This window comes from Panthera tigris, chromosome E2 (genome assembly GCF_018350195.1).
Source record: "Panthera tigris isolate Pti1 chromosome E2, P.tigris_Pti1_mat1.1, whole genome shotgun sequence".
Taxonomy (NCBI): Eukaryota; Metazoa; Chordata; class Mammalia; order Carnivora; family Felidae; genus Panthera; species Panthera tigris.
This window is the reverse complement of record NC_056674.1, coordinates 48,948,054-49,084,328: the sequence shown is the minus strand read 5'-3', so window position 1 is coordinate 49,084,328 and position 136,275 is coordinate 48,948,054. Positions and strand designations below refer to the sequence as shown.

The 136,275-nt window shown below is 45.6% G+C and overlaps 1 protein-coding gene and 1 long non-coding RNA gene across 5 annotated transcripts; one reads left to right on the top strand and one right to left on the bottom strand.

Moving 5' to 3' along the window:
- The first annotated feature begins 55,696 nt into the window (after positions 1-55,696).
- On the top strand, positions 55,697-108,724 carry FA2H (fatty acid 2-hydroxylase). Its single transcript, XM_007099133.3, has 7 exons — positions 55,697-55,966; positions 81,836-81,928; positions 93,533-93,675; positions 94,487-94,593; positions 102,720-102,892; positions 104,191-104,443; positions 107,264-108,724. The coding sequence occupies exons 1-7, from the start codon at positions 55,697-55,699 to the stop codon at positions 107,341-107,343; spliced, it is 1,119 nt and encodes a 372-aa protein (XP_007099195.2). The 3' UTR covers positions 107,344-108,724.
- On the bottom strand, positions 80,826-97,617 carry LOC122234179. 4 transcript variants are annotated; one of them, XR_006211954.1, is made up of 7 exons: positions 97,252-97,617; positions 90,832-90,953; positions 89,939-90,075; positions 86,663-86,747; positions 82,369-82,554; positions 81,817-82,166; positions 80,826-81,387 (listed from the first exon to the last, which is right to left on the bottom strand). It is a non-coding gene; the product is annotated as an uncharacterized LOC122234179 (long non-coding RNA). The 4 variants fall into 4 exon arrangements; XR_006211953.1 differs by having other exon boundaries at positions 82,369-82,483; XR_006211955.1 differs by lacking the exon at positions 86,663-86,747.
- Positions 108,725-136,275: the final 27,551 nt, after the last annotated feature.

The following is a 136,275-nucleotide window of genomic DNA, read 5'->3' as shown; positions in this document are numbered from 1 at the left end:
CTTGCTAAAACATAAGACTTAAATAGGACCCAGCGCCTCCTAACAGACTAGCCGAGATGTCCTGGATACAATAGAAAATCCTCTGTTACACCAAGAGCCAGGCTGACACAACTCAAATAGAAAAGACAGTCAACTGACCCAACACAGCGATGAGTAGATGTTAGAATCTCTTGACAAGGATTAAACAAACATTTTTTTAATGTTTCATTTATTTTTGAGAGAGACAGAGTGAGAGCGGGGGAGGGGCAGAGGAAGGGAGGGAGACACAGAATCCGAAGCAGGCTCCAGGCTCTGAGCTGTCAGCACAGAACCTGATGCGGGGCTCAATCCCACAGACTGTGAGATTACGACCTGAGCTGAAGTTGGACACTTGACCGACTGAGCCACCCAGGCTCCCCTGGGATGGTGCAGTCTTAGATGAGCCCCATGGTAACTCTGCATGGTGGTTCATCGACCTTAGGTTCTAGTTTCTCATTCCGATTTTAGACCTTCCACTCTCTTCCCTTATGGTGGTTGTAATTGTTTTCCAGTAATACCTGTGGTCAAAAAGCAGTTAAAACTCTTAGGAATAGAGGCAAATGTGATGTCTGCCATCACTTTGAAAATATACAACTCATCCTGGGAGACTGGTTATTGCCTCTGAAACCAGATATCAGAAGTCCCCAGTGCTGCCACTGGGGAGATTGACTGTTTGTGTTCAGGTAAGATCTATGGATAAACTCTTCCAGACTGAACTAACAGAAAAACGGTAAGAAAAGTACATTTCTTCTACCATAAAAATTTTCTTACAGTAACATAATCTGAAAACAATCTCTAATTACTACCTTTATTTTGCTCTATTAAGCCAAGACACAATATAAAGGAAGAGAAAATGATTAGATTAAATGGCCTGTGTTGAAAAAAAAAATGACCTATGTTTTGTCATTGAACTTAGCTCTTGACTGCCATGGCTCTGGACTGCCCTTCAGGAAGACATTCTCTCTCACCCCCCAGTGATTTCAGAAGGTTGAAAGTTTGCTAGAACTCCCTGGTCCACGGTGGGACTGACTCTGGCTTAAAGGCCCCAGGCCAGACCAGACATTACTTTCTTCTGTGATTTTCTTAATTGAGAACACTCTGCAGTACTATGTTTTTGATTCTTTTCCTAATGGAAATCAGAAATGGAAAAAAAGACAAAACAAAACCAACAGAGCTGAGTTTTCTTTCCCATCTGGAAAATGTTTTTGCTGGCTTTAAAAGGCTTGGGCCAATCTGTACCTTAAAGGAATCAAACATTTTAGACACATTTGACAACAGAGTGTAAATGTTTTTTTGCAGTACGAATAGAGGATATTCTTGGTTTTTCCCACAAAAGGCTCCGATATAGTTGGAAAATCTGAGGTAGAGATGGCAGAGTGGAGCTCAAGGTGTAATTTTTAGAGCCCAGAATTTCCTGAACATTTACAAATTTAAAGCTGAGAAATTATTACCACTAGGTGGCAGCAGAGACCTCATTTGAAGAATCTGCTCAGTTCCTCGGCCTGAAATGAGGTTGAGGATAAAGGTTAATCCAGACTAGCCTATACCTGTTTCTGTACTTGTGAAATGGAAGATCTGCTCACCTGTATGTAATTCACCCTAGATTGATCCAGTGATTGAACAAACATGTATCATCAGAAAAGTTGTTTCAAATCCTGCCCTGCACCTTCGCGAGTATGAACATTTCTCACATACTGCTAAAACCTGGCCTTTTAACATTAATTTTAAATTGCCTTTTTAAATGAGAAACCTTGTTAAAATTTATAAATGAGGAAGATGGATGCGGTCAAACCAAGTCTAGGAGCCTGGTGGGTGAGGCGGTGCAGAGGATTCTACCAATATCAAATCTGGAAGTCAGTGAGAAAGGCAGAAGCTGAAATAAGGAGAAAATAAAATAACAACCTTAATCTGGAGTCAGGTGTATGTCTTCTTATGTGCTCTCGCCATTGACCTTCACCAACCCTACCAGGAACACAGCGCATTTTACATTTGGGAAGACTGAGACCCACAGCCATTCTGAATAATGAAGCTGGGATTAGAACGAGGGTTTCCTGTAGGTTAGCCTGACTTACTTCACTCACATTGCTTTAACAGCAAGAATGTACAACAATTCCTGATGGATGGCTTATATGAAAACGTCTTTATTTGTTTAACATTTGTCCGTGACACAGAGCTGAGATGCGTAATTCGGACATTGGATGATTGCATCAAATCATGATTTAAAGGGCGCCTGGCTGGCTCAGTCGGCAGAGCTTGCGACTCTTGAGTTTGAGCCCCATGCTGGGCATAGAGATGACTAAAAGAAAATAAGCTTCTTGAAAAAAAAAATCAGCAATTATCGTCATGGGTCCTGACTAAAAAGATGAGTTTTATGAAGGATACATACAAAATCCAGTTAGTTAGAAATAATTAGCTGTAGAAGTACAGGATGCAGGGGTTCGTACAGAAAAGGCCTAGAGGGTCTAGCTAACTGCATGTGTAGTATGTGCCAACAATGTGTATTTATGGCCAAAAGTCAACAAACTCTCAGCCTTTATTGTTTGGATGGGGGGAGGTAATAGTCCTGTTTAGGCACAGTTATGGATCATTGTGTTCAATTCCTGGGCATTTTTAGAGAAACAGAGTTCAAGCAATAAGCAAGGTGGTGAAGGGTTTGGAAACTATATACAATGAAGAATTATTGTAAAAGTTGGAAAATTTTTGACCTGATGAAGAGAAGATAAAGAGAAGACATGAAACACGGACTTTCAGTGGCTGACGGATTTAATCTGTAGTTCCGGACGCCCAAAGTAGGATGAACAGAAACAGGTTGCAAGGGAACAGAATTCAAGTTCGTGGAAGAATAGCAGGAAGAAATGACAACAGTTGATTGTAATGGCTTGCACATATGGGTATAATGTAACTCCCAACGAGCCTCTTTGGGTGTGAGAGGTGAGCCGTCTCTGGGCAGGTCAGAGAAGAGACACAAAAAACAAAGCTTCAATTTCCTGTTAATCAGATGAGAGAGCTTGCACGTTCCCTGGAGAGCTTTGGGGAGAAGAGAGAAACGCGGCAGAAGGTCTCACTCCACAGAGGGACACGCCCAGAAATTTCCTGAGGTGGGGAATGGCTGAAAAGTTTTTCAGAGCACTGATACTTCACATTCAACTTGAAGTCATTCCCCATTCTGAGCCGTACTTAACCTCAACTGCTGGTAACCCTTTGCCACACGGTAACTTTGTGTCACCGGGGTGCGAAGGAATGAAAGAAGAGGGGTAAGGTTCAGGATGGACTGATGGGTGAAAGAAGGAATGAATGTGGGTGCTGAGGTCTGAGCAAGCAAGCCGCAGCCTGAACTGCCTGGATCAACGGTGAGTTCCGGGAAATCTGTGAGAGCGCGAGGGGAGGCAGCCCAGAACTGCCTTCCTGAGATGTTAAATATAAAAGTGACTTCAGCAGGATGGGGGAAGGGGGGTGGGGTGTTCCTGGATTACAACAGGGGAGACTTGAACTTGAAATTGTTCAGCAAAAGTCAGCAAGTTCCCATCCCTGGAAGAGTTGGTAGCCCCTGCCAAGGGTGTCGTGGAGGGGATTCTTGCATTGATTAGGAGGCTGCACCAGAACCATAGGAATCTTGATGAAGGAAAATCACTGCCTTTCCCTCTGTCTGCTTCATGATGTCCTTTCGTGCCAAGATCAACTTTGGGTTTGCAAAAATGTGCCTCAATACATTAACACTTAATGGAGTATTTTCTTAAAGGATATTCCACTGGTTCTGACTCCACTTTTCCACCCGTTCACTTAACACGTATCTGTTGGGTTTCAGGCACTGTGCTACCCTTTACAGGGACACACTATGGGACACAACTCTGGCTGTTTTATGATCTTGCATCTTAGTGTGCGCTATAAGGAGGGCTTTCGGGTTACAGATTTGGGGCAGTCGGGATGGTGTCTGTGACTATGGAGACCTTTTTTCTCATCCCGGCTTTGCTGTGTGACTGCAGAGAGGGCACAGGACTCCTGTAAATCTAATCATTCTTCTGTAAAGTAAAGGTGCAGAACTATTCCAGGAGTCACTAACTCCAAAGCCTGGGCATTTCAGGTGTAACGTAAGTTCAGTGTAACATAAGCACTGGAGGCAAGCAAGTGTTAACAATTTGTTTCATAATGACACCTTGAGCGGAATTCTCTGGAAAGACACTTTGCAGAGGTAAGCACGCAGTGCTTTTCTCTTCCGTGAAGAATTGTGTACTCTCCTCATCTTTTCTTGAAACCTTCCAGATCTTTCACTGATCTTCCCACACTGATGGAGTCACAGTGTAAGAGGTTTTAGTGTCACACGACAGACAGACTCTTCCATAGCTTTTTGAAGCAGGGAAGAGATTTATGAAAGAGAAGTAAGTCACAGAAGCTCCAGGTGGGCTAGGACATCAGGCCTGGGGTGGAGGGTGCCACCGTAGCCAGAGGGTAGGTTGCCAGATAAGATACTGGATGCCCAGGCAAATTTGAATTTCAGTCGGAACGTGCTTATTTGTGGTTAATCTGAAGTTCAGATTTAAGCGGGGATCTTGTTTTTTTGTGTGTGTGCTGAATCTGGCAAGCCCAGCCCAGGGACATAACCAAAATTGTGCCCTGAAATGAGTCCAGCTGCTGGCACCAGCACGGGCGCCATCTCTCCGTGTCTCTGGCAGCTCTGACTTCGGCTCTCACCCTGTATGTCCCCCTGGGGTCCTCCTTTGTATCCCTTGTCCAAACAGAATTCTTGAAAAGAAGTCCATTGGCTGATAAACCAAAGGAAAGATAATCCAGTCTCACTAATAGTCTGGGAAATGCAAGTTAAGACTAGTGAGAGCATTGGCAAGGCTCTGCACCCAGCGGTCTGAACTTGGACCCTGTGCCCAGGCCGCGTGGTCTCCGGCGCATCTCGCCTGTATCCTTGGCGCCGTGCCTCGGTTTTCTCCTCTGCAGAGCGTGAGTACCAGTACAGTAGTCCCCCCTTATCTGCTGTTTCACTTTCCGTGGTCTCAGCTACCCACGGTCGACTCCCATCCAGGAGCAACGCTTCCTCCTTCTGATGTGTGGTCAGAAGGTCAACAGTAGCCTGTCGCTGCCTCACAACACCCACGTCATTCACCTCCTTCATCTCGTCACATAGGCACCTTATCATCTCCCATTATCACAAGAGGGGCGAGTACGGTACAGTTAAGATATTTTGAGAGAGAGGGGCGCCTGGGTGACTCAGCCGGTGCAGCATCTGACTCTTGATTTCGGCTCAGGTCATGACCCCAAGGTCGTGGAATTGAGCCCCCCGTGTCGGGCTCAGCACTGAGTGTGGAGTCTGCTTGGGATTCAGCCTCTCTGAATCCTGCTCTCTCTCTCTGCTCCTCCCCTGCTCTCTCTCTCAAAAAAATATATTTTGAGAGACCACATTCATGTAAGTTTTATTACAGTATATTGTTATAATTGTTCTATTTTATTTATTTTTTATGTGTGTTTATTTTTGAGAGAGAAAGAGAGAGAGAGGGGGGAGGGGCAGAGAGAAGGAGACACAGCATCTGAAGCAGGCTCCAGGCTCTGCACTGTCAGCATAGAGCCTGTTGCGGGGCTCCAACCCACGAACCACAAGATCATGACCTGAGCCGAAGTCGGACACTTAACTGATTGAGCCACCCAGACGCCCCTTTTCCATTTTATTATTAATTATTGTTGTTAATCTCTTACTGTGTCTAGTTTATAAATTACACTTTATCATAGCTACGTATGCACAGGAAAAAGCATAGTGTGGTTTATAGTGTTTGTAAAAAACACAACACAGTGCACAGGGTTCATTTCTATCTGTGGTTTCAGGCATCCACTGGGGATCTGAGAATGTATGCCCTGCCAATAAGGGAAGGCTACTGTACTTCCCTCACTGGGGTTATTTTGAACAATTGTATTTATAAATTTCCACTATTGCTTCAAACTTCATTGTAGTCTGGCATAGCGTTCTCTCCACTCCCTTGGCAGGGTCCCCAAGAGAATTAGGGGTTTCCTGCTCCCTAATACTCAGCCTTGCCAGCACAATGTACTTTGGAAATACTCAAGACTCAGCTCATCACTGTAACCTTGCTTATGTCAACACAGGAAGTTTATAAATGGATTTCACTCAGCCAGGTGATAGAGATCAACAGCAGCAGTGATGAGTCATGTTGACAGCGTAATATGACAGTTGACATGGTGGATGAACGGGGCATTTACCTCTGGGGTCTTCCCCCATCAAATCCCTAAGCCCAGTCGAATCATGAGAAAAACATCAGACAAATCCCAACTGAGGGACCTTCTACAAAAGACCTGGCCAGGACTCAAAACTGTCAAGGTCATCGAAAACAAGGAAAGTCAGAAAAACTATCACAGCCAAGTGGAGCCAAAGGAGACATGACAGCTGAATGTAACGTGGGATCCTGAATGGGATCCTGAAACAGAAAAATGATAGTGGGGAACAACGAATTGGGGAACAAGTGTTAATAAATGGGGAAACTGAGCGTGGGGTATATGGGAACTGTCTGTTCCATCTTTGCAATTTTTCTGTAAATCTAAAACCCTTCTAAAATAAAAAAGATTATTTACATGTATTTCAAGAAGGGATTTAAAATTCCTCCCAGTGGCCCTAATAAATTGCTTTCAAAACTGTTCATATGAGGCAGAGAAAAGCTTGAAGAATTACTACACTCATTTTTCTATTTAGCCTGTTCTTGAGACCGCCTGTTTCACATAAATACACAATATGGATTTGTCATTGTCAAGATTACAAATGACGTGTGCTGCTATTTCTAAATAACGGAATCAAAATTGTAATTATTTCTTACGTTATCAGGGTAGTGGTTCCCTTTAATTCTTAGCTTGACCTTTTAAGATCAAGGAACAATCTGAAAGTGAAACAGAAGCCCTGCTCAGCATATAATTAATCTTCCAATGTAGGCTGCAAAGGCAACCACTCATTCGTAGAAATCAGGATAAACTTTTTTTTAATGTTTATTTTATTTTTGAAAGCGACAGAGCATGCAAGGGGGGAGGGGCAGAGAGAGAAGGGGACAGAGGATACCAAGCAGACTCTGTGCTGACAGCCGGGGGCCTGATGGGGGACTTGAACTCACGAACTGTGAGATCATGACCTGAGCTGAAGTCAGATGATTAACCAACTGAGCCACCCAGGTGCCTCTAAATAAGGATACACTTTTGAAATAGCCTCCATCCCTGTTACCACCCTGATTTTATTTAATTGGGTCACCCCACGCAGAAATGGCAGTAACCTCACACTCATTGTGTACTGGTTAAAAACTCAGGCACACATAGAACATACCATTTCCCACGCATCAGACTGGCGAAGATAAAAAAGAAGTTAAAAAACCAGCATTGGCCAGCATGCGGTATATGTCATATACTGCAGGTAGGGGTGTTAACTCGCCCTGCCTTCTTAGAAAACAATTTGGCAATAGCTCTCAAATGGTCCGATACCCAACCCTTTGACTCCATTTTATTAGTAGGGATTTATTGCACAGATGCGCGTACACAAATGCACAAATACATTAGTATGAAAATGTTCACTTTCCCATTGTTTATCCTAGCAGAAAAAATGAAACCACCTGACTGTTCATCAATAAGGGCCGAATTATATAAACTGTGGTATGTCCATACAGTGGAATATTATGCACCCTTGTAAATACATGGACACAGATTATATGTGCTGCCATACATATTAAGTGGGAAAGCACCCAAACTGTGTATAAAGTGTGGTCCTATTTCTGGTTTTTTGAAGAATAATGTATACATATACATTTATAAATGGAAGCATACACTGTTAATAAGAATTTTTTCTGGAGAATAGGCCTGGAAGGGTTTTGGGGGTGATAAAAGAGTTTTATGTTTTATTTTTAATTTTTTGTACTGATTCTTTACTGTGTAAAAAATGCTTTGCTTACTTGCTATGCTTTGACTCTTTAATGTAAGAAAATTAATATTTTAATTTAACATTAAGTTAATATAATATTGGTTTAATATAATATTAAATGTTATAAGTATTCCTTGCCAGAAGCAAACAAATAAGCAACTTTTTTTTAAATATAAAAAGAGAAGTTTTTGCTGGCTACTCAGTGCCTGACTGAGAAGAATTTTGTGTGTTAGAAATAGCTAGGTGCAAAGCACTTGAGTCCCTCAATTTTGTTTTAAATGGGACAGCTGTAAGTGAGGCAACATGTTTATATGGGTCAGAAAAGCCCACACCCAAAGAATATGTGCTTATGCCTTTAGAGTTCTATTGAACAGATTTATCACTAAAAAAATTTTATGAGTGTGTTTTCCATTTCAGATGCAATAGCACTGTGGTCCAAAGTAAGCAGATGTCATCATTATTTTAAGGTTAATAGCTTAGGCAATAGGTAGTGACAATTAAAAGCATATTTATTTATTTTTTAATGTTTGTTTATTTTTGAGAGAGAGTGCAAGCAGGGGAGGCGCAGAGAGAGAGGGAGACACAGAATCCAAAGCAGGGTCCAGGCTCCGAGCTGTCAGCAAGGAGCCTGATGCAGGGTTCAAACTCACGAACCAAACCGTGAGATCATGACCCAAGCCGAAGTCGGACGCGTAACCGACTGAGCCACCCAGGCGCCCCTTAAAAGCCTTTCCCTAAAAAATGCTGACATTGTATATATTACATAGTCCTTCCAATAACAACGGCACCCAAGAAAACTTGACTCGTCTAAAATAGTCTCCAAAATTGGATATAAAGAGCAAAAAAAGATTTACCTCACACAGGCTAGCTGAGGTCTGTCCCAAGAAATTTGAATTCAAGAAATTTGGAGCAATTTGGGGCAAATGGTAATACACTAAGTAAAAAAAGACATGATAAAGAACTTAGGTTAGAATTCCAATTTTATCCAAAAAAAAACCGCACGCAGACACATTTAAACATGAAATAATAATCATTTCCAGCCCCGGTTCACCTGCCTCTCCTATACTGCGTAGCTGTGAGGCTCTTGGGCCGCTGGGTGTGGTAAGGACCTGGGTCCGCCCAGCCACAGGAGAGGCGCCTGCAGTGTGGTCCCGGTGGCTCCCCATGAGAGGTGGTCTTCACTGGCCATAGAGAGGACCCGAGTCTCTAAGGCTCCTGGTAGCCAGTGAGTTGAACGGGTAGGCTGAGTGGGGATGGTTACCCAAAAGAATGAAACTGGTGGTACATACCAACAGAAATGGAAAATAGATACCGGGGAGGTGATCACTAAATCCACTGTGGAAAGCAATCATTGATGAGGGTTGATCTATGAGAATTGGAGGGCAGGACGCACTGTTTTTAAAGTTTGTTTATTTATTTTGGGAGAGAGACAGAAAGGGAGAGAGAGGATCCCAAGCAGGCTCCACGCTGTCGGCACGGAGCCCAGTTCCGGGCTAAATCCCGTTAACTGCGAGATGATGACCTGGGCCGAAATCAAGAGTCCAACGCTTAACCGACTGAGCCAACCAGGAACTTCAGGATCCACTGTTTTAAAAGTTTTCAAGCAAAAAAAGCCTTGTGAGGCTGAAGACCACCAGGACCAGACCTGTAGGTAAACAAGCTGGCTTTATTCCTCCTTGCAGAGAGGGAGAACCTCACCGTGGTCCCTGCGGGGCCGCTCTGTGAGACGGTGGGACGTCATTAGGGGATTTGCACTGGTGTTAGGTGATTTGCTGTTAGGTTCATGGAAGTGAAGGTCTGCTCTCAGTTGGATATCATATTCCTGTCAGAAGCAAGGATAGTTCTATGATTAGATACATTAATAAAATTTAATTATAGGACAGGAGACCAGAGAGAGGCTGCAGCTGTTACTGGTAAAGCAGCAGCAGCCTCTACTCATACTGGCTGAGCGAGGGGGGTAGTTTGTAGTTCGTGGCTTGATGCTGTTTGGGTTTTATCTGTGTTCAGGTGTAAGTCCCAAGTGCTGTTGTTTTTGTCTTGTGCCATCCTGGCCTCAGAGTGGCCCTCTCTGATGCTGATGTTCTATGCAGGTGTTTATGTTCAACGTTACAGCAGGACCTCGCTGAGCACACAGGCCAGCCTTTAGACATCAGGGTCTCACCCAAGATTACAACAGATTTTGTCAGGTTAATGCCACTTGCAAATAACGAACCAAGTTTTTATCTACTAAACCAAATTCTTAGCATCTTTGTAGTTATTCTTATCCTGAAGAAGTCATTTTATGGGTGTGTGTGTGTGTGTTTACCAGATATTGTATAAGAGGGTCACAGAGTATTATCAATCAGTACCTTAATGATCACTTAACCTTTACTCAAGGGGTCACTTACCAGTCAGATGACAGCAGGAAAGCTGTCATGTATGTACCTATAAATATGTGGTGCATATATGTGTCTATAAATATGTAGGAAACATTCTGGAAGGACACGTGTTAAACTGATAACTGGTTACCTCAGAACGACAAGCAGACCAAGATAGGCAGTGATACCTCACTTAAAAAAAAAGGCTTGGAGGGCCTGGGTAGCTCAGTCCGTTATGCGTCTGACTTTATCTCAGGTCATGATCTCGAGCCTCAGGTTCATGAGTTGGAGCCCTGTGTCAGGCTCTGTGCTGACAGCTCAGAGCCTGGAGCCTGGTTTGGATTCTGTCTCTCTCTCTCTCTTTCTCTCTCTCCCTCTCAAAAATAAATAAACATAAAAAAGAAATAGGCAGGGCACCTGGGTGGCTCAGTCGGTTAGGTGACTGACTTCGGCTCAAGTCATGATCTCACCGTTCGAGGAGGGTTCGAGTCCCGCGTCGGGCTCTGTGCTGACAGCCCAGAGACTGGAGCCTGCTTCACATGCTGTGTCTCCTTCTCTCTCTGCCCCTCCCCTGCTGGTGCCCTGTCTCACTCTGTCTCTCAAAAATGAATAAATGTAAAAGAAAATTGTTTTTTAAGGCTTTATTTTTAATTTTAGGTTCACAGCAAAGTTGAGTCGAAAGTACAGAGGGTTCCTGTTTACCTCTTGCCCTACACAGTCACAGCCTCTCCGTTATCCACATCCCCCACCAGAGTGGTTCATTCATTACAGTCGATGAACCCAGCACTGACACATAGTTGTCACCCAAGGTCCCTGGTTTACCTTAGGGCTACTCTTGCTGTTGTACACGCTCTGGAGTTTGGAGAAATATATAATGACATGTATCTATCGATGGTATCATACATAAGTTGTGGTATCATATCTTAAATATTGGGAGAAAGGATTTGTAAGTATTTGCTAAAATGTTCTAACCAAGTGTGAAAGTGCACCAATCGCGCTCTTACTAGGTTTTGTCTTACTAGGTTTTCTTACTCAGGTTTTGTCACTAATTGCTAATTACATCTTGAGGCTTCTGCCTTCATGTATATTTTCTAGCCATTGTGGAATTAAAGACTGTGGGGCATAAATTTTTCTGTTTCCCTAATGTTTCTTCCCCGTAGCCCCCCATCTTGAAGCAGACCCTCCCCGCCTACCTTTCAGTGCTATTCTTGGGAACCTCCAAGACCTTTTTTGTTATGCTAATTTTGGAGTTCTTAATCTGAAATCTATGGATCCTCAGGTTCCATAGAGCCCAGAGGCTCCTCTGGATTCAAGGAGTCTGTTGACAGATAGGGGAAACAATAGCACATTTATTTTCACTAAATTATAATTTAAATTTATCATTCCTTTCAATTATTATGAAGGCATGCAAATTTATATTTGTGTCTTAATATTTTGTTTAAGTTCTACATGTAAGCCTCAGTTTTTCTTAAACACCCCTTTTAAAAACTTTCAACAATTTTTCAAATATATACAAAGATCATGTGGTATATTTGTATAATTTTTAAGATTTTAATTTTTTAATGTAATCTCTGTATCCACCATGGGACTCAAACTCACAACCTCCAACTCCAGGGTTACAAGCTCTACCAACTGAGCCAGCCAGGCACCCCAAAATCATATGCTATAAAGAACAATTTCCCACCCAGCTTCAACACCTGTCAGCACCCGCTGATGTCATTTCATTCCAGCCTCTTTCCCTTCCCACTTGCCCCAGGGTTATTTTGAAGCAAATCTGGGACATCGTATCATTTCATTCATAAGACCTCAGTACGTATTTCAGGAGGTCAGTATTGTTCTGTGAAGCACAGCTATGACACTTAAAAAAATTTTTGTAAGTAGGGGCGCCTGGGTGGCCTAGTCGGTTACGCAACTGACTCTCGGTTTCCACTCAGGTCATGATCTCAGGATTCATGAGATTGAGCCCGGCGTCACTCTCTGTGTCTATGGTACAGAGCCTGTTTAGGATTCTCTCTCCCCCCTCTCTTTACCCCTCATTCCCTCTCTCTAAACAAATAAAAAAACATTAAAAAGATAATAAAAATGTTTAAGTAAATTCTGTGCCTACGACCCCCGAGATCAAGAGTCGTAAGCTCTACCAACTGAGCCAGCGAGGCGCCTTGACACTTAAAACTTTTAACAGTAATTCCTAAATATTCAGTTAGCATTCAAATTTCCTAAATTGTGTCACAAATGTTTATCCAAATCAGGATCCGGAGTCCATACATTAAATTCATTGCTATGCCTCTCAGTCTCTTTGAATCTAAAGGATCTATAGGTTTCCACTCTGTTCCATTCTTGCAATTTACCTGTCAAAGAACAAGTCACTTTTTTCTTCCAGTTAGCAAAAAATCCCCTATTGTTTCTCCACAATTTATTTGTTGAAGGATATTTGTCCTGTAGAATTTTCTACATTCTAGATTTTGTTGATTGCATGCCTATGTATTTCCTGTAAACCGGTAGGTAGACAGCTGTGTAGGGTTTCTAGAGAAAATACAGGACACTCAATTAAATTGGAATTTCAACAGTGAATAATTGTGTGTGTGTGTGTGTGTGTGTGTGTGTGTGTGTAAGAATGCTCCATGCACTATTTGGTCGTCTTGTATTTTTATTTGCTAAATTTGGCAACTGTAATCTAGAGGTTTGATTACATTCAGGTTTGCTTTTATGGCAAGAATTCATTCAATATAGTGTTGTGTACTTGCATCAGGAGACACATAATAACTGGTCGTTTCTCTTTTTGTGATGTGAAGAATGATCGATCTATGGACTTAGGTTTTGCCAGACGTATCCTTTGTCAACATAACTCTTCAGCTTTTCACTGCTGATTTTGGCAGGTGAGAGTCATTGCCCCAAATCGCTGCTTTATTAAGGTTTGCAGCGTGATGCCTTTCCAAATCTGTCATTCCTTCTGAATTCAGTGGCTGGTATTCTTCTATAAAGAACTCATTCTTGTGGCGCCAGAGGGGCTCAGCCGGTTAAGTGTCTGACTCTTGATTTTGGCTCAGGTCATGATCTCAAGGTTTGTGAGTTCCAGCCCTGCATTGGGCTCCGTGCTGACAGCACAGATTCTCTCTCCCTCTCTCTCTCTGCCCCTCCACCGCTTGCACTCTCTTTCAAAATAAATAAATGAACTTAAAAAAATAAAAATAAGTGAAAAGAGTAGGTCATTAAAAAAAAAAAAAAGAACTTATTCTTAGGGTGCCTAGGTGGCTCAGTCATTTGGGCGGCTCTTGGTTTTGGCTTGGATCATGATCTCATAGTTTGTGGGATCACGCCCCACATCAGGCTCTGCACGAATGGTTCTCTCCTTCTCTCTCTGCCCCTCCCCTGCTCCCACGAACGCACTTGCTCTCTCTCAAAATAAATGGATAAACATTAAAAAAAAAAAAAGAAGAACTTATTCTTCTGTATGCTTTATGTAGGAAAGTTAAGCTCTTTCCTTAAGTCTGAATTTTGTAGGCACCCAAGAGAAAAGTCTTACAAATCCAATTATACAGTTTTGCTAGGGATTTAGATAACTTTTATCCAATAAATCAAAATATACATTTAGTAAGATAAAAATCTTAATGCCCTTCTATATGTTAAAAACCAAACTTATACATTTGGAAAATCAAAACTCCTCTGCATTTAAATGTCGACTGCACACTTAATTAGTTAAATCTTCCTTAGGATTACAATTAAAATTACATGTCAAATTCTCTAGTATATCAGATTGTCTGAAATGTTTCAAACCATTGAAAACTGAATGAATGAAGCCCTATAAAAAAAAGCACAAGCATACAACTTTTCCCACCAGGATTGACAGTTTATATCAAAACTCTATTTCCTCATCATGCATATGTTTATTATTTATGCCTTTCCAGGACTGCAAACTCACTTAGCCACTTAAGGAGAGCTGAGTAAGCTTCTCAAACATGCCATGGCCCCACGAGAGTGGTTCAGGGCAAGTGGCCAAGAAGGGCAGCCAGAACTGGGGAGCTTGGGTCCACACATGGACCGGTTCTGGCTTTTCTCAGTCTGGCTCTCAAGTCTGCATCTGTGAACTGGACTTAATCATAAATGTCTGGACCCAGGTCATCGTATATTCTGGTCATCTTTCACATTTCATCCTTACCAGTCTTTCTGAGTTTGGCAACACTTCCCTAGCCTCAGCTTCGATTACGGCTCATCTTCCCGCTGTCTGTTAAGAGCTTATTGGGTTCTGTACTCTACGTTGTGTTTCTGTAGCTACCCCATCAAGCCCTTTCCACACTTGTGTGTACACAAATCGAACTTAGAACTCCAGATAAATGTGAAAAGTGTCCCCTGGTCAAGTTTCTCATTCTTACTGATATTTTTCAGGTAAAGAAATAGCCACGGAGAAATGAAGTAAGTGTCTCTCATGACAAGTTTCAGTTGAAAAGCCAGGGCTCTCACTCAGGACTACTTTCCCACAACTAGCAGGTCACGAGTGGGCAGGATGTGACCTGGATTCTGTTCTTGGGTATTCATCTTGTTGGCTCAGGTGGGTGCCCTCTGCCCTTTAGCTTCTTACCTTCTACCCTCCCATTTCCTCACACCTATGGGTGACAGACCATTGAAAAAGAATGAGCCCACATGCAAAAAACACGATGGTGCAATAATGTAATTGTGCCACCTGTGTTCCTTGAGCACAAAAATACCTTTAAGGTCATTGTTAACTCAGTTATGTCAAATAATGACATCCACCGATTTGTCAAAATGGAGGGGCTTTTAGGTAAAGTATTATTTAAAGTAACCTGTACTACTCCCTTTACAGTTAAGCAACACATTTCTTTTTTCTTTTTTTTTTTTTTTTTTACGTTTATTCATGTTTGGGAGACAGAGCATGAGTGGGGAAGGGACAGAGAGAGGGAAACAAAAGAATCTGTAACAGGTTGCAGGCTCCAAACTGTCAGCACAGAGCCCGACGCGGGGCTTGAACTCACAAACTGCAAGATCATGACCTGAGCCAAAGTCGGACACTCAACCGACTGAGCCACCCAGGCGCCCCAGGCAACATGTTTCTAACTAAAGGTGGAGATGACTGCTGTGTCTCAGCTCATTTAGTCCATTTTTACTGTTGATTTGTCCTTGTCTTATAGAAGGACATTTGTACTTTCTATGACATGTGAAATAACAATCTATTCTATAAACTCCTAAATGGAAAAAAAAAATTATAGCCTTGCCTAATTCTACTCAGTAGCTTTAAAAATTCTATGTAGTTCTTTGAAAGCAGAATGCTACTCCTGAAACCAATATTACACTACATATTAACTAATTAGAGTTTAAAAACTTGAAACAAGCAACAAAAAAAGCAAAATGCAAGATAGAGTCTACATTATGCCATTCTATGTTGGTGCATTAATTATTTTCATAGAGGTGAGTATAAAAAGGGCTTTTATTTGTCTTTCTGATTGCAATAGCTTCCTTTTTTCTCATGGACTCTGATTTTTCTGTTTTTTAAGACTTTTGTCATTAGGAACACCATGTGAATGTTGGAAGTATGGCTGGAAATTTCCCAAAGGAGTAAACCAGCCACGGGACAGATCTTGGCCAGCTCATAGAGCAGAGAAGCCAAAAGCACCCCGTGCCTCCAGCCTTTTCAAATATTTACGCAGCTTAACCTTAGAGGGATTCGGCAGACTCTCTGAGGTTCCCATGGCTGGTTAGCTCTGGCTACCATATGCCAAGTTGGGTAACAAGAGCTGAGCTAATAAAATCAGCACCAAAACTAAAATTCCATTTTCCGTTCATCTGTAAAAGCAGTGCTGTAGGCAGCTGACAGCTTAAAGATCTCACTGAGGCAGGCTGAATAATGGGCCCCAAAGATGTGCACATCCTAATTCCAAAACCTGTGAAGGTGTCATCTTGCAGGGTGTCTTAGTCTGTTTGTGCTGCTGTAACAAAATTCCATAGACTGGGGAGCTTATAAACAACAGAAATGTGGAGTGATGTGCTTTGAAGATGGAAGGAGGGGCCACAAGCCAAGAAATGTGGGCGGCCTTTGGAAAAGACAAGGACCCAGACTCTCCCCTAGAGTCCCCAGAATAAATGCAGCTTTGCCAAAGCCTTGATTTTTATTTTTATTAAAATTTTTTTTAACGTTTATTTATTTTTGAGACAGAGACAGAGCATGAACGGGGGAGGGTCAGAGAGAGAGGGAGACACAAAATCAGAAGCAGGCTCCAGGCTCTGAGCCATCAGCCCAGAGCCCGACGCAGGGCTCGGACTCGAACTCACGGACCGTGAGATCGTGACCTGAGCCGAAGTCGGACGCTCAACCGACTGAGCCACCCAGCCAAAGCCTTGATTTTTAGCTCCAGAGAACTCTTTGGGACTTCTGACCTCCAGAACTATAAGATAATACATTTATATCGTGTTAAGCAGAACCAATGCACAAACAAATAAATCATAAACAAATGACCAAAGAAATAAAAAACACTGTCGTTGCTAACTCCCTTGGCTCACAAAATACAATAAGGTCACTGAGGCAGAGAGAAGAGAGCAAGAGTCCTGAGCCCCCACAAGGCGAACGTCCTGTTTGACTGCAGCCTGGCCAGCCCTTAGAAAAATTAATGACCAAGGACGTGTGAGATGTGGGAAAATCTCAAAAGCTACAACTGTGGCAGGGTCACTGGTCCTGCCGATAAGCGGTTGGTGTTAATAAAGTGAAAGTGATTCTTGCCACCTTGGAAAATGACAACCGTATTAGTCAAAGTTTATGTTCCAGAGGGTAGAGTAAGTGCTCAATAATCCTTTCTCTCTACCCCTTCATGGTGCCCTTCACAGCTTTTCAAGTCAGCACTTTACCTAAATGTAAAATGGTTTACATAAATCTATGAACAAATAAATCATTGAACAAATGACACCATAAAAAACGAAGATAATTAAGGACAAATCCTGGGCTATTACTTCTCCACACAGCACCTGTGAGAGGTCACATGGGTCACCCAATGTGTTAGCCTCTACTGGTTCTAGCTAGAAATACTTTACAGAAAGAGTAATTAATTAGAGCAAGAGTCCCTGTAGGAAAATGCCTTCTTGTCTTGAAATACTTAAGTTCTAAAGATCCCATGAAGGGGCACCTGGGTGGCTCAGTCGGTTAAAGGTCCTACTTTGGCTTAGGTCGTGATCTCGCGGTTCTTGAGTTTGAGCCCTGCATGGGGCTCTGTGCTGACAGCTTAGAGCCTGGAGCCAGCTTAAGATTCTGTATCTCTCTCAAATTAAAAAAAAAAAAAAATTTTTTTTTTCGTGTTTGTTTATTTTTGAGAGGTGGGGACGGGGAGAGTGCAAGCGGGGGAGGGGAAGAGAGAGGGAGATACAGAATCTGAAGCAGGCTCCAGCTCTGAGCTGTCAGCACAGAGCCTGACGCCAGGCTTGAACCCATGAACTGTGAGATCTTGACCTGAGCCGAAGTCAGACACTGAACTGACTGAGCCACCCAGGTGCCCCTAAATTTTTTTTTCATTAAAATAAATAAATAACTAAATATCCCATGAAAGGAAGGTTGGTTGAATGTTTGAGTAGCTAATGAATATCGGGGCTCTAAAAGTGTCCATCTGTTGAGAGTTTATTGTTGATAGTTAATGCCATTGTTATTTTTTTAAGTTTACTTATTTATTTTGAGAGAGAGAGAGAGAGAAAGGGTATGAGTGGTGAAGGGGCAGAGAGGGAGAGAAAGAGGATCTCAAGCAGGCTCCGTGCTGGGGAGCACAGACCCTGACATGGGGCTCGAACTCATGAACCAAGAGATCACGACCTGAGCCAAAGTCGGAAGCTCAACCGACTGAGCCACCCTGCCACCCCAACAACATTGTTATTATTAATAATGTAATTACTAATAGTAGATAATTAACAAGGTAGTTATTAATATGGCATCATTAATTAGATAAACATTATTGTTACTAGGAAACTGGTCCTTAACTATGTCTCTCCTTTTCTCTGATTTGTTCTAAGGAGTAAATATTTGTTTGCTTTATACTCATTGCATGACTCTCCTACTAAATTTTGTAAACAATGCTCAAAAATAGTGAATACTAATAATGTATTTTCCCCCTTTTTCCAGTTTTAAAAATTAGATATAAATGACATATAGCATTGTATTTGTTTCAGGTGCATACATATTTGATATATGTATGTACTGTAAAATGGTCACCACAGTAAGTTTAGTTAATATCCATCACCATGCAGTTACATTTTTTCTTATGATGAGAACTTTTAAGATCTATTCTCTTAGCAACTTTTTTTTTTTTTTTTTTTTTTTTTGAGAGAGAGGGTGCAAGTGAGAGAGGGACAGAGAGAGAGAATCTCAGGAGAGGCACAGAAAGAGAGAAGCAGGCCTCACCTGAAGCAGCGCTTGTGTTTACCCAGAGCGGGGCTCACGCTCACCCAATGTAGGACTCAAACTCACAAACCGTGAGAACATGACCTGAGCCAAAGTCAGATGCTTGATGACTGAGCCGCCCAGGCGCCCTCTCTTAGCAACTTTTTTTTTTTCAGTTTTTGGTCCCTTTTATTATTATTAATTTATTTATTTATTGTTTAATTTATATCCAAGTTAGTTAGCATATAGTGCAACAATGATTTCAGGAGTAGATTCCTTAGTGCCCCTTACCCATTTAGCCCATCCCCCCTCCCACACCCCCTCCAGTCACCCTCTGTTTGTTCTCTGTATTTAAGAGTCTCTTATGTTTTGTCCCCCCCCCTGCTTTTTTTTTTTTTAATTTTTTTTAATGTTTATTTATTTTTGAAGCAGAGAGAGACACAGCATGAGCAGGGAAGGGGCAGAGAGAGAGGGAGACACGGGATCCGAAGCAGGCTCTAGGCTCTGAGCTGTCAGCACAGAGCCCGACACGGGGCTCGAACTCATGAACTGTGAGATCATGACCTCAGCCGAAGTCGGACGCTTAACCGACTGAGCCACACAGGTGCCCCATCCCCCTCCCTGCTTTTATACTATTTTTGCTTCCCTCCCTTTATGTTCATCCGTTTAGTATCTTAAATTCCTCATATGAGTGAAGTCACATGATATTTGTCTTTCTCTGACTAATTTTGCTTAGCATAACACCTTCTAGTTCCATCCACGTAGTTGCAAATGACAAGATTTTATTCTTTTTGATTGCCGAGTAATACTCCATTATACCACATCTTCTTTATCCATTCATCTATCGATGGACATTTGGGCTCTTTCCATACTTTGGCTATTGTTGATAGTGCTTCTATAAACATTGGGTACATGTGTCCCTTCGAAACAGCACACCTGTATCCCTTGGGTAAATACCTAGTGGTGCAATTGCTGGGTCGTAGGGTAGTTCTATTTTTCATTTTTTGAGGAACCTCCATACTGTTTTCCAGAGTGGGTGTACCAGTTTGCATTCCCACAAGCATGCAAAAGAGATCCTCTCTCTCCGCATCCTCACCAACCTGTGTTGTTGCCTGAGTTGTTAATGTTAGCCATTCTGACAGGGGTGAGATGATATCTCATTGTGGTTTTGATTTGTATTTCCCTGATGATGAGTAATATTGAGCATTTTTCCATGTTAGCCATCTGGATGTCTTCTTTGGAGAAGTGTCTATTCATGTCTTTGGCCCATTTCTTCACTGGATTATTCATTTTTTGGGTGTTGAGTTTGATAAGGTCTTTATAGATTTTGGGTACTAACCCTTTATATGATATGTCATTTGCAAATATCTTCTCCCATTCTGTCGGTTGCCTTTTAGTTTTGCTGATGGTTTCCTTCGCTGTGCAAAAGCTTTAGATTTTGATGAGGTCCCAATAGTTCATTTTTGCTTTTGTTTCCCTTGCCTCTGCAGATGTGTTGAGTAAGAAGTTGCTGTGGCCGGGGTCACAGAGGTTTTTGCCTGCTTTCTCCTCGAGGATTTTGATGGCTTTCTGTTTTACATTGAGGTCTTTCATCCATTTTGAGTTTATTTTTGTGTATGGTGTAACAAAGTGGTCCAGGTTCATTGTTCTGCATGTCACTGTCCAGTTTTCCCAGCACCATTTGCTGAAGAGACTGTCTTTATTCCATTGGATATTCTTTCCTGTTTTGTCAAAGATTGGTTGGCCATACGGCTGTGGGTCCATTTCTGGGTTCTCTATTCTGTTCCATTGATCTGAGTGTCTGTTCTTGTGCCAGTACGTACTGTCTTGATGATTACACCTTTGTAGTATAGCTTGAAGTCCAGGAATGTGATGCCTCCAGCTCTGGTTTTCTTTTTCAAGATTGCTTTGGCTATTCAGGGTCTTTTCTGGTTCCACACAAATTGTAGGATTATTTGTTCTAGCTCTGTGAAGAATGCTGGTGTTATTTTGATGGGGATTGCATTGAATATGTAGATTGCTTTGGGTAGTATTGATATTTTAACAATATTTGTTCTTCCTATCCAGGAGCATGGGATCTTTTTCCATTTTTTTGTGTGTCTTCTTCAATTTCTTTCATAAGCTTTCTCTAGTTTTCAGTATATAGATTTTTCACTTCTTTGGCTAGATTTATTCCTAGGTATTTTATGGTTTTTGGTGCAATTGTAAATGGGATTGATTCCTTGATTTCTTTCTGTCGCTTCATTGTTGGTTTATAGGAATGCAACCAATTTCTGTGCATTGATTTTATATCCTGCCACTTTGCTGAATTCATGAATCAGTTCTAGCAGCTTTTTGGTGAAATCTTTTGGGTGGCTCAGTTGGTTAAGCATCAGACTTCAGCTCAGGTCATGATCTTGCGGTCTGTGAGTTTGAGCCTCACGTTGGGCTCTGTACTGACAGTGTCGAGCCTACTTGGGATTCTCTGTCTCTCCCTCTTTCTGCCCCTTCTTCACTCTCTCTCTGTCAAAATAAATAAACTTAAAAAAAGGAAAAAGGAAATGGTTATATGGGTACAGAATGGTTTAAGTGTATCCGTGGTTTATCCTCATTATCACATGGCTGACTGGGAACTGTCACCATCTAGCATTACCACAGATTATTACACCACATATTGCTAGCCCAGGAAGAAAAAATCAAAATTCAAAATTCAAAGTACAGTTTCTACTGAGTGCATATCACTTTAGCATCATCATCAAGTCAAAAACTCATAAGTTGAACCATGGTAAGTTGGAGACTGTCTGTACTTTCTTGCTTCTTTGAATGTCTCATAAATTTTAATTGAAAACTGGACTTTTGAAGTCATATAATTTGGTAAATCTGGACATGAGATCCCTCTACACTCTCACACCAGAGTTTTTGTTGTTGTTGTTGTTGCTGTTGTTTGTTGTTACTGCTTTTTTGTTTAGTGACTTTTCTGAAGTAATTCTCTAAAGTCTGTATTCCTTGATCGTGTTGGCCACTGCACTCTGGTTTGCTTCGTGTCAGCTAATGATTGGACAGAGATTTCCTTAAATGCCTGGAACCAGTAAGTCTTTGCCAAGGGGCTATGTGTGTGTGCTGGGGTTTGCTTTCAGTACTCATCCCGGCCGTTGATAACTCCTCCTTAGCCTCCGCTTCCTGCTTACGTAGAGCCTCAAAGTCAGACAGAGGTAAGAACTTAGGGTTTTCTGTGTCATTCTTGAGCATGCACACTGGATTTCCCCATGATTCAAGCTCTCGGTTTCAAGGTTACCATGGAGGTGGAGAGAAGGGCCAGGACGAGGGAAAATTAAAACACTACAGCTTTTGCCATTCTTACCAAGACTTGGCCACTTTTCTTTCTTTCTTTTTTAACAAATGAAGTTTTTATTTGGTGTACCTACAGAAATTATATGGGAGCTTTTCTTGAATATATGCTCCTTGATTTGCTGCAAGATTTTGGCTATTTTTTAGAATTCTGAAAAAAAAAACTGTTTCTGGACACTTTTGTCAATTTTCTCATTGCTTTTTGGAGGAGAAAATTGGGGGAGGTCCCGCAGGTTTGTGAGCTTACTCCAAATATGTTAAATCAGCATCTCAGAAGATTGGGGCAAAAAGTTGCATTTTTACAAGCAAGTGATTGTAATCCCAAGTGATTCTTACCATACCCTAAAATTTGAGAAATCACCACTTCAAAATCATTGTTTTGTCACCACATTTAAAAAATCCACCTTGGTGAGCAGGCAAAACAGTGGAATTTACATAATACCAGAAATTGTAAGGACTTCAGAACCCTTATGTTAGGAACCTGCTTGGCCAGGTGTGTATGAGGATTTTGGGAAACAAGGTAGAAGCTACTCAGGAAAGCAAGTTCTGCCTAAGGCTCCAGGCTTGGCTCCTTCACTCAGTAGCTGTGTGGCTTTGGGCTAATTTCTTAAAACCTCTAATTCTCAGTCCCCTCGTGGTAAGTATGCATAACAATGGCATGCAGTCATAGGACTGCAGTGAAAATTAAATGCAATAATCCACTAAAGCTGTTAGCATAATGCCTGGCATGATGCAAGTAGGAAACATGCAATACGGTCTGATTATAATTGTTTTTATTATGATAACATGGGTATAAAGTGCTCAGCATAGTGGCCGTTGTGTAGCAGATGCCCTAAATCTGTGCTGCTCAATACAGTAGCCTCTGGCCACTTGTGGCTACTGAGCACTAGAAATGTGGCTAGTCTGAATTGAGATGTACTGTGAATTCATACTGAATTCCAAAGACTTAATACATTAAAAAAGTAATAAAATATCTCATTAAATGTTTCCATAACCAGAAAAGGACACCACACACACACACACACACACACACACACACACGAAATTATAGGCCAATATCCCTGATGCACATAGATGCAAAAATCCTCAGCAAAATATTAGCAGACCTAATTCAACAATATATCAAAAGGATCATACACCATGATCAACTGGAATTCATTCCAGGTATGCAAGAATGTTCCAACGTATGAAAATCAATTGATATGATACATCACATTAACAGAATAAAGGATTTAAAAAACACGATCATCTCAATAGATGCAGAAAAAGCATTTTACAACATTCATACTCTCTCATGATAAAAACTTTCAACAAACTAGAAATAGAAGGAAATTATCTCCACATTATAAAGCCCATGGCTAACATCACACTCAATGGTGAAAAACGGAAAGTTTGTCCTCTAAGATTAGGAACAAGACAAGGATGCCCACTCTTCCCACTTTTATGCGACATAGTATTGGAAGTCCTAGCCATAGAAATTAGGCAAGAAAAAGAAATTAAAGTCATCCAATTGGAAAGAAAGAAGGAAAACTGTCACTGTTTGCAGATGACATGATACTAAATGTATAAAATCCTAGAGTCCACCAAAAAACAGAACTAATAATTCAATAGAGTTGCAGGATACAAAATTAATATACAAAAAGATATTGCATTTCTATACACAAATAATTATTTGGAAGGGACATCAAGGAAACAAGCCTGTTTGCAATTGTATAAAAAAAGAACAAAATACCTGGGAATAAATTTAATCAAGGAGGTGAAAGACCTGCACATTGAGAACTATAAGACATTGAGGAAAGAAATGGAAGACACAAATAGAAAGATATACCATGCTCATGGATTTAAAGAATTAATATTGTTAAAATGTCCATAATGCCCAAAGCAATCTACAGATTCAGTGCAACCCCCATCAAAATTCCAAGGGCATTTTTCACAGAACTAGAGCAAATAATTCTAAAATTTGTATGAAACCACAAAAGACCCCAAGTAGCCAAGATAATCTTCAGAAAGAAGAACAAAGCCAAAGGTATCAAGCTCCCTGATTTCAAACTATACTACAAAGTTATAGTCATCAAAACAGTATGGTATTGGCATAAAACCAGACACATAGATCAATGGAACAGAATAAAGAGCCCAGAGGGGTGCCTGTCTGGCTCAGTCAGAAGAGCATGCTACTCTTGATCTCGGGGTCATAAGTTCAAGCCCCACACTGGGTGTAGACCTTAGTAAAAAAAATAAATAAACTTAAAAAAAATAAATAAAGAGCCTAGAAATAAACCCACACATATTTGGTCAAATCATTTGCAACAAAGAAAGCAAGAATATACAATGGGGAAAGGACAGTCTTTTCAATAAATGGTGTTGGGGAAACTGAACAGCCACATGCAAAGGAATGAAACTGGGCCACTGTCTTACATCATATACAAAAATTAACAAAATAATCAAAGACTTCAATGTAAAAACTAGAACCATAAAGCTCCTAGAAGCAAACATAGGCAGTAAGCTTCATGACTCTGGTTTTAGCAATGCTTTTTTGCATCTGACTCCAAAGGCAAGAGAAACAAAAGCAACAATAGACAAAAGGAATGACATCAAATTAAAAATATCTGCACAGCAAAAGAAACCATCAACAAAATGAAAAGGCAGCTTGCTGAATGGGAGAGGATATTGCAAATCATATGTCTTATAAGAGATTAATATCCAAAACATATGAAGAACTTGTAAACTCAATAACAAAAACCCAAACAAACCAATTAAAAAATGGCCTAAGGATCTAAATAGACATTTTTCCAAAAAAGACATCCAGATGGCCAACAGGTACATGAAAAGATATGTCACTAATCATCATGGAAATGCAAGTAAAAACCACAACGAGATATCACCTTCCACCTGCCAGAAGGATTATTTTTTTTTTTAATTTTTTTTTTAACGTTTATTTATTTTTGAGACAGAGAGAGACAGAGCATGAACGGGGGAGGGGCAGAGAGAGAGGGAGACACAGAACTGGAAGCAGGCTCCAGGCTCTGAGCCATCAGCCCAGAGCCTGTCGGGGCTCGAACTCAGGTCCGTGAGATCGTGACCTGAGCTGAAGTCGGACACTCAACCGACTGAGTCACCCAGGCGCCCCAGAAGGATTATTTTAAAACACACACACAACAAGAAATAACAAGTGTTGGGGAGGATGTGGAGAAAAGGGAACCCCCGTGCACTATTGTAAGAATGTAAATTGGTGCAGTCGTGACAAAAAACAGTATGCAGTGCCCTTAAAAAATTAAAAACAGAAATATCAGAGGTACCTGGGTGGCTCAGTCGGTTAAGCATCGGACTCTTGGTTTCAGTTCAGGTCGTGATCTCACGGTTCGTGAGTTTGAGCGCCGCATCAGGCTCTGCACTGGTGGTGCAGAGCCTGCTTGGGTTTCTCTCTCTCCCGTCCCTCTCTGCCCTACCCCACCTGTGCTCTCTTTGAAAATAAATAAACTTAAAAAAATGTTTGAAAGAAATAAAAACAAAACAAATAGCATATGATCCAGCAATTCTACCACTGGGTATCTATCCAAAGAAAATGAAAACGTTAATTCAAAAAATATATGCACCCCCTATGTTCATTGCAGCATTACTTAGAATAGTCAATATATGAAGACAACCTAAGCGTCCATTGATAAGTGAATGTATAAAGAAGATGTGGTAAATGTATATACTGGAGTAATACTCAGTCGTAGGAAAGAATGAAATCTTGCCATTTGTGACAACACGGATGGACCTTGAGGGTGTCACGCTAAGTGAAATAAGTCAGATAGACAAAGACAAATACTGCATGATTTCACCTCTAGGTAGAACCTCAAAAACAATCAAAACAAAACAAAATAAAGCAAAACAAAACCCAGACTCATAAATACAGAGAAGAGATTGGTGGTTGCCTGGGCAGGAGGCTGTGAAGTGCCTGTAAAGGGATAAAGTACAAGCTTCTAGTTATAAAATAAATAAGTCATGGGGATGCAATGTACAGTATGCAGAATATAGTCAATAATATTGTTTTAATGTTATAAGGTGACAGATGGTAACTAGACATTGTGCTGATCATCTCTTAATGTATACAAATGTCCAATCATTCATTTGTACACCTGAAACTAATTCAATATTGTGTGTCAATTATACCTCAATTAAAAAAAAAGGTTTCTATGGTGATTGTATACAGTTTTGATAATATTTAGTATATATCGGGGCACCTGGGTGACTCAGTTAAGCATCTGACTTTGGTTCAGGTTGTGATCTCATGGTTCATGGGTTCGAGCCCCACGCTGGACTCTGCCATCAAGGCAAAGTCTGCTTTGGATCCTCTGTCCCCTCTCTCTCTCCACCCCTCCCCCACTCACACTTTCTTTCTCTCAAAAATAAATAAACATTAAAAAATATATTTTGGGGGCACCTGGGTGGCTCAGTCGGTTAAGCATCCGACTTTGGCTCAGGTCATGATCTCGCAGTTCATGAGTTCAAGCCCCACATAGGGCTCTGTGCTGGCAGCTCAGAGCCTGGAGCCTGCCTCGGATTGTGTGTGTCTCTCTCTCTGCTCCTCCCCTGTTCATGCTCTCTCGCACTCTCTCTCTCTCTCTCTCTCTCTCAGAAATAAAGAAACATTTTTTAAAAATGAAAAAAATATATATATATAGTATATATTGGGTTAAATAAAATATTAGAATTAATTTTACCTGTTTTTATCTTTTTAATTGTGGCTACTAGAAAATTTAAGTTTTCATAGGTAGACTTTACTTGTGGTTTCCAAATAATTTTCTGTAAAACATACTTTATTAAGCCTATGCTTAACTCGTTTATTGAATATCAACTCTAAGCCAGACCATGCCGAGAGGAATGTGCCAGGTACCACAGGAAAAGCCAGGGAGGAGAACTATGCCTAAGGCATCAGGGAGGCCATCATGGAGGAGGTGGTACCTGAGCTGGTGCTCACTCTCTCCAGAGATTAGCAGGAGGCTCTTAGGGTGCTGATTTTCTGTGAGTTTTGCTCCCCTCAAAACCTTTGCCCACATTTTAAAACCAATGAAAACGTGAAGCCAGGAAGGTCCTGTGTGCACATGGCCTTCCATTCACGCAGGAAGTCTCCTCAGGTAAGACACAGCTGTACATGCCCACATCATGTGTGTCCTCACCACACACAGACAGTTCTGTGTCCACACCACAAGTCATCTCGGGAGCAAACAGCTCTCTGCTTCCACGTTGGGAGTGGAGCTGACTTAAAAAAAAAAAAAAAAAAGAAAAGTTTTCTATAGTCAAATAATACTCCCCCCATTTAGCAGTGGAAGGAGGTAAGGGGGTCACCCCGTGTGGTCCTCGAGTAAAGCAAGGTACGAAGGAGTGGTGACCATGGATCAACAGTGGAGCCAGCAGGGTAAGAGAATGATGCTTTCACACCTGTAACCTGGGGTTCAAGTTGGTACTAGCCTTCTCATTTGTGTTTGGGATTGGACTCAGATGGCTACTGGCCTAGAAGTTTCCCCAGGGTTTCAAGTCAGTCACAGAACAAATCCTCCCTTGAATCTCCAAACCCTAAATCCAGCCTCAGAATTGAGTTAGTCTGAGAACATTCTCTGATGTTCCTTCTAATACAAATGATTCTTCCTAATCTCCTTCTCCCCCTCCCCCGCCCCCACCCAACCTACTTCTGAACCTGACTGGCCCCTTGGGACACATTGCTTTAGACGGGCTAAAGTGGGGACTAGGGGGTTAATTAGGTTTTGTGTTTTTTTCTATTTCAGGATTTCTCAGAAACTTTAATGTGAATGTTGACAAAACTTTCAGAGGTCCCCACACACACCCAGAGGCAAAAGGGGCTGAGCTGTTTTATACGCTTATCCATTAGTCATTGGCCATAGGCTGTGCCTGGAGGGCAAGACATAACCTTGGAAGCATCTCTAGGCAAGGCAGCTCTGGCCAAGGACAAGAGAACAGCATAGGTGGAAGCTACTGGCAGCACCCTGGAGCTGGAGGAGAGGAGCACTTGCCCAGTTAGAGGATCTGGGCAGGGCACCAACAGGTCTGCTACAGTCACACTTTGGGGAAAACCACACCAAGCCTCCACCCCCATCTATCACTTCTATCACAAAGAATCAAACTAGTCTTTGGCATACCTGACACTGTTCATCCCACCCTTCCCACTCAGTGTCTTTATCATCTCTGAGAAGGAGGTAAGTTATCTTAGTGATAACTTGCCAAGATAAAGGGAAGATTTCATCTTGAAGGTTGTAAGACCATGAAGGACGAAAGGTTCTTGTAGGTGTGAATGAGTGCCAATGCATATATAAAGTAGAAGAAGTTTCTTAAGAAAGCTAAGGAAAGCCCTAAGGAAAGGAGCCTTAAGGAAATGAATGGGCTTGTAGCCAAAAAGTGGACTTTCTTGGCTTAGAAGGAACAGGAGGAGAGGATAGAAAAGTTCTCATGCCCTACAATCCATTTTAGAACAACATAGAGTCTAGAAGAGATGGGAGCTCAGCCTGATCCCCAGGGGTGGCTCCACTTCTGGAAACACAGCAGGCAGTACTATTTGGAGCTCCTGGGGTCGTACAATGGGGGTGGTGTGGCCCCAGCTTTTGAGAGGGCAAAAGGATGCACAGTCCCCAGTTGGGGAAGGGGAATCCAGATCAAGGAGGAGCTCCCAGTTTCTAACATTTAGCCCTTGTCCAACTGTCCTCAAGGGCAGCACCAAACAACGGCCATTGTCCTCCTTTCCTCCACTTCCCCTAAACCAGTTCACAACCCGCCACCCCCCCTGTTGGGGAAGGGGGATCCAGATCAAGGAGGAGCTCCCAGTTTCTAACATTTAGCCCTTGTCCAACTGTCCTCAAGGGCAGCACCAAACAACGGCCATTGTCCTCCTTTCCTCCACTTCCCCTAAACCAGTTCACAACCTGCCACCCACCCCCCCCCCCCAGCCCCGAAATGCCCCTAAGATGAGTTGGAACTCTCTGGGCAATCCTCATGCCTGAGCTGTTTCTGAGGGCCAAAGATATTTGGGCCTTTGTACCTTCGACTTGATGAGCTTTTGCTTATTGGCATGTGGAGTCTTTTTGCAGAATCTGAGGAGGCTGCTGTCAGGCTTCAGTGTATTCGTTTCTAGTAGAAGCTTGGGGAGGAGAAGTGGGGTGTTTCCTGCCCACCACCTGGCCATGGGAATTGGAGTTGGAGCAGATGCTGACCATCCTGAAGATTTGTTTCTGACAATGCTCCTGAGAAACTCAAATGCTCCAAGAAGCATTTTATTATGAATTTGTAAACTTGGGTACCTGACCAAAGGAAATGAATAAAGGAGGGAAAATTCCTGTATGAGGGAAAATAGAGAGATTGCGGGAATCATTAGACCCTAATGTAAATATGAGCCCAAGTGGGGAAAGGGAGATGGATGGAAGAAGTCTAGACTGCCATGCATCCAAGGAAGGTTTGGCCAAGACATTGGGAAGTTCTTGAGCCAAAGTTGGCTGTCAGAGGAGTCCTGTGTCTACCAGGAACAGGACTGCCTTAATATACATGTCATGTGTGGTCATGGTGGGGAGCAGCTCATGGCAGGCATGGCCTCAGGGCACTCGCAGTGATGGATTTCAGGACACCACAGCTTGGACCCTTGTGACTGTGGTGGCTGGCACATGAGTCTGGCCTACCTGCCTTCTCAGCTTACTTTTGTCCTCTGGTCTTCATTGACTCAGGTCCAAATGTACCATTTCCATCCTACAATGGACTGCTGTGGCCTGTCCGACTTCATGACTTGGTAGATGCAATCTACTATCTTTCCTCTTCCAGCTTACCCTCTGTGCTCTGCCTCATGGTGCTGGGCTGAGACTCTGATAGCCACATTTCTGCTTGGCCAGCTGGCTCTACATTGAGCTCTGGCAATAATGGTGCAAAAGGGAAAGGAAGGGCGGGTTCAGGGGAAGAGGGAGCTGCTCCATCCTGTTCGCTCTCTGTTCCTACCAACGTCACCACAGCAAGTGTGCTCTACCCTGACAGGCACTTTCTGCACTTCCCAAACCAACTTTATCACACTCCTTCAAGACAACAGCCAGGCATTGCCCACTCCTTGGCAATCTGGGGTCAAGCTCTGGAGGGTCCATCCCTTAACCTTCTGAGGTACCACATTAAGCTGGCAGGAACTACTTCCCAAAGGTCTAAGCTGTAGCACCCTGACCCCTTCATATAATCCTCTGAATTCCAATGGACCTAACATCCCCTCTTTGTCCTCCCAGCCCTTGGGGTGAGAGCTGCTTCCTGAAGTTACAATGTCTATGTTATGTCAACATTCCCTTTTTTGCCTTTTCTCTAGTACCTGCTGAATTACCCATATTGAATTCTCTCTGTTAAAATAACTATTGTGGTTACTGTTTTCCTGAATGGACCCTGACTGACTGTCTTGCTAAAGACCGAAACACTTCTTAGAGCTCAGATCAAATGAGATAGATTGGGGCAAAGATCAAAAGCAAATAATGGAGGAAACAGTTGGGTGACTGCCAGAGGCAGGAGAGGGGGGAGTGTGAAATGGGTAAAGGTGGTCAAAAGGTACAAATTTCCAGATACAAGATTGAAAAAAAAGTCCCAAGGGTGTAACATAAAGCATGGTGGCCAAAGCTAACATACTGTACTGTTTATTTGAAATTTGCTAAGAGAACAGATCTTAGAAGTTCTTATTGCAAGGAAAAAAATTATTATTATTAATTTTTTAACAAGGGGCGCTGCATTTTTATTTTGCACTGGGCACCACAAATTGTGTAGCCAGTGCTGGATTATAGGGTATGTGAAGTCCTAGCAAAAAATGGTGGATAATGTTTGAGTGTTTAACCATGAGCACAGCTTGCCTCATGTAGCCAGGTGGCCTTCTAAACTCTTGGGCTGTTTGGGACAGGAGGACACTGGGAGAGTGTCTGGATCCCTGGAGCTGGATCCCTTAAGGACATAAGAGATTCTCTGGTCCAGGCTCTGTGTAGGGAGAGCCAGGGCTCCCCCTGCCCACCCTTAGATTGTAGTATCATTTCTCCTGTGTATCCAACTGCATCCTCAACAAGTCTGTGTGGACCAGGCACATCCAGGGATGCACACCCTACTTCTACCAGGCAGTAGAGGGCAGAAGACACAGGGTACAAGTAACCAGAGGCTCATCATGGACCAGCAGCATCCACCTCTTGGCCAATGACTTCTTGGAAGTCTAGTAGACATCTCAAATTAACATGTCAAAAACTGAATTCTGGATTTATTCCTCCATTTCTCCCACTTCCACTGCTACTACTCTGGCCAAAGTCACCATTTGCTCTTGCCTGGATTATTACAGTGATCTCTTAAATGATCTTCTTCCTCTCATCTTTGACCCCCTTCAGTCGTTCTCAACATGGCAGCCATGTGACCTTACCCAAGTGACTCTAAGTTACCATCCTCTTTGAGAGGAAAAAGGAGTGCTAATAATAATTACAATGGACAACAGGAATAAGCCAGTACTGACTCCAGCAAACTGGAACATGTGATCACCCAGGTTAGAACATAAGTCAGATTGTGTTCTCTCTCTGCTCAAAACACTCTGCTGGGTCCCTATTTCACACACTACAATAGCCAAAGTCCCAGCAAAAAGGCTGGCATACTTTTCTAGGTCTGGTCTCTGGTTACCTCTCAGACCTCATTTCCTACTGTTCTCTCTGTCCGTCATCCCTTGCTCTGCTTCAGATACATGGCTTCCTTCTGGAAGCACTCCAAGCATATTGTTGCCTCAGCACTTTTGTACTAACTGTTCCCTCTTTGTGAAACACTCTTTCCCTCAGATGTCCTCCTGGCTCAGTCCCTCCCTCTCTTATGTTTTGGTTCAAATGTTTTCTCAGGGAAGCTTACTCTGAGCACCCCTACTCTCACAGAAACCAGACTCCCCATCATGGCTACCTGGTGACTCAGTAAAGCCTTGGTGAGTCCCCTGCTCTGGGGAGATCTCCCTCACTGTGTCCCTCCCAGTTTGTCCTCTAGACCCAAGTGGGGAAATAGTAATGGAGGCTGGACCTTTGGCTCTGCCCTGAATGAGTGGTAAGACACTGGGCACTTACTCCTCCTGTGTCTCAATCTCTGGAAACCAAAAGGGTGCACCTGGATGACATTTTAGACTCTTGCCAATCTCCACTTTTTCTAGGAATGTCTCCTGAAACCCTGGTGACCTAGGCTATGCCTTTGTTCAGGGCTGCTCAGAGCCAGCCTCTTAGGGTCAAGGCTGAGGAAGCACTGAGCTAGGAAGCTAGGGCAGAACAGGAAAATGTTCGGCATGTCTCCACATGGAGGGACTGAGGTGTCCCTGTGCGTGACTTAAGACACTCAATTTAAACTCCACCTGGGGTGCCTGGGTGGCTCAGTCGGTTAAGCGGCCGACTTCGGCTCAGGTCATGATCTCACGGTCCGTGAGTTCGAGCCCCACGTCGGACTCTGTGCTGACAGCTCAGAGCCTGGGGCCTGTTTCAGATTCTGTGTCTCCCTCTCTCTGACCCTCCCCCGTTCATGCTCTGTCTCTCTCTGTCTCAAAAATAAATAAACGTTAAAAAAAATTTAAAAAAATAATAAAATAAACTCCACCCATCTTTATCACCTCTGTTTTCACTAAGGGTTTCTTAACCTTGGGTTTGCAGAGAGAATTCATGGAATCCTTGAACTTGCATGGGAAACTAATTAAGTCTTCAATCTCACTAACCTCTAAGTGGTATTTCAGATTTTCTTCAATTATGAATGTAGGCAGCAAATAAACCAGAGTAGTATTAGCGGTACCCACAGAAATCAGAGACAATCATGTCATATTGGTCATTGCAGAGGTCAAGAAAAGTCACTTGTGCCCACATTTCCAAAATTCCTAGATCTTCTTATTTACTCCTGTATATTTTATGCACTTGGCAGCATCGTTCGTGGAGAGTGCTGCAGCTCCACCATCCCTCTAAAGGAGTCCGAGCACAAAACTGGGTGAAGGATCCCTGATGAGGGTCATGTTCATTTTCTGGTGCCCCAGGTGGCTCTGGGAATTATTTCTAGTTTATTTGTTTTGTTTTGTTTTGTTTGTTTTCATTTTCTTCTTTTTATTTGAGTGTAGTTAACACAGGTACATGAGTTTCCAGTGTACAACATAGTGATTTGACAAGTTTATACGTCACGCTGTGCTCACCACAAAGGTACCTGCCACCTGTCCCATTAAATCGCTATTATAGTATCATTGACTGTGCTCCTCATGGTCTGCCTCTTTATGCCCAAGACTTGTTCATTCCACACCCAAGGCCTGTATCTCCCTCTCCTCTTCACCCATTTTGCCTATCCCACCACCCCCTCCCCTCTAGCATCTGGCAACCATCAGTTTGTTTTTCGGGGGTCTGTATTTTTGGGGTCTGATTCTGCTTTTGTTTGTTTATTCATTGGTGGCCTATTTGTTTGCAGATTGTACTTATGTGGGGAATCATATGGTATTTGTCTTTCTCAGTCTGACTTATTTCACTTAGCACAATACCCTCTAGGTGCATTCCTGTTGTCTGGGATTCGGTTTTCAGAGAGAATGACACTTATTTCCTCCCGCACCCCTCCTGGGCAGGTCCGGCCCGGCTGTGACAAGGGCAGACGTGAGGCCTTGCCTAGGCAAGTCCGCCACCTAGTGGTGAGCGGAGACGAAGGCGGGTGCTGAACCCGGTGTCTGCACCCAGCCCCCAGGAGGTCCAGCGCCCACACTCGGCTGGGCATCCGCTGCCAGGACTCCAGATGGTGACGACCCCTGACACACACACACACAGGGCCCGGGATTTAAATGTTCTCCTCTGCACCTCCTTCCAGGCTTCAGCGTGGGAGGCTCTTCAGATGATGCTCGGCAGGGTTGGGCAAGGGGAGGATCGCCCCAGGGAGGGATACAGCCCCAGGTCATGAGTCAGAGAGAGGGTCCTGGGTTAGGTGCTCTAAGAGCTAGAGGGATGGATTATTTATAGGCTCTGACTATCGATGGGCATTTTGGAGGGCTTCTCCTTTCCCCCAAGTAGACCTACAAGTCCATTTCCTGGGCTGAAGCTAAGAAACCACTTGGTATGTTCCCTGGGTGTGGGGTTGGGCTCAGGGAAGCTGCAAAGATGGGTATGGTAGCAGACAGGAGAGAACTTTCTAGGCCTCTTTTCCACAAGTTCATTGTGTACATAATGTCCTTCTTCCACAGGCCCCTGCCCTACAATGTGCCAGGATTCAGCTTTACACATTGCTCCATTCAAGATTTCCCCACCAGATTTCCAAAGAAGAGAAAGAGTTTCAATATGGATCTTGTGGAACTTAGGGTGAACTAAGATATTGAATGAGAATGTGTGTGTGGGGGCGTAGGTGTGGGTGTAAGTGTGTGTTGAAAACTGCAGAACTCTGGGCACATCAGGACTCCATCTAAATTTTAGCATGGCTTCCAGTGGCTTAAGGCATGTTCCTAGGATGACTTCCAAACCCCGCCCTATAAAATACTTGCTTACGAAAGCTTAAATCTGCCAGTAAATTTTATAGTTTGTTCCAAGTTTACAGTCTGTTTATTTAGAACAGTGAATCCTTCCTCTGTTCCTTTTGAGATATATATGTGTCTCCTGCAAGTCAGGAGTCTCTTTCTCAAGGATCTGAAAGCCATTCCTTCGAGAAAGGATAGGGCCTCTGTCTCTGGTCTCTGTGGGAAGATGGGGTCCTAACTTCCATAACTGCCAGCTAACAGACACAACTAGCCTAATCATATGGACACTGACCAACCATTTGTCACTTTTACTAGAGCCCCACACTCTTTCCCTCCTTACTCCCTCATTCTGTCTTTAAAAGATCTGGTCACATTGGGGCGCTTGGGTGGCTCAGTCAGTTAAGCGTCTGACTCTTGATTTTGGGTCAGGTCATGATCTCACAGTTCATGGGATCGAGCCCCATTTTGGGCTCTGTGCTGACAGCACAGAGACTATTTGAGATTCTCTCTCTTCCCGTATCTCTGCCCCTCCCCTGCTCCTGCTCTCTCCCTCTCTGAAAATAAATAAACTTAAAAATATACAAAATAAAATAAAATAAAATAAAATAAAATATCCAGTCATGTCTGCACAAATCAGAATGGAGCTCAGTCCTTTCCCCTACTATCAGTGGTTATAGAATAAATTCTGTTTTTACTGCTGTAATTAATATCCTGCTTTGTTTAACACTGTGTATACCTGTATAGGCAGATGTTTATAGGCAGATGTTTACACCTGCATCTGCACAACTGATTATAACTAAGGGAGTCAGGTTAAAGAGTCAATCCACTTAGCTTAGATCTGCCTTTATTTTGATTGTGCTTGATCACCTGTGTCCCTACTTTGTGCCATGAAGTTTGGGTAGAGTATGTGGATAGATCTCCAGAAAACTGTTCTGACCCCTGGAAATATATCCTAAAAACTATGTTTTCTGGTAGTCCATCAGAAGTCTTTCTTTGTAGGCAAGGAAATGTATACTCTGTATCTAAATCAGTTTAATAACATTCCTAAAGCTATTACTGTGTGTCAGTCACTGGAAAGTGCTACAAATTCACAGATTTTCTGGATAGTTGAGGGCTTGTCTCTGGTTAAAGTCACCATTGGTGTGTATATATAAGCGTAGTGTTACTTGTGATTATTTAAATACCTACTAATAAACTTGGGACTCCACCCAACAAATAACATTTTTGGCAGCCAGCTATACAGATCTGCCCAGCTGGATGGCCTATTATCTATAGTACCATCAGTAACATGTCCCTTCCTTTTGGCTCCAAGTTCTATTGTTACCTGGGGTCTTGCCTCATACTTTACTGAGAAAGTAGCAGTGTTAGACCTGACTCTATATCCATGCTATCTAAATCATCTGCTTACATGCCGGACTCTCTCTGCCATGTATGAGCCATCCTTACTCCTATCACAGGCCATCCCTTTCTTTGTATAAGACTATATATATATATATATATATATATATATATATATATATGATTGTATTTGTGTGATTGTAAAACAAAAGTTATATGATTGGGCCTATAACATATAGAAATGTAATATACACCACAACGATAGTACAAAGGAGGTAGATAGGAGCAAGGCTGTACTGTAGAAAGGAAATGATACTGGACAGTAATTGGAACTCACAGGTACAAATGAAGAGAATCAGAAATGGTAAATAAAAAGCTTACTTTAGCTCTATAAACATACTTTCTCTCCTTTCTTTTTTCAGCTTCCTGAGTAGACAAAATTATATAAAGTAGTAATTATAACAATGTATTGTAGGAGTTGTAACACATAAAGAGATAATATATATATTAATAATAGTACAAAAAAAAAGAAGGTGGAATAGAACTATATAAGAATAGCATTCTTACATCTCCCTGGAATTAAGTTAATATAAATCTGAAGTAGACCCTGATAAGTTAAGATGTATATGTAAGTCCTTGAACAGCCACTGAAAAAGAACACAAAGAGATCTGGTAGAAAAAAAAATCATTAAAGGAAATAAAATGTTACACTAAAAAATATTCACTTAATGAAAAATAAAGTAGTAAAGAAGGAACAGAGGAACAAAAAGCCATGAGACATATAGAAAACAAAAAGTAAAATGTCATTTAATGCCAACTGCATAAAAAATAACATTAAATGTGAATGGATTAAACAATTCAATGAACAGGCAGATACTGTCAAACTGGATATTTTAAATTTTTTTAATGTTTATTTATTTTTGAAAGAGAGACAGAGCACAAGTGGGGGAGGGGCAGAGGCAGAGAGGGAGACAGAATCTGAAACAGGCTCCAGGCTCTGAGCTGTCAGCACAGAGCTCGATGCAGGGCTTGAACTCGGGAACCGAGATCAGTGAGATCATGACCTAAGCTGAAGTCAAATGCTTAACCGACTGAGCCACCCAGGTGCCCCTCAAACTGGATATTTTAAAAACCAGAAGATTTAACTATATTCTATCTACAAGAGACATTTTTTTTTCCGAATGTTTATTTTGGGAAAGAGAGAAAGTAAGAGTGAGAGTGGGGGAGAAGCAGGGAAAGAGAGACAGAAAGAATCCCAAGCAGGCTCCATGCTGTCAGCGCAGAGCCCTATGCAGGGTTCTATCTCACCACTACGAGATCATGACCTGAGCTGAAATCAAGAGTCAGACACTTAACCAACTAAGTCACTCAGGTGCCCCTACAAGAGACATATTTTAGATTAAAAAATACAAATAAGGGGAAAGTAAAAGGATTGCAAGAGGTATATTATGCAAACAGCAACCGTAAGAAAGCTGGAGTAACTTTACTAATATCAGATAAAATAGATTTTAAAACAAAAATGTTACTAAAGGTAAAGAAGAACATTGTGCAATGTTAAATGGATCAACCTATCAAGAAGATATAATAATTATAAATATATATGCACCTAATAACAGAGCCATAAAACACATAAAGCAAAAACTGAAAAAACTGAAGGTGGATATAGACAATTCAACAATAATAATTGGATGCCTCAGTATTCCATTTTCAATAATGGATAGAGCAGCTAGGCAAAAGCTCACAAAGAAAATAGAAGATATGATTAACACTATAAACCAATGAGACTTAACAGACATGTCTAGGACACTCCACTCAGCAACAACAGAATATGCATTCTTCTTAAGTACATATGGAATATTCTCCAGGATAGACCACATGCTAAGTGTTAAAACAAGCCTCAATACATTCAAAAGGTTTTAAATCATACAAAGTTTGCTCTCCAATAACAATGAGCTAATATTGGAAATTAACAGAAGGAAATTTGGGAAATTCAAAAATAAGTGAATATTAAGCAACACACGCCTAAATAACCTATGGGTCAATAAAGAAGACACAGGGGAAACTAGAAATATTTTGAAATGAATGAAAATGAAAATATAACGTCCTAAAATGTATAGAATGTAGTGAAAGAAGAACTTAGAGATAAATTTATAGCTGTACATACTTGTATTAAAAAAAAGAAACACCTTGGGGAGCCTGGGTGGCTCAGTCAGTTAAGGGTCTGACTTTGGCTCAGGTCATCATCTCACAGTCCATAAGTTTGAGCCTCACATTAAGCTCTATGCTGACAACTCAGAGACTGGAGCCTGTTTCAGATTCTGACTCCCTCTCTCTCTCTGCCCCTCCCCTGCTTTCTCTCTCTCTCTCTCTCTCTCTTTCTCTCTCTCAAAAATAAATAAACATTAAAAAAAAGAAGAAAAAAAGAAGAAACATCTCAAATTAATAGCCTTCTACTTTAAAAAACTACAAAAAGAAGAGCAAACTAAATCCAAAGCAAGCAGAAGGAAGAAAATAATAAGAATTAGAGTGAAAATTAATGAAATAGACAATTGAAAAACAAGAGAGAAAATCAACAAACCCCAAAATCAACAAAATAGGTTTTAGCTTTTTTTTTTAAGCTAGACTAGAGAGGAAGAGAAGGAGGGAGAGAGGGAGAGAAGGAGAGGGAAAGAGGGAGGGTGGGGGAGAGAGAGAGTCTTTAGATTACAAACATCAGCAATGAAAGAGAGAACATTACTATAACCATACAAAAATAAAAAGGATTATGAGGTAATACTATGAACAACTATATGCCAACTATTTAATAACTTATATGAAATGGATGCATTCCTAGAAAGATACAAACTACTAAAACTGACTCAAGAAACAATAGAACATCTGAATAGACCTATAACAGGTAAAGGGAATAAATTACTAATATTAAAAACTACCCACAAAGAAAGTCCCAAGCCCAGATTCACTGGTAAATTTTACCAAACATTTAGAGAAGAATTTATATCAATTATTTGTAATTCATCCAAACAACTAGAATAGAAGGAAACACTTCCCAACTCATTATATGAGCCCAATATTACCCTGATACCCAAACCAAACACATCACAAGAAAACTATAGACCAATATCTCTTATGAATATGAAGATAACATAAGCGTATATCTTCATGATCTTACATTAGTCAATTGGTCCTAATCTAGAACACCAAAAGCCCAAATAACAAAAGAAAAAATAAATAAATTGGACATCACAGAAATAAAAAAAAAAACTTGTGTGCTTCACAGGACACCATCAAGGAAGTGAAATGACAACTCACAGAATAAGGTTAAAAATTTGCAATTTTATATCTAATAAAGAACTTGCATCTCGAATATATAAAGAACACTTACGACTCAATAATAAAAAGACAAATAGCCCAATTTAAAAATGGGCAAAGGGTCTGAATCGACATTTCTCCAAGAAAACAAACAAATGGCCAATGAGCATATGAAAAGATGCTCAACATCATTAGCCATCAGGGAAGTAAGGATGAAAACTGCAATCAGATCTCACTCCACACCACTAGGATGATAGCAACAACAGCCAATAACAGATGTTGGTGAGGATGTAGGAAAATGAGAACCCTCATACACTTCTGGTGAAGATGGAAAATAGTGCATCCACTTTGGAAAACTATCTGACGGTTCCTCAAAATGTTAAATATTGAGCTGCCACAGTTCTACCCCTAAGAAAATAAAAACGCATGTCTACATAAAAACTCGTAATGAATGTTTATAGCAGCCTTACTCACAACAGCCAAAAAGTGGAAACAACTTAAAGATTAATCAAGTAATGTGTGGATAAATAATAAGTGTGTTATCCGTAAAATGGATTATTACTCATCAATAAAAAGAAATTAAATACTCATATGTGCTATAACTTAGATGGGCCTTGAAAACATTATGCTAAGTGAATGAAACCAGGCACCAAAGGTCACATATTTTATCATTCCATTTATAGGAGGTGGAAATAGAATTGGCAGATCTATAGAGGTAGAAAGTAAAGTAGTGGTTTCTTAGGGCTGGGTAGGGAAGGGTAATGAGAGGATTAAGAAGTTACTTCTAATGGATATTGGGTTGCTTTTCAGGATGATGAAAATGTTCTAAAATTGATTGTGGTGTTGATTGCAAAACTTGGCGAATACACTTAAAACCATTGAATTATACACTTTAAATGGACTAACTATATGCTGTGTGGATTATGGCTCGATCAAGTGTTATATAAAATACATATTTGAACATATTTATTTGCTTTTTTTGTTTGTTTCTAGACACTGGTTTATCATCTATTTATTTTTTTATCCCCACTATGAATGCTGCCTCAATTACTGTACCTTTATAAGAAGTCTTGAAATCAGGTAGTTTAAGTCCCCCAGATTGTTCTTTTTCTAATTTATTTTGTGTATTCTAGGTCCTTTGGGTTTCCACTGAATTTTAGAAACTGTTGGTTGATTTCTATAAACATACTCTGCTGGATTTTTAGTAGAATTGCATTGAATCTGTAGATCAATTTGGGAAGAAGTGACATCTTAACAATATTAAGCATTCCAATTCTTGAACATAGTATGTCTCCTTTTATTTAGTTCTTCATTAATTTCTCTCACAATGTTTTGTAGTTCTCCTCATTCAGGTTTCACACATCTTTTGTCAAATGTATTCCTAATTATTTCATGTTTTTAAATGCCTTGTAAACAGTATTGCTTGTAAACAGTATTGCTTTTTAATTTCCAACCCAGTTTGTTACTAGTATACGGAAATATAATTGATCTCTGTAAATTAACCTTATACCTTGTAGCCTTGCTGAACTCATATAATACTTCTAGTTGCTTTTTTGTAGCTTCCATTGGATCTTAGTCATGTAATCTCTCAATAAGGACAATCTGACTTCCTCTCCAATCTGGAAACCTTTCATTTCCTTTTATTGTCAATTGCTCTGGCTCTAACCTTTAGTATAATGTTGAATAAAGGTGGTAAGAGTAGAATCCTTGCATTCTTACTGATATTTGGAGAAAGCATCATTTTTTTGCTATTAGGTTTTGTATTAGTTGTAGGATTTTCAAAGATACCCGTTAGGAGACTGAGGATGTTGCCTTCTAGTCTTCCTTTGAAGAAGGGGTATGACGGGATGATAGAAATGGATATCGGTCAACAGAGGAAATGATAAGCAAAATGTAGTACACACAAGGGAATATTATCCAGCCTTAAAAAGGAAGGGAATTCTGACATATGCTACAACATGGATGAAACTTGAGGTACTTAGAGTAGTCAAAATCATAGACAGGAAGTGTAATAGTCGTTGTGTGGGGCTAGGGGTGGGGAGGAATGGGGAGCTATTGTTTACCGGGTATAGAGTTCCAGGCTTGCAAGACAAAAAGAGGTATGAAGATGGACGGTGACAATGGTTGCACAACATTATGAGTGTATTTAATACTACTAAACCGTACACTTCAAAATGCTTAAGATGAGGGGGCACCCAAGTGGCTCAGTTGGTTCAGCGTCTGACTTTGGCTCAGGCCATGATCTCATGGTTTGTGAGTTCAAGCCCAGCATCTGGCTCGCTGCTGTCCGCACAGAGCCCGCTTGGGATCCTCTGTCCTCTTCTCTCTCTGTCCTTTCCCTGCTGGCACTCTCTATTTCAAAAATAAGTAAACATTTTTAAAAATTTTTTTTAATGTTTATTTATTTTTGAAGGAGAGAGAGCAGGGAAAGAGAAGAGAGAGGGGGGAGACAGAGAATCCCAAGCAGGCTCCACACTGTCAGTGCAGAGCCCGATGTGGGGCTCAAACTCACAAATTGTGAGATCATGACCTGAGCCAAAACCAACTGACTGAGCCACCCAGGTACCCCAGGAAACATTTTTTAAAAAATGATTAAGATGGTAAATTTTAATGTTTGTGCATTTTACTACAATTTTAAAAATTGAAAAATGAGAAATGAATATTGGATCTTGTCAGATGCTTTTTCTGCATTTACTGAGATGATCATATGCTTTTGCATTTTTCATCTTGTTAATAAGATGATATTATTGACGGAGTTACTAATGTTAAACCAAGCTTGAATTCCTGATAGACCCCATTTGGTCATGATGTATTATCTATTTAATGTATTGTTGTGTTCAATTTGCTTAAGTTTTGTGAAGAATTTTTGCAATGATGTTAATGAGTGATGCTGGTCTGTGGTTTTACTTGCTTGTAATTTTAAAATCCAGTTCTGGTATTAGAGTAATGTTGGCCTCAAAATATAAGTTAATGTATTGCCTCTTCAAGTTTTGAATGAGTTTGCATGGAGTTGGTATTATTTTTTCCTTAAATGTTTAGTAAAATGATCAGTGAAGACAATGTTCGGTAGAATTAACCAGTGAAGTCATATAGGTCTAAAATTTCCTTTGTGAGAAAGTTTTAAAAAACGTTTTAATGTTTATTTATTTTTGAGAGAGAGAGAGAGAGAGAGAGAGAGAATGGGGTGGGGTCAGAGAGAGAGGGAGACCTAGAATCCCAAGCATGGTCCAGGTTCTGAGCTGTCAGCACAGAGCCTGAAATGGGGCTCGAACTCACGAACCATGAGATCATGACCTGAGCCAAAGTCGGACACTTAACTGACGAAGCCACCCAGGTGCCCCTTTTGTGAGAAATTTTAAACTATAATTTCACTTTAGTTAATAGTTATAGGGCTAGTTAGGTGATCTATTTCTTCTTCAATGAGTTTTGGTAGTTTGTGTCTTTCAAGGAATTAGTTCATTTCATCTGAATTGTCAAATTTATTAGAGAAAAAATTGTTTGTAATATACCCTTATTAACTTTTTAATAGCTGAAGGTTTCACCTCTCTCATTCCTGATATTGTTAAAAAAATTTTAATGTTTATTTATTTTTGAGAGAGAGACACACACACAGAGTGCAAGCAGGGGAGGGGCAGAGAGAGGGAGACACCGAACCTGAAGCAGGCTCCAGGCTCTGAGCTGTCAGCACAGAGCCCGACATAGGGCTTGAGCCCACGAACGGTGAGATCAGACCTGAGATGAAGTCGGACACTCAACTGACTGAGCCACCCGGGTGTCCACTCGTCTTAACCATTTTGGAGTATACAGTTTAGTAGTATTAAATACACTCATAATGTTGTGCAGCCATTGTCACCGTCCGTTTTCATACCAGATGCCCCAATATTCCTGATATTGTTAACTTATGTCTTCTTTTCTCTTCTTTATCAATCTGTCTGGAATTTTATCCATTTTGATGATCTTCCCAAATAACCAATTTTGGTTTCATTGATTTATTACATCTTTAATGGAAGAGGAAATCTTCACGTCACCCTGCTTTAAATTCTCTGATTGGTAATTTTCACTTTTTGACTTCCTGTTTATTTACTGATTTTTTTAAATTAATGGTATCCCCCAGAATGTCAGCTCCTTCAGAGAGAGAACTTACCTGATTTCTTCACCAGTGTATCCAAATCCCCCTAGAACATGCCAAATTTCTCTAGAACTTTTCATACATGTAATAATTGCGTGATGAGCTGAACATAAGAGTATGTTTGCTAAAAGAAAAATCCTCAGGGCGCCTGGGTGGCTCTGTCAGTTGAGCATCCAACTCTTGATTTTGGCTCATATCATGATCTCAGGGGCTGGATCCAGCCCACATTGGGCTCTGTGCTGAGAATGGAGCCTGCTTAAGATTCCCTCTTTCTCTCTCTCTCTCTTCCTCTCGTCTCATCCTCCCCCCACCTCGTGCTCTAAAAGAAAAACAAAGGAAAAATCCTTCTCTGGTGATTCAGTATTTCCCCTCTTCCTGTAGAGAAAGTCATTGGTATAAAATCCACAGTCTGGTAAGGGGGATGACTGATGGACAGATACGACAAATATGAATGAGGGAAATTAGGGTAGATCGTTAAGCTGGGCCCTGAGATAGAGACAAATATCAATTCCTGGGAAGAGAATAACTGTCATCCCCAAAAGAGGGCACTACCACAGTGAGAAAAGCCTCAGAGGCAAAAAAAAAAAAAAAAAAAGAGTGTATTTAGTGCTAATGAATCCCGTCTGCTCTTCTGATATGTAAACAAGAATTGGAGGTACAGTTGAAAAGTGGATTGAGACAGGGGGCAGACGACACCGCGTACTAGAGGGAGTGTACGTTACATTCAGCAAAGCTTTAGCAACACGCTCAAATATTTTTAACTTGGCAATAGTCAGTATGTAGGGAGTATTTAAGTGGGAAGAGACTTGCATCAGAAAGGCTTTTTATCTTATTTTATTTTTAATTTTTTTTAACGTTTATTTATCTTGAGACAGAGACAGCACAGAGCCCGACGCGGGGCTCGAACTCACGGACCGCGAGATCATGACCTGAGCTGAAGTCGGTCGCTCAACCCACTGAGCCACCCAGGCGCCCCCAGAAAGGCTTTTTAAAAGATAACTCCAATTCTTAATAAGGGAAATGCAAATCGACTACACAATTTCTTCCCTATCGGATGGGCAAGCATTGTAAAGTTTGACCACACACTGTTGACTCTCATGTGCTGCTGGTAGGAGAGCAACGGGGTGTTTCCTCTGTGGAATGGGGTTTGGGCCCATCTAACAAAACTATAAATGCACTTACCCCCAAACGCAGCAATTGCATTCTTAGGAATTTACCCTGGAAATATTCATCTAAGCCATATAAAAATAATATGTATACGACTACTTGCTCTGGAATAATTTGTAATTGCAAAATACGGGCAATAATCTAAATGTACTTCTACACAAAGGAGGCTGTTTTAATAAAACTGTGCTATATCCACCTTGTGAAACACTAGGAGACTAGAAGAGAAAATGAGGAGAATCTCCTTGACTTAATATGGAGTGATTTCTAAGCTAGACTGTTTTGTTTTTGGGTTTTTTTTGTTTAAGTTTATTTATTTAGTTAAGTAATCTCTACACCCAACATGGGGCTCAAACTCATGCCCCCGAGATCAAGGGTGTTACGTATTTCTGACTGAGCCAGGCACCCCCATGTCTAAGCTACATTGTGATATAGGTGTGTATATGGAAACAACCTATATGTCCATCAATGGGTGACTGGATAAGGAAAATGTGGTGTGTGTGTGTGTGTGTGTGTGTGTATACATGTGTACACACAATGAAATATTAAGTCATATAAAAGAAGAAAGTTCTGCTGTTTGTGACAACATGGATGTACCCTGAAGGCATTGTGCTAAGTGAAATAAAGAAAGCTGGGGTGCCTGGGTGGCTCAGTCCGTTAAGCATCCAACCTTGGCTCAGGTCATGATCTCGTGGTTTGTGGGTTCGAACCCCACATCAGGCTCTCTGCTGTCAGTGCAGAGCCTGCTTCAGATCCTCTGTCCCTCTCTCTCTGCCCCTCCCTGCTCAGGCTATCTCTCTCCCTCTCTCTCTCTCAAAAATAAATAAACATTAAAAAAAAGAAATAGAGAAAGCCAAATATTGTATGATCGCACTTATATGTGGAATCTAAAGAACAAACAAACAAACAAACTTACAGATACAGAGAACAGTTCAGTGGCTACTAGAGGCAGGAGGAGGAGAGTGTGTGAAATGGGTAAAGATGGTTAAAAGGTACAAATTTCCAGTTATAAGATTTTTTAAAAGTCCTGCGGGGGTGCCTGGGTGGCTCAGTTGGTTAAGCAACTGATTCTTTTTTTTTTTTTTTTTTTTTTTTTTTTTTTTTTTTTTTTAACGTTTATTTATTTTTGAGACAGAGAGAGACAGAGCATGAACGGGGGAGGGTCAGAGAGAGGGAGACACAGAATCTGAAACAGGCTCCAGGCTCTGAGCTGTCAGCACAGAGCCCGACGCGGGGCTCGAACTCACGGACTGTGAGATCATGACCTGAGCCGAAGTCGGCCGCTTAACCGACTGAGCCACCCAGGTGCCCCAAGCAACTGATTCTTGATTTCGGCTCAGGTCATGATCTCACAGTTCATGAGTTTGAGCTCCAAGTTGGGATTTGTGCTCACAGCGAGGATCCTGCTTGAGATTCTCTGCCTCTCTCTGCCCCACCCCTGCTCACATACGCGCTCTCTCTCTCAAAATAAATAAGTAAATAAAATGTACCCAAGAAATGAAAGAATTAGCATTAAAAAAATCCTCGGGATGTAATGTAAAGTATGGTGACTATAGCTAACACACTGTACTGTAAAAAAAATGTTTTTAATGTGTATTTTTGTGAGAGAGAGAGAGAGAGAATGTGAGCAGGGGAGGGGCAAAGAGAGGGAGACACAGAATCTGAAGCAAGCTCCAGGCTCTGAGCTGTCAGTGCAGAGCCCTACTCAGGGCTTGAACTCATGAACTGAGAGATGGTGACCTGAGCTGAAGTCAGACGCTTAACCGACTGAGCCACCCAGGCACCCCCATATTGTACTGTATATTTGAAATTTGCTAAGAGAATAGATCTTGAAAGTTCTTATCACAAGGAAAAATGTAATTACATTCAGCGATGGATATTAACTAAACTTAGAGTGGTGATGGTGTCACAACATATGCATATGTCAGACCATTAAGACGGGTGCCTGAAACGAATACAATGTGATGTCAATTTCAAAAAAAAATGTGTATGAGGAGCAGAAGTGGGGGTGGGGAGAGAACGGAAGGAAATAAGCTAAACTGGATATCGGCTACCTCTTGACCAGTAAGTAGAACTGGGGGTTTGGGCTGGGGGGATGATAACTGAAAGAAGGCTTGCCTGACTCACTCTATAAATTTCTGTATTACATAACTCTTTTCTTAAAGTCAGGTTTATTGGGGTATAATTTACATATAGTAAAATTCACCCCTATTAGACATACAGTTCTGAGTTTTGACAAATATAGTCATGTTACCACCACCAAAATCAAGACTTAAAATGTTTCCATTGCCCTCAAAAAAGGTTCTTCATGCAATTTTATGGTCCGTTCTTTCCCTCACCCCCAGCCCTTGATCCAATTTTTTTCCTTATAAAACTTTTGTATGGTAATAGCACATTTGTGTACTACCCGTATAAACAAATGTTAATCTCAATAAGGTTATTTTTCCTCATCCCTTTTTCACACATGTTCATTTCAGGGGGGAAAAAAGACAGGAAATATAAACATGCAAATGGGAGGTAACTTCCAAAAACCTCTCGGTGCATATTTTTCCAACTTTCTCAAATAGACATTGAGCCGATCCAGGCAGCTCTGACACACTCCTTTAATATGTTTGCTTCCTACTCTCCAAATTGACTCACAGACTTTCATTTGCCTTAGTAATTGACTTGTTATCCCAACAGCCTTTATTGAATGAAGTAATGTGAGCTTCTGTGGTCCTCGTGATTGACGGAAGGATCTGTATCCTGACGGTGAAGGTGAGGTGAAGATAAGAGACATCTCAGAGGTAGACTGGACACAATTCAGCTGCTGGTTGGTTTGGATCGTGTGGGAGACGAGCACTAAATGGGGATGCTGAGGTCCGTCACTGAGCATTGAAAGTTTCATGATGTCATTGCAGAAACAGGAGAGGCTGGTTTTAGGGGCAAGATAATCGGTTTGGGTTTAGCATGTGGGGCTTGCAGGAGGCTCAGGTGTCATCAGAAATACCTCTCTGGATTTGAGAGAGGGTCAGGGATGGAGCTATGGATTTCAAATTCAACAAGAGATGGTTGTTGAAGTCAAAGTAGTAGATACAGTCACCAAGGGAAAAGTACAGAGGGGAAAATGGAGACTTGAAGGTGACCTTGTGAATAGCTCCATCTCAGGGGCAGTGGGAAAAAGAAAATATGCTGGTGATGGGGGAAAAAAGGAGGGGCCATCAAAGAGGCTGATAAACATTCAGAAAGTGAGTGTCAGAGAAGGGGCTGGAATCCACAAGGAGTTCAAGCCAAAGAGCGAGAACAGAATAAGAGCTGCCATCATTAAGATGGTTGTGCACATACATCAACACATTGGGGCCAAAGTTGGTCTGCAGAAAGTGAGAGGACAGAGCCTCCCAATCCTCTACAAGGACCCGAGACCCGTGGCTCTCACTTCCCTTGCACCCTTTTCTTCTTTGATCTGGGCGGGGGGTGGTGGGTGTAAGAACATGGAGGTCGGCAGGATGGTACTCTCATCTGTTGAACAAGGAGGAAAACTCCAACCTCACACACTGTGTCCCAGCAAGTGTATAAATGTCACACACAAAAAAATCAGATGGGGCCCCTGACCCCCAAGCAAAAACCTGGGGTGGATAGAATAATTTGCACCAATTCCAGACTTCTCTGTTCTAAGTCACCTGAGCACCCGCTGCCTGGGGGCTTTTTCTAATTAATTTTCTAAACTATCATTCCTTTTTTTTATGTTTATTTTTGAGAGAGAGAGAGAGAGAGGGAGAGAGAGAGAGCAGGGGAGGGCAGAGAGAGACAGAGATACAGAATTCGAAGCAGCCTCAAGGCTGTGACTTGTCAGGGCAGAGCCCGATGCAGGGCTTGAACTCAGGAACCATGAGATCATGACCTGAGCTGAAGTCGGATGCTCAGCTGACTGAGCCACCCAGGCTCCCCTCTAAAGTATCATTTCTTTTTTTTTTTTTTCTCAGTGAATTATTTTATTTTTTTAATTTACATCCAAGTTAGTTAGCATATAGTGCAACAATGATTTCAGGAGTAGATTCCCTAATGCCCCTTACCCATTTAGCCCATCCCCCCTCCCACAACCCTTCCAGCAACCCTCTGTTCTCCATATTTAAGAGTCTCTTATGTTTTGTCCCTCTCCCTGTTTTTATATGATTTTTGCTTCCCTTTCGTTATGTTCATCTGTTTTGTGTCTTAAAGTCCTCATGTGAGTGAAGTCCTATGATAGTTGTCTTTCTCTGACTGACTAATTTCGTTTGGCATAATACCCTCTAGTTCCATCCACGTAGTTGCAAATGACAAGATTTCATTCTTTTTGATTGCTGAGTAATACTCCATTGTATATATATACCACATCTTCTTTATCCATTCATCCGTTGATGGACATTTGGGCTCTTTCCGTACTTGGCTATTGTTGATAGTGCTGCTATAAACATGGGGGTGCATGTGTCCCTTCAAAACAGCACACCTGTATCCCTTGGATGAATACCTAGTAGTGCAATTGCTGGGTCGTAGGGTAGTTCTGTTTTTAGTTTTTTGAGGAACCTCCATACTGTTTTCCAGAGTGGGTGTACCAGTTTGCATTCCCACAAGCATGCAAAAGAGATCCTCTCTCTCCGCATCCTCGCCAACATCTGTGGTTGCCTGAGTTGTTCATGTTAGCCATTCTGACAGGTCTGAGGTGGTATCTCAGTGTGGTTTTGATTCGTATTTCCCTGATGATGAGTGATGTTGAGCATTTTCTCATGTGTCGGTTGGCCATCTGGATGTCTTCTTTGGAGAAGTGTCTATTCATGTTAAAGTATCATTTCTTAAGGCATATATTCTGTTTTTTGTACTCAACATCATAGCAATTTAGACATTTTTTTTAATGAGTTGCTTTACAAATACTCTATAGCTTCATGTTCTTTTTCCCCTGTTGGGGTCTTATGGATATCTTTCCTTTCTTTGGTGTCCTGGATAACTAGAGAGTGGGCTTTGGCCAACAGGGAGGAAGTGAAGGTTACCCTCTGCACGGGAGTCTTCTCTAGCATAGAGCCACTAACAGAGTTTCTCAATAACCCCAATCACTCACTGCCTACCCTACCGGTCTAGAGGCACCCCACCCAGCAGATTTGTTTCGTGCTCATTCGAGTTACCCACAAGTAACTCAGGCCCAACAGCAGCAAGGCCAGATTATGACTCAGAACCCCAAAGCACGTTATTGTCCTCGTAGTTAATTGGCACCTTTTGCCCTGATTGCTTTACCTGAAATGGCCAAGAATGGATGTCTAGGTTCAGCTGTGAGCAGCTGGTCTCTGCCAGGCCGGGAGCTGGCATTGGATGACAAGCTGGCACTGAGAAAGGGCGGAGGCCATAACGGGTAAATCAGCCGAGAAGCATAACCGTAATAGTCTACCACCAGCACCCCACAACACACGTGCATGGGGCGGCAGCTCGTGAAATGTTTTTTATGTGCTCTCCTTTGGGTTTCACCCAGCCCTTAAGGCAGCCAGGCCAGGGGGCCTATTAAATCGCAATTTTACACAAAAAGAAGCAAAGTATTCGTAGCACCATTCACAAGAGTCAAAAGGTGGAAACACTGCAGATGTCATTCAACTGGTGAATGGATCAACCAAATGTGGTCTGTCCATAGAGGGCGGGAATGTTGTTCAGCCTGAAAAGGGAATCAAGTGCCGATACGTGCTACAACACGGATGAACCTCGAAAAAATGATGCTAAGTACAAGTAAGCAGACACAAATATATTGTACGATTCCATTTATATTAAATATCCAGAATAAGCCAAAGCACAGAGAGGCCAGATTACTGGTAGCCAGGGCCTAGGGTGGGGTTGGGGGCAGAAGGAAATGGGGGTGACTGCTAACGGGCACAGGGTTTCCTTTTGGGGTGATGAAAATGTTTGGGTCGAGGTGATGGTCGTACAACATTGTGAACTAAATGCCACTGAATTGTACGTGTTAAAACAGTTTAAATGATACATTTTATGTTATGTGAACTCTAACTCAATTTTTATAAAAGTGAAAGAAATCAGCCTTCAGTAGCTTAAGAAACTTGCTAAAGTCACTGGGGCCAGTGTCCAGACCCAAAGTAGGTTCGGGGTTTCTGAGTCACAAATCAATGGTTCCATCTCTGGTAACTGTGATCTGTTTTGTTTTGTTTTTTCCCCTCTACGTTTGGGCGCTTTTTTGGATTCTATACATAAGTGAGATCATACACCTTAAACTCACACAGAGCTGTGTATCAATTATATCTCAATAAAACTAAAACAAAACAAAAAAACACCCAAACTCAGTGCTTCGTCTCACACAACCTGCCTTTCAGCAAACCAAACAACCAGCCAATGAAAAACCTAGGGTTTGTGCCACAGTGAATGAGGCCCATATTCCATGACCCGTGGGATAAAAAGATAGTACCTTCAGATATCCCAACAGCGGCAAAATGTTTAGTATTCAGATGAGTGCTTAAAAGGGGTATGCAACTGTATGTTTTCTGTGTGCACACGTATGCTAGAGGCAAATGTGTGTTTATGTTTACTGGTATAATTATTAGCAGATATTGGGTTTGTCCTGCGTGCTAAGTGCTGGAGACTCAAACCAACACGAGAAACATTCCCTGCCTCCAGCGCTTCTCGTTAGGGACCAGTCTAGGTAGGGACTGGGTAACAGCACAGGACGCTGTATGCTGAGAATACTCTCTGGAGAGGTGGTCCTGGAATGGCGGGGTCAGGCCAGCCAGGTGGAGAGACGGAAGGATCTCTCCCTCTGAAGGAGAGGGAGGCGAGTTTGAGGAGGTACTTCGGGATTACATCCCAGGTCGAATTCATATCTCACGGTGTTTGCCAGAGGGAACCTCTGGCAGTGTCTGAGCAGGGCGATGCCACGCACTGAGTGAAATGTTCGTTCTTCGTGGTGTTGAAGGGGGACTGGAAGGGCTGGGGCTTGGCGGAAAAGAGACTGTCAGAGCCATTGCAGGAGTAAGCGTGAGGGGAGAATCCGAGTTAGAGAGTGAAGTTCAGTTTCGGCAAATATTTACTCTGCGCCTCCAGCGTCAGAAGCTCTGTTCGGAGCAAAGCAACAACCACGTAGGCGAGACGGGGCCTTGAGCTGCTCATGTCTAGTGGCAATGGAAGAAGGAGCATTTAACCTTAAAGTGAAAGAGAACTCGGCTCCTACCTGTACTCCTCATTAGCAGTGTGATTTGGGGTCTCATTTTCCTCATCTACCAAAGAATTAAGATTGAGCCATAGTCCTTCTCTTGGGCCACTTTTAACTTTAACATCTTTGCTTTTTAAAAATTTTTAAGTGTTTATCCATTTAAAAAAATCTTTTTAATGTTTATTTTTGAGAGAGAGAGACAGAGACAGAGACAGAGTATGAGCGGCAGAGGGGCAGAGAGAGAGGGAGACACAGAATCCAAAGCAGGCTCCAGGCTCCGAGCTGTCAGCCCAGAGCCCGATGCGTGGCTTGAACTCACAAACCGTGAGATTATGAGCTGAGCCGAAGCTGGATGCTTAACCGACTGAGGCACTCAGGTGCCCCTTAACTTTAACATTTCTAAAATGAAAAGGAAGTGAGAGGCGCCTGGCTGGCTCAGTTGGAGCTGTGAGCAACTCTTGATCTCAGGGTCATGACTTCAAACCCCACATTGGGTATAGAGATTACTTGAATAAAATAAATGAACTTTAAAAAAAAAATAAAAGGAAAAGGAAATATAGGAGATGCCTTTTAAAGGAGGAGGGTGTGGCATAGGTGTTGGGTGACTCTAAGGTTTTGGATGTTGGGGCCAGGTGAGCCGTAATATCATGATCTTGGGTGGCTCAGTTGGTTAATAAGAAGAAATAAGGCAGTCCGGAAGGGGCTGCTGACCTAAGGGAAAGCTGAATTCAACTTTTCCTCTGCAATAGTTTTTTTAAGCTTCCCAATACTTAAAAGACAAAAGCTGTCAGTCAAAATCGTTTTAAAAACGCACTGTTCACTGATTACAAGAGAGAAATATAAACATATGATTATGGAAAAAGTAAAAGTAAAAAAAAAAAGAGCACGAACAAATATATACTAGACTTGTGCTTGCCAAAATACAGCTGGTATAGGAATATTAAATAGACAGAAAAGCAGAAACCATTAAAAGAGATGAACAGATTTACTCTGTAATGATAAAAGGTTAAATTCACAGGGAAGGTGTCACAACTTTGCATTTTTTTTGCAACGAATAATAAGGCCCCATATATATGTATATATGCATGTATATTTTTTAATTGAATTTATTTTTTTAATTTACATCCAAGTTAGTTAGCATATAGTGCAACAATGATTTCAGGAGTAGATTCCTTGCCCGCCCCAACTTGTGCTCTGTCTCTCTAAGTCTCTGAAAAAATAAATAAATGTAAAAAAAAAATTTTTTTAAAGAATGCTCATAGGGGCGCCTGGGTGGCTCAGTCGGTTGAGTGTCCGACTTCAGCTCAGGTCACGATCTCGCGATCCATGAGTTCGAGCCCCGCGTCGGGCTCTGGGCTGATGGCTCAGAGCCTGGAGCCTGCTTCTGGTTCTGTGTCTCCCTCTATCTCTGACCCTCCTCCATTCATGCTCTGTCTCTCTCTGTCTCAAAAATAAATAAAAAAAAAAATTTAAAAAAAATGCTCATAATAGAAAAGAAAAAAGAAAAAAACTCAAGCAGAGAAAATGGGTAAATAAATTCATATAGTAGAATATGACGCTGCTCTGAAAACTGGTGAACTACAGTGACCCTCAACAGCATGGATAAATCTTTTTTTTTTAATTTTTTTAAGTTTATTCATTTTTGAGAGACAGAGAGAGACAGAGCATGAGCAGGGAAGGGGCGGGAGAGAGAGGGAGACAGAGAATCCGAAGCAGGCTCCAGGCTCTAAGCTGTCAGCACAGAGCCCGACGTGGGGCTCAAACTCACGAACTGTGAGATCATGACCTAAGCCGAAGTTGGACGCTCAAACGACTGAGCCACCCAGGCGCCCCCAACATGGATAAATCTTAAAATGATATTGAGTCAAACATGCAAGGCCACATAAAGTAAAATACAGTATCATGTGATTTTCATAAAACTCAAAACTAAGCTGATCTAAATAATATATTGTATAGGCATATACACAGATGTGATAAAAATATTTTTAAAGTTCATTTATTTATTTTGACAGCGAGAGTGAGGAAGGGGCAGAGAGAGGGAGAGAGAGAGAATCCTAAGCAGGCTCCACACTGTCAGTGCAGAGCCCTATGTGGGGCTCGAACTCACGAACCACAAGATCATGACCTGAATTGAAGTCAGACGGTTAACCGACTGAGCCACCTAGGTGCCCCAGACGTGATAAAAATATTCAAAATAAAAAGCAAAGGAAGGATAAGCACAAAAGCCAGCACCGTGATTACCTCTTGGGGAGAGGCAGAGATGAAAGTTTTGGAGTATAGAGGTACGTGCAGGTGTTTTATAATGTCCCAGCTCCCAGGTTGGGAGGCAAATTCACTGAGTTGAATACATTGTTTTTGCTTTGAAATTTACATACACTCTTTTGTTTGCTTTCAGAATATTTTTAAAGATTAAAGAATTAAAGATAACAAAATAATGTTTAGCCCACCATGCACACTATTTTTTTTTCCACTGAAAATGTCCTGGAGATTATTCCCTATCAGTACATACAGATCTACCTGGTTCTTCCTAACGGCTACATAACCTTTCACAGTGTGAATGCATCATCGGTTATTCAGTTAATCCTCCATTATGATGAACACTGGGGTTGTTTCTAACCTATAAGCAGTGTTGCAATTAATACTATTACATACACATCCTTATACAGTATATCTGTAAGGTCAAATTTCTATAATTGGAATTACTATGGTAAGTGTGTTACGATTCCGAATAGATGCCTTAAACTACGTGGTCAACTTCAGGTGTTTAAGGCAATGGTGTAACATGCAAACGGCGAAGTCCCGCAGACTGCTTTTGCACAGGCAAGGTATTTGGAACAGAAGAGGTGTGGAAATGGGGTGAGGGTGACTATGCATTCACCACTTGAGAAAAACATTTGTGACCTAAGGCCTCCGGGCCTGTTGGACAGCAGTTCCACCCAGGCTAAGCCCAACTCTTGCCTACTCCCTGAGGACGCACGGGGAGAGAAGTAGAAGGGAGAGAAGAAAGGGACAAGTGTCCTGAACTTGGATACCTCTACTGTTCGGGTGGCCCCTAAGGCCTCTGGGCCAGGCTTTCTCACAGGGCCAGCTGGGCACAGGTGCCCAGTCCCAGGAGAGCACAAAGGTGACCCTGAAAATATCTTCCTGAGAGAGACAGATGCTAGCTGGATTCTCTGTTCTCCCCTCGGGGTCCTCCCCCCTCTCCCCAGGACAAGATTAGAATGAGGCAGTCACTCTGGGTGCACAATTTTTGTCTGTGCCCAAAACACTTCACAATCAAGATAAAGAATATTTTAACGCAGTGTTTTTAAAAATTTGAAATTAATGCAAAAAATCCACGGTGAACACAATACCAGAAATTTAAATATTGAAGACAAGATCCAATCGTGCACTTAACCAGCTTGCTTCTCTCGCCTCACTAGCCCTGGTTCCAATAAAACTTTATTTACAAAAACATGATTTAAAAAACTATTCTATATTGTTGTGATAAAATATACACAATGTAAAAGTTACCATTTTAATCATGTTTCAGTGTACAGTGGTATTATATAGTACATTCACGTTGTTGTGAACATCTTTTAAATATTACATTAAAATATTATATATTGTGATTACCGGCTTCGAGGGCGTCCGAGCCCAGAGCCTCACTCGCCTTACTCGAGTCCTCGCCCTGCCTCCCCCACTCCTCGGCCCCTCTAGGAGCCTGAGAATCGAAAGCTGCAAATTTCTCCCAAAAAGACAGCAGCAGAAGAGTTACTCCAGTAGCGATCACGCCACCGAGGATGTCCGTCCAGGCAGCCACCCGCGACAGGAAGAGTTGCTCCGCCTGCATCCGCCCGTCCCCTTCGATCTCTTGCGACGGGACACACCTGGCCGGCGCGCCCTCTACCTGCCCGGGGCCACCTGGCTGCCCGCCCCCCTCCTCCCCCCGCAGCGGGTGGCCAGCCCCGCACGCGTCGCCCAAGCTTCCTGCGGGCCAATGGGGAAGAGGGCGCCTCCGGGCTCGAGCAGCGTCCGGCCGAGCGGCCAATAGGAGAGCGGCATGCAAATGAGCAGGTGCGGTGGCGGCCGGCCCGTCAAGGCGGCCGCGGCTCCGGGGATGTTAGAAGCAAGCTGGGCTGCCGCCGAGCAGAAGCCCGGGCTTCCAGCTGCGAGCTCCGCTCTCCCGCCATGGCCCCCGCTCCGCCCCCCGCCGCCTCCTTCTCACCCGCCGAGGTCCAGCGGCGCCTGGCGGCCGGCGACTGCTGGGTCCGCTGCGGGGCCCGCCTCTACGACCTCACTGGCTTCGTGCGGCACCACCCGGGGGGCGAGCAGCTGCTGCGGGCGCGGGCTGGAGAGGATGTCAGCGCCGACCTGGACGGGCCGCCGCACCGGCACTCGGCCAACGCGCGCCGCTGGCTCGAGCAGTACTACGTGGGCGAGCTGCAAGGAGACCCTCAGGTACAGCCCGGCCCGGGGTCGCACCCCTCTACTCGCCTTCCCCCCTCCCCCACTCTCCCCTCGCCGGCAAGCCAGGTTCACCTGCCCTCTAGGAGGACCCAAGGTGACAGCCTCCGCCCTCACCTTCGCTTCCCCCTTCTCTCCAGGTAACAGGTCACGACCGGTCCCCCTCACCAGGACTTGCCCTTGCTCTCCAGCATTTCCCCTGAGCGGCTTCTATCTGCTCCCTCCTTCCTACTTGTTCCTTCTGCAGCCTCTGCCATCTGACAATTTGGATCACCTTTTACCAGCCACGCACACTCTCAATCTTTCCTTTCTTTCCTGTTCCCTTGTCAGCCTCTCCCCCTTTGCATCCGTCCTTCACTTCTGTTGAATAATTGCTTCATCCTCACCTGTGCTCCCTTCCCCACCTCACCCTGCTCCTGCTTCCAAAAGTTACGGATCCGTTACCCTTCTCAGCCAGTCTGGATTTCCTGGTGCTGCCCTGTCCGGCACTAGGGCTTCCCTGGATCGCTAGAGGTTAGGGCAGTGTCCGGGGTGGACTATGTCCTTCCATCCCTCAGTATTGCTTGTCTTGGATGCTGGCATGGGGGTCCAAAAGATCGAAATGACAAGACTAAGCTAGTTTTTTAGAGGAAGGGGGATTAGCACCGTGAACAGCATGCTGCCATGCGGTACAGCCTCATTTCGGTAGTTAAACCTCCAACTGATCCTGGGGTAGATTTGTTATCCCTATTTTACGATGTGGAAACTGAGGCTCGAGCAGGCTCTGTAATTTGCCCAAAGTCAAAGAGCTAGTTAGCACAAAAGCCAAATGTACCTGGCTGCAAAATCGATTCCATCTCCATCCCAAGGATCTCTGGGATATGGGAGATGGCCCCTATCCACAGGGCTGCAGGTAGGCCGAGCCAGAGGCAAACTGCCTCCTTGGGCCTTCCCCAGGTTCAGCTGTGGGACTGGTGACAGCGGGGCCATCGTGCTTGGGCATTATGCTGACAGCCACTCCCTGCCTCTAGCTCTTGCTTTCAGGGTGGGCCCAGCAAATGCTTTTAGATCTTTGGATAAAAGGACTTGCCTCTCACTGTTCCTGGCGGCTCTGCACTGGACCACCTTGTTTAATACTTCAGTCACTTCTTCACTCACTGGCTTGGTCCCTTGATGGTTACCAGCATTGAGCTGGGTAGGCCTGGAGAGGCGCCAGTAATCAGCACCACTACAGTCTTCGTAGAGCAAACAGGCTAATGAGGGGACGTACTAACTGCATAGTAATTAATTACCTAGTGCTATCAGAATATGGATTTGGAGGTGAGAAGTTGAAGGAGAGCTTTCTTGAGAAAGTAGCATTTGGACTGAGAGCTAACCATAGATAGGGTATTAGCCTGGTGAAGTGTCGTGGGAAGAACATTCCAGACAGAGGGAACAGCATGTGCCAAGAAGGCTTTGAAGGGTAAGGGCTCAGCAGTCAAGGGGCAGAAATAAATCCAGTGTGGCCAGAGGCTGGCGGGCATGGAGAGAGAAGGGGGAGGAGGCCAGAGGTCAGCCAGGGCTACATCACGCAGGGCCTCCTCGGTCGTGGGCAGGATTTGGGACTTGATTCTAAGAAATGACAGAAAGCCAGGGAAGGGATTCAGGAAGGGGTGTGCTGTGGTCAGATTTGCATCTTTGGAAGATCGCCCTGGCTACAGTGTCAAAAGGAATGCAGGGAGCCCAAGTGGGTGTGAGGAGGCCAGGCAGGAGGCCACCGCGTGGACCGGGCAAGAGGAGAAGGCACGATGGTGGCTGTGACCAAGCGCAGAACGGGGTTGAATTGGAGAGATTTCATAGGTAAAGCACCAGGGCTCAGCGTTCTGCAATGGGAGCCCAGCTGAATCTTGGAAGTTGGCGTTTGGTGCCAGGTCCTGAAGGGGCAGAGGTTTAGCCGTGGATACAACTGAAGCTGAGTGCAGGAAATGAGAGGTTGGGACCGGAATACTAGAGACTTCCAGGCTTGTGATGGCTGCTGGGAGCCACCCTCCAAACTCCCAACCCACCCCCCTTCCCCAACAGTTGCCCTAGATGGCCCCACCCCCCATGCTTTTGCTTTGCTCTGCCCTACCTGACCCTCAGGGAGGACTCAGAGAAGACAGCGACCAAATTTGATATCTACCCCTGCACTCCCCTGTTACCCCAAAGGTCCCAATGTGGCCATGTTGCAGGCATCTTTATATCTGGGCCCCAGTCTGAGGATATGGGAAAAAAACCTAAAAACTAGTAACACACTTAAAAACCCATGGCTCAGTTTCCGTAGTGTAGTGGTTGTCACGTTCGCATCACAAACCCATGGTCAGACTTGACCAGGAGCCATACTTACCCCATACTGCAGTGGTGGCCTGTCGGCTTCTGTCTGTAGATTGCTATCCTGGAAACTGGTATAATGTTGTCTTTAAACTGAGGGAGAAAGGTAGTCAGAGGAGAAATCTGGAATGTACCTGTACCTGTACTGAGAGAAGCCCTCTTCTTAAGGCCTGAACGGAGACTTTCTGTTCTTTTCTCTGGCTAAGCCCTTCAAGCACCCCCTATATTACTTCCTTCACCTCCCTTCTCTCCTCCTGCCAGGCCATGGATGCTGACTTCTGTTGAGCTCAGAGCCTAGCTTCTGTAATGTGAGGACCAGGTGGGGTGATGGGAAAGGAAATGTCATGACCCAGCTCTTTGTTTGGAGTTCATTTCTGAATCGTGCCCCTTGGAGGGGTCCTTGAAGGAGAGTGTCCTGGGGCTCTGCTGTGAAATCTCCAGGGAGAAGTCCCGGTCCCTTTGGTTTCCCCTGTTCCCCAATTTGCCACACACCCCCTCACACACCCGTGTGTACTCTGACACACACATTCACACTCACGCAAAGGCACACACACACACACACACATAAAACAAGTCAAACTCGTTTCAGCCAACATACTGTGGGGATGAAACAAAGTCTGCTGTGGCCGTGGTCTCGGACTTGAGAAAGCTGAGCTGCCTGCCCTGAGCAAGTGACAGAGCTATGGCTGAGCAGAGAAGTCAGGCCCCCTTCTCCTCCTGGGCCCTCAGGGGCTAACAGGGTCAAGCTGCTCAGTCCAAGCTCAGATACGAGCAGCACTCTTCCAACTGGAGCTCATGTTGTTAGTGGCACATGAGGTCCATTTACTGAGCTGCAACCAGCATTTAAAAGGAATAAATAGGAAAGGAAGGAACTTTGGGTTCATATCTCCTCCCAAGATCGTAGATACTGTGTTTCCTGGACTTGGGTCATCCATGAATCACTGTCAAGTTTTGGGTTTTTTTTTTTTTTCTGAATTCGTATACCCCTCGAACTATTATATGTAATATTTAAGTAGACTCACTTTTTATTTTACCATTTACTCACCCTAAGCAATAATACCAGTGAAATCACAAGTTTTACATGCAATTTAAAACAGAGAGCTATTAAGGTAGGAAAGGCTCATCCCTTGTATTCCCTAAAATCATCTTGGGTACCATCAGTGGAGTGGATATCATACTTCAGAAAGAAGAATAGCTTCTCCTTTTTTTAAAAAAATTAATTAATTTATTTTGAGAGACAACAGGGGAAGGGAGAGGGGAAAGAGAATCCCAAGCAGGTTCCGTGCTGTCAGCGCAGAGCCCAACTCAGGACTCGATTTCACAAACCATGAGATCATGACCTGAGCCGAAATCAAGAGTCAGATGTTTAACAGACTGAGCCACCGAGGCACCTGGGGTTCTGTGGGTCATCTTCTGGGACTGGTGAAAGAGATGAATTTGTATGTAAAGTATACATGGTTGTGCCTTTTTCTAGTGAGAGAGCTACAGCTTTTATGATAGTCCAGCCAGGATCCTCCCCTCCCTCTGAACCTGCCATCAAGAGGCTAATAACTGGGAAAGGGTGGTTCCTACCTCCCCATCTTACACACACGGATGCCCCAGCCACTGTTGTCAGGTAACCCGGATGTCTGAATATCTCTGGGTGCCGTGTCCTAATGCCACAGGGTGCACCCGTCTCTGGGCGGCTGAGAAGTCCTCGGCCTCTGCCTTGTGTGGTTCTGCCAGCCTTTGGAGGCTGGCCATTCAGAGCTCCAGGGCTTGAGTAACTCAATGGGTAGGATATCTAAGTGCAGGAGGACTCAGAGTTCCCACCCCGCCGCCGAAACTGCCCTTGTCGAGGTCATCGGGACCTTCGCCTCACTAAAGCCGGTCACCAGTTTGCACCTTGCCTCACCTGGCCTGGCAGCAAGTTTTGATGTGGTCACCAATTTCCTTCCTTGATACGATTTCTTCATGGGCTTCCCGAGACCACACCCTTTAGTTTTCCACTATCATTTCCTGTGGCTGCTGTAACAAATTGCCATAAACTCCGTGACTTAAAGCAACACGAATGTGTTCTGTCACGGCTTAGAGTTCAGAAGTCAAAAATAAGTCAGTAGGGCAGACTTCCTTCTGAAGGTTCGAGGGAAGAATCCATTTTCTTACCTTTCCCAGCTTTTAGAAGCTGCTGGTATTCCTTGGCTCGTGCCCCCCTCCCAGCAATTGCATTGCCCCAACCTTTGCTCTCATGTCTCTTCTCTGACTCTCGTGCCTCCATATTTTACTTCTAAGGACCCTTGTGATCACACTAAGCCCACCAGAATCATCCAGAAAGCCTCCCCATCTCAAGGTCCTAAATTTAATCATATCTGTGAAGTCCCTTTTGCCATGTAAGGTAACATATCCACAGGTTCCAGGTATTGGGACACAGACTGGGGAGGAGGGCTGCTCTACCTACCTCACCACCTGTACCCCCCTCCCTGGTTGTTACTTCTCAGTCTCCGTTGCTCATTTCTCTTGCTCCTCATTTCAAAGAAACATTTGCAAAGTTGAAACGGAATCATACATTGTGCACTCTGCCGGATGGCTGCTTCCACTCAACACTATGTCATGGGAGATTATCTGTGTTTTCCCTCCTCGGAACAGCAACTATCCCCATTCTGTCCTGGAGAATCCAGGGCTGTAGAAGGGGGGGAAACGGGGACTAACTAGAAGGACAGAGTGGATGGCTTGCACAGACCACACACTGATCCGCGTGAATTTCCTGGTCTTCCTTCCAGGATGTCTCCCCACGACTCCCCTACTTTGGCCAGAGCCCCGCTCCGCTCATTCTTACAGCAATCTCCCAGGCAGGTCTCTCCCTGCCAGTACTTCCTACACCCTACTGCCTGGGACCTTTTCGTGTTACAACAGTAATCCTAAGCCCTCGCGGGCTCCTCACCGCCACCTGGTTTAAGTCCAGTTCCAATGCTCCTTCTTCCACAGAGCTCCCCGCACTTTGCCCGTACCTGTGTTACAGTGCTCATGATGTTCTTCCTTATTTACTGTATTTTCACTGTGTGTCTTATCTCCTCAACTAAACTATATACCCCCACCCCCAGAACTGGACTCGTCTGATTCATCTGGGTTTCTTTAGGACACAGTAGCACACTGACGAATGCCAACAGAAACTAATCAGTGTTTGAATAAATGAATGACTGCGCTGCTTGGGAAATTGAGGCATGTGCCCTACTGAAAAGGAAAGCGGGCGGTGGGGGGCGGGGAGGTGGGGGCGGCGCCTGGGTGACTCAGTTGGCCGACTGTCTGATTCTTGATCTGAACTCAGGTCATACGTGATTGCGCGGTTCGTGGGCTTGAGCCCCGCATTGGGCTCCATGCTGACAGCATGGCGCCTGCTTGAGATTCTCTCTCTCCCTCTCTCTCTGCCCTTCCCCCACTTGTGCATGCTCGTTTTCTCTCTCTCTCTCTCTCTCTCTTTCTCTCAAACTAAATAAACTAAAAAAAGAAAATGAAAATGAAAGTGGTAATATTAGCACACACAAGATACTTCAAGAATTACAAAGTTAAGTCTCTTTCCAGTTCCTCTTTTTGGCTAAAAGAGTTGGGAGTTTGATGGGAAGGATGGAGGGCTATCAAGTGAATCACTCATTTCTGCCTTCGCCCTCAGTTATTCTCAGCCAGAGAGAGTTGACAAAATGTCTTCCATACCAGGCTACTGCCATTCACCCATGCCCATGAGTCTGCCTACAAGACAAGAAGTGAACCATAGACAATCCCAGTCAAGGGGCGCCTGGGTGGCTCAGTCGGTTAAGCATCTGACTCTTAATTTCAGCTCAGGTTATGATCACGTGGTTTGTGAGTTCATGCCCCACCTGGGGCTCTGCACTGACGGTGCAGAGCCTGCTTGGGATTCTTTCTCTCTCCCTCTCTCTCTGCCCCTCCCCTTCTCATTCTCCCTCTCTCTCAAAAATGAATAAATAAACTTAAAAAAAAAGAAAAAAGAAAAGAAAATGTCAGTCAAGAGCCTCCTTTGCTGTCAAGGCTGTGGCCAGCCCCATGTGGCTGTAAGTGCCTGTATGACGTGCTCAGGCAGGACCTGGGCTGCCTGGATTTCCAGTTCCGTTTACTCTTTCCTGTGTCTTGTCATGCAAATCTCTCTAAAGTGTGTGTCTCGGAACAGTAGTTCCCAAACTTCTCTAATCGCCACTCATCTTGCACGATATGATGTATAAACCTCGGACTTAGGATTTTTTGTTGTAAAGCATAATTCTCCAAATACTTTGTTTTCTTGCCTTGATTGTATATAGCAAAATATTTAAATACCGGTACCAGATAAACAAATTTGGGGGGATTTGAAGTATTTGACCTGTGATTCATATAGATACATCGTAAAGTCCTGTCATAGGAAAACTAGTAGCCAGAAATTCCGTTGATAAAGAACATGTGACTACACATGTAGACTAAACCATGCAATCTACAACAAACTTGACTGATAATTACCAACATGAAGTAGTCTTAATTTCTCCTTTAAAGGGAACAGAATTTCAAAGGAGTAGAGTTCTGGTTCTCTACATTTTTTCTGTGCCCATTAGAACCTTCTCAACATTGCTTAGCATTGCATGGTGCTCAGATTTCCCCCTGGAAAGTGGAATCAGGGTTTTTAGGGATCTCTAGTAATGGCTAGTTTTAGTTTTATAAGTTCCAGATGTTAATGGTCCATAATAACCCACTTAGTTCCTAAGATCTAGTCCTTAGCCTTCTATCATAATGAAAGGCTATGAAACGGGCATCATTTATCCACAAGGATGAAAGATAGACCTCCAATCTTTAAGTCAATTCAAGGCCCCCACTGTGAGACTGACTGCTATGGAGGAATATTAAGGGTCACCTATATGGGACTGAATCAAGACTCTGTGATCCTGTACACCACCCCCCACAGGCCAGAAAAAGGTCAGACTAACCTGATTTAGTGGTTATCCCAGCAAGACCCATTGGCCTGCCAAGTGTAATGGCTTTTGCAGGTTGGAAAACAAGGTGTCATAAAAAATTCAGTTGTTCCTTAGACCTACATGGGAAAGTCTTTGACTCCTAGGAAAGAAGGTCACTTGAAATGAATCTACTTTTTTTTTTAATGTTTATTTTTGAGAGAGAGAGAGAGAGAAGAGTGCAAGCAGGGGAGGTGCAGAGAGAGAGGGAGACACAGAATCTGAAGCAGGCTCCAGGCTCTGAGCTATCAGCACAGAGCCCATCACAGAGCTCAAACCCACGAACAGTGAGATCATGACCTGAGCCGAAGTTGGATGCTTAACCGACTGAGCCACCCAGATGCCCCAAAATGAATCTACTTTAAATGAAGACCAAACTTTCATAGAAAATGGAGCAGGGGTTTGGGAGAGGGGAAGTGATTATTTTTTTAAAATGAAACGGAAGGGGTACCTGGCCGGCTCAGTTGGTAGAGCATGCAACTCTTGATCTCGGGGTCATGAGTTTGAGCCCCACATTGGGTGTGGAGATTACTTTTTTAAAAAGGAAAAATTTAATAACAATTAAAAAATAAAAATGAAACTGAAAATTGTTTTAGTTTATTTTAACCTGACAGCAAAATTAAGATTGCATTCGTGGGCAGGTCCTTTGAGCAAATACCGAATCAAGCGGTGTGCTTTTTGTGCACATGTGTGGTTTTTCTGACAAAACTGTATGAAAGTGACAGTGGGACATTCCAAACTTCACATTGTTCACAGCATGATCATAAAGAGAGTCATTTTAGCTAGAGTATTTAAGAGCTGAGGATCTTTCTTGATCCTGTGATAAACAGGTCATTCATTCATTCTCTTTTGAAGAGCCTCGTCCTTTGTGGGTAACCTGTGTTTCAGCGTCAAACAGCCCAACTTTGCCAAATCCTTATTTTGCAGTAGAATTGTGAGCAAAACAGTTTTCTTCAGTTTCACGGACTTCATTAAATTCTTTGTATTTTTGCATTAATTTTTTTAAATTTTTTTCATTTTTACCATTTATTTATTTTTGAGAGACAGAGACAGAGCATGAGCAGGGGAAGGGCAGAGAGAGGGAGACACAGAGTCTGAAGCAGGCTCCAGGCTCTGAGCTGTCAGCACAGAGCCCGATGCGGGACTTGAACTCACAAACTGCGAGATCATGACCTGAGCTGAAGTCAGACACTTAACTGACTGAGCCACCCAGGCGCCCCTTGGCATTGATTTTCAATTTCACTTTGCAGTGAGCTTGCATTTCGTTACACTGTATATTGTCAGATGATAGCAACCCCAACCATCACTTTGCCTAGGTAGACTGGGGATTTGGGGGAGGCGGTGGTCAATCTGAGCAGGAATCAAATTCATAAATGGTCAGCTGACTTGTGAATAGCTGTACATTAAGAGGATTTTTGCCATTCTTTGCAACTTGGATGTTCAGGGACTCAGATAAAGAACACTTGGATAATAACGATGCCTCTAGGACTAATAGTAACACATCCAAATTTGTATAGCGATTCACATTTTTCTAGATATTTCTCATAGATTTCTAGTTGAACCCTCAAGGTAGGTGGGGCAGATATCCATTCCCCCATTTCATAGATGAGAGACCTATAGTTCTGAGAGATCCCGCAATGTGGCTGGTCTCTAGGTGCCCAGTATTTCCAGTGCATACACATTAGGGACAAATCTTAGGCATGAGATTAAACCAAGGGGCATCTTTTTCTTACTGATTTATAATCACTCCTTACATGTAAAGGATATTAACCATTTCCCATCATATGTATTACTATATTTCCTTCAGTTATTTGTCTTTTGACTTGTCTAATGTTTTTTTCTCTATTTAAATCTTTAAAATTAAACCTTTAAAACATAAAACATTGTTTTATCATTCTTAGAAAGGACACCTCTACTTAAGATTTTGTAGTTGCCTAAATTTATTATCTACCTGAAATTTTTTTGATATCAGGAAAAAAAATAGAGTATTTTAGGTTTATATTTTTCAGATGACCAGCTGGTTATCCCAATAGATTTATGAAATAATTGTTTTTCCCACTGGCTGAAAAAAACACCTTTATCACACATCAACCATTCACAGATATACTTTGGGCCATTTGGGGGCTTTATTCTGTTCCAATGAAATCATTCGTTTTTCTTTAGGTTTTAACCATTAAGGTTTCCTCCCCCCACCGCCTTCCTTCTGTTCCATTCCAGCCAGGATTTTGCTGTCACATGTTCCACCAGAGAAAGCAAAGGGCAGGACAGGGGCTGAGCATCATTTCTGGGCCATGTTGCTGGTGCTGGGGAAACAGTCTGACTTTCAGACACTGGGGCTGCCTGGCCTGCCCTGGACCCTGAGGTCGTGTGGCGAGAGCCCGGAGGGAGTTCAAGGAAGCTCACGCAGGCGACAGGCCCCAGGCACCAATACTGGAAGGGAGGGAGGCATCCAAAGTGGGTGTCCAAGCGGTCATGGAATGGTAGCGATTTCAGCGGGGAATGCAGGGGCGGGGAGGGGTGTGGTGAAAGCGGCATTGCCGCTGGAGCTCTGCACACGGATGGGTCCTGTGTGCCCCCCCTGCAGTGTGTCCGCAGCCCCTGGCCGGAGGCTGGAAGAGCAGTGAAGCAGCTGTATTTGCTAACAGGGAACCTGGTGTCTTTCTTGCAAAGCGCTGTAAATCTCCACCTCTTGTCCCTCCGGCCAAGGGTCATGGAGGCTTTTGCCCCCACCTCCCTTCATCAAGATCAAGTGAGAAGCTTATTAAAAAAAGATTCCTGGGTCTTTCTGGACTGACGGAAATGTCCTGCATCTTGACTTGGACATTGGCTGCCAGGAGGCATGTAATTGTCAAAACTTATCAAACTATACACTTAAGATCGGTAGTTTTTTTTGTTGTTTCATTTTGTTTTGTTTTTGTTTTTACTATATGAGAATTAGACCCAGTTTTTTTAAAGGGAAGTAAATAAATTTAATACTTATTTAGTAACTCACTCCTGTAGATACGACCTCATGATGACAAATGCTAGTGTTGATACATACAAAGCTTTAAAGATTGCTTTTACAATAAGACCCTGTGGAATGTAAATGGTAGGACTTTAGGTAGTGGGGATACTACTCTGTGTTCACCGGAGATTCTTTCAGCTGGACTGCAGTTTAAAATGTTTCAATAATAAAGCATTGGAAAAAAATACTAAGTAGTTACATTGTAGACATCACACAGAGAAAAATTCTTAAAGGAACAGTGGAAAACTAAAAGAAAAATCCACAGCGCATGCACATTTAAACGCAACAAAACATTACATTTCTAGTAATATTGTATTACTTTCTCAAGAAGCTGTAACAAAGTACCACAAACTAGGTGGCTTAAAAGGAGACATTAATCATCTCACAGTTCTAGAGACTAGAAGTCTGACTTCAAGGTATGGGCAGAGTCGTTTCCTCCTGGAGGCTCTGAAGGAGAATCTGTTCCTTGCCCCTTTCCTGGCTTCTGGTGGGGCGGGCATCTCTTGGCTTGTAGATTATACACTCCGATTTCTGCCTCCATCCTCACAAACGCGTCCTTGCCTGTATCTCTGTGTCTGCATCTCCAAATTTCCCCACTTCTTTTGAGGACACCAGTCATATTGGACTCACAGCCCCCTTTAATCCAGTAGGACCTTAAACTAACTGCATGACGGCTTCAGGTACCCTCTTTCCAAATAAAGTCGCGTTCACAGGTTCTAGGTAAACATGAATTTGGTTGGGGGTGGGGGGGGTGGGGGCGGGGGACACCATTCCACCCAGTACAGATGTCACCAAACAACTCTACCACTCGAACAACCTAGATGGAAGCAAGTGTGGTATGCACTACAGAACTGTGTTAGATTTCAGGAAAATTACTCTAGTAGCAACAGAGGTTCAAAGACTGAAGACTTGGATGACAAGTTTGATGTTTCATTTGAATGAAAAAACATGCATGTAAACTAACTCAAAGAATTACTTAGCATAGTATATTATAATATGTAATTATATGAGTATTTATATTATATATATTATATTATATATTATAAATATTATATATTATATATATTATATATATTATATTATATTATATTATATTATATTATATTATATATATTTTTTCTCCTGGGGGGCACCCCTCAAATCTATAAAATTGAAATCTCTGGAAGCGAGATTCCAGAAATCCGTATTTTTAACAAATACTGTGTGTGGCTCAGACGCACTGGAAAGTTTGCAGCCCACTGCCCTAGAAGGCTCGGGGCAGAGGGAAAATAGGGATGGAAAACTGGGAACATGAAAGTTTCTCGGTGGGCAGGTCTCTCGGGAGTCCTGAAGAACCGGCATCCCCAGGCTCCTGGTGTGGCGCTTGTCACAGAGCAGTTGTGCAGACAGACCACCCTCTCACCCACCCATCCAGAAAGAGGAGGAGGCTGGGGTCTGCAGTCCAAGACCTGTGCCCTGGCTGTGTGATGCTGCGTGACTCATGCGAACGCTCGTGGCCTCGGTTCGCTTATTCCCTGCGTCCCTACCAGATTTGTGTGGCTACAGTGAAATCACGTGAGATCTGTGAGACAGAACCGTGTAGATTAAACCAAAATAGGGTGATGATCAGCCCCTTCAGCCCCAGCTTCTGCCGAGAAAAGGTAGATTTCTCTTAGGCGGCAAGAGATAGATGTTTTCAGAACCCGAGTTGCTACGTGGCTCAGATCCTCTTGGGCAAAGCCACGCACCCCCCAGAGGAGCTGGAGGGTGGTGACATCCTAATCTCCCAGTGTGGCCCCTTCCCCCAGCTAGGGCCTGTGGGGTCTGTTCCGACCTGCTGCCCTCATTCTATCTTCACCTGGACAAGTGAACTGGACCGAGGAACTGACCACCGTTAGGACCGGATGTCTCCAAAGGTGAGGCTGGCAAAAGCCTCAAGTGGCCCCGGGGACCTGCAGGCCTGCCTTCCTCTGCCTACCATTCCTTTCCCTGTTCAGGCACAAACACAGATGACGTCTCATGCTCAGACTGAGTTCAGTGCTGAGGATAAAAAGACAACTGATCGCTGCCTTCATGGGGTATACCTGCCAGTGGAGGGGAGGAGACAGATAGGACAGTTAGGGGTGGTGACAAGAGCTACAACAGGATATCATATTTTATATAGACTGTTATAGTCTATGTGTATATACATATACATATGTGCATATATTATACAACAAAATAGATCATGTATTTTAGAACAGGGGCTGTGACAGAGTAACAGCTACAGCTTCTGACAGGAGTAGTCTGGCAAGTCTTCTCTGAAGAACTGATATCTGATGGAAACAAAGGAGTCGTCATAAAGGAGAACTGGGTAAAAAAGCAAAAAAATTCTAAGCAGAAGGAACAGCAAGTGCAAAGGTCCTGGGGTATGTGGCATCAGGAATCCAAAAGGAGGCTCTTCTGCTGCTACAGCATTGCAGGTGAACAGGAGTGTGGGGTGGGGTGGAGTGGGGAGGGAAGCAGGAGCCCTGCCTCTGTAGAGCTCACAGTCATCGCTGGGGAGGTTCGATTTTATTTCGAGACTAGGCTGGAAGATTTTAAGTGGAAGACTGACAAAGTGGGTCTGTATTTTACTTGATTGTTCCAGCTCCCTTGTGGAGGGTAGGTTGCAGGGGGCCAAGAGGAGGAGCAGGAAGAGAGCTAAGAAGACATCGCTATTGTCCAGATGACAGAGGGAGGTTGCCTGGACTGAGCGACTATTGAGACAGAGGAAGTGTCTAGGGATTGGAAATGTCTTGGAGGTAGAACCACTACAACTTGCTGATGGACCAAACGCTGAGAGTAAGAGAAAGAGTTGAGGATGATGCCAAGGTGACTTGAGTAACTGCGTGGTTTGATATATGGGAAGTGAATGCTTGGGTGTAAGCCCAGATTTGGGGTGGGGTAATCAAAGTCCCTTGGGGCCACATTGCGTCTGAAATGCCAAGGAAACACTCGGGTAGAGATTTTAAGTGGTAGTTGAATATATGAGTCCAGAGCTATGCTCTCCAATATGGTAGCCCCTTGCCACATGTGGCTTTGTAATTTAAAATTAATTAAAATGCGATAAAATCAAAGTTCAGTACTTCAGTTACATGAGCCACATTTCAAGTGCTCAGTAGACATAGGGGACCATATTGGACAGCACAGATCTAGAACATTTCCATCATTGCAGAAAGTTCTCTGGGGCAGCACTGGTCTAGCTAGAGCTGTGACCCAGAGTTGAAAGGTATTTCTCTCTAGGATAATGGTATCCTAATCTGGTGACTCTCGTCCAGGAAGTTGGTATCCCTGTGTTGTTCAACAAATAGTTCCTTCTTGCCCTTGACCACACCAGATTGTGTATTAAGTGATGTCCCTGAGCGGAAGCTATATCAAAGAGGCACTGAACACCCAGAAGGACAGTTTGTCCCGGGATTGTTCAAGGACATCATCCCTTAAAGCACCTTATAGCGACGAGTATAAACACGATGTTTAATGAGCGTAAAACACGGAGTACAGGCTGTAGCTCACCGGGAGACACCAGTTCTCGGACTCACCATGGCAATTTTCTTAGTTTAAGAGATGTGCACTGAGTTTGGAACTAGGTTAAATGAGAGTGGAAAAGAAGACACAGGCTCAGAACCCAACAGTCTTGTGTTCTAGAACTAATCATACCCCTGGAGACAGGCCAGTCAACCTCTCTGAACATAAACATCCTCGATTGTAAATGGGAGAAGTTTCCATGTCCGGGCATGGAGAGAGAGAATAGTTTGCATCAGTAGACTGGAATCCGTAAAAAGTAGCAGGTATAAGGCAGGTTGATTTTTGTCATTGTTATTGTTTTGTTTTGCTTGCAAAACAGTTCAGTGCCTTCTATTATTTTTGGCAATATAATCATCTGTAACCAACGTTGACAATAGCAGTGAATTATCTCTCTTAAACTAGTAGATCGTAAAAGGAAAATTTGGGAATATTATTTCTGGGATAGCGAGATATGAGGTCATTTGTAAACAGTGGTCTTGTTTCTTCTTTTAAAAACAGCAAAACATAGGGGCACCTGGGGGGCTCAGTCAGTTGAGCGGCCGACTTCGGTTCAAGTCATGAGCTCATGGTTCATGGGTTCGAGCCCCGCAATGAGCTCTGTGCTGACAGCTCAGAGCCTGGAGCCTGCTTCCGATTCTGTGTCTCCCTCTCTCTCTCTCTGCCTCTCTCCCATTTGTGCTCTCTTTCTCAAAAATAAATAAATAAAAATATTTAAAAAAAAAACAGCAAAACATAGGGGCACCTGGGGGGCTCAGTCAGTTGAGCGTTCAACTCTTTATTTCAGCTCAGGTCTTGATCTCACAGTTGTGAGTTAAAGCCCCACATTGGGCTTTGTACTGGGTATGAAGCTTCCTTAAAACAAAACAAACAAAATCAGCAGAATATAGTATTTTCAGCATGCTCCTTATAGGACTGGAGCATTCCATGATACGTCCAAAATGTATTTTAACATAGTAGTTGGGCCAGTGAGGAGATAGTATATGTTAGATGGTTTAAATGTATTTTCCTTGCACATAGCACATTCTATAAGCCTGCCTGACATGCTTTGAGGCCTAAGTCTTGAGAAACTACGGTCTAGAAGTGTCCTATCCAGTCCTGCAGGCTGTTGGTGCTGCTCATCGGGGTTAAAAGTCGGGTGCTGTAGTGCCCACAAGGACTCTGTAAGGTGGGACTGAGGAGGTGAGCCTCAGATCTCCTCCTGTCCGCCCTGACCAAGCCCAGGCCCCACCCCCACCCCAACCTCGGGCTCCCAGCTGCCCCAAATCCCAGAGTCAGGCTTCCATTGGAAAAAAAAAACACGTGTCCACTTGACTCAGTGCATTCCTGGGTGTGGTGCCCTAATCTGAGGTTAGAGGTAGAGAAGAGAGGCTCCCTGTGGATGCAGATGGTCCATGGCAGGCAGAGCCTAGTAGAGAATCAAGTTAATAGCCTGAAAATTTGTGGGTGTATTCTGGAGAGATCTGAATAGTGATTTAGTATTTTTAATCCACTGTCTCCCTTTTCTGATGTCCTGGATTGCCCACCTATACGGCTTCTGCTTCTGGTGACAAGGTGGCTCGTGACGTGCTCCATGGGGGATCGTGTCATCAGGGAAAGCAATACCAGGTCCACAGCGAACCGATGTCAAGGACCCTGGAGGCTGGGGTGGTCTGGTCCATGCCCCCACACCTCCTGAGCGGGATAAGTTGGTCACACCCCAGGCACACGTTTGCCACTCGCTCTCTTTTCCTTTCTTCTTCCTATCGTGAATCCAGGGACAGCGGCCAGCAGAGTTCATCACCTTGCAGCCATCGTGGGTGGGTGACAAGTGGGGGTGTTTGGGGGGTGCCTTGTCACCTGCCAGGTATTATTGTCGTTTTTTGGTTTTGCACAGGAAGGCTTTATTTTAAATGTTTTAAGGAGAGGATGGGCCCCAGGGTTTCTGGTTTGGACCTAGTCTGGCAGAGGGCAGCTCGTTAGAAATGAAAGCAAGCAGATCCTGCTGCCTTCCTTTTAGCCCTAAATTTCTAGCTACTGAAAGCAACCACTGGTCCCCTACAGGCCTCAGGGGTGGGCTTGTTAACAAAGAAGCCTTCCCCCCAAGGGAGACTCTTGGTACAGCTGTGGTTCTGGGTCTGCACCCGCCCCCCACCCCGGCCTACCCCCCTCCTACCTTCCCAGGACCGCATCGAGTCCAGTGCGGACTGGATTCCCCACCTTCCTTTGGGCCCCTAGAGGCCGGAGGCAGCTGGACACAGGGCCTGGGCACCATCTCGTTTCAGAGAAAGGGTTTTCAGGCCAAACCCAGGCTGCGGGATAAAAGGCCATCTGTCCATCCCTGGGTGCCCAGCCCCGGCTTTCCTGAACAACATTCCTTTATGCCAGCCCCCGCCTCCTGCGGCCCCCACCCTCAGCACACTGCTTCCTTTCACCGCCTCTGGGTCGGCTTGTTTGTTTACACTGCAGAGTGCAGGCTTTCTGTTGTTCTTCTCATTTCTCTCCCCCTTGTGCGCCCTCCAGGCAAGCCCTCCCTGGGGACAGCAGGGTCTGGGGGGCTAAGGCAGAGTCCCCGCCAGGGACCCGGGAGCCTCCCGGTGAGCCCTCCCAGAAGAGGCAAGGGTGGTGCGCGAAGAACCTTAGTGGGACCGCACTCGACGTGGCTTCCTGTCTGGATGTCCCAGCAACCATTTGAGACTCCTGGAAGCGGTGACTTGGTCCCTCTGTGCCTTTGTTTCCCCCATCCGTGGAATACCTCGTGCCAGTCTCTCAGGGACAACCGTGTCGATACCAATGAGATGCCGGCCACATATGTGGGGTGGGAAAGGCGCTCACCATGGAGGTGGCTCGTCTGTCCCAGAGCCACGTGCTCCAGTGGAGGGGGAACGGGGCAAAGCTGGCCACGGTTTCCACTGAAGAAGGCGGCAGTTTGCCTGACGCCCGCCCCCCTCCCCAGTTCAGCCTGCCTCTTCCCTGTGGGGAAAACTAGGAGTGACTTTTCAGGCCCCGAGGAAGAGGAACCAGGCCAACCCTGGCTGCCAGACAGCCAACAGCGGGCTAGGAAGGGGGCGGTGCCTGAACATCTTCCCCGCCGAGGGCTCTCTGTGGCGGCTGCCACGGCAGATCTGGTGGGAAGGCTGGGTTGGGCACGAGACCCTGGTTTTTGCCGCCTCCCCCGCAGAGGATGAGCGACAGACTCTCCACACGTCCCTGGATGCCTCTTCCAGTTGTTTTCTGGCTCAATTCCTTCTCCTTCCGTGGTCTTGTCTCCATCCCGGGGGAACCTGGTTCAGGCCTCGTGCTAGTTTGCTTGGGTCTCAAAGTCCCGCAAACTGGGTGGCTTAGGCAACAGGGATTTATTGTCTCGTGGTTCTGGAGGCTAGAAGTTCTAGATCAAGGTGTCGGTAGTAGGGTTAGTCCCCGCTGAGAGCTGGGAGGGAGCACGGGTTCCAGGCCGCTCCCTAGCTTCTGGGGGATTACTGGCAATCTTTGGAGTTTCTTGGCTTGTAGGTGCTTCACCCCCCGTCTCTGCCTTCACGTGGTGTCCTCCCTGCTCTTCAGATTTCACCTCTTTCTAGGGACACAGATCGTATAGGATTAGAACCTCATTTTAACTAATCACCTCTACAATGACCCTACTTCCAAATAAGGTCACGTTTTGAAATACTGGGGGTTAGCCCTCCAATATATGAATTGGGAGGGGGCATAGTTCAACCCGTACCAGACCTCTGTACTGGGAAATGAGGCCCCGTTGGTCACACCGTTGGTGCCCGGCCTGTGTCTCCGCTGTGACTCCTTCACACCGTCACAAATTTTGTCTCCTTTCCAGTCACACATGGGGAAAGAGAACCAGTAGTTGGCTTCCTCTTGGAGTCAGTCCTCTCTGCTAGACTGGAGGCGGGGAGGAGGCCGACGGTCACCCTGCAGTGAACCTTGCTGGGGCTCTGGCACCCAATCCACTCAGGGCCTTGATACAGCTGGCTGTAGGCCTGCCCCACGCGGGTGCAGAGTCCGTGTTCTGGGCCTTGCACGGGAGAACAAAACCCCTGCTCTTGGCTGTCCACGCGCATCCTTCTCTGTGGCCGTACCATGAGGCGGAGGGCCGCAGCCCGCCCAGCACTTCAACCCGGCAGACCAGGGCTGCGTTTGCACTCAGGTCGGCGTAGCCCGCATCCTTCGTCTGTTGGTTTTAAATGCAAAACAAATCTTAAAATCTGGAAATTTCACACAAATATCTAGTTTTCCAGCTTTTCTTAGAAATGGGGAGGTCTGCCACGCTCAGCTCCTTCCTCATCTGACCTGGACCTGAGTCAGGGCTGCTCCCCCTTCGGTGGGGCGCACCCCCTCAGGCTTCCTGAGGTCCACTCCATTCAAGACCAAGTGACCATGACCATTGGTTTCTGCTCCTGCTGCATTTCCCATGTTTGTTTCATCTCTAGCAAACGCCTCACGGTTTTGTTTTTTGTTTGTTTGTGTCTCGGCACCTCATGTTTTAAAAATGAGAGTGAGCGTTTTTCCCTGTGGAGGTGAAGAATATTCCCACGTGTTTATTATGCAAACAAAATGAGTCTATATTACGAACCACACTTTGCCCACTTCACTTATTGGCGTCACCGGCCCAACCTCTGAGGGCAGGGCAGGAACTCGGGATGCCCTGTCAGGCCTCAGCAGTTTCTTGTTGCTAGAGAAGGATCCTCAGGTCACATAGCAAGTTGGTAATGGAGCCTGGTCTAGAACCATGCCCCTTAGTCTAGAGGTGAATCTGCAGCCTCTAGAACTAGAGGCTGGCCCCAGATTGTTCCCCCAGCCCCAGGCTGCCCCCCAGGACTACCTCCCTGAGAGACAGGTGTCACGGGCACTGGCTGGAACCTTAGGGAGCCGACAGGAGTGACTCCTGGGTCCTCTCTGAGTTGGGGTCTGAGATTGCTGAACTCAATGTGAGAGAGGACGGAGGAGGATAGAACCCAGGAGGGGCAGTCGTGTCCACAGGACTCTCCATGAGAGGAGAGCCGCGGCTTGGATATAATGCCTCTTGATTAGCCAGGAACTGGCATTGCCCTGGGAGAAGCTAGGGCTGGCACTGCTGTCCCACCGGCTTCTCTCCTTGCAGCTTTGAACAGGGGCTGGAGGATCTGAGGAGATGGAAACGCCCTCCTGCCGCCGCCGCCATATTTCCCAATACGTTCAGAGTTTCTCACCTCAGAATGGGCGGGACCTGCCTACCTGGTCTCCTTGGCCGATCACATCGGCCATTATTGAGCACGTTGACCTTCTCTTGCTAAGTACACACAGGGTTTGGAAGGCATCGGGGAGCTCTCTTTCCACCTGCCCCGCCCACACTTCCGTGGCCTCTCCAGGCCTGGGCCCCTAGAGCCTCAACAGGCCACCATGTACGCATTAATGTGTCATCCCACAAGCACGAATACTGACCCCGTGCCATCATCTGGGGACCTAGCGGTGAGCGAGACAGTGGACCTCTGCCCTCACGGAGCTCACGTTCTAGCTCGGGAGACCGTCACGGGGAAATGCAAGAGTGTGAGATGCTTTCACCACCACTGGAGCACCACCCTGCCCCGGCCATCAGGCTCTTCTCAAACAGCCTCGGACCTGACCATTAAAGTGCCTCTAGCCGTGTCTCCTGCCCCCTTCACAGCGGGGGAAGGATGCCAGGACGAGGAGGTGGGTGTTCCACTCCATTCTTGCTGCCCCACAGCCATCCGTGTCCTTCAGGCGGACCCTCTGAGGAAGCTATCGCCTTCCACAGACGGGCCTCACACCCCCTGTCAAACTACACTCGTTCGCCCTTGCGCCGACCACTCTTACAAAAGCCACTGAGAGCCTGACTACCTACCTCTCCCCTCCTTTACCAAAAACACTGAAACTTGTTCAGCCCAAAGGCAGAACGGTTTCCAAATACTGGAAAAGAACGCACGTGCTCTTCCCTCTCTGACGCATTTCGGTTTTTAAAGATCTCTCTGGCTTGCTTCCAGGAGCGGGAGAGTCTTTTAAATAATGCATTGTGGAAGTTTCCAAGAAACTTTTTAAAAAAAAAATATTTTTTAACGCTTGAGCTTGTACCCTAGTTCCCAGGAACGACCTTTACACACTTCTGATTCATGGATGGTGTTTGCCTGTGGAATTCAAGGGTGAGCCCGGCTCAACTATAAAATAAACACCGGGGCATGGAAGGCTGGAAAATGTGGCCCAGATCAGTGCGTGCGGGGCAGCGGCTCCCAGGAGGACCCGTTCCTGGAACCCCCGCGCCCAGGGTCAGATGGGAGCAGCCTCCAGAGTGGGCGTGGAAGCCCTTCTTCGGGAGGGTCTTTGTCCTGTTTGTGGGGGTAAAGGCGCTGAGGCCTTGGAAATCTCACAGCTGGACTCGAGAAAAATAGTCAACGAAAGACACGCTAGAGGACACTTCCTGCTCCCCCAGTGTATCTGCTCCTGGTGCTACCAGCATGCTGACTCCCCTTGAAGTCTCCTCCCGGACCAGAGGTGTGTACAGTCTTGTGATTAATAACCTGGGCGTCTGCCAGGGAGGGGTGTGGTCCTGAGGAGGCCACCCAGAGAGCACCTGGCTTATGCGTGGTCAGTCTGGAACTTATTTGCCGAGAGCATGTCACCCATGACATTGCTACCTGGCGGCTCCAGGACTCTCCAATGGAGAGGAAGCTGGGGTCCTAGAAGGAGGGAGGAGATGGAAAGGAAGAAGGGTGCCTGCTCCCTTTCCTCCCTCCCTCTTGCCCTCCTCCTCCATGGGCAGCGCACCCCCCCCCCCCGTGCCAGCCTTCACTGACCTGATCCAGGGTTCAAGGGACCCATCTTTTTTTTTTTTATTTACTTTAGAGAGGGAATGTAAACCAGGAAGAGAGGCAAAGAGGAGAGGGGGAGAGAGAGAGAGGGAATTAGAATGAATGAGAATCTTAAGCAGGCTCTAAGTTCAGCATGGAGCCCTATTCCCATGACCCTGGGATCATGACCTGAGCCAAAATCAAGAGCTGGGCACTCAACCGACTGAGCCACCCAGGCGCCCCTCGAGGGAATCCCCAGCTGCTGCGTGCTGGCCATGCCATGGGCATGGCTCTCTCCCACTTCCCTATCTTCATCTAGGATTTTTCCAGTTGAATGAAAAAAAAAAAAAAAAGTAAAAATTCTGTTTCCATTGGAAGCCCACACACCTGTCTGTGAAACTGGGTTTTTACTAATTTTTAAGAAAACCTTGGAAGTGGAACATGTAGACATTGACTCTACTTCCTGTCACATGTAGATGAGAGAGCCCCACACAGGCCAGTTTGAATCAAGAAAATAATTATGCACAATTAGTTCTCACAAAACAAAATTTTAGGTTGTAATTTTTCTGCATTAATAAATATTTATAAATAGGTCCCTTTAAAAAAAAGTAAATGTAAAGTTGCCAAATGTCCTTCCTTAGGAAGAACTGTCTTTCATTCTGAAAGTATGTGTTTCCTACCTATTTGGTGTTGAAATTTTCGTTCATTTATGAAATGCTGCTGATGGTACTTAAAAAAAAATGTTTTAATGTTTATTTTTAAGACAGAGAGAGAGAGAAAGAGTGAGAGCGGGGTAGGGGCAGAGAGACAGGGGACAGAGGATCCAAAGCAGGCTCTGCACTGACAGCACAGAGCCCAATGCTGGGCTTGAACTCACGAACTCTGAGATCATGCCCTGAGCTAAAGTCGGATGCTTAACAGACTGAGCCACCCAGGTGCCCCTAAAAAATATTTTTATTTGGCAAAATAAAATGCTAGCACTCCTGTGTAAGTCTGACTCACTTTTAATTCTGCTTAACACGTGTACTTGGCCAAAGAGCGCCAAGAATATATGGCTCGGATTATTGTAATTTTGACCCTTGTATCTGGGCACTGCCCTATCCAGAGTGGCGTTTTGAGAAGGTGTGCTCAGTGTCCCGGGCCACTTGTCTCATCTAAGAAGGTTTATTTTACATTCTCAGGAAGCAGGAGCCCTGTGGAGCCTCAGGACTTTATACCCAGCAGCCACGCCCCCGGCAGCCACGCCCCCCCCCGCCCCCCCTACTGCCTGAACCCTAGGGAATCCTGGCCATTTCGCAAAGAACATTGAAACGTGGTCCATTCAAGAAATAATGAGCGGAGCACCTAATATTTCCAGGAGCCCATCCTAGGCACCGTGAGAAAGAGGAAATGTATCCTGCCCTATTGGGATCCATTGCACAAATGATATAATTGCCCAAGCGTACGTTGCCCAAGCAAGAGGCAGGAAATTATAAGTGCCAACTGAGGCAGGGGGGACACATGGACAGTATGATTTTTTTTAAATTGACGGATGAGAGGCGCCTGAGTGATTCAGTCTGTTGAGCGTCTGACTTGATTTCGGTTCAGGTCGTGACCTAATGGTGTGTGGGGGTTGAGCGCCGCGTTGGGTTCTGCACTGACAACGTGGAGCCTGCTTGGAATTGTCTCCCTTTCTCTCTCGCGCTCGCGCGCTCTCTCTCTCTCTCTCAAAAATAAGTATTTACAAAAATAAGAAAAAGTTGGCAAATGAAGAGATGATACAGTTGTTCATACAGTCGTTTTGAAGATTAAAGGACTGGGCACAGAGGAAGCATTTGTGAATATTCACCTTTGTCATCATCCTGGAAGGATGACATTTGAGAAGGAAAATGCTGGCTAGAAGGGAAAATTAGAGTTAAATCCAAGGGCGTGACAGCAGAGCAGTTTGGAAATAGAGGGGAAAGATTTTAAATATAGGGAAGTCAACCATAAGCCGATTTACAGGGGGTGATACTGTGTTCGCTTTCAGGAAGTGGTGTCAGAGGGGACAGGGGACAGCAGGGCTTTGGGTTAGACCATAATGTGGGTAGTTGGGAAGATTCTCCGGAGGCAAGGAGTGGGGCCAGGGTCAGAGAGATAGAGATGGGGAGTCTTCTGGGCTGATGCTGAGGCACATCATGGATGCTCAAACGTGTGTGGATGGATGAATGCATGGAAGCGGTGGCTGGGGATGAGGGCCGCGTGGGAGGCAAGATGTGAGGGAAGAGGCAGGGGCCACGGTGGTGCCGCGCTGAGACCATCAGCCCCGAAGAGGAAGCTGATGAGGAGCCAAGGCTTCCGGTCCCTGCAAACTCCCCCTTGCAGGTCTCCTTTTCAGGCTTTCTCTGTTTCCTGCTGCCTGCTGCTCTCTCCTTCATTGCTGTTCTGGGCATCCCAACCCTCATCACATATCTTTTGGGGCCCTCCAGTGAACAGGTGTGCCGGTCCACACCACCTCCCGGGCCACACCAGCTCGCCACACGATGCCAGCAGCAGACGTCCATACAAAAGGCTTCAAGGGGGGATGGAAGCTAAGTGAACGTGTGTGTGTCGGATGGCAGTCCCCAAGGGCCGGCGGGAGCTCAGCCCCCCTCATGTTCCACACCAGGGAGGCATGAACGCTGCTGGGTTCTGTGCTGGCCCATCACATCTGCCTTAGACGAGGAACAGCCGGCCAATCCTTAAGCTGAGAGACCCTGTTATGTGCTAAGAGGGCCTTGAGGAAAAGCAGATGACAGAGTGCTAGGGTGTTGCATATCCTCAAATAGGTGTGAGCCTCTCAGGTGAAAAGGAGAAAGTGTGCACAGTCCTAGAGGGAAGGAACCAGGAGCGACTGCTGGAAAATCGGAGGCAACCAGTTGGGCAGAAGGAACACTTTTCCAAGGACTGGAAGTCTCAGAAAACAGTCCAGACTTGAGTGAGCAGAAACACGGGTTGGACACGGCCCAGGGCCGTGAGGGGATGGCCCTTTCTTCTGCTTCCGGTTTGTGTCTGCCATTCAGGGATGTGTGAAAAGCGTAGCACAGAAACATTAAATGATAATACGTGTGCTGACTCCTTCCCTGTTTGGGATGGGCGGGCAGGTCCCCAAGACCAGCATTTTGTTTTATTCAGAGGGACCGAAGGGGTTGCAGTGAGTGGACATGGGGGTGCAGAGAAGGGTCAGATTACACAATTTAAGAAAGGATTTGGGGGGTGCCTGGGTGGCTCAGTCGGTTGAGCGTCCGACTTTAGCTCAGGTCACGATCTCGTGGTCCGTGAGTTTGAGCCCCGCGTCAGGCTCTGGGCTGATGGCTCAGAGCCTGGAGCCTGCTTCTGATTCTGTGTCTTCCTTTCTCTCTGCCCCTCCCCCGTTCATACTCTGTCTCTCTCTGTCTCAAAAATAAATAAATGTTAAAAAAAAAAAATTAAGAAAGGATTTGGGGTGCCCCAGAGAAAATAACTATCAGGAGGAAGGGAGAATCAATAGCTTGGTGACTGGGGGTGCTCCAGGGTATTTTGAGGGTAGAACAGAACTAGAAGGGACGAGTTTATTATGTGACATTTGTATTGGATATTTAGGGAATTTCATTGTACAATATGCTATGAAATCCACTCTTCTTTGACCTCAAGAGGTCATTCGAGATCCTTTTTTATAATTTTTTAATGTTTATTTTTAAGAGAGAGCAAGTGGGGGAGGGGCAGGGAGAGAGGGAGACAGAGGATATGAAGCAGGCTCTGCACACTCAGCACAGAGCCCAATGGGGGGCTCAAACTCACAAACCGTGAAATCATGACCTGAGCCGAAGTCAGACGCTCAACCAACTGAACCACCCAGGTGCTCCAAGATCCTTTTCTAAGAATTCAAGGGGTGCCTGGGTGGCTCAGTCGGTTAGGCATCTGACTCCTGATTTTGGCTCAGGTCATGATGTCACAGTTCATGAGTTCAAGCCCCGCATCCGGCTCTGTGCTGACCGTGCAGAGCCTGCTTGGGATCCGCTCTCTCTCCCTCTCTCTCTGCCCCACCACTGCGCGTGCTCTCTCTAAATAAATAAGTAAATAAACTTTAAAAACATTGAAGGAAGGAAGAAAAGCAAAGAAAGGAAGGGAGAAATAAAGAGAAAAGAAAAGAGAAAAGAAAAGAAAAGAAAAGAAAAGAAAAGAAAAGAAAAGAAAAGAAAAGAAAAGAAAAGAAAAAAGAAAAGAAAAAAGAATTCAGGTATCAGTACGGTGACCCAGACTAAAAACACTGACACATCCACCCCAAGACAGGACCACAGAAGTCTACTTTTACTTGGGTTGATATGGGTTTCCCCAGAGAATGCCAGCTTCGCCGTCACCCCCAGTTTCTCTTGGTTCGTTTGGAAGCAAAAACGTAAGAATTGTGCCAATAGAAACCCCAGAGGGCTGCTTCGGCTCCTCAGTCCTTGCCAAGTACCCTGCTTCCGGGGTCCCCACCACGGTCACCAGCACCACAGTATGCTTTAGTCACGGGGCATCTGAGGGCAGGCCTCCCAGTGGCATTGCTCTCCCCACCTCTCTCCTGCCCTCCCCAGCCTCCTCACCACCACCCCATGACGTCAGGGCCAGCTGCAGCCATGTGACTTTCCTGGTACATTCCACAATTCCATTTCCTTCTGACTTGGCTTCTCTGCGACTTCGATTTCACCTTGAGCCCATCTGGGCACCTCTCTGCCAGTTCTGCCCCATGTACAGCTGCTGACCCACACATGGGAGCTCCTAGAGGGACCGTCTTCTTCTCTGGGCTGCATTTCTTATGGGCATGTGGACCTAGCTGCCCCAGCCTGCGACCCACGGGCTCTGCAATTCCTGGGAAGGGAGGGAGGTGCGGTGGTCACTGGAACGGCACAGTGAGCCTACCAGGTGCCCAGGGTGCCACCCTGTGCCTCCCTCTGCCTGACACCTGCCAGGGACCTAGAGAGAGAGAGAGGCTGGCAGGGACTCCCTTGCCCACAGCATACCCACTGAGGGCTCTAACTTCCTACAGCCTCTCTGCCAGCTTTCTTTCTCTCCCATACCTTTCTGCCTCTTGTTCTTACAGAAATTATTTTTTAAAAGGAGGAGAAAAGTGCGGAGAACAACACAAGTAGCGTCTACCTATTTTCAGATGCACTCGGTGTCCTTGATTTCCGCCCACCCTGCCCCAGCAAGAGGCTCTCGTCGCTGTGGGCTGCCTCGCCTTGGGCTGGCTCCTTGCTCCCTTCCCCCCACTCTCACCCCAGCACCATAGATAACCACCTGTATCTTCTCTCCCCAGGGCTCCGTGGAGAACGGGACTGTGACCTCTGTGAACACTCAGAAGACAGACCCTTTGATGGAGCCAAAGTTCAAAGTGGTGGACTGGGACAAGGTAGCTGGCAGAGGGCAGGGCTGGGAGATGATCGGGGGCTCCTGGGGCCAAGGCGGGAGTGTGTGGAGCCAGAGGCTGTGCGTGTTTGTGACATCCTCCCAGGAGCGTTGAGATGGGGAAGCAGACATTCATAGCGCGAAAGCAAACCGGAGCCGAGGTGGTGGGTGTGGGGAAACTGCGCACACGGGGGTTCTTCGGACCAAACACCCCAGAGGGTGGTCTCCCACAGAGCCTGGGGCTGAGAAGAACACAATGACAAGTTCAGAAGGTCCAGACAAACCCAGCTTGACCAGCCTGCAGGGCAGAGCTGCCCCCAGGCGCTAATAATCACTCTCAGGGGTCACCGGCCCATACAGGGGAGGGGTGGGGGGAGGGGGGAGCCTTGAGGCCCCGGGGGAGACAGCTGGCACCATTTACAACATCCATCCGTGGCACCTGACCTCTCCTGCTGTGATGAAGCGGGTCACACATGCTGGTTTGAGGAATCCTGGATGAGCTGACGGGTCACAGTGGAAGTGAGGTCGTTCAGTGGAACAGGGGTAGAAGCTGTATCACCTGGGAGATCTGGGGGGAACCAGACCTGAGCGCCATTTCCCTCCAACCTGGGTTGTGGAACTGTCCCAAGCCTGGAATAGACACCACCGTGCACATCCATGAATGTCCCCTACCTGTGCTGGACACCAGGGTCAGGAGACAACAGGACAGGCCTCCACCCCCAAGGAGCACACAACCTGCTGGGGAGGACAGAGCATCCCGGCCAACAGTTATTACAACTTGGAGAGATGTGAGAAGCACACCCAGAGAACATAGGTGGCCAGAGGTGGGGAGGATCCACAAAGCTGCTTGTTTCCTGGGCCCCTTTCAGGAAGGACCCCGGGAACCCGGAGACAGCATCTGTCACATGGGAACTGCCACTGCCTCTGGGGGAGCCCCTCAGCCCATGGCAAAGATGCCCCTTGGGTGTCTTCTCTGGAAGTTTTGGGGGCTTGGACTTGTTCCGCACATGGGTAGGACGGATGAGGAGACAGCCAGCTTGAATGGGACAGGGACCCCGGAAGCTGTGGCGTCAGGGCCTCATCCTGGAAAAAGAGGAGCAGCTGAAGTGGGGGGAAGGGTGTGGGGATGAGGGCAGGCCCAGAGAGTGAGCTGCGGATGTCCAGCTCAGGGCTCAGCGGCTGGGTGGTCTGGAAAGGAGCAGCGAAGAGGGATGCTTGGGGCCCGTGAGCTTGGCCTGGAGGGTTGAGTGTAGGAAAGGCAATAAAGAGAGAGCCAACCAGGACTGGATGGACGTGGGCAGCCCTGTGGCACGGAGGCAAGAGAGAATCAGAGAGAATGATCCTGGAAGGGAGGGGACTGCCAAGGGAGGCTGGCTGGGGACAAGGGGATTCTTTTTTTTTTTTTTTTTAAGTTTATTTATTTATTTGAAGAGAAGAGCACGCGAGCGAGAGCCGGGGATGGGCAGAGAGGAAGAGTCACCCCCCCCCCCCGGGCCCCACCAAGCAGGCTCCACACTGTCAGCGCAGAGCCCAATGCAGGCTCAAACTCACGAACCGAACCATGAACACACAACCCAAGCCAAAGTCTGACGCTTAACAGACTGGGCCACCCCGGCACCCCAGGGGACAAGGGGATCTCGAGTTGCCAGCCCCGCCCTGGGGCAGGGTCCTCTCAGTCTCCCCAGGCTGCAGGTTCAAGGCTGACTCCAGCCGTGTCCCTGTATGTGGCAGGGGGAGGGGAAATCAAGTCCTGTTCCTCCATGTGCCCCGTGCCCCGCTCCCCACCAGCCCCGCTCCCCACCAGAGTGGAAGAGAGGCCTCCCTCCTCCTCCCCTCCCAGGGCCTGCTCCTGGCTCCTGGCAGCCCAGCCTGACTCACCTTCCCTGCCCCTCTGTCATTCTTTCACACACTTTCTCTCTTCCTCCTCCCCCCTCCTCCTGTGTCTCCGGCTGAGAGAGGGCTTGGAGACCTGCCCTGGGAAGGGGCCCCCAGCCCCACTGGGAGCGGTGGGGCTCAGCCTGGAGAGCTGGGCTTCCCAGGGAGAGTGAACAGTGCCTGGCTTGCTCTTTCTTATTTTTTTTTTAAGTTTATTTATTTATTTTGAGAGAGAGAGAAAGAAAGAGAGAATGTGAGCTGAGGAGGGGCAGAGAGAGAGAGGGAGAGAGAATCCCAAGCAGGCTCAGCGTTGTCACTGCAGAGACCCACATGGGGCTTAATCTCACAAACCAGGTCGGATCATGACCTGAGCTGACATCAAGAGTCAGATGCTCAGCTGACTGAACCAGGTGCCCACTTTTCCTTATTTTTGCATTCGTCTACCACAGGTTCAATCCCAGTCCCTTTGGGGGAGTGGAGAGGCTTGGCGAGCCCTTAAGCCCCTGGTCTGATTTAGACCCTACACCTGTTTCTGCCCCAGGCCAGGGGCTTGGGGGCGTCCGTTGGGTCTGGACCTTGAGGAGCTGAGGAGAGAGGCCAACAGGGCAGTAGCTTTGACTCAGCCAGGGTCCCGGGCCTGGCGTGGACTTGGACACCGCTCTTAGGGCAGGACTTGCCAAAGTTAACCCTTCGTGCGTTCAAGGGAGCCCCTCTGGGGGGCTGCTAAGGAAGGGCCTGGAAGCTGGAGGACAGAGTGGGCTGTTCTGGAAAGAATGAGGGGAAACTGAGGTGGGGGTACCTGGGCAAAGGGCGGAAGGTTCTGAAAGGGCCAGGAAGCAAGCCCAGGGTGCCTCGCCCTGCCTACGGGTGCAATATCGGCTGACTTTCAGGCTCTGCATGGGATTTTACTGGAACAATTTCTAAATCATTCCCTGGATCACTCAGTCATGCCCAGCTTCCTTGTGGGATGAGAAACCACACTGTAGCTCCTCACCCTACACTAGCCCCTGCATGTCTCTCCCCGTGTTCTGGACCCCAGCCAGCCTGGAGCTTGTCTCCGTATAGGTGGCCGGAGCCGCCCACTGCTCCTGGCTTCTAGATGCACCTATTTGTTCCACTGCCTCTTTTCACCGCTCGACTGTGTCCATTTCAGTCTCTCTGCACCCCCAGCCTCCTCCACCCTCCCCACTTTGGGGGCCAGCCTCCCAAGAATCAGAACTGGAGGGATTCGAGGGGTTTGCAAAAGTTCCCAGCCCAGATCCCCCCGGGGAAGCGGAGTTAGCCCTGAATTAACGCTTCTTTCATTGAGCTCTTACCAAGCGCCAGATGCCGGGCTGAGCACTTTACATACATTGTCTATTGTCTGATCCAATCATTTGAACACCAGGACAAGATAAGGATTAGAATGATCCTGATTTGGAGCACCTGGGTAGCTCAGTCAGCTAAGCTCTGGCTCTTGATTTCAGCTCAGGTCATGATCTCATGGTTCATGGGTTCGAGCCCTGTGTTGGGCTCTATGCTGACTAGAGCCTGCTTGGGATTCTGTCTTTCTGACTGTCCCTCCCCTACTCATGCTGTGTCTGTCTCTGTCTTTTTTTCTCTCTCTTTCAAAACAAATAAACTTAAAAAAAAAAAAATGATCCTGGTTTTACTAATGAGGAAGAGCTGAGGGCTCCTGTCCCAAGTGACTCTGCTGGTTGGCTCAGTGGCCCTGCCTGTAACCACAGGGCTGTTGAGCCCCCTCCCCTGACCTGTTCCTTCCATGTGTCCTGGGCCCCTTCCACCCTGACAGCTGGCCATGAATAAGACCCTGAGGCCTGTACTGGGGGAGGGGAGGGCAGAAGGGAGGGTGGAGGCTGAGGTATAGTCTTCCTTCCCATCTTGCCTTGAGACAGAAGTGCTCTAGCTCCACAGGCTACCAGGGGGTGAGGCCCACTCTCTTCCCCTAAGAAACCGGTAGAACCATCCATCCAGGTGTGTCACGAATCAATAAGCACTGGGAAGCTCTCTAACCCTAGGTCTATACACACGTCCCCACACACAGGACCCTCGGCATCAGGGGCTGCTCCGGGGTTCCCCTGCGCCTACAAAGATGTTGACGTTGGCTGCATAGGTTAGCTTTTCAGCACACCCGGATATGTCACTGAGAACAGGGGAGAATAGCCCCTGGATCCAGACAAGGGCCCCTTGGCCAGCCCACATCTGGGGAAGGGTCAACCTCAACACTGTGGGTGCAGGCCTGGCTCACCTCCCAGCATTCTGTCCCCTGGTCACCTTGGGTCTCCTTGGGCCTCATGTCTCACCTTGACCCTCCCCAGGGTAGGTGTCAAGAAAGCCAGGCTGCCCAGAGTGTAGGAAAGGGTATAGAAAGGGTTAAAGAAGAGCCCACCTTGCTTTGGGATGGGGGTGGGGGCAGGGCAGGTCCCCTCCGGGTTCTTCAGCCTTGAGGATTGAGTTCCCATTGGCTTTCTGTATGACATGGCCAAACCTCTCTCCCTGGGGTCTGGCCCTCACCTCCTGCTCCCCAACCACTCTTATCTCTGAACCCTCATGGGGGAAGCCACCACTTCCCCCGGGGTATAGGGTGGAGGTGGGTGGTCCAGACCTGCCTTTGTGGGTTTGAGCTTGTCCAGCTGGGAACCCCTAGTTAGACTGTACAGGACAGGCCTCCAGCCACCCCATAAGGCCTCCTTTGGGCCCCTCAAAGCCTCTGTGCTGACGAATTCACAGTCATGGCGGCGCCTAGCCAGCTGATAGGAGGCCTCCTGGCCCTTTGAGACCTCGGGCTGTGGAGCTGTGCTGGCTTGGGCGCATGTCCCCCCTGCAGCATATACCACTGAGCATCTGACCTCAGTCTCCTCACCTGTAAAATGGGACCATGTCAGGCTCCAGTTCTCATAATCGCAATTTATGTAGGATAACGGACATGAAGTCTGAGCCCAGGGGACCTGTGACAAGGATAAAGGAACAGTGGCCAGGATTCTTGTAGAGCTTCTAGCCCTCACTCCCCTCCCCACTGGCCACTGCTGGTTAGAAGCCCATCCTCCACCTTTCTGGCTCAGAAGCCATCCCTGGAGCTATGAGCTCAGCAGCTCTGCGGTTTGGGTGGACATTTCTTTAAACAATTGCCTTAGGTTATGGCTGCGGGAGGAGCTGCTGGCACAGAGCTGCTGTCCCCTTTCCCCACACGTGCCCTGTCCGGGGAAGAGCAGATTCCCAGTTTGCCACTCCTGAGCTGGGGCTGGCCCTCAGAAGAGTTCTGTGCCAGCAGACCCCTGTGCCGCCTGGCGGGGAGGGGGATCTGGGGAGCAGAGAAGGCTCCCTTCCAACCCTGGCAGCATGCAAACCCTTCCAGGCTCCCTCTGGGCAGCAGGCTGCCCTTTCCCCCTGCAGGCCTTGCTGCAGCTGCATTCCAGACATAGCCCGGGAGAGCCCTCCCCCACCCTTGGGTCAAGGGCAGAGCCGGGTGGGGGAGGGGCGTAGGACTCTGGGCCAAATTTGTCCCCATTTACATGTGTTTTCCGGGGCCCAGCCTGTAGCTCAGGATTTTTGAGTTCATTAAATGACCACCCCCCTCCCCAACAAACAGTTTCTGGATACATCCTCACCCTCACCCATGCCGTCAGTTTTAGCTGGGCACCCCTGAGTGAATGACTTGCTGTCTCTGAGCATCAGGTGCCGCATTTGAAAAAGGAGGATTTGTTATTGAGAAGGTTGCTATGGAAACCCCCAGATGCCTGGGAACTGGAAGTGTGGTCAGTGGTCTGTTCCCCCCTCCTTTCCCCACTCAGGACCAGACAAAGGCTGCAGATCTTTTTCCTTGTAGTTCCTTGTTCCGCAGAGCCCCAGGACATAGAGGTGGGGAGGGGCCAGGACCTGGGGCCAGCTTGGAAGGGGAAGGAAGAGAGCCATTTGTATGGGAGGATTAAGGGTCCTCAGCTGGGGAGACGAGGAAGTGAAATTTACTTTGAGACCCTTCCCATCTCCCCGGATTCGGAGCTCTCCTCTACCATCCTCCCTTCTCAAGACCAGTTCCCAGCCAGCTGCCATGTTGGAAATGACCCAGTAAGTGAGAGGTGTTGGACGCATTAGCATCCAGCTGACACTTTCTCGGGCAGGGTTTGGGGCTGGAAGAGAATTGAGAAAAGACACCCTGTCAGTGCATGTGTATCTAACTGAAGGTTGAGCATATGGTGAATGTGCCAGCTCCTAGGAGATTGTGTGGAGGGAAGGGGGGGTGGCGGGGTCACCCCTGCCCCAGGACCAACCGGTCCCATCTCAAGGGTCACTTGTACCCTCTGGGCCACAATGCCCTGACCCATAAAATGGGGAGGAGGGCAGTGGGCCTGGATTTCTATACTTGCATGGAAGGCTCGCTTTACTTCCCCTGGAATAGTAGCTAATGCTCCAGTAGTGGAAATACAGGTGTTGGCTATTGAGGACTGAGGGGGATGTTTGCAGAGGGGAAAATGAGCCTCCTTGGGATTCTTTCAGGGCAGTGCCTCAGCCCCCAGAGTGACATGGCCCTCCCTGGCACCAAGGAGGGCTCCCTCACAGAAATGTACTGTGGGCTAGACATGGAGCCAGGTTTGAGGTCCTCCAAGGCCAGTGATCAGGTCGGAGGCAGCCTTGTGACCAACTCTAGATAGCAAGTCTTCCATTCGTACATGGCCAGTACCCACCGGCCTACCCAGGAAGGAACCAAAGTCATGTCCAAAGACCAGGTGGGCCACAGGACATCAAACAAGAGATGCCCATGTTGGGGGGGGGGGGGGAGCTGAGGGAGCTGGCCCTATCTACCCCACCTGTAAACAACCAGCTCTGCACACCTGCTCTGTCCTTTTGTTCTGTTCCCTTTGCAATGGGGTATAAGATTCAGGCTAGATTCCCAGCTTGCTGCTCACCTAGACATTCTTCCTGTGTCTCAACTGAATTAAGCTTATAAATCCTATGCTGTTTTCTACTCACTTTATGAAATAAGGGCAAAATGGATCAACAGGCAAAAATTTGCCCAAACCACTGCTAGGCTGAGAGAGAGGCCTGCCTGGCCATACCCTTGTGTTATATATAGCTAGAAACGTTCATTGTCTAAGGTAGCTAAGTCTGAACTAAGTGTACAGGCATAGAGTGTTGTGTGTAACATGCAAAAATGGAACATATAAAATCCAGGGGGTTCGTTCAAGATAGATGGTGATAGGGGCACCTGGGTGGTTCAGTCGGTTGAGCGTCTGACTTCAGCTCAGGTCATGATCTCACGCTCCGTGAGTTCAAGCCCCGCGTCGGGCTCTGTGCTGACAGCTCAGAGCCTGGAGCCCGCTTCAGATTCTGTGTCTCCCCCTCTTTCTACCCCTCCCCTGCTCATGCTCGGTCTCTCTCTGTCTCAAAAACAAATAAACACATTAAAAAAAAATTAAAAAAAAAAGATAGATGGTGATAGGTTAAATATGCATATTATCATCCTTAGAGCATAGCTGGAGGAAAAATACAAAAACATAGCTAAAAAGCCAATAGAGATTATAATATAGCATATTTTTAAATACTTGATTAATGCAAACAAGACAAGAAAGAAAAGTGGAGGAGACAAATAGAAAACAAGGTAGTAAAGAAGGTAGTAGACCTACCCCAGCATTAAATGTAAATAGACCAAACACTCCAATTACGAGGCAGAGATTGTCTGACTAGATAAAAAAGCAAGACCCAACTGTATGCTGTCTGCAAGAGATGCTCTTTAAATGTAAAGACAAATGCAAGAGGAAAGTAAAAGGGTAGGAAAAGATAGACCATACAAACACCAAGCATAAAAAAGCCCAGTGCGACTCTATTAAAATCGGACGAAGTGGGCTTTGGATAAAAGTATCACCAGGGACCAAAATGGCCATTTCCCAATGATAAAGGAGCCAACTCATCAAAAAGATGTAACTGGGCAACCCTGGGCAAGTTACCCACCTTCGTTTCCCATCTGCAAAATAACAATAATAATAGTAGCTACCTAGTTAGGGGTATGGCAAGGGTCAAATTATTTAATTCACGTAAGATGTTTAGAACCGTGCTTGGTACATGATGAATATGCAGATGACAAATGCCCTGTGAATGTTAGTTCTAAGGTTATTGCAACTGGGACAAAGCCTCGAGCTCTCACCATGACCCCGGCTTAGCTTCCTCTGAGGTGGGGCTCTGAAGGTGCTGCAAGATAAGGTGTAAACAAAGGCCACTAGCTGGTTCCTCCAGTTCTTTTTCCTGGTGGCGATGGTGCTGTGTATGTGCGTGTGTAGAGACCTAAGGCAGAGGAATGGAAGGAATGAGACAGTGTGTACCCAATGAATCTATCTGCTGCTAGAACCAAGGGAGAAAGTCAAGGAGACTTGGGGACTGGGGCCAGGAAGGGAGCTGGGGCCAGGTGAGGTTTGGGTGATCGCCAGGTATAACTGGTGCTGGATGGATGGCTCCAGGCTGACATGAGTCATCTTCTAGCCTGAGAAGCAGGAAGGCAGCCACCACCTGGGAATCACCAAGTTCACATGGCAGGAACCACAGAGATTCGGGGCCTTTCCTCCCTGGTCACAGGCACAGAAAGAATGCCCAGTGAATTCCCTGTTGGCCCTGAGGCCCCTAAACCCTGCTCCAAGGCTGTGATAATGGGGCTAGTTTCGCCTCTGGCAGGGCTGGGATCTACTGAAGCCACACCAGCTTTGGCACGGAGGCCTGTGCAAGGATGACGTTCCAGCCAGGGACGCGGGAAAGCGGGTCTCTGAACCACTGTTGACTCCTTGTCCCAGGCGCGAGTGCTCTTCCTCCACGTACACACTCTTACTTTCCTGACACTGCCTAACTCCCTTATTTTGGACATGTATTGACACCCACCATGCACTGGACGCATCTGACCCCCTCTCCTATTGTGGGTGGAAGGTCAGGGCACACCCAGCCTTACAGATGCCAGAGCCTAGGAGCTCCAAGAGGTAAAGGCACTTGCCCATGGCTGATACATGGCTGGCTTTGAAAGTGGTCTCTCACTACAAGTTCATTGTTCTTTACCGGTTGTGGTTTACTGATTTGCGCCCAGATTAATCTTCTTCAATATGCGGACTCCTCAGAAACCTTCAAGGGCTTTGCGTTTCCTAGAGCTGCGGCTTCCGGGCTTTTTTGATCTTGCATCCCTATGAGTAGAACATTTAGAGCACCTTGTCCATTACATGTCTATTTTAATTATCTCTAAATTATTTGCATGTGCTAATGTACTCTTGTATTAGAAAATATCCATACATGGTTTAAAGATGAGATAAATGTGTCACAAACAGAAAGAGTCTCTAAAATTTTCTCCCTGCATCTGTGGACCAGCCTTGAGTACCCCTAGGGGATGCATACACCCCACCCTGGAGACAGTTGGCCTGGAGGATAAAGTACCAACTCCTGGGCCTGGTACTGGGTGTTCTGTCATCTAAGACCAACAACAGATTTCTTCCTACTGCCCTGCAGACTAGTGTCAAAATAACAGATAGGCCACAGTCTCAACTCCATAGAGTTGACCTCCATAGGTCATAATCTCAACTCCATATCTCCTCCTGCACCCTTCCCCTCTTCTTTCCAAGTCTTCCATGCTTTGTGGGCTCTAACCCAAACCCTAGGTTTTCTGCAAGGCCTTTCTCCTACCCTGGACCCAGGCGTTGGTGCCAATCATTCTGCCTTCTAATCTCAGTCTGCTTGCATCACCACTAAACTATCTCACCTGGTGTGTTTGTTGTTGTTGTTGTTATTGTTTTTTAGAAAGTTTTACATTTATTTATTCTTGAGATACAGAGAGAGGCAGATCCCAAGTGGGGGAGGGGCAGAGAGAGAAGGAGACAGAGAATCCGAAGCAGGCTCCAGGCTCCGAGCAAGCGGTCAGCACAGAGCCTGATGTGGGGCTCGAACCCACAAACCGTGAGATCATGACCTGAACCAAAGTCAGACGTTTAACTGACTGAGCCACCCAGGCGCCCCTCCCCTGGCGTGTTTTAGCTTGCTGAACACTTTATGCGGGTATCATTACTTCCATCTCATAGCTGGGAAAACTGAGGCTCAGAGAAGTCAAGTAATTTGCCTAAGGTCACACAGTAAGTGATGGAGGCAGGAATTGCACCTAGGCCTGACTCTACAGTCAACTCCAATTAAGCAGTAAGCTATATAAAGCAAAGATGGTCTCTTACATTTCCATTTCTTTTTCCCAGCTGCTTGCATAAAAATATACACATATATGAAATATCAAGCAAATTTTTGAATGAATAATAGTTTGAATGGGTGAATGAATGAATCATCCAGACCAATATCAAGAAGAAAGCCCATGGTAAAAGGGAAAAGGCCTATTTTATTGCTACTACAGTTTTTTTTTTTTAATTTTTAAATGTTTATTTTTGAGAGAGAGAGATTGCTACTACAGTTTCTTTTTTAATTTTTAAATGTTTATTTTTGAGAGAGAGAGAGAGAGAGAGAGAGAGAGAACGAGTGGGGGAGGGGCAGAAAGAGAGGGAGACACAGAATCCAAAGTAGGCTCCAGGCTCTGAGCTATAAGCACAGATCCCGACATGAGGCTCAAATTCACAAACCACGAGATCATGACCTGAGCTGAAGTCGGACGCTTAACCGAGTGAGCCACCCTGGTGCCCCACTAATATAGTTTTTTTGCTTTTTATTGTTTTTGTTTTCATTTTTGCAGGGGCCAAATAATTTATTTTCTCTAGCTAACTTCATAAAATTGCAGACTTAATATGCCTATCATAGACTTTTTTTCCCATTCGTATCTAAAGTAAGTCCATGCCCACGACCTGGCCATGGGTTTGAGGGACTAAAGCTAGATGTGGAAGGCAAGTCATGCATCACTTGCTACAACGTCACATCAAGTGTTCATGCTCAAAATGTGCAAAGAAATAAAAATTACAGCGGAGAAGAGCAAAGATGTACGGAAAGCTTAGGGTCTCTCTCCTACCAAAATCTCATCGCAACTTCCGGCTTCAGCACTGCTGTGCTATCAGAAAAGACCTGTGTCGGCTGCCAGCCATGACCTTCAAAACGGTGTCCAACAGCCTTCACTCTGTGTGAGGTTTACTGGGTTGCTGACCATAAAGGCTCCACGCCACTCTTGTCCCAATCGGATACAGAGCTCCAAAGTTAACACTGGAGAATTCCAACAGCGCATCACCTCCAATTCATCAACATGCAGGCCTGGATTCTAAACATGCCTATACGATGCAGACGTGGACCCCCACAGCTGTGTCCTCAGACTGATGCTGCACCTTTTGCCCCACCTTCAGCCGAGAGAGCAGGCCTGTTGTCTGAGGCTTCTGTACCTAAAGGGTTCTGGGCGAGACTTCAGTCTTCGGGTGTGGTTGAATCCGGGTGCTCGGGTGTCATGACCCAGATTCAGTGTCTCTAGCTCCTAGGTTGGCCATCCTCTGTGTTGACCAAGTCTGCTAGCAACTCCAGGGTCGTGCTGTGCCAGCTTAGCAACCCCAGCAGGAAGAAAGGGTGTCTGACAGCTCATTGCACCGGCTTAGGTCATGGACCTGTCCTGGGTCCCGTTTCTGTGACTGGAAGGCTGAGATGAGTGTCTTGGTCAGTTCTAGGATCATTGAAGTGGAGGGGTGGGTACAGATCATGTGAGCTTAGGTGGGGGATGGAGATTGGGATATTGTACCAGAAAATGGGAGAGTGAATGTGCACAGGTGTGAATATCAAGTCCACTTGACTTTGTCTCTTGCAGGATTTGGTAGACTGGCGGAAGCCCCTGCTGTGGCAGGTAGGCCACTTGGGAGAGAAGTATGACGAGTGGGTCCACCAGCCAGTGACCAGGCCCATCCGCCTCTTCCACTCCGACCTCATCGAGGCCCTCTCCAAGACTGCCTGGTGAGCCCTGCTCTGGGCCCATGGTGGGGCTGTCCTTCTCTCCTGCTGCCGCCAGTCGGATACAGAAGGGGAAGGGACAGTTGGGTCCCTCTCCAGAGCCCAGAGCTGTAGTGTAAACTCTTGGGGATAGTGGAACGTGCCATAGATACAATCCATTCCTATGCTTGGTTTATCCATTGAGTGAGTGGCAACCTAACATGTAGCCAGAAGCCACTTTAAATGTCACCTCATTCTTTTTTTTTTGAGTTTATGTATTTATTTTAAGAGAGAGCATGAGTGGAGGAGGGGCATAGCAAGGGGGAGAGAGAATCCCAAGCAGGCTTCATGCTAAGCCCAACACCACGATTGATCCCACAACCGTGAGGTCATGACCTGAGCTGAAATTGAGTCAGATGCTTAACCAACTGAGCCACCCAGGCTCAATAGAACAGCCACCCCTGTTCTATTCCAGACTCTTAGGAGGGTTTTCCAGCCTGGAAAGCCCATGGGAACAATTTTGCCTGCAATTGGCTTCTTTGCCACAAGAGGTCGGCATCAATCCAGCGGCACAGAGTCTAGCCACAGGGATGCAATTCTTTTCTGCCAGTAACTCACTTCAGAGACAGACGGAGATAGACTTACAGCCTCTCTCTTCTTTTCTTCTCCCCATCCCCAAAGCAGTGTCCCTTTGACTCTATGTCTCCATATGCTTTCCGCACATGCTTTGGTATCATTTACTCCTTCCTCTAGTTGAGCGATGCGTCTCTGGGGAAGCTGAACCCTGTCGAGCCCCTATGCATGTATTTTTCTCACCCTGAGGATCCCCCTGCAGGTACTCTGTCCCCCTCATCTGGATACCCCTGGTGCTGTACCTCAGCTGGTCCTACTACCGAACCTTTGCCCAGGGCAACGTTCGACTCTTTGCTTCCTTCTCCACAGGTAATGTTGGTTCCTTCCTGATTTGCTCCCCTGGGTCCTGGAGGCAGGAAATTTCAGTGGTGTCTCTAGTCCTGAATTTTGAATAACACAGAACCCCAAACCACCTCACAAACATTTGTAAATGAGACCTATCTGTAGCAATAGACAAAGAAAACTGTAAGGCTCCCCCGACTGCAGCCCCACATGGATAAAAACAACAACAACAACAACAACAACACGTGAGCAGAAACTAAACGAAATTATTTCATCAGGAGGCGTAGCAATGAAGGAGAGGGCTTCTTGCTGAGTGTAATACTAGAAAACGTATGACTTGGGACTGTCAAAGAAACCAAAATGAAATCATTTCACTAGATGCACAGCTGAGAGCTTAACTCAAAGTGGCCCACTGAACACAGCACAGATTAGAACCTGGGAGAGAAAGATCTGGAAGCGTCCTACGGTGTCTCCTGAGCAAAAGCTCATGCAACAGAACCCCTGACTTGGAGTACGAACCCCACTAACCACTATTGGGCGCTTACCACGTGTCAGGTTCCAGGGACCACCTCACTTAACCCTCCCAGCATCCCCGTGAGAAAGGTACTATCATCATGCCCTTTTAGAGACAAGGACATAATGCCTCAGAAAAGTCAAGTGAGGATTCAGGGTCACATGGCTAGAATGTGAATGTCGGGTGCCCCCCAGCTTTGAGGATCAGGGGACAGAGGGAAGGGCCAATGTGGGGCAACTTCCAAAAAGCCTATGTGACTGAGTCTCTAAGGTTTGGGGGTGGCCACTTCTGCCCGCTGCCTCCCAAGCTTACCGCCTACCTGTGCCCCCAGAAACATACCGCCTGCACAGATGGTCCCGTGTCCTGGCACAGCCTGCCTCAGGGAGATGCTAGCCCCTGGTGGGTGGCTTGGACCCAGGCAAGGTTAGGGGACAGGCAGGGGAGGGGTGCCGGGAGCGGGTGAGGCGGGCTTTCCTCTCCTGATCGCACGTCTCCCATTCCTGACTGTGTGCCTTCAGAGCCTCCCTCTCTCTGCCGGACGCAGGCTCCTTCTCCCCACGCTCCAATGTCTCTTCCCAGCCCACCTTTGCGGGGTGGGGGACAAGTTGAGGGCCTGAATGGCTTAGGTGAGAGGGGCCCTGGCCACAGCGATGGGAGCCTCTGTTTTCCCACCTGGCCCAGGTTGGGATGGGGGATGAACAAGTGCAGGAAGTCCCCCTGAGCCCCAAACTGCTCCCGGTCACCAAGGGTTAATATGCACGCCCCCACATGCCAAGGTTACCCTTTTCTGCCCACGCTGAATAGCTCAGGCACAGCACAAGGCTTGTTGCTCAGAAGGCCTGCTCGCTGAATCGCCCACTGTCCACCCGGCGCTCCCCTAACAATCACCAACAGTGGCTGGGCCGCCGGGGCTGGCAGCCGGAGGGGGAAGGGGATGCCAGAGCTTTGGCCCGGGTCCCTCTGCAGGAGCCCTCCAGAGATGCCACTCGGTACCAGCTCCGGCCGGATGGGCCGACAGGGGTGATGCTGGGGTGAGGGGGCGGGCAGAGACTTGACCTATAGGAGGGGACTCTTCTGCGTGGCAGGGAGGGTGACCTGGGGGCTTGGCCTGAACGCAGACCTCTGCAGAGCGCTGAAATGCGCTAATAGAGGCCCAGTGTAGAGTCTGTGACCGTGATGCCAGTGATGATGGCGTGAGAGAGATGTGTCCACATCCCTCCCTCCTCCCCAAGCTCGCCAGGCAAGGCATGGGCGCCAGCAGAGAAACTAAGAGCCAGCGAAGTGAGGCAGGGGGGTGCTCAGCAGGGTCCCGGTGCAGCTGGTGGACAGAGGGCGCTGGAATAGAGGCAGAGGACTCGGGAGGCCGAGAGGCAGTGGAAGCTGAACGGAGACACCAGTGCGATGCTGAGATGCCTAGATGCGTGAATGAGAATGCTCTGAAAGGCAGAGGGGTTCTGGAAACTTAGGATGGCCCCTAGAGCAGTTCCTGGGAGCAGATGAGAGGGAGTGCTGAGCCAGAACCATTGCCCAGCGGCACCCCAGGTGGTGCTGCAGGCCTCCAACGGGCTCTGTTGTGGGAGTCCGAGCCAAGGTCAAGACCAAAGTCTGTGGCCACAGAATGTTCCTGTGTGTCCAGTCCTCTCCCTGCTGATGGGAAAGCTGAGCACCGAGGTGGGGCTCCTGCACTCTGGGCAGGGGGAGGCGGGGGGCTGGGGAACTTCTTCAACCAGGGACCCTCCAGAACTCTACAAGGAGAATCAAGAGAAGATGGGCACAGTAGGACCACAAGTTAGGACTTACATGTATTTTGCCTCACATCTAAATGTGAATGGTCCCATTTAAAAATTATAGTAGCTAAATAAATAAATAAATATTATAGTAGCTACTTATTATATATGAGGAGCATTATATTATCAGTATTACTATCTGAAAATATATTATTCTTACTGTGTATTATCTATACTTATCATATAATTAGGTGGTCTATTCCCTCCATCCTAACAACAGCCTTTCACAATGTGTAGGATATTTTACTGTTGAGAAAACACCGAGGTAGGTGGTACAGAGCTAGGATTTGAACCCACGTCTGCAAAGCCAAAGGCCAAAACCAGCGTGTTTTGAAGGACCCCAAAGGTGTCAGGACCTCCCTAGAAGCAGGGTTCCTCGCCTACCAGAGCAGCTCAGCCAAGGTCAGGCGGCCACTCGCACAGAGCTGTTGGGGAAGCATCTTGTACCAGATGTGGACGTGGCCTAGGTTGATGTCCGGATGAATTGCCACCCACTGAGCCCACCACAGTGGGACAGTAACCTGCAGAGCTGCAGGTCAGGAACTGTAGAGAGGAGGAAGCCAGCCTCCTCTCAGTGCCAGTTCTTAGGGATCTGGCTCTAAATTACCACTCTGTGGCTGGTAGGCCCTGTGTGGGGAGGGGTTTTAGAAAGCCACTGCTCCCTCCCCACTGAGCCAACAGTCATCACTACGGTCCCATTTGAGAAGCTTTCAAGCCAAGGTCATGATTATTGCCCACCCTTCCCCCCACCCTCAGCTCAGCCTGGTACAAAAGGTCAGGTTCACCTTGGTCTTTCATTGTTTTGTCAGAATGGGGCTGGGCCTAGATTCTGTTCCAAACAGCTAGAAGCTCACCTCCTCCTCCCTGCCTTCCTGGGCTTTCTTCCTTCCTCAGCAGCCACCTGTGGCCATCCACACTTCCTTCAACAGAACCCGAAGCTGCCTTCCTCTAGGCCCAGTTCCACCCTTAGAATGACACAGATCAGACCTCACCTGGGTACAGCCCTTCGGAGGGGCTTGCTTCCAACCACCCATCTCTCAAGTATCCAAGCACCTGCTGTGTGAAGCCCTGGAGATATCAAATGAAAGGCCTCCCTTGCCATAAAATGGGACCAATGATAAAACCAGCAAGCCAGGGTGCAGCATGGTAGCTGTGATAGGATATGAAGGGTGGGGCAGGAGCTTCAAAACCAGCCCTAGTGGGGATGAGGGGCGTCCGCGGAGGCTTTTCGCAGGAGACACATGGGCTGAATCTCCGAGGATAAGGGAGCAGGGAGGGAATCCCAGTAAAGAAAATATGAACAAAATTAGGGATAAGATGGGGAGGTGGGAGGATGTGGTACATCTAAGGAGCCACACATGCTTTGGTTTGGTCCCACTACCAGGCAACATGGAACCGAGGCGGGAAGTGGCTGGCTGGGCGGGTCTCAAGGGACTCTGAGTGCCTCGTTGGGTGTTTGCACTTTACCTAAAGGTAACGAGGCGCCGTAGAAGGGTTGGAACATGCACGGAGGCAGGGGACTGGGATGGGAGGCAGATGCCATCACTGGGCAAGAAGTAATAAGGTAGTAGGGGATTAAGAGCAAAGAATCGACCAGAGAGAGATTTTTTTTTTAATTGAGATGAGATTCACATAACAAAATTAACCATTTCACAGCGAGCAATTCAGTGCCATTTAGTACATCCACAACATCGTGCAACTGCTACCTCTGTCTAGTTCCAGAACATTCTCATCACCCCAAAAGGAAATCCCATTGCTCTCCATTTCCCACTCCCCAAGCCCTTGGCAACCACCACATCTACCTTCTGTCTCTACACATTTGCCACTTCTAGACATTCCATACAAATGGAATCATACAGAATATGGATTTTTGTGTCTGGCTTCTTTTGCTTTGCCAAGACATGTTAAAGAGGCGGAGCCTACAGGTGCCTGGATGGATGCGAGAGAAAGGGATAAGTTAAGCCTTTGGTCACATGTGGATATTGGTGCCTCTGGCAGAGGAAAGAACCCAAGAGGAGCATCGTGGGGTGATAGGATGGGCACGAAGAAGAGGAAGAAGATTGGTCTCGTCTGGCCACTGTTGACTTTGGGGGCCTGTGGACAGCCATGTGGAGGTTCCCCTGTAGCAAGTGGCTGTCTGGGGCTGGGGTGAAGTGTGGGTCTGGGGTGGGGGGTGGTCAGCCTGTGGGTGTGGCCACCTTCCCGCATCGAGCAGGGAGTATGGGAGAGTGGAGCAGGAAGGCTTTGACGCTGGGAACTGAGGCAGCATTTCCATGATGGAACCTGACAAGGGGCATCTAGGGAAGAGGAGAAAAGCCAAGCTGTGTATTCTAACCATACTGGTCGTAGATCCTTCGAGATATTCTGAGAAGCTGTGGACTTGCTTTCCTGAAAAATTGTACAAAGAGGCATCATTTGGGTTACCATTTCAGGAGTTTCACAGACACCCTGGAATCCAGCTGAGGACTCTAGGTGTTCAACAACCTCAGGTTAGGAACTCGTGGGGGCTCCAGATTCAAGAAGAGACTGGTCACTAATATCATATGCCACAGCCAAGCAGGGGATGAATTGAAAAGCATACTAGATCTGGCAAGAAGTACATCCTGAATAGCCTTTGCAATTCCAGTGGCTTGGGGCAGAAGACGGACTGTAGGGGCTTGAGAATCAAATGGGAAGCAATCAAGTAGAGATATGAGTCTAATCTGTCTTTCCCATAGGCTTGGCTATGAATCAGGGACAGAGTCTATGATGGGAAAGCCCACTAGAGAAGAAGTTGAAGATGCCCAGAGAGGAGTTGGTTGGGATGGAGGGGCTCGGGATGGAGGGGGTGGGGGAAGCAGGCTGTGGTCTCTGCACTCCCTAGTGGGTTGAGCCTGGCAAGTAACTTAAGTTGTCTGTATCTCCATATCCTCACTCATATGGGTAATGTCAGGGCTTCCCTCATAAGGTTGCAGTGAGGGGAAACATGAAGTAATCCATGTAAATCACTTACATGGTGCTCTGTATGTAGTTACTGATCAGTATACACCTGCTGTTATGATTATTGCCACCATCCAGTACCCAGGTGCCTGGGTGCCTCTCTCTTCCCTGAGGAGCAGGAAAGAAGTTCAAGGGCGGGGGCAGAATTGGGTATGGTTAAAGGTGGAAGGGAAGGTGTGGAGGAAGTCTGAAGTAGGAGGCTGGGTGGACGGAGGGGGGCAGTGTTTGAGAGCAGCAGGAAGGGATCTAAGCCTGGAGACATAAAAGGATCACCGCGCAAGAGCTGAGGTTGAAGCTTCCAGACCCGTGTCTGCACAGCTCTCCCTCTGTGCTCAGCAGCTTGCATATGCAGAGGACAGACAGGTTCTTGTACTGGGTTGAGGATTCATGGGGGTGGGTAAGGGAGATGGAGGAAAGATCAAAAGAGAACGGCTATCTTTGGAAAACAGTTTGGTGGTTCCTCAAAAGAGTAAACATAGTTACAATACGACCCAGCAATTTCATTCCTAGGCTTATCCCCAGGACAACTAAAGCATGCCCCCACAAAAACTTGTCCATGAACGCTCATAGCAGCATTATTCGCCACAGCCCCAAAATAGAAATAACCCAGATGCCCATCAACTGAGGAATGGATAAACGGAGATTGTCTATGCATAACATGGAAAAATATTCAGTCTTAAAAAGGAAGGAAGTCCTGATACATATGACAACATGGATGAACCTTCTTAAAAAATGTTTATTTTTGACGTATATAGAGAGAGTGGCGGCAGTGGGGGAGGGCAGAGAGACAGAGAGAGAGAGAGAGAAAGAGAGAGAGAGAGAGAGAGAGACAGAGGATCCAAAGTGGGCTCTGCGCTGTCAGCAGCAAGCCCAACACGGGACTGGAACTCATAAACTGTGACATCATGACCTGAGCTGAAATCAGATGCTCAACCGACTGAGCCATCCATGGGCCTTGAGAGAAAGAGAGAGAGAGAGAGAGAGAGAGAGAGAGCGAGCAGGGGAGGGGCAAAGAGAGAGGGAGACAGAGAATTCCAAGCGGGCTCTGAGCTGTCAGCAGAGAGCCCCACGCAGGGCTCAATCTCATGCACCGTGAGATTAATACCTAAACAGATATCAAGAGTCAGACACTTAACCGACTGAGCCACCCAGGCACCCGATATCAGTGAACCTTCAGAATAGTATATGTAAAAGAAGCCAGTCCATAAAAGACCACGTATTTTATGAGTCCATTTATATCAACGGTCCTGAATAGGCAAATCCATAGACAGAACATAGATTTGTGGTTTCCATGGGATGCAAAGTGGCAGGGGTGTGGAAGGAAGTGGGGAGTGACTGGTAATGGATACAGGGTTTCTTTTTGGGGTGATGAAAATGTTCTAAAATTGACTAGTGATGGTGGCACAATCCTGAGTATACTAGAAACCACTGAATTATACACTTTAAGTGGGTAAATTGTACTGCATGTGAATTATATTTCAGTGAGACTATTATTTTGAAAAAGGGAGAGGAAGTCTGGTCAAAGGAGTGGCTTGTGGGGAAAAGTAAAGCTAAGAGGGTGAGGTTAGGCTTGGAGAAAACAGTGACCAGAGCTGACGTCACTATGAAGTCAAAGAATGAATGGGGAAAGGGAAGGAGACCCTCAGCGACTGCGGGCTGTCCTCAGACCACTGGGTGTTGGGAACTCGCACCTGATGACAGTTACATCTCTGAAGTCTTCTGGTCTCTGAGCGAATCATCTTCGTTTTTTTCATGTCTCCCCTACGGCTGTGATTTTAAGTCTTGTCTGTTAAGATTTCTCTGCTTGGGTTTCCTGTCCCTCCTGCCCTACCCCCAGCCCCACCGATCCCGGGTTGTTAACAGTTTTCATCAATAACCCCCAGGCTCTGCTGGCTTCATTGGGATCGTCCCTCCCTCTCCCTTATGCCACCGAAACAAAGTCACCCTTCCCAGAAGCGTCAGCCATTTGGACCGTTTTAATCAAACATCACGGCTTGGGTGACTTATAAAAAATAGGAAATGTATTACTCACAGTTCAAAAGACTAAAAGTCCCAGATCAGGATGCCAGCCTGGTCAGGTGAAGGCCTCTCTTGCAGGTCTCAAATATCTTATCGTGTCCTCACATGGCCAAAAGGGGAAGGAGCTAGGTGCAGTCTCTGTCCTTCTTTTTTTCTCGCCACCCCCCCCCCCCGCTTTTTTTTAATGTTTATTTATTTTTGAGAGAGAGAGAGAGACAGAGCATGAGTGGGGGAGGGGCAGAGAGAGAGAGGGAGACACAGAATCCTAAACAGGCTATAGGCTCTGAGCTGTCAGCACAGAGCCTGAAGAAACACGAGATTAAGACCTGATCCGAAGTCAGACGCTTAACCGACTGAGCCACCCACGCGCCCCGTGCAGTCTCTTTTATAAGGACACTAGTCCTGTTCATGAGGGTTCCCGTTTCATGACCCAGTCACCTCCCAAAGGCCCCACCTCCTAATCCCATCGCATTGGCAGTGATGTTTCTGTTCACCTATGAATCTGGGGGGGGGGGGGGGGGGCGGGGGCAGACACATTCAGAACATAGCACCAGAGAAATTTCCAGCACTGGCAACAGCTGCTCCCCTCAGTCCCCCAAAGGAAGATCTCAGACCTCTGGCCAGCAGCCCCATTGTTCCCAGGGAGGACCCCTCTGAGCGCCACAGCCCCTCACGGCCTCCTTCCCATTTTGACCCAAGAGTCCCATCAGTGTGGCCCGGCCCCATAGCTGCTGGACGGAGAGCAGCAGCCCCCAAGGTGACGGGGCCGTGAGATGGCGTGTCTGGAGCCACCAGGCCTTAGCGCCCACTGGGGCTGTCTGCCCTGACTTTGCCTCTGTCTGGCCATTCTGCAGAGTACTCGGTGGCCATGCCTAAGTCCGTGTTCCTGGGCCTCTTCGTGCTGGGGCTGCTCCTCTGGAGCCTCATGGAGTACCTCATCCACCGCTTCCTGTTCCACATGAAGCCCCCCGGGGACAGCTATTACCTTATCCTGCTGCACTTCGTCCTGCATGGCCAGCACCACAAGGTGAGCAGGGCAGGCTCCCGCCCGGGGCCTGGCAACCATGACCCGCTCCGGGGAGCTGCTGATCTTTCTGGGAGTCAGGCCGGGAACAAGTGGCCATCAGGGCATTTGCTGCTGCTCAGAGGGGTGACTGGGTCCTAACTGGAAGTGGGCGTGGACAGAGTGAGCATGCGTGTCTGCACACCATTCATGATTGACACCAGGCACGCTGCAGGGACATTTCAGCCGTCATCTTGAATCCTCACAGCATCTCATTCATTCGCTCGTTCGTTCATTCAGCAGACGTTCACTGAGCGCTCACTACCTGCGGGCACTGTTCTAGACACAACAGAACAAAACTAAAAACTCACTGTCCTGGTGCAGCTTCCTTCTGAGGATGGTGCTACGGTTCTCCCCATTCCGCAGAGCCGCAAACTGAGGCTTAGAGAAATTAAGAAACTGAGGAACTTGTCCAAAGTCCCACCTGGCACAGCCAGGATGTTGGGCCCCATTCTCTGAACCCCAGAGTCTGTGCTCTCAACTGTCTTTCTTCTTTTCTCCCTCCCCGCTTCCCTCCCTTCCTGCCTTTTTCTTCCAGGAGCTGGTCCTGGGGTTGGGGGGGGGGGGGGGGCCACACCTGCGCATTGCTCTGTGGCTATTACCTGCTTTCTCTCTCTCTTCTCCTCCAGCCCAGAGAGGGTCTGTCCCTTCTCAGAACACTCACCAAGCAGTCTCTAAAACCTTACCTCTATGCCAGGCCCTTGGCTGTTGAAGCTGGAGTCTAAGGCTTGGCTCTCTTATCGGCTTCACTGTGACCACACCCCCTTGGAACGCCCCCTAGGAGGTGGGGACAGGGAGACCGCATCCGCTCACACTTCTGGTACCGGTCTACCCTGTGAGCCTGCGTTAACCTCCTCTTGCTGGTGTGCTGGCCCCCCAGACAACATCAGGCCTCCGTCCGCGTACCCCGCATGGTATCTGGCGGTGAGGCTCCTCTCTAGCACCTAACAAGTTCCAGGGCCAACGTGGCCTCGTGGGCTGGGAGCCCTCCGCCCACACCACGTCCGCCGCCCTGTTCTTGGACAGGTCTCCAGGGCCCGTCCTGGCTTGGAAATTGGGAGCGGGACAGTCTCTCAAGGGCCTTCGAGCATGGTGGCCTGCCCTCCCCAAAGCCACCGAAGGTGCCAAGCCCACCCGTGACAGGTTGCTGCCGCCTCACTGGAACGCGCGGGCGGCTCTGCCCCTGTCCTCTGCGGTGCTGGGACCACAGGCAGGCCGCCCGGCCCGGCCGTCTGCTGACGCGTGAGCCTCTCCCTCCGCAGGCACCCTTCGATGAGTCCCGCCTGGTCTTTCCCCCGGTGCCGGCTTCTCTGGGGATTGCCTTCTTCTACGCGTTGCTACAGCTCCTCCTGCCGGAGGCGGTGGGGGGCACTGTGTTCTCTGGGGGCCTCCTGGGGTACATCATCTACGACATGACACATTACTACCTGCACTTCGGCTCGCCGCACAAGGGCTCCTACCTGTACAACATGAAGGCTCACCACGTCAAGCATCACTTTGCACATCAGCAGTCAGGTGAGGCCGCCCACTCCCAGCCTCCCTCATTTGTTCTCGTATTTATTTTACAGCCACCAGTGAGCCCCTACCAAGGGTCGGGTACTGTTCTGGGTGCTGGGGATACACAGGAAGGCAAGCGGGGGGCTCCCACCCTACCCACCGGGAGACAAACAGAGAAATCAACAAATAGCAGAGATAACTTTAGACAGTGATAAGGGCCACAAAGAAAAGAAACCACGAGATGTCGGGGGAGGGTCCGGCTCTGTGTCATAAAAACAACGCGAGTCACAGATGTGATTTCAAATTTTCTAGTAGCCACGTTAACAAGCAAAATTAAACAGATATAGTTAGTTTTAATAATATATTTTAGAGGTGCCTGGGTGGCTCAGTGGGTTAAGCGCCTGACCTCAGCTCATGGGTTCCAGCCCTGCATCAGGCTCTGTGCTAACAGCTTGGAGCCTGGGCATGCTTTAGATTCTGTCTCTGTGTCTCTGCCCCTCCCCCATTCAAGCTCGTGCTCTCTCTCTCTCTCTCTCTCTCTCTCAAATATAAATAAAAACATTTTTTAAAAAATTTTTATTATATATTTTATTAAGGGGGTGCTGGGTGGCTTAGTCGGTTGGACATCTGACTTCAGCTCAGGTCATGATCTCCTGGTTCATGGGTTCAAGCCCCATGTCAGGCTCTGTGTTGACAGGTTGGAGCCTGGAGCCTACTTTGGATTCTGTGTCTCCCTCTCTCTCTGCCCCTCCCCTGCTTGCACTCCATCTCTCTCTCAAAAAAAAAAAAAAAAAAAAATTAACATTAAAAAAAGTAAAAATATATATATATATTTTATTAAGCCAAATACAACCAAAATATTACCATTTCTGCCTATAACCAATATAAAAAATCGCTAATGAGATATTTTACATTATTTTTCTTATGTTACATTTTCACAACATCTAGTGTGTACTTTGCACTTACGGCATATCTCAATTCAAATGCTAAGTTTTCGTTAGAAATGCTTTAAAAAAATTTTTAATGCTTATTTATTTTTGAGAGAGACATAGAGCATGAGCAGGGGAGGGGCAGAGAGAGAGGGAGACACAGAATCCGAAGCAGGCTCCAGGCTCCGAGCTGTCAGCACAGAGCCAGGATCCAGGGCTCGAACTCAAACCACGAGATCATGACCTGAGCCGAAGTCAGACGCTTAACCGACTGAGTCACCCAGGCACCCCTTATTAGAAATACTTGATCTATATTTAGAGTTTATAAAATTGACTATTTAAAAAAGTGAATTCCCATTAGGTGAGTTGTCCTAAACATGCCTAAAAGTTTTTCAGTAGATCTGGGTGCCTGGGTGGCTCAGTTGGTTGAGTAATCACTCAACTCATGACTCTTGATTTCGGCTCAGGTCATGATCCCACAGTTTGTGAGCTTGAGCCCCGAGTCAGGCTTCATGCTGACAGTGCAAAGCCTGCTTGGGATTCTTGCTTGCTCACTCTGTCTCCCTCTCAAAATAAATAAATAGGGGTGCCTGGATGGCTCAGTTGGTTAAATTTCTGACTCTTAATTTCAATTCACGTCATGATCTCGCAGTTCAGGAGATCAAGCCCTGTGTGGGGCTCTGTGCTGATAGCAGGGAACCTGCTTGGGATTCTCTCTCTGCCCCCCCTTCAAAATAAATAAATAAATGTAAAAAATTAATTAATTAAAAAAAGTTTTCCAGTAACTCAGTCAACTATAAATTTTTAAATTGGAATTAGAGTTATTTAAAATAAAATGAAATTGGGGCACCTGGGTGGCTCAGTCTGTTGGGCGTCCAACTTCGGCTCAGATCATGATCTCGTGGTCTGTGAGTTCGAGCCCCACGTCAGACTCTGTGCTGACAGCTCAGAGCCTGGAGCCTGCTTCGGATTCTGTGTCTCCCTCACTCTCTGCCCCTCCCCTGCTCATGCTCTGTCTCTGTGTCAAAAATAAATAAACATTAAAAAAAAATTTTTTTTAATAAAATGAAATTAAAACTTACAAAGTGGGGGGTGGGCGCACCTGGGTAGCTCAGTAGGTTAAGCCTCCAACTTTGGCTCAGGTCATGATCTTGTGGTTCACGAGTTCCAGCCTCATATCGGGCTCTGTGCTAACAGCTCAGAGCCTGGAGCCTGCTTCGGATTCTGTGTCTCCCTCTCTCTCTGCCCCTCCACCACTCATGCTCTGTCTCTGTCTCTATCTCTCTCAAAAATAAATAAGCATTAAAAAAAAAAAAAAACTTAAAAAAATGAAATGAAATGAAATGAAATTAGGAATCGAGTGCCTCCGTAGCTCCGGCCACGTTCTCAGGGCTCAGCAGCCACACAGGTCAGTGGCTACCGCATTGGATGAAACAGCACTAGGTAAAGTGGTCTAGGAACGTATCGTTGCAGAAGTGTCTTTACAGCTGAGGCCTAAGCTAAGAGAAGCCAGAATCCAATGTCTGGGGAAAGAACATCCCAGAAGCAACAGGTGCAAAGCCTCTGTTCCAGCCTCTGCAGCAGGAATGAACTTGACATCTCCAAAGAGAAGGAAGAAGCTGAAGTGTGAGGCAGAGGGGAAGAGACTCAGGCAAGGGCCAGGCTCTCCCACCAAACACAGGCTGCATAAGGAATTTGGGTTTATTCCAGTGGCATCCCCGGGAGACTGCAAACACAAGTACTCTGCTCTCAACCTCTGCCAGGAGGGCCCTGAGAGTTGGGAAGGCCAGCGGGGACAGATGTTCAAACCCTGCCTGCGTGCTAGCCCTCCCCAGGCTCCCTTCCCGAGGAAATTTCTCCCACGCCTTTTCCGGTCCCTCATCTTCTCCCCATTTCTCTCCTTCTCTAGGATTTGGCATCAGCACTAAATTGTGGGATCATTTCTTCCACACCCTTATGCCGGAAGAGCCCCACCTGAAGATGCAGTGACAACTCCCAGCCCAACCGTCCTGCCCTCAGCCCAGCCGTGGCTCCTGCCTCACCCCACCCCCCATCCAGACCCTGCAAAGAAGGTTTGCTTGGCCAGGCGGGACAGGCTTTGTCGGGCCTTTGGGCTTGGTGGGGGCATGCTGGAGAGACCCGGAAGACTGAGACAGACCCTGAGACTCCCCTCCTGACCCCCCACTGGAGGGTCATGTCCACGAGGCGGCCAGGTGGCTCTCAGGGTCTAGCTCTTTTCTAGAGTGTCCTGGCCTCTCCATTAGCTTCCCTGTCCAGAGCCTTAGCCCATAGGATGGCTTCAGAACCTGGCCAATGGGGAATTTCCCAAGGGGAATGAAGGAAACTGACCCCTGGGGCCAGGCCTGTGACCCACCTGTGTCTCAGCACCTTGGGCCACCTGGGAGAACCCCCCCCCCCACCCCCCAGTGGTGGAGCTGCCGGTGTTAACAGCAAAGTGAGTCTACGGGGGCCTGGGGTCCTCGTCTTCCTCTTCCTCCCTTCCCGGGGAGGGTTTGGTGGCTCTGGCTGTTCTCCTGATGAGAGGAGAACACTGAGGTGGATGAAGGGCTCTCACAAAGAGAGAGACGACATGATGCCTCCCATGGGCCACCTCCAGACCCGGGGCAGTGCCTTTGTCCCCTGCCCCAATCACAAATGCCAGCTGCACCGCCAGATGCCTCAGGCTGCCACACGTGCCCCACCCACACGCCCGGCCCTTTCCGGCCTGTGCAGAGGGGCGGGGGGCCTCTGGCATGGCCTCCTAACTGGCGGGACCCCGGGCCCCTTTCCTGAGGAACCGCCAGCTTCTCTAGCCACCTCCCCACCTGCCTTCAGAATCACACAGCTTTTCCCCGGGGGAGGCGACCGGGGCCTCTCGGTGGGCGGGAGCCCCACCCCGTCTCTGGCCATTCTTGACCTCCGCCTGGCACCGGTGGGCCTCTGCCGCCCCACTCAGGACCCTTCCAGCCAGCACCTCCTCACGCCGAGAAGGAGCCATCATGCGGTGCCTTACCCCCTCCCCAGCTGCTTCCCTGCACCTCCCCCAGCAGATGAGGTTCCCACCCCCGCCTCGTAACCAAAACCCTCACTGCTCATGCGAGGGTCTTATTTATCAACTATACAAATGCCCTTAGTCTGGCCCCCGACCGAGTAGCTGCTCAGATCGCCGTATCTAATCCCACACGTCAGGCTTATGTAAGACATTTTGTCCCGTTTTTGTTCTCCTCTCACCCACAAACCGTTACTACTTGAAACATTTTAGAATCTCTAAGAGTGTAAAGGCTACAGAGAAGCAGCTTGACGGATCCTGTGATTTGTACTGTTTACTGTGGAGTTATTTAAAGATTTTGGAATAAATATACAAACTACAGTTGTGACATAAAAGTGTAAATAAATTGTATATTTTGAAAAATAAAAACCTTGAAAAAGAAATCAACAAAAGTTTGTTGGCACTTGTTGATTGGGGCCTCACCAAACTTCATGGCGGGGGTGGGGGGGGTGGGGGGAGGTGAGGGGGAGTGGGGGAGGGGTGACGGGGGGGGGGGGGGATGAAGGCAGTTGGTCCAGCAGGGAGGGGTGTTTATGTTACTACTGACCAGGCTGTGTGGACTTGCTGGAGCATAGTGATGACAAAAAGCTTGCCGACTCTTTCTTTTTTTAAGTTTATTCTACTTATTTTGAGAGAGCAGGCAGGAGCAGGGGAGGGGCCGAGAAAGAGGGAGAGAGAGAATCCCAAGCAGGCTCCATGCTGCAAAGCTTGCCAACTCTTATCCTCTTATTCGGTCTTATTACTGTCTTAAAATTCTCCGCAGACCACATCTCCCCTCACTGCTGGGACATGGGCTGGAGCCGGAGGGTCGGCATTCTTACCAGCCGCCTTGATGCACCACCGGGGAGGTGTTTCTTCTGGAATTTATCAGATCCCAAATGAGGTTCCAGTCGACTTTCCTAAAATGAAGGGGGAAAGGCTGTAACAACAAATGCCCACAGTGGGAACTAGAATTTCAGGCCAGTTCGGTCTAGATGTAACGTAGTTTCCCGGGATGCCTTCTCAGCCACGTCAGTTCCCATCTGGGGAACCTGTCGAAGTACAGATCCAAGTCCTCCACCCTCAGTGTCTAATTCAGTCGGTCCGGCGGAGGTGGGCTGTGAATTTGCCTGCCTAGAGACGGGGAAGCGGAAGAAAGCTAACACTGGTGAGACTCTGGCGACGAGGCGAGAGCCCCCGCCCCTGCTGCCTCTCCCTGCTCCAGCAGCCACGCGGTGACTTTGTCCATGTGGCTCCCAGCCTGAAGACAGGTGTGACCTGTCCGAGCCACCCATCCCACAGGCTCCTGGAATCGGGCCCATCCAAGCAGCAGAAATCACAACCTGTGTTTCCTCGATGTTGCCGGAAATCTGACAGCAGAGCATCGCACCCAAGGAACAGGAAGAAACAAGAAGGAAGAACAGAGGAAGAGATTGCTTGGGTGTAAATATGTAAGTCCATCAGAGAAAAGTCTAAGATGAACAAATTTGAGCAAAAAAAAAAAAAAAAAAAAAAAGTCCTGGAAAAAACATATTTAAAAAGATTGAAACAAAACTCATAAGAAACACTGAAATCTAAGTAAGTTTATAGCATGATAATAAGATTTAGGGGAAAAAAGAGTAAAACCAAGCCAACCTATTAATGAGAAAGTCTTCTCGGTGAATATTGGACAGATTCCCCCAGAGCTTCCTGTGCCCACTAGAACTTTCCAGGGGGTTAGGAATTTCCACAGAGCCTTTGAAAGACAGTAAGTCTCACTGTACAGAAAAGAATATAGTAGAGTCAGGGAATTTATTATCATGTGTAAGAGACATGAGCCAAAGATCAGATCTAAAGCAAGCAGGGGGCATTATCAAAATGCCAACACAGATAGCATGATGGGAAAGCCTGGAACTCATGGCACGTGATTATATTTATTTCTGTAGTGAGAGCAGACACAAAACCATCAAGAAAGTTGAATGTTTGCTCAGGCAAAGGGCCATTTAAATTCTGATTGGTGTAAATATCCAGGCTGAATGATTCAGTGATCCGAGCAATTTACCCTATCTGATTCTGTACCAACAAGCCAGCTGCCCTGGCAGAGGACAGGCCCTAGCCATTATATTTATTTCTGGCGCTGTGCTTGTACTTCTAGATAGGCTGTCTTTGGGCGTTTCTTGGCTGACCTGAAGAACTGCCCTTTTAACTGGACTCCGTTCTTTTCCTCCATTGGCTCTGGCTTCTGTTCTCTGTCTTTGAACTTTGTACCATTTCTTATTGTGCCCAGCACAATGCCCAACTTGTAACAGGCTTCAATAAATGTTAGTCTTGTCTCTGTCAAATCTCTGACGGGTTACATTGTTGGAGTCTTGCTTCTCCACCTGTTCTCTGGCCTCTGCTGCCCTCTGGTGACAGCATGGGGCTCTGCCCCTTCTGACTGCCTTCGTGACTGTTGCAAATCAGATGTCGCTGGTTGTAAAATTCCAGCACTTTACGTGTTCTCTTGACTTACTGTTTTGTCTCATCTGATGTTTTTGAGGGAAACCTGGAACTATGTTGATGAGTTTCTGATTCCAATTTTCTATGAAGATATGCTGGCTGTAGAGATTTGACTGGAGCTTTCTTTACAGTGAGGTGATAATAGCACAATGAATAAATTGTATCTACTAAGGATGCTGCAAGTTGAATGTGAAATTTGGAAAATGCCAGAACTCTCATCTTCACTCCATCCCCAATACTTTATAAGCTTGTAGCAGGAAAAAAGAAGCGATAAAGAAGAAGAAGAAGAAGGAGAAAGAAGGAGAAGGAGAAGGAGATCTTGTTTTGGCAAAAGCATAAAGCGGGGGGAACCTATTTTCATTTAGGGTCCCTAAAATGAGAACATGGACATAGTAGTTAATTTGGGAGTTGATTGTGGAAATAGAGTGAGGAATTGGGAAGGATTAGAAATGGAAAGTGGGGGAGAGCATACGAGTATGTGAGGGGCACCTGGGTGGCTCAGTTGCTTAAGCATCTGACTTAGGCTCAGGTCATGATCTCACCATTTGTGAGTTTGAGCCCCACATCCGGCTCTGTGCTGACAGCTCAGAGCCTGGAGCCCACTTTGGATTCTGTGTCTCCCTCTCTCTCTGCCCCTCCCCTGCTTAAGATCTCTCTCTCTCTCTCTCTCAAAGTAAACATTTTTTTAAATTTTAAGGATGAGTATGTGAGGTTCTTATGCAGATTCTACAGGGTCATCTTGAGAAGCAGACAGGATATCTGCCAGGATTGTCCACCTAAAGGGCAAGAGGCTGGAACGTTTATCGACCAGCTTCCTTTCCTGTTGGTTGAGGATTTCTTCCGGGGTGTCTACTCCCTCCTCACTTACAAGTTGTCCAGGCATGTAAGCCAACCAGATTCTTTGACAAAGGTCCTGGAGCAAAAGCAGAGAGATGGATGTGTGTACTTGAAATGGGATGCAATTACTACAAGCTGAGTGGGAGCTTCCGCTTGTAACTGTGGCCAAAATCAAAGCTGAGACAGTGGTCAGACAGAATCTTCTGCCACAATTAAGGTTAAGACCAGAGGTGGACAGAAGGGTGAGAACAGGGTCACCATATATGTCTGCCACCGAACCCAAAGGGCTGTATTGTCAGTGTAAGAGTGAACCAGAAATAAACCTGCCTTCCCAGGGCACTGCCTGCATGGAGAGGAGAAAGTTTCTCTTGAGAATGTAGAACCACAAGCACAGCCCGGATGGAGATCTGAAGCCTGAATTTATGCAAACTGGGTGGTCTGAAACACCCCAGGTCAAAAATTTAATGTAAAGTATTCCCGACTGGTGAAACCCCAGGGCTTTCAGCAGGAGCCCTTATAAATTCCTGTGGAGAAATGCAACATAAATCAAGGTCCCCTAAAATTCCCACAGATAAAATTCCAAGGACTATAAACCCACAATAAAAACAAAACAAAACGCACAAGGAAAAAAGGCACCATGAGTAAAAGCTGATGGAAACAATATGCAACAGATGGGCATTGAGGAGGGCGCTTGGGATGAGCACTGGGTGTTGTATGTAAGTGATGAAGCATGGGAATCTACCCCCAAAACCAAGAGTATGTTAGCCAACTTGACAATAAATTATATTAAAAAAAAAAGAGACAATATGCAACAGAAATACACTGACAAAGACATCAAACATTAGAATTACGAGATGTGCTAGTTATTTTCCATTTGTTCTCCCGATTCACTCTGCATCTTTCCCCCATTCCACGCCATAGTCTGTGTGAACTGCGTCAGTGTCTTCACTTGCTTATTGGCTGCAAATAGAGGCACCTACAAGAGATTGGCAGGAAGGAGAGGAGTGGGGTCCACGTATTTATTCCTAGAGCTCTTTTTTTTTCTGCACTGTTTTGTAATTTTCAGCATACATGTCTTTTCACCCATTTGGTCACATTTACTCCCAAATATTTTATTCTTTTGGCTGCTATTGTAAATGGAATTGTTTTCTTAATTTACTTCTTGTCTTTTTCATTACCGATTTATAGAAACACAGCTGACTTTCATGTGTTAGTCTTGTATCATGCAACTCTGCTGAATTCATTTATTTTACTTTTTTTAATGCTTATTTATTTTTTAGAGAGAGACAGAGCGTGAGTGGGGGAGGGGCATACACCGAATCTGAAGCAGGATTCAGGCTCTGAGCTGTCAGCACAGAGCCTGACATGGGGCTTGAACTAGTGAACCGGAAGATCGTGACCTGAGCTGACGTCGGAGGCTTAACCAACTGAGCCACCCAGGTACCCCTGAATTCATTTATTAGCTCTAGTAAAAAGAATTTTATGAATTCTTTGGGTTTTCTATATGCAAAATTATGTCATTTGTGAACAGAGATAATTTTGTATCTCCTTATCCAATTCGGATGTCTTTATTTCTTTTCTTGACTAATTGCTTTGGCTAAAACTTGTGGTAAAATGTTGAATAGCAGTGGTGAGGACAAGCATTCTTGTCTTGTTCCTTTTTTTTAAATTTTTAATGTTTATTTATTTTTGAGAAAGATAGAGGGAAGAGAGACCAGCGGGGAGACAGAGGACAGAGGATTCGAAGCAGGCTCTACACTGACAGCAGAGAGCCCGATGTAGGACTCGAATTCACCAACCTCGAGATGATGACCTGACAAGAAGTCTGTGACTTAACTGACTGAGCCACCCAGGAGCCCCTTGTTCCTGATCTAAGTGGGGTGAAGCATCCGGTCTTTAACCATTAGGTATCATGTCTGCTGTTGGTTTTTCATAAATGTCTTTTATCAGGGTGGCTGGGGGGCTCAGTCAGTTAAACATCCAATTTGATTTCTGCTCAGGTCATGATCTCATGATTCATGAGATCAAGCCCCCATGTCAGGCTCCATCCTCACAGCACAGATCCTGCTTGGAATTCTCTCTCTACCCACCCCACCCCTGCCCCTGCTCCACTCATGCTGTCTCCCTCTCTCTCTTTCTCTCAGAATAAATAAATAAACTTTAAAAATAAGTATCCTTTTATCATATTGAGGAGGTTCCCTTCTATTTCTGGTTTGCTGAATGTTTCCATCATGAAAGGGTGTTGAGTTTTGTCAAATATTTTTTTCTGCCTCAACTGAGATGATCATGTGGGTTGTTTTGCCTTTATTCTATTAATGTGGAGTATTCCATTAATTTTATATGTTGAACCAGCCTTGCATTTCCATAATAAAGTCCATTTGGTCATGGTATATAATCCTTTAATATGTTCTGAAATTCAGTTTTCTAAATTTTGTTGAAGAATTTTGCATCTATATTCATCAATAATATTGGTTTGTAGTTTTCTTTCTTGTGTCTTTGTCTAGCTTTGGTATCAGGATAAGGCATCCTAAAATGGGTTAGAAAGCATTCTCTCCTTTTCGGTTTTTGGAAGAGTTTGAGAAGGATTTGTGTTAATTCATTTTTAAATGTTTGGTAGAATTCTGCAGTGAAGTCATCTGATGTGGCCTTCTCTTTGTTGAGAGGGTTTTGATTACTGATTCAATCACTTTTCTTTTTTATAGGTCTGTTCAGATTTTCTATTTCTTCTTCAGTCTCTTATGTAATTTGCATGTCCAGGAATTTATCTCTCTCATCTAGGTCACCTAATTGTTTTGCATCCACTTGTTCATAGTATTACAGTCCTTTTATTTCCTTTTATTATTATTATTGTGGAAAGAACATTTAACATGAGATCTACTCTTTTAACAAGTTTTTTTAAGTGTATAATATGTTACTGTTGACTATAAGTACAATGTTGTATAGCACATCTCTAGGGCTTATTCATCTTACTTGAATGAAACTTTACGTCCCTTAATTAGTAACTTCCCATTTTCCCCCCTCAACCCAGCCCCTGGCAACCACCATTGAACTTTATGATTCTATGAATGTGAGTATTTTAGATACCTCATATAAACGGGGTCATGCAGTATTTGTCTTTCTGTGATTGACTTATTTCACCTTAGCTCAAGGTTCATTCATGTTGTTGCATGTTGCAGAATTTCTTTCTTTCTTCCTTTCTTCCTTCCTTTCTTTCCTTTCTTCCTTTCTTTCTTTTTTATGTTTTTGAGAAACAGAGAGAGATAGAGCATGAGTGGAGGAAGGACAGGGAGTGAGGGAGACACAGAATCTGAAGCAGGCTCCAGGCTCTGTCTGAGCTGTCAGCACAGAGCCCAACACGGGGCTTGAACCCACAAACTGTGAGATCACGATCTGAGCCAGAGTCGGATGCTTAACCGACTGAGCCACCCAGGTGCCCCTCTTTCTTTCTTTCTTTCTTTCTTTCTTTCTTTCTTTCTTTCTTTCTTTCGTTAATTTATTTTTAACAGAGAGACAAGGAGACAAAGCATGAATAGGGAAGGGGCAGAGAGAGAGGGAGACACAGAATCCAAAGCAGGCTCCAGTCTCCGAGCTGTCATCATAGAACCCCATTTGAAGACTTAAACCCACAAACTGTGAGATCATGACCTGAGCCAATGTTGGACACTTAACTGACTGAGCCACCCAGGTGCCCTGAATTTCTTTCTTTTTTAAGGCTAAATAGTATTCCATTGTGAGTATATACCAGATTTTCTTTATTCATTCATCAATAGATAGAGTTTTTTCACATCTTGGCTATTGTGAATAGTGCTTCCATGAACATAGGAGTCTTAGCTCTTTGATATCCTGATTTCAATTCTTTTGGATAAATACCCATAGTGGAATTGCTGCATTGTATGGTAGTTCTACTTTTAATTTTTGAGAAACCTCCATACTGTTTTCCATAGTGACTGCACCATTTTGCATTCCCAACAGTATACGAAGGTTCCAATTTCTCCACATCTCTGCCAACACTTGTCTTTTTTTTTTTTTAATAACAGCCACCCTGACAGGTGTGGGATAATATCTCATTGTGGTTTTGCCTTGCATTTCCCTGTGATTATTAATGTTGAGCATTTTTTCATATACCTGTTGGTCTTTTTTATGTCTTTTTTGGAAAAGTATCTATTCAAGTCCTTAACCCATTTTTTAAAAATCAGATTATTATAGTTGTAGGAATTCCCTGTATATTTTGCAGATACACCCTTATCAGATATATGGTTTGGAAATATTTTCTCCCATTCCATAGGTTGCCTTTTCATTCTGTGAAAAGGTTGTTTGCTTTGTTGTGCAAAAGCTTCTTAGCTTAATATAATCCTATCTATTTTTGTTGTTGTTGTTACCTGGCCTCTTGGAGCCACACCCATGAAATCATTACCAGAATCAATGTCACAAAGATTTTCCCCTAGGTCTTTTTCTGGAAGTTTTAGTTTCAAGTCTCATGTTTAAGTCTTTAATCCATTTTGAGTTGATTTTTGTGTGTGATGTAACATAAAGGCCTAATTTAATTATTTTGCATGTGGATATCCGGTTTTTCCAATACTATTTTTTGAAGACACGATCCTTGCCCTATTATGTATTCTTGGCACCCTTGTCAGATGTATACGTGTGGATTTATTTCTGGGCTCTCTATTCCATTCCATCGGTTTATATATTGGCCTTTATGCCAATACCATGTTTTGATTGCTGTACCTTTGTAATATATTTTGAAATCAGAAGTTGTGATACCTCCAGTTTTGTTCTTTCTCAGGAATAATTTGCTATTCATGGCCTTTTGATTCCATATTAATTTTACACTTGTTTTTTCTATTTCTGTAAAAATTGCCATTAGGGTTTTGATAAGGATTGCACTGAATGTGTAGATCACTTTGGGTAGTATGGACATTTTAACAATATTAACTTTCCCAATCCATGAACATAGGATGTCTTTCTATTTGCCTGTGTCTTATTAAATTTCCTTCATCAATGCTTTGTAGTTTTTAGTATATGAGTCTTTCACCTCTTTACTTAATTTATTCCTAAATATTTTTTTTGGGTGTGATTGTAAATTGGATTGTTTTCTTAATTTCTTTTTCAGATAGTTTGTTATTAGTGTGTCGAAACACAACAGATTTTTCTATGTTGATTTTGTATCCTGCAACTTGACTAAATCGTTATTCTAACAGTGTTTTTCTTAATGGACCCTTTAGGGTTTTCAGTGTATAAGATCATGTCATCTGCAAACAGGGACAATTTTACTTCTTCCTTTCCCATTTGGATGCCTTTTATTTCTTTTTCTTGCCTGATTGCCCCAGCTAGGATTTCCATTACAATGTTGAATAGAGGCGGTGAGAGTGGGCATCCTTGCCTTATTCCTGATCTTAGAGGAAAAACTTTCAGTTTTTCGCCATTGAGTATGATGTTAGCTGTTGGCTTGTCATATATGGTCTTTACTAGGTTGAGATAATTTCTTTCTATTTCTAGTTTGTTGAGAGTTTTTATCATGAAAGAATGTTGAATTTTGTGAAATGTTTTCTCTGCACCTGTTGAGATGATCATGTGTTTTTATCTTTTATTCTGTTAATGTGGTATATCACATAATGACTTTTAAATGTTGAACCGTTCTTGCATCCCAAGATGCACTTGGCCCAGGATGCACATCCACTTGGCCATGGTGTATGATGTTTTTAATGTGCTGTTCGATTTGATTTGCTAATATTTTATTGAGGAATTTTACATCTATATTCATCAGGGATATTCCCTTTAGTTTTCCTGTGATACCTTTGGCTTTGGTTTTGGGGTAATGGTGGCCTCAAAAAATAAGTTTTGCAACAATTTGAGAAGGATTGGTGTTAACTCTTCTTTAAATGTTTGGTAGATTCATCAGTGAAGCCATCTGGCCCTGGACTTTACTTTGTTTTGGATTACCGAGTCAATCTCAGTACTAGTTATAGGTCTGTTCAGACTTTGTATTTCTTCATGATTTAGTCTTGATGAGTTGTATGTTCCTAGGCATGTGTCCATCTCTTCTTGGTTATCCAGTTTGTTGGTGCATAGTTGCTCATCATAGTCTCTTATGATCCTTTTTATTTCTGTGATATCAATTACAGTGTCTTTCATTTATGATTCTATTTATTTGAAACTTCTTTCTTCTTTTCTTAGTCTAATTAGGGGTTTGTCATTTTCTGTATCTTTTCTTTTAAAAAAAAGTAATTTTTAGGGCGCCTGGGTGGCTCAGTCGGTTAAGCGTCTGACTTCAGCTCAGGTCACGATCTCACGGTCCGTGAGTTCGAGCCCCGCGTTGGGCTCTGGGCTGATGGCCCAGAGCCTGGAGCCTGTTTCCGATTCTGTGTCTCCCTCTCTCTCTGCTCCTCCCCCGTTCATGCTCTGTCTCTCTCTGTCTCAAAAATAAATAAACGTTAAAAAAAATTTTTTTTTAAAGTAATTCTTGGTTTCACTGATTTTTTTCTGTTATTTTTCTATTTTCTATTTCATCTATTTCTTCCCTAATATTTATTTCCCTTCTTCTAACTTTGGCCTTAGTTCTTCTTTTTCTAGTTCCTTACCTTATTTATTTGAGCTCTTTTTTCTTTTTTAATGTATGTATTTATCACTATGAATTTCTCAACCAAAGGAATGGGAGAAGATACTTGCAAATGACAGATCATTTAAAGAATTAGTATCCAAAATCTATAAAGAACTTATCAAACTCAATACCCAAAAAACAAATAATCCAGTGAAGAAATGGGCAAAAGATATGAATAGACACTTCTCCAAAGAAGACATCCAACCATCCAAAGATGGCCAACCGACACATGAGAAAATGCTCAACATCACTCATCATCAGGGAAATACAAATCAAAACCACACTGAGATACCACCTCAGACCTGTCAGAATGGCTAACATTAACAACTCAGGCAACAACAGATGATGGTGAGGATGCAGAGAAAGAGGAACCCTTTTGCACCGCTGGTGAGAATGCAAACTGGTGCAGCCACTCTGGAAAACAGTCTGGAGGTTCCTCAAAAAATTAAAACCAGAATTACCCTACAACTCAGCAATTGCACTACTAGGTATTTATCCAAAGTATACAGGTATGTTGTTTCAAAGGGGCACATGCACCCCAATGTTTATAACAGCACTATCGACAATAGCCAAAGTACAGAAAGAGCCCAAATGTCCATCGATGGATGAGTGGATAAAGAAGATGTGGTATATATATATGTGTGTGTGTATATGTGTGTGTGTGTGTGTGTGTGTGTGTACACATATATATACATACATACACATATACACATATATATACACACACACATAATGTATATATGTGGTATATATATATATATATACCACATATATATATATATATATATATATATACACAATGGAATATTACTTGGCAATCAAAAAGAATGAAATCTTGCCATTTGCAACAACATCGATGGAACTAGAGGGTATTATGGTAAGGGAAATTAGTCAGAGAAAGACAAATGTCATATGACTGCACTCATATGTGGAATTTAAGATGCAAAACAGATGAACATAAGGGAAGGGAAGCAAAAATAATATAAAAACAGAGAGGGGGATAAAACATAAGAGACTCTTAACTATGGAGAACAAAATGAGGGTTGCTGAAGGGGTTGTGGGTGGGGGGATGGCTACACGAGCAAGGGGCATTAAGGAAGACACTTGTTGGGATGAGCACTGGGTGTTACACATCGGGGATGAATCACTGGATTCTACTCCTGAAATCATTGTTGCACTATGTGCTAATCAACTTGGATGTAAATTAAACTTAAAAATAAATTTTAAAAAAGAGTTGGTTAATTTCCACACATTTGTGAATTTTCTGGTTTCCCCTCTGCTACTGATTTCTAGTTTCATTCCACTATGGTCAGAAAAGACACTTGGTATGATTTCAATCTTCTTCAGTTTGTTAAGACTTTCTGTGACCTGACATGGGATTTAACCTGAGCAGAACAGAAGCTGCCTCTTGCTCTAAGAGCTTCAAGCTCCAGACCTTCTCATGGAATCTGGATGAAGCTAGTCTCCACTGAGCCCACGTCCTTGCTTAGCTTCCCCCCACCCCAGCCCTATCCTAACTTCTGTCCTGAGAGCCCCCTTCCATAAATCACAAGTACCTGAATTTCTTTCTCAGATTCTGCTTCTAGGAAGCCTCAGATAAGAAGGAAACGGATGACACGATAGACGGAGAATAATAAAAGAATAAACAAACACCCCATACATACATCCTCCATCTCTGCCTTCCCAATCCAAACTGCAATCCGATTGTGTCCTTGCAGAGGAAAATAGCCTGATGATTAAATGAATGACATCACTTAGACTTTCTAGCTGGAAACACAGCTAACTTCAATAAAATATGTCTCGCACTATAAAAGAAAGCTGGGCACTGACCCAAGAGGAGGAAGTGATTTCCCCCCACCCACCCTTAGGTGTGTGGCTTCCTTCACACCCACACCGGCCTATCTTCAAGCACAGAAAAGCAGGCGAAGGAGCCTTTTCTCCGGTTACTGTATTCTGGTTGTAATAGCTCTCTGGACGCATTTTCTGATCCCCAGCCCTAAGCACGGGGCCTGGCACTGCAGTGTTCTACACATAGTTACTGAGTGCATTTGGGAAAGTGAGGGGAAAGTGTGGAAAGGGCAAGAGGAAGGAAGGAGGAGCCTTCCCTCTGAAGTGCCCAGCAAGGCGTTCTAGTGAGTCTGGGCACCGTGAGCCTGGCGGTTGGCAGCAAGAACTACGTGGAAAGCTCCGAGAAGACTTGTCATACATCCTTGTCCACCATGTCCCAGCCCCGGGGCTGTGGCCTCCGCAGAGCTAAGGACCAAACAGCGGTCCAATAGGCTGACTGCCCGGGGAGGCGAGGCTCGGGCACGGGCGCTGCCTTCAGGGTCAGTTCCCGAAGAAACTGGACTGACGAGTCACCGCCCGACCTGCCGGGGGCGCAAGCCGCGAGGCGCCGAGAGGAGGCGCCGGGACTTGAACCTCGTTTGGCCGCCTCACCGGAGGGGGCGGTCGGAACGGCGGGAGGCTCCTCCTGCACCTGTGCCCGGGACTGACCGGACGCCCTCGGGAGGCACCACGGTGAGTCAGCGGGTTGGCCCCGGGCGCCGGCAGGTGCGGGAGGCGGCGGGGCACGGAGGCTGCAGCCGGATTTCTGCGTGGCGAGGGGGGAACGCGCGGTGGGAGGCGAGAGTGACCCGCAACCCCATTTCCTGGAATTCGGGACCGACTTGGTGTCCTTTCCTCCGCTCTGCTGCTCAAGCTGCGTGCTCCGGTCTCTGTCTTCTGCCGTGGAAGACGCGGAGCGGGGTGGGTGGAGAGTGGGGATCGGGGTGCAAGTCGCCGAGGTGCCTGGGGAACCCGGCTCGGAAGAACTGTGCAGAAGCCCCCCTAGAGAGACGAACTCCAGGCTGTGAGCGGGAAATTACCAAGACAGACGGTTCCAGCTCCCAACGATGAGTGCCCCCGTTTCTTTTCCCGGGCCCATTTTAGGCACGGGGAGAGTAACTTGTAAAATGTCTCATCAGTAAAGCTATGTCAGATAAGACTCTTTTGGAGGGGAGAAGGAAATGGCATTAGAGTTCTTGACGGATTTTTTTTTTTTCTTTTAAGTTTTATTTAAGTAATCTCTGCACCCAGCGTGGGAACTCACCACCCGGAGATCCAGTCGACTCCTCTACCCGTCTGAGCCGGCCAGCGCCCCTTCTTTATGGACTTACATTATTACTACCATTACCAGTATCTTATATTTAAGATCTTTCAGTTTTAAACTTAGTAACCTTATTCCTTTATTTTTTAAAAAATGTTTTTGTGTTTATTTATTTTTGAGAGAGAGAGAATGCGAGCAGGGGAGGGGCAGAGAGAGAGGGGAACACAGAATCCAAAGCAGGCTCCAGGCTCTGGGCTGTCAGCACAGAGCCGCTTGAGGGGCTGGAACGCACAAACTGCCAGATCATCACCTGAGCCCAAGTCCGTTGCTGAACGACCTGAGCCACCCAGGCGCCCTTCTTCATTATTTTACTGCAAGTAACATGAACATGCTATTGTTAAGGTTGTCAGCAGTTTTACTTATTATAAATAGCACTGAACATCTTAGTATTCATCTGTTACCCAAGCTTTTCCAAAGCATAAATTCCTAGAAATTCACGTTGTTGAGTCAGAGGATACGTGTCTTTATATTTCCTTTCATCCTTTTGATACCTTTGTCATATAATTTTAGTTATATTTTAGTCATTACAATTTTTAATGTTTTTTTTTTCTTTTTTACAGAGAGAGAGAGATGGGTGGGGGGGGCAGAGTGAGGAGAGAGAGAGAAAAAATCTTTAAACATGCTCCATGGTTAGCGTGGAGCCTGTCATGGGGCTTGATCCCACCACCCTGGGATCATGACCTGAGTTGAAGCCAAGAGGCAACCACTCAACTGACTGAGCCACCCAGGCACCCCAGTATTTTAATATTTTGTAGGTAAGTCCCCGTATTTGTTCATTTATTTATTTTAATCCTGGTTATCTCCACCAACTTCCTCTTTCAACTTTAGGATCATTTGGTTTAAATGACCAAAATACACCTTTGGGAGTTTCATCAGAATAGCATTAAATTGGATTTACATTTGGGAAAGATTACCAGGTTGGTCATTTTTAGTCTTTCCCCAAAATGTAACAGATCCCTTCATTTATTCAAGTTTGGTTTTATGTGGTTTTCGTCCTAGCATGCCGCCACTTCTCCTGTAACTCTTATTGCTTTAAATTGTCACTTTGCTGAGTGGAATATTTTTTCCCCTATCATTTCTGATTAGTTATCGCTAAGATAGGACCTTTCAGTGACACTGGAAGCTGGGAAGCTGAAATACACAAGATTCCCTGAGCAGCATTTCACATCTGCTTCTGTCTCCACTGGACCAGAGAAAGGCATAAAGCCCATTGCCCTGAAGTCTCAAGAAATGGCTTTTAGAGAATCTGCTTAGCAACTGGGAATGGCTGGGAAACCCAAGATCCATTGAGTCTTTGAAGGCAGGCCCTAGTACCTGTGACTTCCTCTGCCAGATCAATATAACTATGGCAACAAAAACAAAAGTATATCAACTGTTGCTTATTTGGTTTCACTTCTGCTAGTTTCTTAACTCATTCTTTAAAACCAGATTTGGGTTCCAGACCAATTACCTTCTCCAGACTGTTATCTGGTCTGTAAAATGCTGATAATACTTGTCCTGCCTACTTCATCCAGCTATTGAAATTGACTTTGTTTAAAAGTACTTTGGAAACTGTTCTGTGGCCTTGTATTTATTTAAATGCAACAACCTCCCTGAACTTCAGGGTCTTCGTCTATAAAATGAAGGTAACCATGGTGAGCTCATGGTTCTAAAGCACTTACCCTGCCATAGGTGAATAGAGAGATTTGTGATCATCATTATTATCATCATTCATTACTGAACTCGGTAATCTTTAGTTCCAAGTACAGCAAACGTGATTCAAGCTGGTTTAAACAACAAGGAAGGGGGCGCCTGGGTGGCTCAGTCGGTTGAGTGCCTGACTTCAGCTCAGATCATGATCTCATGGTTCGTGGGTTCGAGCCCTGCGTCAGGCTCTGTGCTGACAGCTCAGAGCCTGCAGCCTGCTTCAGATTCTGTCTCCAGCTCTCTGCCCCTCCCCTACTTGTGCTCTGTCTCTGTCTCTGAAATAAATAAGCATTAAAAAAAATTTTTTAGTAAATAAAATAAATAAATAAACAATAAGGAAGGCTATTTGTTCATGAAACCTATAACTGAGGAATCGGTGGCTCAATGTTGTCATTCAGGACTCAGATTCTTCTTTTCTTTCCATTCTGCCATTCATAGGTTAGCCTCCTTCCAAGGCTTTAGGATGAAGGCCCTGTGCTTTCTCACTCATATTCAGAGAAGAGAGAGAGAGATTAAGAGTTAGAAGCTGGCTTCCTGGGCTGTCGTAGGGAACCCAAGAAGCTCCCCAGCAAACATTCCTCCCCACTCAAATTAGCCCAGGCGCCCAGTTTTGAATTGATCATTGTGATATATTAGGAGTTGTCTTAGATCAAGGTTTCTCAAACCCTACACTATTGACATGTGGGGTCGGATAATACTTTGTTGTGGGGGAGCTGTCCCGTGCAGTATAGCACTCCAACTTCTACCTGCTAGATGTCAGTCGCACCCATCCCCCAGTCATGGCGACCAAAGATGTTTCCAGGCGTTGCCAAAAGTCCCCTGGGTGGGGAGAGGCAAAATCACTTCCAACCAGGAATGGGGCCAGCGCCCCACAAACTCATTGCTGAGAGGGAAAAGAACAGATAACCTCTGAAAACCTGGGCAGTAATAGGAAGTCGAGAAACGGATGCTACATAGGGCAGCACACATGTCCCCCCAATTCCTCTAGCCTGGAAAATCTCTGAGTCTTCAGTGCAGATGCCGCTGAGGCAGGCAACACTTGTAACATGAAGTCTCATTGAGTCATAGGCCAATGGGGAGGCTGGAATAAACTTACAGCTTGCTGAAAATACAGTAGAGAATGCTGAGGAGGACTGGAGAGGCAGGGATGCTCAAGCATTGGGAGGGGGAAGACAGAAAAGAGAATTTGAGATTGACAGAAGCCAACTTCTGTTACAATCCTGAATACGCTTGGCCAGCTGTGGTCAAGGTTGCAACCTGGGCCTTCATGGGCCACAGCCACTTGCCAAACATGTCTTAGGTGACCCATACAGTGTTGGACTAAAGTTTTATTTTATTTATTTTATTTTATTTTTTATTTTTTAAAATTTACTTCCAAATTAGCATATAGCGCAACAATGATTTCAGGAGTAGATTCCTTAGCGCCCCTTACCCATTTAGCCCATCCCCCCTTACACACCCCCTCCAGTAACCCTCTGTTTGTTCTCTACATTTATGAGTCTCTTCTGTTTTGTCCCCCTCCCTGTTTTTATGTTAATTTTGTTTCCCTTGCCTTATGTTCATCTGTTTTGTCTTAAAGTCCTCATATGAGTGAATTCATGTTATGATATTTGTCTTTCTCTAATTTCACTTAACACATCCAAGCGCCCCTATTTTTAAAGTTCTTAAAATTTATTTTGAGAGAGACAGAGACAGTGCAAGTGGGAGAGGGACAGAGAGAGGGAGAGAGAGAATCCCAAGCAGGCACCCCGCTGCCAGCACAGAGCCAGATGTGGGGCTTGAACTCATGAAACCATGCAATCATGACCTGAGCTGAAACCAAGAGTCAGATGCTTAACGGACAGCCATCCAGGTGGCCCAAAAATAATATTTAACAATAAATAAATAAATAAATAAATAAATAAATAAATAAATAAAGGGTTGCCTGGTTGGTTCAGTCGGTTAAGCACCCTGACTTCAGCTCAGGTTATGATCATGGCTTGTGAGTTCGAGCTCGGTGCTGACAGCTCAGAGCCTGGAGTGTGCTTCACATTCTGTGCCCCCTCTTTCTGCCCCTCCCCTGCTCACCCTCTGTCTCTTCCTCTCTCTGAAATAAACATTAAAAATTCTTTTTCAATAAATAAAGTGTACAATTTAATGGTTTTTAATATATTTACAGAGTTGTGCTACCATCATCATAATGTAATTTTAGAACATTTTTATCACCCCCAAAAGAAACACTATACCCATCAGCAGTTACTCCCCACTCACTCCCACCCCCACCATCTCTAGCCCTAGGCAACTATTCATCTACTTTCTGTGTCTATAGAGTTGCCTGTTCTGGACCTTTCGTACAAATGGAGTAGCACAACGTATGGCCTTTTGTGTCTGGCTTCTTTCACTTAGCGTGACATTTTCAAGGTAAATCTATGTCCATGCTGATTTTGTTGCCACAGACGCCTGAAAGGTTCCATGCTCTGCCGTCAGTGGCCAAGCTCAACACAGCACCAGTTCTCAGCTCAGGGGACGCTGACAATCCATGGCAACCGTCCCAAACACAGGCAGTCACTACACCAAGAGACAGGAATCGAAGCGAACTCTGTGCTGACAGCAGAGAGCCTGATGCAGGGCTCGAACCCACAAGCCATGAGATCATGACCTAAGCTGAAGTCGGACGTTTAGCTGACTGAGCCACACAGGCACCCCAAATTTAATTTTTCTAATGTGACTGCATTTTGCCAAATAGTATGGCCTCTCCCGCTGGTTATTTTTTTTCTGCTGTTCTTGCCAACAGAGAGGACAGAGCCACTCCTTTTCCATTCCCTCTGGAAGTTTCTGCACATCTTCCAGTGACCTGATTTTGGAGCATGGAATCCCAACTCAAAGGAAAACTTCCAGTGATGTTTCTTTTCTGGGCCGCGGCTGAGGTGACTGACTTACTCTGCGTGTGTCTGTTCTTGGGTCTCGGGCCCATGACTTCTGGCCTGAGTCCCCTCCCCAGCCCCTGAAGCCTGAGTGTTATCCATTCCTCCCACACATATTTATGGAGCTCCTTGTGAGCACTGTGTGAACACGACAGACCCTGCCTTCTTGGGGATACAGTTGAGTAGGGGAGACATTAGAGAAACAACTGAGAGGTAGGTTTGCAACATGGCAAATACCACCAGGGGGAGGCATGGGAACTCTTGGGTCCTTGACCCGCTCAAGGAGGTGAGGGAGCAAACTGTGAGACATGGGGATGGAGAGTCTGAGGAGAAGCACAGCAGACCCAAGTTTGTCTCTGTAGTGAGAGGGAGGCAGGCTGCAGAGAATAGGACCTCTGAGTGAGGCTGGGCCTTCATAGTGTTTGGCTCCTTTCCATCAGTGAACCTGCCTCAATTCTCCACCGCCACGGAGTACTGTAAACTCAGGAGCTCTAGGAACCGCTCGATAAGGAAAAGCACCTCGTATTTGCATCGTCCTGGTCCTGGGGCAGCCACAGGCTTGTACAGGTAGCAGATGAGGGGGAAGGGTGCCAAGAACAGAGTAAAAATCTGTCTCCCCTATCAATAATTCCAGAGATGATGAGAGAACAGGCTGGAAGCCCAGGCTGGCTCCCTTTCCGTAAGTTGTCTTATTACTTTGATTATAACCCCGTACACAGAATCCAAAGTAGGCTCCAGGCTCCGAGCTGTCAGCACAGAGCCCAGTGCGGGGCCCGAACTCACAAACCGCGATAAGCCGAAGTCAGACGCTCAACCAACTGAGCCACCCAGGCGCCGAGGGTGGAATTTAATGTCCAGGGCTGCTCTTGAGGAGTTAGGCCTTACTCTTAGGGTTGCTGGATTTTGCAAATAAAAACACAAGATGCCCAGTTAACTGAAATTCCAGAGAAGCAATGGATAATTTTCTAGCATAACTATGTCCCAAATATGACATGAGACACGTTTACTAAAATTTCAGATATACATCATTTCAGATAATAAATAATTTTTTTAGTAGAAGTAGGCCCCATGCACTTTTGGGGCATACTTCTACTAAATCAACCAGGTGTCCTGTATTTTATGTGGCAATTTGACCTCCCGTCACATGCGTAGCCTATGCTTCCTCTAGCCCAGGGATCCCCAAAGGCCAACCACTCACAGACCACTTTCATGCTTTTTAATGTCTCCACCATACTGCCAGTATGATTTACTTAAATTTTTTTCTTTAAATTAGCTCACTTTTTAAGAACCTAAATAAAGGAAAAGGGCATTTTCTATTACAACCATAAATTGGAAAGCCGAGTCACTTGCCACAAATAAGTGACCATAAATGAGGCCAAAACAATGTTGCTAAATTCTGGCTTGGTGACGCTGCCTGCCCGAGGTCCGTAATTCAGACCCACATTCTCTTCGTACAAAGGAGATACTAGCAAATTTAAAGAAGCATTAAAGACACCTGACACCCACCTGAGACTTTGTCCTTGACATAATCAGAGAGACGAAAAAATTGAAGGGAGAGCAATTTTCCCACCGTGTCATCCCACGTACCACTCATATCATATTTTCGGCAACACTGATTTGGATATTTATTGAAATCACAAAGTTTATTCTTCTTGACTCTCCCCACTAGTAGGTTTTAGGAGGGGTAATTCTGGATTGCGGGAGACACTGTTAGTGCCCCATCCGGAGGGCCTGTTTACCAGCTGATCATGCTCAGCCCTGATCGGCAGGCTTTGCGGCTAACAGCTCATCTACAGAGGAATATCCATGAGTACTGAAGACCCTTGGCACTTATGGGTAGTTGAAAGTGCCCAAAAATGGGGCGCCTGGGTGGCTCAGTCGGTTAAGCGTCCGACTTCGGCTCAGGTCACGATCTCGCGGTCCGCGAGTTCGAGCCCCGCGTCGGGCTCTGGGCTGATGGCTCAGAGCCTGGAGCCTGCTTCCGATTCTGTGTCTCCCTCTCTCTCTGCCCCTCCCCCGTTCATGTCTGTCTCTCTCTGTCTCAAAAATAAATAAACGTTAAAAAAAAAATTAAAAAAAAAACAAAGTGCCCAAAAGTTTTATAGCCTCCCGTCCCTGTCCCAGGGCCCCTCGCCCTCAGTCCATAGCCATCGAACAACTGATGTGGGTATATAATGCTTTTGGTCGTGTCAGACAGCACCATTTGGAAGCACCTGCAGAACCCCACGGAAACATCAGGAGCTCGAGCTTCCTGGTGACAGACTGCTACAAAGTGATGGCAAGCACAGTCTTCCAGGTGACTCTGATTTCGACCTGTGTCACTAATGCTGGGAAAGGGACACATGTTTCCCGGAAAGGCTGTGCTTGCTTGTTTCTCTGCCTTAACCTTAGCACTGGGCTCACCTCTACACCTGCCTGGACAGTTTTCCACGCGCCCACCACAGGATAGGCTCAGTCCTGCCTGCTGTTCTGATGCCTATCTTCCCTCACACCTGCTTAGCAGGGACAGGCTAAGAGTCATTTCCACTTAAATACCTGGACACCACTTCTGTGTCCCTGCAAAAGGATTTTCCTAGATCCAACTAGGCATTCAGACTCATGGGACTACCATAAGCCACACTTGGCATTGAGAGTAATGGCATGCAGGATACATGCCTTGGCAGAGGATAGCATCAAATCCCTCTCTCCAGTGGGAGTCCCCACAGCTGTCCCCACAGTCATCCAGGAGATATTCTCTTTGCTCTCACCCCAGGTACTAGCGAAAGAGGCTCCCCTCCGGTGGGTGTGGGGCCATCCAGGCTTAGAAGCCTTGTGAAACACAGGAGTCAATATTCTCTTGTAACAACTCCATGGGCATATCTTCGGGTGTCACCACAAAGGGTGTGTCAGTAATAAGAGTGGCCACAGAACCCAGCATCCCTCATTTATAGTTCTCATACCCTCCCAACCCCTAGCTCATAAGCAATTTACCAATCAGGGGTCTTTAATCATCAGCAATATTTGGGCACATAGATGACCATCTGCCCTTATCAGGTTCTCAGGGGAATGGAGCTAAAAAGTTAACTGAGGGGTGCCTGGGTGGCTCAGTGGGTTAAGCGTCCGACTTCAGCTCAGGTCATGATCTCATGGTTCATGAGTTCATAGAGCCCCACGTCAGGCTCTATGTGGACAGCTTAGGGCCTGGAGCCTGCTTTGGATTCTGTGTCTACCTCTCTGCCCTCCCCCACTCATGTGCTCTCTCTCTCTCTCTCTCTCTCTCAGAAATAAATAAACATTAAAAAAATTTTTTTAAAGTTAACTGAAAGATCCTTTTACAGAAGAGGAAAGGGTTTTGTTAACTCGATGTCCACAATTCCCAAATGCTAGAAGAATATTCTCTTTGTCATCCACAGATGACTTTCTTCCAGCCTTACAAGTGCCTGGGACAGCCCTTAAATAACACAAGATAGGTCTTTCCTGACTTTCAGATGCCTTCCCCCCTCGCCAGTGGGATATAAGTGCTCTCAAACACCGTGCCTGCGCCACTCTCGTGGTCCTCACCGGACTGAAACCTGTGCTTCTCGGCCTTTCATCCCCGGTATCCAGCAGGGCGCTAGATGTCAGAGGACGTCAGTGCTCAGTAAACATGTGAGTGAAAGGGGAATGAGCCATCTAAGCATCTACTCCTTTTCCTGACCTTGCCCCTAGAGTTGGGTGTCTGGCCGATTTTGGGGCTGGCAGTTCTCTGCACTAAGGCATGGCACTGATGGCCAGCGTGCGTGGAGCAAAGGGAACATCAGTTGTGCTGTGGCTTCTTTAAAGTCACGGTGTTGACCAAGCAGGGGCCAACAGAGTAACTCACAGTTGTCATATTAAATCCAAAGGCACAGGCTGGCCATCCTATAGGGTCGGATAGAGCAGAGGGGGTGAGGGATGCCCCCATATCATTTTCTCACCTGCTGCTTTTTTTAATTTTAATTTTTTTAACGTTTATTTATTTTTGAGAGAGAGAGAGGCAGAGTGTGAGCAGGGGAGGGGTAGAGAGAGAGAGGGAGACACAGAATCCGAAGCAGGTTCCGGGCTCTGAGCTGTCAGCACAGAGCCCGACGTGGGGCATGATTTTTATTTATTTATTTATTTTTTTAGTGAAGGCAGAACAGCAATTTTCAATTTTATAGTAATCAACAAACTCTAAACAACATGATGCAAAATTGGTTTCTTCACATCATCTTTTTTTAATTTAAATGCAAGTTAGTTAACATATAGTATTGGTTTCGGGTATAGACTTTAGTGATTCATCACTTACATACAACACCCAGTGCTCATCCCAGCAAGTGCCCTCCTTGATGCCCACCACCTGTATAACCCATCCCCCACCCACATCCCCCACCCCTGAGTTTGATCTCAGTTTGTTCTCTGTTCTTAAGAGTCTCTTGTGGTTTGCCTCCTTCTCTGTTTTTATCCCATCTTATTTTTCCTTCCCTTCCCCTATGTTCATCTGTTTTGCTTCTTAAATTCCACATGCGAAATCATAGGATATTTGTCTTTCTCTGACTTATTTCGCTTTAATGTAATACCCTCTGTCTTCGCCTGCTTCGGAGAGAAAGCAAGCCATAGGGTGGCTCTGTGCACCCTGTCCAGCCTCACTTAGTGGAGTTGAGTCCTCCACTAAGCCCTGTATTAGAGAAAGCCCTGTATCTAATAAGGAATGCGAGGACAACTACAACTTACCAAGTTTTACAGGTGCTTTATAACCATTATCTCGAGTGATCCGCGTTGCCCCATTTTATACAGAAGAAACTTCTCTGTGTTTCTCTTGGTTGCTGCCCAATAAGTTGAACCCATAATGTTACTAGTGTAGACACCCAGGTAGAAGACACCGGTGGAAATACGTCCTGTAGGTAAAAGAGCATTCCCTGACAGTCATGTGTAACACCAGCCCTCTGCCCTCTACCCCCCACCCCCACCCACGATTGTGCTATTTCGTTCTGTCTGTAAGTCGCCTTGGTGTCTAGCCTGTAGGATTTCAAGCGAGCAAATCACAGACTTCCATCAGTTAAGAAACTGGGAGAAAAAAGGCTAAGAGAGTCAATTCTGCACCCTACTTCTCACTTCAGATACTGGAAAATGTGTAGAATAAATATGCCATAAAAGCTTAAATATACGGGGGCGCCTGGGTGGCTAAGTCGGTTAAGCGTCTGACTTCAGCTCAGATCACGATCTCGAGGTCCGTGAGTTCAAGCCCCGCATCGGGCTCTGTGCTGATGGCTCAGAGCCTGGAGCCTGCTTCCGATTCTGTGTCTCCCTCTCTCTCTGCCCCTCCCCCGTTCATGCTCTGTCTCTCTCTGTCTCAAAAATAAATTAAAAAAAACGTTAAAAAAAAAAAAAAGCTTAAATATACAGCTATGTCCATGTTCTCGTGAAGATTCTAACTCAGTGAACCGAGTGGGAAAGCCCAAGTCAAACTTCTGAGGACCCTCAGAACTCAACTCTGTTGAGTGGTACTGGGTGGTAATGAGAGAATTCAGAGCTTTATGGAAATAGAGAGGTATGGAAAAAGGGAAACCCATCATGATTGTTCAGTTTCTTGGTTTTCTTTTGGCTTTGGAATTGTCCTCTGGGAAATTGTCACTGGGAAGATCCCGTTTGAAAGTAACCGGTGTGAAGGCTGGCTCAGATGGGTTTGGGTTCCCCTTTCAATAGACTAGAGATTCCCATCGATGCTGTCCTGGGAAGTCCATTCTTCAAAGTGGGCATTGCCGGGACTGGTCAGTGGGGTCACTGGAAGCTCTTGTTTCTTGTTTCTTCCCTAGTTGTGATGCCAACCATTAGCATCCAGAGAGGTATGTGAGCGCCAGAGCAATTTTTTAAACCTCTCATGTCATTGTTTCCATGCCAGGCTGTGATTCTAAAATTTACCAGCTGGTATCTGTGGACCGGCACTAGGAGCCACTGGGTGATGACTGCCCTTCACAGTTGCGGGAGATCCCTGATGATTCCCAGGCACGTGAGCCCTCCAGGTGGCTCTCTCTTAGTGGTGGGGTTCTTTGCGGTCTGAAGAGCATGAACCACACGTGTTATTTCACATTTGTGAAAGATTTCCTTTGTGGATCACAACCAGGGGTGGTTTTGCTTCTCAGGGGACATTTGGCAATCTCTTAAGACATTGCTGGTTTTCACAATTCGGCGGGTGGGGCATGCTACTGGCATCTAGTGGACGGAGACTGCTTAGCACCCTACAGTGCACAGGAGAGCCCCCTACAACAAAGAATTATCCAGCCAAACATCAGTGTTATTCAGAAACCCTGCGCTAAGGCCACTGCTTAGTCCAAAGTAGGTTCAGAAGGCAGATTATTTTACGCCAGCCTATATTCTTTCTCTCTCTCTTCCCCGCCTCTCTCCTTCTCTCTCTCTCTCTGTCTTTTTTCCTCCCTCTCTCTCTTCCTTCCATCCTTCCCTCTTTCCTTCCTTCCTTCCTTCCTTCCATTTTCCAGTATCCCTGGGATAATTTCTCCTCCTCGGATTTTTATCTCACCATGTTATTAGCTGCTTATCCATAGTTTCTTCACACCATCTCCGTCCCTGGGAATGTCTCCTCCCATTCTAGATCCACATCTCTCAGACCTTCCACAAAGCTCCAGACAGAGGAGAGCATCCCTGGAATGGGGAAGTGTTTCCACTAAAGTTACTACAGAGTATAAAGGGTAGTAACTGAGCAAACACTGTTCAATCCTTCCTCTTGCCCATAGAAATCGGTACAAATTCTTCAGTGGATACCCGTGGCCTTGTATATCTGACCCAAACCTAACTTCCAGTATCAGATCCCAGAGCTCTCCTACTAGAGACTGCAAACTCTGGTTACCTAAAGAGTCTAGGAGGGGAACCTAAATGTGTTAAGTTGAGCCTGGAGGGGACTTCAGCAAACAGATGAACTTTGTAGAGAAGGACAGCCTCTACTCTGCTCCAGCCTATTTTTATCACATAGGAAAGGGGTTCCAATATTTCCAGAGCTTTCTGTTATGCAAAAAAAAAAAAAAAGTTGCTGAAAATTCATATTTTTCTGTAAATTTTTCATCTTTTTAAAAGTTGGCAGCTATTAAAAATTATTTTAGTGTTGTAGAGGACACAGTATGTTAGCCTAAGAGCTCTCAATTTTAAACCCTGACAGACTCAGACCCGTGTCTCCTGCATGTGGCCCATTTGTTCTGAATTTTTACGCTTTTGCTCATGGTGTATGCTTTACCTAGGATACACCAACACTTACCTCTGCGTGTTGTTCCCCACCCCCCCCCCCACCCAGAACTCATCCCAAGTCATTCAATAGCAAATGCGCTGGGCATTGTTCCAATCACTGAGGAGACAATAGACAAAATACATTTGGAGCTTATAGTCTAGTAATCATCTCTGAGGAATAAAATTATGGCTGATTTCTATTTTTTTTTTTACTGTTTACTTATTCTTGTTTCTTTTAAAACCTGGAACATATTTTTTCTATAAATAAAAAAATGGAGAAGAATAAATATGGACAGGCTGAACATTTAAAAGTATTCTTTTCTAGAGTTTATCAGGTACTACAATTTTCGTCTTTAAAATCCCTTGTTGTCTTTGCTGTAGGAGGTACAATGAGAAGTCTTTCTTGTAGATTAATTATTTATACTCAGGCAGACCCACAGCAGAAGTGGATTCACTGTGAAACTTACAACACTTAGGGGCACCTGGGTGGCTCAGTCGATTAAGCCTCCGACTTTGGCTCAGGTCATGATCCCCCAGTTCATGGGTTCGAGCCCCGCATTGGGCTCTGTGCTGACAGCTCAGAGCCTAGAGCCTGCTTTGGATTCTGTGTCTCCCTCTCTCTCTCTGTCCCTGCTCCACTTGCACTCTATCTCTCTCTCTCAAAAATGAAATAAAACATAAAAAAAAGAAAGAAAAGAAACTTACAACACTTAATCTCCTGGGTCCCTCTCTTCCACAGGACATCCTCTAAGGCCTTGTACCTAATTTTTTTCTCCAACACTATTTATGAAAATTTTCAAATACACCAAAAAATCAGTGGGGTTACACTCCAAACACCTGTGTACTCATCACCTAAATTCTACAACTAACGATGTACTATATTTATCACACACCCCTATAACCATGCCTCTTTATACCCATTAATCCATCTTTATTTTTTATGCATTTAAAAGAAAATATCAGGCATCAGTACACTTCATTTCTAAACAGTTCAGCATTTCTATCATGAACTAGAGTTTAATGTTTGTTTACGCGTTTTGGGGGCAGGGGGCAGGTAAATTTTCGATGTTGTGAAATGCACAAATATTAAACATACCATGTGATGAGTTTTCACAAATGTATACACATGAGTAACTCAAACCCCATCAAGATAATAAACATTATCATCATGCCAGAAAGTTCCATTATGCCCATACAATCCACTCCTGCCCCACAATCTTGACTTTTAGCAGCATTTTTGAGGTATAATTATCATACAATAAACTATAATACTTGAAAGTGTGTGATTTGATAAGTTTTTAAAACTTTCTTTAATGTTTACTTATTTTTTAGGGAGAGACAGAGTGTGAGCAGGGGAAGAGCAGAGAGAGAAAGAGACAAGAATCCAAAGCAGGCTCTAGGCTCCAAGCTGTCAGCACAGAGTCCATGCAGGGCTTGAACCCACAAACCAGGAGATCATGACCTGAGCCAAAGTCGGAGGCTTAACCAACTGGGCCACCCAGACCCCCCAATGTAATTTGATAAGTTTTGATGTATGTATATACCACCGCAGTCAACATAATGAATATACCCATCAACTCCCAAAGCGTCCTCACGCTCCTTTGCAATCACTGCCTTCTACTCCCCTTTCCCCCTAGGCAACCACTGACCTACTGTCTGCCACTATAGATGAGTTTCCATTTTAAGATTTTATGTGCCTGAAATCATTTGGTGTGTAAAAGTTTGCTTTCTTTTACTCAATATAATTATCTGGAGATTCATCCATGTGCTTGCATGTATTGCTAATTCATTCCTTCTGACTGTTGAGAACAATTGCATTGTATGGATTTCACATTTTTTATCCATTCACCTGTTGATGAAAATTTGAATTGTTTATTGCTTTTGGCTATTGGAAATAAGGCTGCTACGAACTTTCACGTACAAGTCTTTATTTGACCATATGCTTTCCTTTCTGTTGGGTACATACCTAAAAGCAAATTGCTGGATTATATGTGATCATAAGATCACATTTAACTTTTTAAGAAACTGTCAAACTGTTTCCCAAAAGGGTTGTGGAATTTTCCATTCCACTAGCAGTGTAGCTCCATATCCTAGCCAACGTTTGGTATGACCAGGATTTTTAATTTTGGCAATTCTAATAATTATATAATGACGGTATGTCATTGAGCCTTTAATTTACATTCCCTTAGTGACTAGTAATGTTGAGGATCCTTTCATTTAACTTGTTGTCGATATATCTTCTTTGGCACAGTGTCTGTTCAAATCTTGTGCCCATATTTTAAATTGGGTTGTTTTGTTTTGCCAGTTATTGAGTTTTGAGGGTTCTGTATAAATGGTGGGTACAAATCCTTTATCAGATACATGATTTGCAAATTTTTTCTACCTGTATGCAGTTCATCTTTTCATTTTCCAAACAATGTCTTTTGGAGAGCAGAGTTTTAAATTTTGATGTGATCCAATTTATCAGTTTTTGCTCGTATGAATCATGCTTTTGAGGGTTATATCTAAAAAATCTTTACCTAACCCAAGGTCAGGAATATTTTCTCCTGCTCTCTTGCAGAAGTTTTATAGTTTTTAGAATTTACATTTAAGTCTAAGGTCTCTTTGCTACGGGAATTAGCAAAAGGACTGCAGGCCAACACTGTTCTGGTCGTCAATATTTGGTAAAGGAGATTGTTCTTTTTCCCAACTTGCATTGAAGCTCTGCAGCGTATTGTAGTTTTATGGATGTGCTGCACTTTATTTGTTTTTAAGTTTATTTAAGAGAGAGAGCGTGTGCAAGCATGAGCAGGGAAAGGGCAGAGAGAGGGAGAGAGAGAACCAACCCCAAGCAGGCTATGCACTGGGCTCCATCTCACGAACAGTGAGATCATGACCTGAGCGCAAGTCAGGTGGTTAATGGACTGAGCCACCCAGGTGCCCAAGACTACAAGTTTCTGACTTGTGTCTTTATTGTTTTTCTCCTAGCTAGTCCAGCAGGTGCATCATGAATGAATATCAGAACCATTTAGAAACATTCTGTATACTT

Excerpts from the sequence above, each read along its gene's own strand:
- FA2H (XM_007099133.3), top strand. The coding sequence starts at position 55,697 with ATGGCCCCCGCTCCGCCCCCCGCCGCCTCCTTCTCACCCGCCGAGGTC. Across the intron at positions 81,929-93,532 it reads AAGTGGTGGACTGGGACAAG|GATTTGGTAGACTGGCGGAA; the intron begins GTAGCTGGCAGA and ends TGTCTCTTGCAG. Across the intron at positions 94,594-102,719 it reads CTTTGCTTCCTTCTCCACAG|AGTACTCGGTGGCCATGCCT; the intron begins GTAATGTTGGTT and ends GCCATTCTGCAG.